Genomic DNA, 144,179 nt, shown 5'->3' with positions numbered 1-144,179 from the left:
CTCACCGTTGAGCGTTGTGGCCTGTATTTCTTCTTCTTCGTCTCCCACTTGGGGGATAGGGAGAAGGTGATTACGATGCCAAACCTTTACCCGGCCGTCTGTGTCTTTGATGCGATAGACCGGGAGGCCGGGCATCTGTGACTCTACCTCATATACGCCATCTCTCCATCGGTCTGCCAGTTTATGTTTTCCGGGGACTCCCAAATTACGAAGTAACACAGCGTCCCCAGGACGTAACTCTCGATACTTGACTTTGTTGTCGTATCGTCTCTTATTGCCAGCATTCAGTTTAGCTGTAGACTTCTCAGCCTGTTGGTAAGCTCGCTGCAAACTGTCCTTTAGCCTTTGCACATACTTGAAATGGGTCGCATTGTGTATCCCATCCGTTGAGACTCGAAGACGCACATCCACGGGGAGTCTTGCCTCCCGCCCAAACATGAGGAAGTACGGGGAGAACCCCGTGGACTCATGGCGAGTACAGTTATACGCGTGTACCAAAGTTTCTACATGACGACTCCATTCTGTTTTCTGCATTCCCTTCAGGGTTCCCAGCATGTCCAACAGGGTCCTGTTGAATCGTTCAGGTAAAGCATCTCCTTCAGGGTGGTACGGCGTCGTCCGGGATTTGGCGATGTTCAGCATTTTAAGTAATTCTCGGATCAGAGTACTCTCAAAATCTCGCCCTTGGTCGGAGTGAAGTCGGTTTGGAAGACCGTAGTGAACGAAGAACTTTTCCCATAGAACTTTCGCGACCGTCATAGCCTTTTGGTCTTTTGTGGGGAAGGCCTGTGCATAGCGGGTGTAATGGTCCGTGATGACCAGCACATTACCGATTCCTCGACTATCAGGTTCGATACACAGGAAGTCCATACACACCAGGTCCATTGGACCAGAACTCTTTAGATGGGCCATGGGAGCTGCTCGGGTAGGCAACGTCTTGCGTTGAACGCACCGGGAACAACGGCGGCAGTGTTGTTCCACCGCTTCCCGCATCTTGGGCCAGAAAAACCGGTCTCGGACTAGCCCAAAAGTCTTCTCCACCCCGAGATGCCCGTGGTCATCGTGTAGAGACTTCAACACCATATATCTCAAGTTTTGGGGTAGAACTAGTTGTCGCCTATCAGGGTGGTTATGATATTGGACTACCCTATAGAGCAAACAATTATCTATCTCGAACTTGTCCACCTCACGCATGAGTAACGCGACCAGATCTCGGGGAGCACTCTTCAATAGAGCAGGGTTCTTCCGCTGAACGGCTTGTCGGATTATGCTGATCACTGGATCTCTTAATTGATAGTCTACTAAGTCTTTCCATCTTATGACTTTGTCCTGGGTTATGTTCATCCCTGCGGGGTCGCAGTAGGCAGCAGGGATCGCTTGCGACTGGCACCCTAACGAATCGGCTACTCTTAGTTCAGAGAATGCGACCTGATCATTGATGACGGCCGCTATACTACACATTGCTCGCATCCCAGGTCCAGGGATCTCTTCCCATTCATCATCATCAGGAGTGGCACTCAATCCTGGTCGTCCTGATAGAGCATCGGCCCCAATGTTCAGAGGCCCTGGCTTGTACTTCAGGGAGAATCGGTAGTTACATAGTGTTGCCAGCCAGCGATGTCCGGCTGCATCCAACTTGGCGGAAGTATTGATATACGTGAGGGGATTGTTATCGGTCCTTACCTCAAACGTAACACCATAGAGGTAATCGTGAAGTTTCTCCGTGATCGCCCATTTGAGAGCCAGGAACTCTAGCTTGTGCACCGGATATTTCTGCTCACTGGGTGTCAGACTGCGGCTGATGTAGGCTACAGGCCGTAGACCCTCGGGGTGTTTCTGATGAAGGACAGCGCCCAGTCCATTGAGACTGGCATCCACATGCAGGACATATGGTTGTTCTGGGTCAGCATATGCAAGCACTGGTGCTTCAGTCAGGCTTTTCTTCAAATCCAGGAAGGCCCGTTCACACTCAGGCGTCCACTTATCACCAAACGGTTGACGGGCCGACGTGGCCTTTCTCCCAGTATCTTCGGGGTATATCTTCAGCAAATTGTTCAGGGGTTTAGCTCGACTAGAGTACCCTTCCACGAACCGACGGTAATACCCACAGAACCCGAGGAAGGATCGCAGTACCGCGACATTATCGGGACGCGGCCAGTTCACCACCGCTTCTACTTTGGCTGGATCAGTAGCAATCCCCTGGGCAGACACGATGTGTCCCACGTAGGTCACTGAGGTGTGGCAAAACCTACACTTGTCGAGTGATAGCTTCAATCCTTCTTGGCCAAGACGATCTATCACCTTCAGTAGCCTCTCCTCGTGTTCTTCTAAGGTCTTCCCAAAGACAATGATATCGTCCAGGTAAACCAGGCACTCCCGAGGATTCATGTCCCCTATTGTTTTTTCCATCAACCGCTGGAAAGTAGCAGGGGCTCCACATATACCTTGGGGCATACGCGTGAACTGGTAGAAGCCCAGGGGACAGACGAAGGCAGTCTTTTCCTGATCCTCTTCACTCATGGGTACCTGGTAGTACCCAGATCGCAAATCAAGCACACTAAACCATTGGCTCCCGTTCAGAGCGTTCAGGATCTCTTCAATACGAGGGAGATTGTATTGGTCAGGTACCGTACGATTATTTAGGGTTCGATAATCGACGCACAATCTTACAGATCCATTCTTCTTCCTCACTACCACTATGGGTGATGCATAAGGACTCCGCGACTCCGTCAGTATTCCAGCGGTCTTCATCTCCTCCAGGACATCCCTTACATCGTCCACATCCCTGGGAGCGATACGACGAGAGCGTTCACGGAACGGAGTGGCGTCATTCAGCCTAATAGTGTGTTGGGCGCTGCGACTGCGGCCCACATCCATCTCGCTGGTAGAAAATACTGTTTTTCTTTCCTTCAGCTTGGCTGTCAGTCGATCCTTCCACTCGGTCGGCAGGGTCGAATCCCCGAAGTTGAATTCCAGGTCGACTAACCGCTCACCTACTGCAGCGGCGTTCACCTGGGGCGCGGTTTCCACCGGGCTGACGGGATATATACTGCCCAGACTTTCTCCTACATCGATGTCCATTGGAAATGGGGAGATGTTTTGGATATACACATGGGTTCGGAGAGGAACTCGGGTCGTCCACTCTTTTACTTCAGGTATTACCCGATACCCTCTCTGGATCTCTTCCTCAGGATCACTCTCCAGAGAGAACAGATGATCGGTCTCCTCCCGATCCGGATAACAGCACCAGACGGCCATGCGTTTCACTCCCCCTGGTGAAATGGTCGTCAGTCCGCGTTGACGATTGTAGAGGTCCCCGTGACGCTCTAGGGCATATACTCGGTTGCACTCCTCTCTCAGTTCAGGATCTAGGCGGGTATCGGCCATTGGCAATTCATTAGTCTCCTTCAAGTAGGCTCTGATGACAGCTCGTACTATATCCGTATTTGTCCCCAGGATGACCGGATACTGACACTGTCCTTGAGGTTTTGGGCACACCATTGCCTCCACACTCATGGGATGTTTCTTGCCGGTATTCAATTGAAGTATCTCCAGTTGAACGCTCACAATCCCATCGATGGGGTAATCTTCGTTGCTCAACCCCCTCACTTTCATATGTTCCGCCGACCGCAGGGGACAATGCTTCAGGTGCTGGTCGTAGAAGTGCCGGTATATTATGGTCACTTGAGACCCGGTGTCCAATAGAGCAGCAGCATAGACTCCCTCTACTACCACACGTACGATGGCCGAAGGGCCCACCTGACAGTAGCCATCTCCCCCTGGAGTTCCTTCGCCTGGGCTCAGGTCAGGAGGGGCTTCGGGAGGCGTGGGGGTAGCCTCGGTGGTTTTGGCTTCTGAGGTCTGCCTCTGACAGATCATAGTCCTGGCCGAGCTTCCTTTACGGAGCGTTTCCTTTTCTTGGGTGTCTCCATTAGGGCACTCTCTAGAGAAATGGCCTTTCTGTCCACAGGTATAGCAGACGACGTCTTTGAGGTCCAGTCGTCTTGGGTAGGTGGGGGAGGATCTCCCCGAAGCCCGCCCTTTCGTTGAGGGCGACTTGGGTGGCGCATCTTCCTCTTTGACAGGTGTCTTGGGCCGATGAGCGGACGCTCCCGGGGTGGCACTGGCCGGAGGATCTTTGGCTTTGGTGCCTGCATGCAGCTTGGTATAGGCCTCATGCCTTTTACGATTCCCAGAATGTCCATGAAGGTAGGGGGGGGTCCCTCCTTTAGGGAGCACCTGATCATAATCACAATGTGATGCGTGGGGATGGCCCCTCGGAGGAACTGCTTGCGCCGATGTTCGTCCATCTCTGAAGATAGGATGAGGCCGCAAGTTCGCAATTTCCACAGGACCAGCTGGATGCGTTGTAGGAAGTCGGACAGGTCTTCCTTCTCCTTCTGTCTGAGAGCGTAATACTTGAACCACAGCTCGCTCTCCTCTTCCTCCTTGCCATAGATCTGGACTAACAAGTCTACCATCTGGTGAGCAGAGAGATCAGGGTCTTGGTCACGCTGTGCACTGACCATGGTGGCCGCTGGGGGTCGTAGACTTTCCAGGATTCTCTGCCGTCTGACCGTTTCAGAGCAGGGCCATTCGTCGATCACCTTGAGGGTGTGCTCCTTCCAAGAATCGATACTCTCTTCGCCTGTGGGGACAGGGACCGTCCCTGAGAACGCCTTCAATTTCCTATAATTTTGGGCTTGAGCGGACGTAGTTATCGCTTCCACTAGCTGCGGGAATGTCACTCCTAACAGGGAGCCGTCATTGCTGGAGCCACTGGCTATCGCTGCTCGCTGCCTGTTAGGGGTTGGGGTAGAACTGTTCACGGACCGGTTAGTAACCGGTGATGTGGCCGGACTGCCGGCCCAACTGGTGGCCCCTTGCCTAGCATCTGAAGAGAATGTCACTCTGGGTAGGGATATATCTGATCGGATGGGTGTACTGGCGGCCATATCTCTGTCGTCCCAACCCTCATGTCTGGGGAGGGAAGTGACGTGACTGGAAACAGTTCCCGGGTAAATTAGAGGGCATCCGTGCGGCAAAGTCTCTGGTAGATACACTACTCGTGGGCCTCTATCAGGAAGTATAGCTTGTTCAGTGGCTAGCAATAGGGTATTCTCTTGCCGGTCAATGTCATAGTGCTTGCTGATGAGGCGGGCGTCCGCCAGACCAGGTAATGTCCTTACTGCGCTGCAGACAGTAAACATGGAGACATCAGCAGGCACTCCGTCTACGGCGACCACGTGTCGCAGAAGCTCTCCTAGCTTTTCGGCCCAGTCGGCCACTTGTTTGGGCGTGAGCGCAGACATGCTGACTGACAGGGTAACGGTACTACAAAGTGGGGCACCCCAGGACTATCTCAGCAGCGCCTCCAAATGTAACGGGTATTCCCTATGAATACCGCCGCTACTACCTGTGTGCAACCTGTGTGGCTCTCAGGAGCCTAAGCCTCCGCTTGGGGAACCTGGGGTACATACATATCATACATCTCTAGGTGCAACGCCTCCACCTGGGAGGGATCCCAACGGAGTGGGAGGAGGCCCTCACAGGAAACAACCACACAACACGAACGAATATAAAACAGGACTGGCTTTACTGCATGGAAACACATATATCACTCAATAACATCATAACATCATCATGCGCCACGGCGGGCGCTAACCACACTGGGTGTCACGGCGGACACTAACCACACTAGGCGTCACGGCGGACGCTACCACCTCTAGGCGTCACGGCGGACGCTATCACCTCTAGGCGTCACGGCGGACGCTATCACCTCTAGGCGTCACGGCGGACGCTACCACCCACAATGTGACCCCACCCTGTGTCCAGTAACCCCCACCCAAATGTCTCGTACTCCCAGAGTCAAATACCACTGTGCATATGTGTGTGTGACTGCGCAGCCACTATGTTTGGTGATAGGCCTGGTTGGTGCACATGAGTTGCAGGTTACCTGCCCGGGCTCCAGCCACGGGTACCGCGATATCAATCCGCACGATCCGACGTTGTCCTCCACACCGCGTGGGTTGAAAGTCCAGCGCGAACAATGTCTCTCCTATTCTTAGGGTCTTTGGTGGTGTTCTGAGCCCAGAACCCACCTCGCAGGGCCGCACGGCTTCAGCACTGTGTCCCTGACTACTTGACCAAATAATGGGGCAGTGTCCCTATCTAGGGCCTGTCCCTAAGCTCCACAAGCTATTAGGTGGCTCAGGACCTAACTGGGACCTTGGGGGCTGCTGGCCTATGCAGAGGGTCACTGACCCCTGCATCCACCTCTTACCCCTAGCTGGTCCGGATCCTGACTGCCTGTGTCACTGCAAAACCCCACGAAAAGTATCTCTTCTTCCCGGGCAAATCCCTCAGCCCTATTGGCTCCCTGGCGTCAGGTGTCTCTGCCCCTATGCACCCTGGGGGCTGGCCGTCTATTCTCGCGCATGCGCGAGCTATCTGGGGCCTCCCGCGCTAGCTGGCCTCCTGCGCATGCGCGAGCTAACTATCATGGGGTCGCACTGCTCCGCTAGCCGCCGGGACCCTAACGACGCGATCGCGGCCTCGGCAACCGGCCCGATCGCGTCCCCGGCAACCGCCCGATCCCACCATGGCAACCGGCCGCACAGCAACACCGCGCGCTCGCAACGGGGAAGGAGGGGGCCGAGTGCGCGAGGGGGACAAAGGAAGGGGCGAGAGTGCGCGAGGGGGACCTGGCTACAGTGGTTATTATAATTCTTTGTATTGTGGGGGGAGGGGCATACAGGGAAATTAATGGGAGGATTAAGGGAGCTGGATTGAGTGATGGGGGGTAGTGAGTGATATCCGAGGGGGGGGGGGGCGGGGGGAAGAGTGAGAGGAAAAAGGAGATAGTGAGGAAGAGTGAGAGAGGGGGTGTAAGAGGGGGGAGAGAAATACACGAGGAGAGATGGGTGAATAGTGAGAGTGAGGGGGGGCTCACAGGGCCGCCAGCACGCTGGGGTGGGGAGGAGTTGGGGGCGATGGAAACTCCTGAATCTACGGATTATGTTCACTCATAATGGGACCCTGACTTTTTTTTTGCCGGGGGCCCGCACATGTCTAGCTACGCCACTGCAAGGAGGTATATATTGACATATTAAGGGTCACAAAGGACTAGCACTGTGGCTTTAACCCACTTCATAGGCACGTCAGCCCATACAACGCATGAAAACAAATGCAGTCAAGCCCAGAATCAACAATAAAAATAAGCAGTTGGGGTGTGTGGTCCAGTGCAGTGCAGGTATTGCTCTGCAATGTATTTAGATCCATTCAAAACTATTAACCACAGAAGGAAAGTATGCTGTTAATATCTCCTCTCTGTATTTCAAAATATTCTACGTTTCTAAATGTAAGCCCTTGTGTGATACAAGCAACACACTCACACTGCCCCTGGCAGATACCTCTCTAGTGTGCTATGGAGATGTGACTGGTGATGGCCATAATAGCTGTCAATGACACAGGCTGTGGAAGATGTGGGACTTTGAGGGGGAGGTATCTTTAAGAGGGGTGACCATGACGTGGAGTCAGAGCTGTCTAAGGCTAAGGCCCCACTCCCTCCGTCAGCGCTCCCGCACTGCAGACAGGCGGGGCGCTGACATACACAGACCGCGATATGCGGTCTGTAGGGAGCGGGAGCCGGAGCAGGAGGTGGGCGGGATGGGTATTGCAATGGGTACATAAGCAATATGAAACGAAAAAAAAAAATATAGTGCAACTCTGTATACACAAAACCTCTCAAAACAAATGGACGGAGAGGATAAATGAAATAAAAGAAATAAAAAGACACCTATGTAAAAAAATTGACCTCTTAACAATAAACAGAGGGATAACTTAATGACATGGGTAGAAAAAGAGGAAAAAAAACAGCGGGTGTACAAACACACAGGTGAGAAACACACACTCAGGTGAACAATAAATAAATAAAAAAAATAAAAAAATCTTCTCAATGAGGGCAACTAGGTGTATAAAATCTGCACAATAGGTTGACGTTGCAGCAAAATGACCACTGAGACCGTGATGGTAGGATCAACAAAATGTATTCAGGGAGATATAAATACAAATGGTGTAGGCAGGGGGAACTCACAAGACAGCCCCATGCATAGGCATACGGAGCACAAGGTGCGCGCAGAGTTGCCCGGGAGAGGAGAGGAGTGACTCCTGACGAAGCCATCTGCGAAACGCGGAATCAGACACGCGTTGAGTCTCTGGTACTTGCGGCTGCTTCTCTAGTTGTATCCGGGTCCTGTTGAGCCGTCACGTGGAACCCGTAAGTCCTGTGACGCAATCACTGGAGGAGACGTCAGCGCAACGGACCCTCCGTGAGAGCTTTCCACACCACGGCACTCGCTCCTCTCCACTCCCGGGCAACTCTGCCCTCATTGAGAAGATTTTTTTACTTATTTTTATATTTATTTATTTATTGTTCACCTGAGTGTGTGTTTCTCACCTGTGTGTTTGTACACCCGCTGTTTTTTTCTTCTCTTTTTCTACCCATGTCATTAAGTTATCCCTCTGTTTATTGTTAAGAGGTCATTTTTTTACATAGGTTTTGTGTCTTTTTATTTCTTTTATTTCCTTTATCCTCTCAGTCCATTTGTTTTGAGAGGTTTTGTGTATACAGAGTTGCACTATATATTTTTTTTCATTTCATATTTCTTATGTACCCATCGGTGACCTGCGCTCCCTGATTTCCACAAATCACCACATAATAACATCGGTGTGGCAGTGCGCCCTAGAACATTTCCTCTGTTACACAGCTGTTTTTTCCTCTTGCAGTATCATTTGGGAAGCGCGGAGTCTTTTTCGCATGGTTATAATTTTATTGCTCAAAGTGGGTAAGCTCTCATTAGTTATATAGGCAGGTTTAGTTGACATTTACTTTTGACTGTGAGTTGCTGGTTTGTAGCCTGGTCTCTGTGATCTCTAATGAGGCACTGTCACGGTTTGGTGTCCCTTTTACCGGCATAGTTAGATTCCAAAGGAAGTGAAAATAACGTCTTAATCATCAACAATGGCTTATCCAGAGTTTATATATCCTGACTGAAATAGAATCTTTTCTAATGATGAGTTTTTGCACATAAAGAACACTGTTTTAACTATATACAGGCATACCCCGCATTAACGTACGCAATGGGACCGGAGCATGTATGTAAAGCGAAAATGTACTTAAAGTGAAGCACTACCTTTTTCCCACTTATCGATGCATGTACTGTACTGCAATCGTCATACACGTGCATAACTGATGTAAATAACACATGTGTAACAGGCTCTATAGTCTCCCCGCTTGCGCACAGCTTCGGTACAGGTAGGGAGCCAGTATTGCTGTTCAGGACGTGCTGACAGGCGCATGCGTGAACTGCCGTTTGCCTATTGAGAGATATGTACTTACTCGCGAGTGTACTTAAAGTGAGTGTCCTTAAACCGGGGTATGCCTGTACCGTAGGCGGACATTCAGTATCGGATTTAAAAAAATGCCAATTGTAGGCACTTACCTGGTGCCGCACTCCTCCGTCAGCGCCATTCCGTTGCCATGGCAATGCGACGCCCCATAACGTCACATTGCCAGATGCGCATGCGCGATCTGTGCTTGCCAGCCGCTCTTGCGCATGCGTGATCGGTGCATGCATAGCCGACAAGTGCCCATGCACACGAGTGGCGGCACCTGGCAAGCACCGATCGCGCATGCCGCCCGCCAAATTCTGCCACCCTCGGCCCAGGCCTCTCGAGCCTAATGGGAAATCCGTCACTCAGAACTGCCAACTAGTCACCTCTCCTTTGGGTTTTTCCCGTTATCTCCAGTACATGGATTATTACCTTTGTGTCTACGACTATGTAACTCGACTAATTTTAGAATATTATTAATCCACACATCGGATGTCAACGAATTTTTTTTTAATACATCAACACATCACACCTTTCTAGGGAATAATGTAAAGCTATATGTTCAAACCTTTAATTATTTCAGAACTTCAAATAATCAACACTAGTTAATTCAGAATTATTTTCTTAAAATGTAATTTGGTAGATCTAGGAGCCAGGCACACAATTATGTTACGGTGCGTTGAGAATTGGGGGGGTGGGGGGGAAACTTCCACAGCTAAATGTTAGTGTTTCATTTGAATATCCATGACCAGAATAACAATATCTGTAGCTTCACTTCTTGCTTTCAGAGGGATAGCAATATGTTGGGGTTTAGCACTGTCGGTGAGCTACTGTATATCGATGCAAAGTAATATAGTGTTGACAGACTGCACCATTTTCTGCTTGTAACAGCAGCAAATGTTATAAAATTGTCAACCTGGTTTCTTGTATGTGGCAGAGATTCATAGCCAGGGATACTGAGGTTTTATGACATTTGTATGATTATAAAATAATGTAACTACTCCCTAACTCTTTGAATCGACACTCCTCAAATCACAAACTGATAGAGATGGGGGCAAGATTAGAGCAAGATACTCTGATACATTTATGCTGAGACAAGATAAAAATGCCTATCCTGCACCACATGCTCCAAATAGTCTTGATGCATCTCTCCCTGTGTGATGTTTTAGAGACTCAAACATGCCCAGAGAACCCATTTAACATCTGCAAATGAAAGGGATTTATCAACGTCTTTACAGATTACATGTACTTTCTTTCTTTTTTCCAAACTAAAATCGCATGCAGAATTGTTCTCAAGTGGTGGTTCCTGATAACGAAAGACCCGAGATGTGGTCACTGTAACACTTGACAATTCGCTTCCCTTCTCTCTGGATTTTTATTTTACAAGTATATATAAATATATAAAAAGGCGTTACTCCTTCAAATTATTATAAACATTGCAGTAGTTCACGATAAGAAAACAGTCAAGAACCCCTGTTTTTGTTGAGGTTTTTTTTGTTTGTTTTTTATAAAGAAGTATTGTTGCAAAATATTACCCTTGGGAAGAAGCTGCCAACATGGTGAATTTTCACATAAGCAGAAAATGTGTCAAAATCGGCCACCAAGTTCAACATGGTGTAAACCCTAAAAAGTCTGGTAATATTGTTAACGCAGAAGGAAGTTGAAAAGGATGTATACCAAAGAAGGTACACTGAAGGATCCCCTTGCAGGCGCACCGCAGACCTTTATAGTATAGACGGTCAGGGGTGGATGTAGTAAATAGAATAAACTTTATTTAATAACAATGTAGATCGTACCGTGTATGTTAACATATCATCACGTATACTTACCTTTACCACGGAACATGTGACTTGAAGGACAGTAGGTACCCTGTGTAGTTACGATACTACATTTACCAGAGCCCAGGAGCTCAGCGAGACGCTTGGCGGAGCTGTATAGACATCACTGTCTATCTTTTATTTAAGTATATGGAACTGCACTATATACTGTTTTAACTACACATCTACATTGTTATTAAATAAAGTTTATTCTATTTACTACATCCACCCCTGACCGTCTATACTATAAAGGTCTGCGGTGCGCCTGCAAGGGGATCCTTCAGTGTACCTTCTTTGGTATACATCCTTTTCTATTCTGTACATCCCTAGGCAGCACGCATTCACCAACAAGGGGTTAGAGCGAGGTCTCTTTCTATTATATTTCGCAGAAGGAAGTTGCTGTATCAACCAAAAATGTGTTTGAAGAAGCGCAGATGCTTTACAGCATGGCTATAAGTAATGTTATACTCGTTTATACTAGTTATAAATAACAAAATATTTATAATATATTTCTGTCAATCGGGTATTCAACGTTAACGCAACACGTCAAAATCCATTTCAAACAACAAATGATGTGTCACATGTATGAAGACTCTATACATCCGGTGCACATTTTATGAAGGTTTGCACTGCTTTTTAGCTCTAAAATTGATCTTAGTATGAACGTAGACCCCATTATGTATTCTATGTTTTGTTGAGATCGTCGTTATGCTGCTTAGAGTAAAATTTAAAAAAAGTTAAGTGGTTGAGGCGTGCATGGATAAATGCTTTCTTGATACACGACACATGAAGACACACACCAACACACCTCGGGTAATACACTTGATTACTCAAGTGGGAAGAAATGACTTAAATAAACTGAAAAACTTTGTTCATTTAAAGCTGCAGCTGACTTAAATAAACTGAAAAACTTTGTTCATTTAAAGCCCTATCCTACGTGTTTCTTTTGTTTTTTTTAAACAAATCTGAATGACCGTTTTAATGTATTATAATGTAACAAGCATTTTTGTTTCTATAGCAACCATTTACAAAGTCACACCCCCTTCCTCTTCTGAAACAGGCTGTGGCACACCCCTTTTTGAGCCCTGCCCTATTTCTGGCAGTGCACCAATTGTATCTAGTGTCTGTCTGGTCACATTTTCTTCCCCACAGAACTTTTGCATCTTTGGTCCCCTTCTGCTGCACTGAAAGCCATTTAGTGAACCACCGATCCGAAATTTCAACTTAGCTAATTACTTATCATTGTGTGGATCGGATTGATGCACATATTAAAGGGGAAAAAATAAAGAAGAAAAAGAAAATGGCAGCTTGGACTGCTGCTTTAAACCTCCGTTACCAATGGTATATATTTTTTTGTAATTGTGTTCTTTTCCTGACAACCTTTTGTTCACCTACATACAGTACAGCAAATGTCTGCAATTTGTATTCTCTATGCATTGTGAAGGAGCACTCATGAGGAGTACATGTCAGGTCAGATTTATTCCACTAACGCAGCGTAGAATTCGATTAAGTGCAATTGGCACTTTGTGCCTCTGGGATACGTCCCAAGTCATTGAGAAGCCTAGCAGTTTTAGTTCGGAAATGGCTTTCTATTCTAAGTTAGCGATTCGTGCTTTTTTTTTTTTTTTTCTCATTTCAATTATTTTGTTGTAATTCCAAAAACAATCCATATGCAATTTGAAAATTAGAGATCAGAAGGAGAAAAAAGGTTTTGTTTATGACAATGTAATGCATAGCACACCCCAGAGAGAATTAACCAAGCTATGCAAAAATCCCATTTTCACATTGAAAATAGGCAGCAAAACAGTATTCCAACTATTCATAATGAAGCTTCCCTTCGTTTTAGAGAAGATCCCTGGCTCAGTGAGGTTAGAGATGTTTAGGAGTTTGCTGCAATAGGTTATTAGGTTTGGGAAATAATTAGATGGGTTTTTTTAAGGACTTTCTTTCAGGAAGCTGATGGTAATTTGCCCCTTTCAGGGGTATGTGCATGACTTCTAATTTATAAGTGCACACACATTCCTAGCTAGCTCAAACTAATCAATTTCTGACTGGTAACAGTTAAATGGAGGTAGGTAGCACCTCCCCCCAGAGCTCACCCCTCCCCACCTTTTTAACTTGAGAGGTTCTGGCATTTTGCTGAATGGACAAGACTCATTGTAGTTGCTTCCCCTCATACAGAGGGGAAAGGAAGGGTTTACAGATTTAGTGATATACCTTGGTTATACCTTGACGTATGGTATGCAGGCTTAAGACTCTTTGGCCAAAGGGTTTAACTAATTAACCAAGTAATTACTATTATTATTGAAGTATTTAAACTTTATACTTATTACCATATATGTTTTGTCAATTTGATGTAGCATTGGGCACCTCTGTCTTTTGTTGTATACTTTATAAGTGTTTGAAGTGTGAAGATACTTTTTTCCCCTCCAAAATACAGACTAGGAAACCTAAACTTCCTTCATTTCTTTTTTTGTCACATACGATTTATGACCTTGTATATTTTACATGAGGGTTCTTTTCGATGTTTTCCATACTGCTGTAATATTGTTAATGTCATAAACATTAAACAGTGAAGCTCCCAGGGCTGTATTTAAGAAAGATGTACTGTCTGCAAGTTTTATACCACAGACACTAAAATAAATACTTTAAAAAGTGGAGTTGTTAGTGTATACATAAAAATAAAATGTAGTTTGTAAAATAATACCTGTGGTCCTATAGCAGGGGTGTGCAAACAGGGGGCACAAGATTTTCTAGGGGGAGGGGCCAAAGTTACAGAGGACCCGCGCTCTTCCCCAAGGCATTTAAATTAAGTGCCAGGGGAGGCATGAGGCCTGTGTAACTTCTCTTGGAGTGTGGTCTTCAAAGCAAACGTAATCTTCCCGTTGAGGGTGATTAGATATATTTAAGGGAAGTCAAATATGTTGGTAAATTGCTGCATAATACGTCAGGCATAAGCTTTTAGAGGTCCATGTTAAAATGGACATGAAGCAACAGGTGACACTGTGTGCTCATTTGCATATCATTACCCAGAATCCCTGACTGCAGTCGAGACATTCTATACTAACAAATAATGGTGCAAGTCAGGGTTGCAGACCTGTCTGAGACGTGATTGTGCTCATAAGTAAGGTGACCAGATGTGCCGGTTCATCCGGGATTGCCCCGGTTTTTGGCATTTTGTCCTGGTGTTCTGACGACTCCCATTTTTTTCGTGATAATTGCGCATGCGCGTTTGATGAGCTGATCCTGCACATGCACGAATGCCCTACGCCGACTGTGAATGCACTGCAGATTGTGAGTGCGAGGCTGGCAAGTACTGGCCGTTCTTGAGTTGTCCTGGGTTTTTGACTGGGAAAAAGGTCACCATACTCATAAGTGGTATTTTTATATGCTGTAAATTGTTTATAAAATGCATCATGCTGGCTACAGGGGGCTGAACATTTAAGGGGAATGCAACATTGGAGTGGCCCTTTATAAATAGCTGTCTTTACGCCTCTCTGCCACATTCATTTTGGAATGTAACATTATATGTAAAGTAAGAGAGGCGTGCAACTATATAGCTTTACAATGCATCGTCGTCCCTGCCCCCAGTACTGAAACGGTTAAGATCTTGTAAACACTTTTTCACAGATGTGAAATTAAGAGCCATAGTTGTGTTGTGGCATCTTTTGTGCACACACCGAAATATCACATTCACAGTGATGCATAGCTAAAGAAAACTACAGCTTCTGAACCAACACGCAACGTGACGTCAGATGCACAGTGTCAGCTGAATATGCCTAATACTGCATAAAATGATTAATCTGTATACTAAGGGCAACGGAGCTCATCTCTCCAGCACTTTCACACTGAATGGGTTTCTCCATATTAGAATCGCTATTGTCACATCTGCATGAGACACAGACCTTAGCACTTGTGCCTTATTTTAGGCTATTCAAAAATAACCAGGGTATAAATAGGATTTTACTTTTATATGTTTTTTTTTATGGGAGTATGTTACTAATTTCTTTCGAAACAATAGGACTCATCCATTTATCGTTTTAAAATAAATGTCATTTTCACAACAAAGTGTTAGAAAGGATTGCAGTAATGACATTCTGTCATTTATCAATAATATATCTATTGGGGTACAACTACGATTAAATACTGTAATCCATATTGAACTATAAATACTGTAATCCATTATGTTTCATGAAAATGCTAAAACAATAACACACAAAAAAATATCGCTACAGTATGCGGTGGGGGGGTAGGAGGGGGCTCAAGTGAGAAATATCTTAAAAATAAAAAGGTAACTCCTTCCCCACCTTCTGGCAGCAAATGGGTTAATCGTGCCGTCTGCCATTTATATCTGCCAACTCTACTGCACTTTAACTCCTCAGCACCAATTAAGCAGCACTCACTGCTACATAAAACCTGAACACAGGCACACTTATACTGTATATACAGTATGATATATGCACCCATGTTCAAAGATACACATTTATATAGTGTTACACTGCTTTGCTTGTTTGCTTATTCGGGCGCTCTTTAGCAGAGCTCCTGCACAGCAATTTATGAGATGGCCATTGCGGCTCATAACTTAACTCTGATAACTTGAGTGTTTAATGGAAGGTTGGGAAAATAGCCAAAATGCAGGCGTATTCAAAACATCATTACTCTTATCGCGACGTATTGAATGTGAAATATTCATCTTAATGTATCTGTGCTGGGAAAAGATTATTGAAACAATATACTATGATATTTACATTTTTTACAAAAAGACAGTAAAAAAAGTATTTTACTATGAAACCTACCAAGTACAATGCAGAGATATGCGAATGTCTTAAACAGCTTTTTTGAGAAATTTTCACAAAAGGTCAGTGCTATAAATGTTTACCAATTTTGCCAAAATGTTGCCACTTTTTTTGCCAGAATTTTGAAATAATGGCAGTAAATAAAAAGGTCGTGTGACCTTCACCTCGATATTTTTATGGTCACTGATTTGTTTTTGTTTTTTTAACAAACCTTTAACATTTCAGCGTAAATCTTGCATATCTCTAGTCCAATGTTTTTATAGTCCTCTCTTAGGAACCAGGAGTAGAGCTTTAATATTGGTGATAATTAAAACACGTGACCCAATCAGGTCAACTTTTATAGAAAGGCCCAACAAGTGAGTCAAATGCTAAAGTAATGCAATTTGCGCCACTCTGGCATTGTCAATGTGTGTAGCAAATACATATCAAATCAAAGGGCACGTGGCTATTCAAAAACATGTAGAAGATCCTCCAACATTTTGTACATATAAATAGGCACCACCTTAGTTTCTGTATGAAAATAAATGTTCCAAATGTGTGATAATACAGATCCTTTGAATATCATCCCAATCAATAAGTCTGAAGAGAATTCTTGCAGTTCGTTGCTTTATTCTTGTAGAGGCGACAGCACTAAGCTTCAGGCAGCAGAGGAAAGATGCAGGTTATACACGGGGAACAATGCTTAGTGGCTAGGTGTTTCTGTTCTGAGGAAACTATTCCCAAGCGAACTTCATATAGTTATTAACTACCTAAAGATTAACGTTTGCATGGCTTTGTTAGTATGAAGGACTAACACAATTAAACAATAACACATTCTCCTGGAAATGACATCAGAATCAGGGGCTTCAAAATTAAATGTGTTTCTCATATCCCACAATCTTTCTTGCATTATGAAACCAACATTACAAATAAGAGTCTGGATAAACAAAATGGATTATAGCAGACAAGGTGGATTTTAAATGACAAATCAAATAGAGCCCATAAGGGATTCCGAATCACAGAAATCCATCTTCACTGCACTGGATTGAGGTACTTCCAAGCAGTTTCACTGCAAGTCCCCTAGCCAAGGGGTGCTCACCTCCAGTCCTCAAGTCCCCCCAACTGGTCCGGTTTTAAGGATATCACAGCTTGAGCACAGGTGGCTCAATTAGAGGCTCAGTCAAAGACTGCACCACCTGTGCTGAAGCAGGGATATCCTGAGAACCTGATCTATTGGGGGGTGAGGGGGCTTGAGGACATGTTGAGCACCACTACCCACTAACACACACTTTTCAGTGTAATAGATGCAGGTGCTCTTCCAAGACACAAAAACATGTAGGGTACCTGCTATATACTTTAGGTACAGTTGGAGGAAGGTATGCAACCAGAAATGATGTACTGTAGCACTTACACGGTCTACAAATGTCCAGACAAGAACTGCACAGAAAGATGAACAAAATGTATTAAAAGGCCGCAGGAGACAAGCTGGCAAACATGCAATAGAGAGCCTAAAACATTTTATGCTGCACACTTACAAAGTAACTAAGTTTACATATTAAAAAATTGTAAGCGACAGGATCTTAAATGTGAAAACACATAGAAATGTAAAATTAACACTTAAAAACGTTAAATGTATTATCAGATTCTCAAAGACGTACAATGTTTAATTTGAAGCTCAAAAGGAATGGGTCAGGGAGCAAAAGAATAAAAGAGAAACTTGCTGATGTTAGTCTAGTTTAGTGTTTTTCAACAGGGACTCCCCCGGGCATCCCTAAAGGGTTCTCTTTAATGTTCAGGTCATTTGAATATTGTACAAAATACAGAAGAATTTACAATGCATCTGATCACAGACGCGCTATTAGAGAGGGTCATGGTTCCTTGCAATGCATCTAATCACAGACACGCTATTAGAGAGGGTCGGGGTTCCTTACTATGCATCTGATCTCAGACGCGCTATTAGAGAGGGTCGGGGTTCCTTGCAATGCATGTGATCTCAGACGCGCTATTAGAGAGGGTCGGGGTTCCTTACTATGCATCTGATCTCAGACGCGCTATTAGAGAGGGTCGGGGTTCCTTGCAATGCATGTGATCACAGACACGCTATTAGAGAGGGTCGGGGTTCCTTACTATACATCTGATCACAGACGCGCTATTAGAGAGGGTCGGGGTTCCTTACAATGCATCTGATCACAGATGCGCTATTAGAGGGGGTCGGGGTTCCTTACAATGCATCTGATCTCAGACGCGCTATTAGAGGGGGGTCGGGGGTTCCTTACAATGCATCTGATCTCAGACACGCTATTAGAGAGGGTCAGGGGTTCCTTACAATGCTCCTCATCTCAGACGTGCTATTAGAGAGGGTCGGGGTTCCTTACAATGCATCTGATCTCAGACGCGCTATAAGAGGGGGGTCGGGGGTTCCTTACAATGCATCTGATCTCAGACGCACTATTAGAGAGGGTTGGGGTTCCTTACAATGCATCTGATCTCAGACACGCTATTAGAGAGGGTCAGGGGTTCCTTACAATGCTCCTCATCTCAGACGTGCTATTAGAGAGGGTCGGAGGTTCCTTACAATGCATCTGATCTCAGACGCGCTGTTAGAGAGGGGTGGGGTTCCTCAGAATTTCACCATATAATTATAGGGTCCCTTAACCAAAAAACAGTTCTGAAACCACTGGTCTAGTTTGTAAAGTAAAGAGCCAATCCACTTCCCTTTTACACAAATCTGTTAAACAAAACCCATCCATCCCCCTAATAGTAACCCAATACCTTGGAAGGAAAAAAAACGACAAATTACCATTATGGGCTGCAACAAAGTATTTTGATACAGAAAATGAAATACTTTTATTTTCAATATGGTAAATATATTGCCCAAACCGATATCTTTTAGCTTATTATATTATATCCTAGCGACGTGCACCCACTACAGTGTGATATCAGCACAGAGTGTGGGAGAGGTCAAGGCTCTAGCTCCAGTGCGTCCCGAGCTGTGGAGGAACTTTGATTAATTGATACATTTTTGTAACACTATATTGATACTTGGAATAGGCTTCTAAACACACAGCTACATTGCGTGGCAACATTGAATTAAGGTGCTTTAGAGCAGCGGTGCGCAAACTGTGGGGCGCGACCCCCAGGGGGGGCGCGAGACTGCCGACGGGGGGCGCGGGGTTTACAGAGGCCCCGCGCGCTTCCCGAAGGCACTTAAATTAAGTGCCGGGGGAGCTGCAGGGCCTCTGTAAACCTAACTTACCGTGGCTCCGGCGGCTTCCTCCCTGCGTCGCCATGGCAACGCGGCGTCAAAATGACGCTGCGAGGTCATGTGACGTCCCGTTGCTGTGGCAACGTGACGTCATTACGCCGGAGCGCGGGTAAGTTGGTGTTGGAGGGGGCGCGGGAGTGAGGGGACAGCCGGCAGGGGGGCGCAGGGAAAAAAGTTTGCGCCCCCCTGCTTTAGAGTGAGAGCCTCCGAGATTCGAGTACCAATGTATCCTGCTCATATAGCAAATTCGCAACAGTAACTTCCATATAATAAACTAAAAGATACTGATTTAAGGGCAGTTATATTCATAACCAAAGACCTCCAACACGTGGGACTTTGTGTCAAACTCCCTCATATTACTTAGCATTGACACTCTGTGTGTGGCCATAAAGGGCCACGACTTCAATACACCAATCTCTAATTGCAATTATAATCAGCTATAGCCGATAAAATGCTGATTTAAGTGCCACCACGCCATTCCACGTTGAAAATCAAAAATTATTGGTCTTATTGCCACGGGCAACAACAGACAGGTTCTTCTATATATATTCAACATATATGTATTTCTCTCCTCCGTCTCACTCACTCTCTTCCTCACTCATCTCCTCGCACCTCTCGCTCCCCCCCTCCATAAATTACCTCACATGTATTTCCTCCGTCTCACTCCCTCTCTTCCTCACTCACCTCGCACCTCTCACTCCCCCCCTCCATAAATTACCTCACATGTATTTCTTTCCCCTCTGTCTCACTCTTACTCCCTATTTTCCTCACTCTCTCCCCCTCCATCAATTAACCCACTCATACTCATTCCCTCCAAGCACACACATTCCCTACCCACAAATACACATTAAAAAAATATCCCCCAACTACATACAACCCCCCCAAATATACCCGCCACCCCCATAACACATAAACACTCCCTCCCCTCCCCAAATACATATAAAAAACACCCCAAAATAAATATAAAAAAAACCCACACCCCCCAAATACTTATAAACTCCCCCACCTCCCAAATACAATAATAAAATAAAAAACACCTCCAAATACATATAACCCCGCCACCACCCCCAAATCAATATACACACCCAAATAAATATAACCCCACTTCCCCAGATACATATATAAAATAAACCACCCCCAAATACATATAAAAAACACCCCCACAAATACATAATAGAACCCCTGTCATGAGAGAGAGGATTTGGCCTGGGATTAAAGGGGTTACACCCCATTTGGCCACCCCCTACTCTCACTTGGGAAGCAAGGGGTTAACTGGACTGAGGTCCAGTAATGTTTTTTACCTTGCTTCAGTATCCAAATTTTTATTCCCCTGTATAACTGTATTGTGTTATCCTGGTGTTTGCACTCACACATACACTAGGGTTGATGCGGGAGGGAAGGGGTTAATGTTAATTTAGTGATTATAGCCCTTTGTTCCCTTTTCCCGCCTTTTCAGGCTCCATTTTGCAGTCGTCCATAGGTCGCCATTGAGCCTCCGTGCGTTCTAATGGCAGAAGTAGCGGTCTTGGACCTGTTTTCCAGCGACGACCAGCAGGTGGCGTCCGAGAGGAGGAGCGGCGGTTTCCCATTGTAAGTCAATTGGCTCATTGACTTCAATGGAGATTCCTTAACGCCGGCCTCGAGGAACAGGTTGGCAGCCATCCAAATCACAGACCGCAAAAGCGGATACAATGTCTTTGAAAAGAGTTTAATCACTTCAGTCAAGTTCAAAGACAATTGGCGTGGGAATCTTAGGTTCTAGGGCCCCTGGGAATAAAGTTCTTTTTGCTCCTAGGAACCCCCACACACGATTCACACCGGGTCCAGGAATGAGAGACCCCCGTAAGGGGTCCAGCGGAGAAGGAGGGTCGCGCCATTGACTTCAATGGCGGAGCAGAGGTCCCATTGAATCTAATGGCGGCGTGCGCCATGCATTGTCTATGGCGGCGCCGGCCATTGATTCCAATGGGGAAAAGCCGCGTGGCGTAAAAACGACTAAGTGTAAAATGATGAAAAATGTAAGTCCATATCTCCGGTTCTGGAATGACCAGGGGGATGGGATTTGGGTGGCATGTAGCCAAGGTTCCGGCTTTAATGCATGACCCTTCCCAGCCCCCTCCGACCAACCAGACGGAGTGTGGACGAATGTAAAGATTTGTGTTTTTTTCCATAGGCTTCAATGGCGGCGTTTCCCCATTGAAAGCCTATGGCGGGAAATCCCATTGACGGCAACGGCGGAGCCCGCCATTCAACGCTATGGTGGCAGACCCCGTTGATTTCAATGGGGAAAGAGTGAAAAGCAGAGATTCATTTTTAAAGGGACGAATCCTGTATTTTAAAAAATGTATTAAAGTGCTTTTCTGTATCTCCGGTTCTGGAGATCACAGAGAGTTGAAATTTGGCCAATATGTAGGGTCACTGTAGGCTTTATTAACTGGCAGATTTTGACCCACTGGACCCACCAGAACGGAACTTATTAATAAGTGAAAATATTAAAGTGTATATGGGATTTTGCTATGCTAATAGGGCAGGAAGGGCATCTTGAAAGACTTAGCATAGCCCTGTGGTAAAAGTGATCAAACGTTAACTGCCCTGATTGTTTATACTAGAGGCAGGAACAAAGGAGCTGAGTGTTTTTAAGTATGGTACTTCACACTTACAGGGGAAGCCAAAATCTACTTCAAAGATATTTTTCTAGCCAACTCGGCGCCTAGGGTTAAGAGTAAAGGGTTGAAATGGTATATAAGTCAGTCACCTCTTACTCAATTGTCTTCATGTTCTTCATGCATTGTCGTGATGTCCACATCTGATCCTGAATTATGGAAGAAATGGCCCATCCTGTATCCTGATGGCTTTCTTGTCCAAACCTTTAAGAAAGTGCTATATTTTGTCTGTTATTTGTATAATCTGTTGTGTTCACCTTCTTCAAGGAATAAATTATATTTTATCATATCTAAGCCTCGTTCAGTTCAACTCAGATATTTGGTGTTTATTATATCTTGTCATAAGTTACCGTGACAACCCCCCCCCCATGCCCCAAATACATTTTTTTAAACACCCTGAATACATGTAAGAAAAACCCAAACCCTCCAAATACATAACCCCCAAAATAGATAGAGGACAAAACAACCCAAATACATACAACCCCCCCAAATATATATACCCCTTCCCCCCAAATACATAGTAAAAAAACACCGCCCCCAAATACATAACCCCCCTTAAATACATATAACCCCTCCAAATACATATAACCCCCCCTCCACCCTCCCTATGTACATTTAACACCCCCCACCCCAAAATACATTAAAAAAACACCACCACTCCCAAATACATATAACTTTTTTGTTGGATTATGTATTTGCGCCCACCTCCCCAAATACATATACCCCTTTCCCCTCCCCCCCCCCGCCCCCCATACATTTAAAAAAAAAAACACCCCCCAAATACATTTATCTACCTTGGGGATGGTCTCTGGCCAGGCCCGACTCTCCCCCAGCCAGCACACGCCAGCATCAGAGGCTCAACGTGGGACAGAGTGAGACCGAGGTCAGCAGCTGGGGGTAGAGCCGGGCCGGGCGCCAATGAGAGGACCAGCAACCCGGCCAGAGGTCAGGCCAAACTGCTCTGTCCGGCCGCCAGGCCCCCTGCACTTGTCCCGGCTCTCCCTCCCCCCCCCCTGTCTGCGGCACTGTCGCTTGGGCTACCTACCTTTATGACACAAAAACTGGTAGTGTGTTTCACCTGATCATTTACACTGGACTTATATAATTTCAATGGCCCTAAAACCAGACCTGTTTATCAATTAAGTAAAAACATACCAGGAGCTGTACACTCCTTTCATATTGATGTAGGACCTCTTTATTCCCAATTACCCACATGCCCACAGAAAATGTGTATATGCATAAAGCTTGGGTTAAAACCAGCCCTGTTTATTTCGCAGTAAGCTCTAACTAAACAAGTCAGAGCCCATTAACCCCATTTGCATTACAAGGGGCTCTGTTCCTTGAGTGACCAACGCCCCTGCACAATCTGTCTATATGTGCAAAACCAACAGTCCTAAAAATCAGTCCTGTCTATAGATTGCATTCAATCATATAAACACTCGCCCCCCTCACACCAAGAAGGGGTATTCATTTCCAAAAGTGACGAGTGTCCATAAAACCAGTATCGTAGAGATTATCCCTATAGCATACATATACCCACACCCTGTGACTATACTTAGGTGTTTATAAAAATCCACACTAGCTGATATCACCTCAGACCTAGTGGGGTACTTACCGTGTGTGATTCATTCAATTTTATTAATTTCTGTGTTGTCTATACGTCACTGCTTGTCTGATATTTCTTATATTCTAATCTTATACTATATAATTGAAAGCACTGTATGCCTGCATGCATGCTGGCTGGCTGTTGCCTGGATGTTCGGTGTCCCTTGGGGAAATCTCATTGGTCCCTTGGGCCGCCCCCGCACACCTCATTGGCCTGAGGCGGAGTGACGGCCCAAAGGACACACAGTGTCTCACACACACACACACACACACACACACACACACACACACACACACACACACCTCACCCCCCCCCAAGCTCATCCCCTCCCCCAAGCTCACCCCCCCCCCAAGCTCACACCCCCCCCCCAAGCTCACACCCCGGCGCCGCGCGTGACAGGCCGCGCGAGATGGGAGAGGGGATGCCCCTCCGGTCCCGGCTCCCCCCTGTCACCGCGTGACAGGCCGCGGGACAGGAGATGGGAGGGGGGATGCCCCTCCGGTCCCCGCTCCCCCCTGTCCCAAGATGTCATCTCCCGCTCTCTTCCCCACCGGTCCCGGAGGCTCCGCCTCTCCCTGTTTCCCGCGCATTCACCCCCCCCCCCCCCATCCACGTGCGAGCTGCCGGACGGGTGAGGGAGCTGCCAGACGGGTGAGGGAGCTGCCGGACGGGTGAGGGAGCTGCCGGACGGGTGAGTGAGCGGCCTTCACCTCCCCTCACCCCCCTTCAACTCCCCTCACTCACTTCCCCTCAGTGAGTTTACACATGTGCACCCCCTTAACCCCTCTCCCTGCTCACACCAGGGCCCTGTAACCCTTCCACTGCCGGGGAGCTCCGCAGTGCGATCTATATACATCGGCAGGACACATTCTATATATACACAGCAAATTGCATCTGTATGCAGAGAAATAGATCTGAATATAGAGTATGCCTCTGTGTATACAGTATGATGTGCCTGTATACAAAGTAGCATATTTTATGTGTTGTATACAGGACTTTTTATAGTGCAGAGCTCTGTGTATAGTGCATGTGCACAGTGCTGTGTATAGTGCATGTGCAGAGCGCTGTGTATAGTGCATGTGCAGAGCGCTGTGTATAGTGCATGTGCAGAGCGCTGTGTATAGTGCATGTGCAGAGCGCTGTGTATAGTGCATGTGCAGAGCGCTGTGTATAGTGCATGTGTAGTGCGCTGTGTACATCTAAATGTGTATCTTACACGTAGGCAAACTAAAACATCCCGGGCAACGCCGGGTCTCTTAGCTAGTTCCTAATAAAGGTTACATTTTAACAAAGACCACATTTCCCACATTCTTTGATCTGAGTGCTGTCTGAAAGGAGCTCTCTTCTTGCCTTTGCAAGTATTTGTTTACTCTGTATGCTTTGCTCCTCCAGCACCATACCAACTCACTCACTAGATTGTATTGTATTGTATGTCTTTATTTATATAGCGCCATTAATGTACATAGAGCTTCACAGTAGTAATACATGTGGTAATCAAATAAATAACAGATAATATAAATAACAGATCATGGGAATAAGTGCTTTAGACATAAAAGTAACATTAAGGAAGAGGAGTCCCTGCCCCGAGGAGCTTACAGTCTAATTGGTAGGTAGGGGGAACGTACAGAGACAGTAGGAGGGAGTTCTGGTAAGTGCGTCTGCAGGGGGCCAAGCTTTATGTGCCATGTGTTCAGAATATCCACAGTGCTATTCATATGCTTCTTTAAGCAAGTGTGTCTTAAGGTGTGTCTTAAATTGTGTCTTAAATTGTGGCAAGAGCTTCCATCGTTTCCCCCCCTCACATCATACGTTAGTAGAAAAGTGAACGATGCTGTAAGACTTCAAAAAGTATGTCCCTTACATTCCTTAAAGAAGGGGTGCACCATCTTTTCCCTCTGCCAGCACTCCCCAACTCCTCGCCCACACCCCCCCCCCTCCCTACCTTGGCTCCGGCGTTCTGACGTCACGATGCCATGGTAACGCGGCATCACGTGACCCCGTGTTGCCATTTGACGCCTCGTTCCAGAAGCCGTCTGAGCCACAGTGAGTGAAGTTTACAGAGGCCTTCTCCGCTCCCCCAGCATTTAATTTAAATGCCTTCGGGAAGCGCGTGGAGCCTCTGTAAACCCCGCGCCCCCCGTCGCAGAGAATCTCACCCCCCCAGTTTGCTCACCCCTGTAAAACACCAATGCCACTTTCCTTCTTCTTTTTTCTTTTTAAGAATTATAGGCTTGAAGCTGGGGGTCTCCGGAGCTGAACAGCGTTCATCTCCACTCCGGGGACCCCCTGCTCCCTGAAATACTTGCCTCCGTAGGTGGTATATAATGTGAGAAAGAGAAAAAACCCCTATTAGGTGCACTCATTACCAGTGGGAAGGATACTGGGCAGTGATAGAGTTAAAAACAAACTTTTACTGCCTAGATATAAAATAAATGGGGAGAAGGTAAATATAACAAGATATTAATAAATAAAAATCAAAGCAGAGGTCAGTGTGTGGAGATCCAACTAGTAGCCGCCCAGGGGTAACATAATTTGGCAGGTAGTAGGATAACTGGATATGCATGTACCTGCGGAGTCAGCAAGGGGTGAATATCCTGTATGGCTGTAATGATCACAGGCTGTGACAGGGTCACAATATGGTGATAGTCAGCAAGTGTCCATGGTGTATACCAGCAATAAATCCAATTGCTATACAGGGTGTCAGAGGGTAAAAGCAATAGGTACTCCTTGTAAGGGGGGGAAAAAAACCTACACTAGGAGTAAGTTCTGGGTAGATGCGTTATCAGCATGTACGTGTAGCAGTTGGCTCGCAGCTGGGCTGTCACTCCAAACTATTTCAGCATGATAAATATCATATACCTCCCATAATCCTCACAGACCTGAGCTACAAGGTTTAAAAATTGAACGCAGTTAGGCAATAAGGAGAATGCAACAATCGTGCATCGGTGTGGAACGGGATGCCGTAGCATCAGAGTAACCATCAACTGAGATTGCTGCAGAACATTGATGTCACAAGAAGGCGACCCGACGTACGTTTTGCAATGTGTGCGGTGTCACCACCTTTGCTTCTCCCTTTCCCTCACTATCCATCAAGCTATTCTTTTCCCATCTTTAAAACCTGCCTGAAAACGTACCTTCATAATCCAGCAGTTCTATAGCTCTGTAATGTGACTACACAACTCACTGCATACCTGTACGGTCATGCCTTCTTCACCATGCCTTACAAATGTTGCACTTCCGTGTACTACTTCTTCCTATGTCTTCTCAAACTATTATGATTGTCAGCTCTTTTGCTCAAAATGGACTCGTATATTTGGTGTGTGTATTCTTTTTGTATTATTTTTCCCTGTACTATTTCTTGTGTAGGATCTCTGTAAACACTGCATACCTGGTCAGCACTATAGAAATATGCTATAAAGTAAACAATGTATTATGTATTCATTTTGTATTCTACGTAGAGGTTCGCAGTATATTGTATGTATGTCTTTATTGATATAGTGCCATTAATGTACATAGCGCTTCACAGCAGTAATACACATGACAATCATAAATAACAAATAATACAAATAACAGATCATGGGTGATTCAGACTTAAAAATTAACATTTAGGAAGAGGAGTCCCTGCTCCGAAGAGCTTACAATCTAATTGGTAGGTAGGGAGGACATACAGAGACAGTAGGAGGGTATTCTGGTAAGTGCGTCTGCAGTGGGCCAAGCTTTATGCATCAGGTGTATAGTATTAGCCGTGGAGCTACTCATATGCTTCATTAAGCAGGTGTGTCTTAAGGTGGGTCTTAAAGGTGGATAGAGAGGGTGCTGAGGTATTGAGGGGAAGGGAATTCTAGGGGTGTGGGGCAGTCAGTGAGAAAGTTTTAAGACGGGAAAGGGCTTTAGATACAGAGGGAGTAGAGAGAAGACATCCTTGAGCGGAACGCAAGAGTCGGGATGGTGCATAGCAAGAAATTAGGGCTGAGATGTAAGGAGGGGCAGAAGAGTGTAAAGTTTTAAAAGTGAGTTGAATTGAGTGTGAGATGCGGGATTTGATAGGATGCCAGGAGAGGGATTTCAGCAGGGGAGACAGATTTAGGAAAAAGTAGAGTGATTCTGGCAGCAGCGTTTAGGATAGATTGTAGGGGAGACGGGTGAGAGGCAAGAAGGCCGGACAGTAGAAGGTTACAGTAATCGAAACAGGAGAGAATGAGGGCCTGTGTCAGAATTTTAGCAGTCAAGCAACAGAGGAAAGGACGTAACTTTGTAATATTGCGGAGGAAAAAGCGAAAGGTTTTTGATACGTTTTGAATGTGAGAGGAGAATGTGAGTGAGTTGAGTGTGACCCCTAGGCAAGCTTGCCCTACTGGGTGTATGACAGAACTTCAAACAGTAATGTGGAAGGAGGTAGTGAGGCCACGTTTGGGATGAAATATGAGGAGCTCTGTTTTAGCCATGTTGAGTTTAAGGCGGCGGAGGGCCATCCAGGATGATATAGCAGAGAGACATTCAGAAACTTTGGTTTGTACAGCAGGTGTAAGGTCAGGGGTTGAAAAGTGAATTTGTGTGTCATCAGCATAGAGGTGATATTTGAACCCAAGAGATGTGATTAGGTCACCTAGAGAGAGTGTACAGAGCAACGAAGAGAGGTCCCAGGACAGAGCCCTGTGGTACCCCCACACATATTCTAACTGATAGGAGCCATGTAAAGCCCACTGTACAGAGAATGCAGCGGCGATACAGGATTATTTTATCAGGAACACACACGTTCTGAAATCAATGACTAGAACTCCTTATCTTCCGGATTCATTAGAGATAAGACACCGGGTTCCCCACAGAGGTTGGCCTTCACTAGTGCGTTGAAAATCTCCTCTCAGTTTTCAGTCATACTCCATCCTTGTCATAGACATGTTTTTATTCCCTTGTGCATGGCAGGCAAAAAACAGTTCCTAGGAGGTATGAGAAGTCAAATTGATCTTTCATGCTGGCTGGTTTCATGTAGGCGTCTGCCAAGTTTTTGTTACTCAGCACTTCGCAAAATAGAAGAGTTTGGGCTGGGCGCGTTCTGCCAAACTTCTTCATTCCTCCCCATAACCCAGCCCTAAAACAGCAGTGTGCATTTGTGCTGCGTTCCATGGCCGAGTTATTTCCCTTTATTGCAAATCTAATTTAAAGTCACTTGCTAAGCAACAGTAGCACTTCTGACGTGGTGGGAACGCCATGTTCATCGGCACAGTATTCACGAAAACAAAAAACAAATCCCTGTCATTCATCAATATCTTCAGAAGAATTGTAAGTGTCATTTTTCGCCCAATGTGTAAAAAGGGATGCGAAGGTCAAAATGATCAACTGAAGCACAAATATAGCCAAATTACAGGTTTCTGAGGAAAAATACGAGCTATACATCACATGCTAATAAATCTAAATAATTCAATGAACCAAACTGGGCTATTTAGAGCTAATTCTGTCTGTCCAGTCCTATATAATACATTGTGGCTACTGTCTTTAGAGCACATTCACATGTCTTAGACAGGTCTGCAACCCTGCCTTTCAACCATTATCACCTCGCATACAGTGCTCCCACTGCAGCAAGGGATTCTGGGAAATGACATGCAAATGAGCACACAATGTGTGATATTCTTTATTGGCTATATGCTAACGGTGGAGGTTTTCTGTCGCCTTTTTCACCCACCATAACTTTAAAATGTATGGTAAGTCTTTAGAGCAGTAAGAAAAGCACCGATGGCCATTGGGTCATAATTGCCAGGGAATGTCTACCCTAGATCCCTTCTGGGACCAAAGTAGTAGTATTTTTAATGGGTTAAATGACTGACATTGTTTTGAAAAGTATTTTTTTTTTCTTAACCATCTTTACTTAATCTCTTTTGTGATCAGACAGTTTGTGAAATCCTGTATCTACAGACATATAGTGAACCCAACCCTATCTTGCTTTGTCATCTTGTGCAGTAATTATGATGATTGATTAGCTCAATGTGTCGGAACAATACCTATGTGATAAAAATGAATTCCCCAGGTCTTGGTGAAAAATAAAAGGGTCATCTAAAGGTAATTGAATATTTCGAGGGAAACCAATTACATGGTCTAATTGCTCACATTTGTTTTTACCGTTACCTGCGGCGTGGTACTTCCCATTTAAGCGTTCAATACGAATAGATTTCCAAACAGTAATAACTCTGAAAAGAATGAGATCGGAAGACAAGCCGCCTCTCTAATCTCGTCCCTGTTAAGATGAGGAGGTCTCCCTAGCATTACCCGTGACAATGATTACAACTCCTATTCCTCATTTGTAACTGGAGCCTGGTGATCCCCTAGAGTAGGGGGGGGGGGGCAACTCCAGTGTTCAAGGGCGACTAACGGGTCAGGGCCGCAGAAAGCTTTCCCGGGGCCCAGGACCAGAGTTATAATTGGGACCCCCTCCCATGTCAGCGGTCTTAAGAGCCCCCCCCCCCATTTCACACCTCTTGAGCCCCCTCTATTTCCCCCCCTCTTCCCATGTATTTCTCTCCCCTCCGTCTCACTCCCTCTCTACCTCATTCACCCCCTGCCCCTCCATCAATTACCCCACTCTCACTCAATCCCCCCCATCCCGTCACAGACAATACACCCCCCCCCCCCATATACGTATAAATGAACCCTCCACCTCCCAAATTCATATTTAAAAAATATATATATATATAAAAAACACCCAATACATATAAAAGACCCCACCCACCCCTTCGAAATACATATAAAAGAAGACCCCACACCCCCAAATATATATGAAAGAAGCGCCCCCTCAAATACATACAAAAAAGCCCCTCCACCCCCCAAATACATATAAAAGAAGCCCCCCACCCCACAAATACATATAAAAGAAGCCCCCCTCAAATACATACAAAAAAGCCCCTCCACCCCACAAATACATATAAAAGAAGCCCCTCACCCCCAAATACATATAAAAGAAGCGCCCCCTCAAATACATACAAAAAAGCCCCTCCACCCCGCAAATACATATAAAAGAAGCCCCCCACCCCACAAATACATATAAAAGAAGCGCCCCCTCAAATACATACAAAAAAAGCCCCTCCACCCCACAAATACATATAAAAGAAGCCCCTCACCCCCAAATACATATAAAAGAAGCGCCCCCTCAAATACATACAAAAAAGCCCCTCCACCCCACAAATACATATAAAAGAAGCCCCTCACCCCCAAATACATATAAAAGAAGCCCCACACCCCACAAATACATATAAAAGAAGCCCCACACCCCACAAATACATTTAAAAGAAGCCCCTCACCCCCAAATACATATAAAAGAAGCGCCCCTCAAATACATACAAAAAAGCCCCTCCACCCCACAAATACATATAAAAGAAGCCCCTCACCCCACAAATACATATAAAAGAAGCCCCTCACCCCACAAATACATATAAAAGAAGCCCCTCACCCCCAAATACATATAAAAGAAGCCCCACACCCCACAAATACATATAAAAGAAGCCCACCCCCCAATTGCATATATATATTTTTTAAACACCATCAAATGTATTTACCTTGGGGATAGTCAGGCCGGGCCCAGTGGCTTCAGGGGGCCCTGCAAGTTTGGTCCCAACCTCTGGCCGGGTCCGGCTGCCGGTCCTCTCACCGCTGGGCCCCGGCTCTCCCCAGCTGTGGGCCCCCCTCACTCTGTCCCACGCCAAGCTGCTGGCACGCGCTGGGCCTCCCTCTCATGCCGGTGTGTACCAGAAGCTGAGTTCAGCTTGCTTCCGGCGCGCAGCAGCATCACAAACTCGACATTGGACAGTCTGTGAGGGAGGCCCGCAGCCAGGGCTGACACCTTTTACCGCAGGCCAACTCGGAGATTTAAAAAAAAAAAAAAATGTCGTGCTTACCTTCAGCGGCATCTCCCGGTATCTTTTCCCTGCAACTCGTCAATATGGCCGCGCGGCATAAAATGGCACAGTGTTGCCATGACGAGTTGCTGCGTGATGTAAAGACGTTACGTGGCGTCAAGTTGCCATAACAACGGGACGCTTTATGGCACTTAGGCATCATGTGATGTCATGTAATGTCTCGTTGTCATGGCAACAGGCGTCGCATGATGCTGTTACATCACGGAGCGTTCCCATTGGCATGGCAACGTGGCGCCAATTGATGCAGTGCGACCATATTGACAAGAGTTGCAGGGCGAAGATCCGGGAGACGCAGCTGCCCGCCGCCGCCTGGAGATACATGGCCAAAACCCATAGGCTCCAAAAACCTGGAGTGGTGGCAGTCCTGACCACAGCTGGAGGACAGCCGGGCCCAGCCACAAGACGGCCCCAACTTGCAGGCTGGCCGACCGGGCCCCCCGCAGCCACCTGCCCAGGACACGTGTCCTGGCCTTGGGTCGGGTTTTCAGGATATCCCAGGTGGTGCAGTCATTCACTGAGCCACTGATTGAGCCACCTGCACTAAAGCAGGGGCTGATTGAGCCACCTCTACAGAAGAAGGCATATCCTGAAAACCTGACCTGTTGGTCGCGCTTGAGGACTGGAGTTGCCCAGCCCTGCTTTATAGTGTACTACTATTATTACAGTTTGGGATCAATATGCTCATAATGCAAGTAGTCTATCCTTGTGATTATAAGCCTCATTATTTACATTTCATTGGGCCGCTATAACCTCCTGTTTGGCCGGAGTGCATCGTTGTTGGGTGTACATATGTGGGAAATGAATAGCTGATGTGATGTGGCATTTCTTAACAATGCTCAGCCATACTTTTCCAATGTGAAACAAACAGATATTGCGCTCGTAAGTGGTAAATAAGGATTAAGTGATATTGTGATCTAAATAAATATAACCTTAGGTTAGGGAGGTTTTATGCTGCTGTTCTTGGGGGATGGATCAGCAATCCAACTAGTACAGAAAGAAGAAAAAAACAGCGCAAAAAAACCTCATGGTGTAGTATTTAAGATAAATTTATAGAATAAAAGGTGATTATTGCACGTACATCAATAAAAGCATATATCAGCAAAACATGTTATGGTAGACATAACCGGAGGACGATCCAGACAAGACCGGAGGACGATCCAGATATACACCAGTCCGCACCCAGCTGTTCCCGCGAGTGGTAACATGTCCATAACATGTTTTGCTGATATATGCTTTTATTGATGTACGTGCAATAATCACCTTTTATTCTATAAATTTATCTTAAATACTACACCATGAGGTTTTTTTGCGCTGTTTTTTTCTTCTTTCTATACTTTTCCAATGTTATGATCAAGTGAATGATATAGTTAATTTCCGGTAACTCCGTACTCCCTTTTAAGAAGGGGCTCTTAAAAGAAAATAAACATTAATAAAATGTGGTATCCGTTTAAACCATGTCATTGATAATGTTTCCTGTAATAGTTAGCAGATCCCTCTTTCATCAGCGTGATGTGTGTACACAGACCGGCCTCGCTCACCCACGGTTCACTTACGACGTACGGCGTAGCCAACGCTTTGTAATACTACCAATGGGCAGTTTTCCGACTCCAAAACACCTTATTCAATGCTCATATCCAATATGACACCATGGGTTTCGCTTTACGACGATTCACTATCCAATACTATTTTCAAGATGACTGCCTGTATATGCATACATATATATAGTTCCATAGAGCAGGGGTCCTCAGTGAAGCAAAAAGTGGCACTGTGTGCCCATTTGCATGTCATTTCCCAGAATCCCTTGCTGCAGTGGAAGTGCTGTGTGCTGGGTGATAATGGTGAAAGGCGTGGTTGTAGACCTGCCTAAGACATGAAAATGAGCATACAGGAATATTTCCACTTGCTATATGCTTTGCTGTGGAGGGTTTTTGTCACTTTTTTTACCCACCATAACTTATCTAAGTATGGTAAACCCCATCCCATTGCTTCATTGCATAGCCAGTTAACCAACCCCTCACTGATGAGGCCCATTAAGGTTGAAACGGCTGTCTGTCGGTGGGTTTTCTGGCTATACATCCTAACCCTGGCTGTGCTTAAAGCTGTGACCATGCAGCAAGCTTAAGCCTATAGGGAACCATGTTAAAAATGGTTTTGAAGCAAAAGGTGACACTGTGTGCTCATTTGCATATAATTTCCCAGAATCCCTTGCTGCAGTGGAAGTGCTGTGTGCTGGGTGATAATGGTGAAAGGCGGGGTTGCAGACCTGCCTAAGACATGCAAATGAGCATACAGGAATATATAACACACACACACACACACACACACACACACACACACTTTATTAATTGAGTTGTAATTGTTACAAGGGATGGAAAAAGAAACTCCTATTGTATGACATGTTTTATCCATTTCAGTTTTTCCTGTGTGCAATCAAACATCTGGTACCCTGGGATTACAAAACACTATGAGTGTGCTGCTCGTGGTATATATTCATATATTCACATGGGCTGAGCTGCTACACAACACAAGTCTTATTTGCATCCATGAATAACTAATTTTCCCGTATGCTATTTTTGCAATAGGGTTGTTCTGGATCCCTGGGGGGGCTCCTACTTTGATGACAACGGGATACTGCAGAAACATTGGAAATGGTGGGACTGGAGCCCTCATGTCCATGCGCCTCCTTTTCAGTCCATTACCTTGAAGCTCAATGCTAACATTGAAGTTAAATTTTTAACCCAGGACCAAATCCATGTGACATTCTCCAGGAAGGAGGAGAATGTTACATTCAACGTGGGATCTAATCTAATGGTAAGACCGTTTACTATCTACTGTGGTGTGTCAGTATGGTTTAGTAAATGATTCAATTACCCTATCTTTTCAGGCACGCTATTTTGCAAGCACAATGAGCCCCTGTCCTGTGGAGCTCACAATATCATTTTGTTGCTTGATCCCCGTTAAGATAAAGTGACTTTTCCGAGGTCGAATCAAAGCTGGAATCGCAGTGACATTATACCTGAGCTACTCATGCAGCCTAATTCGGTTTAACCCTTCAGGTCATAATTACCAACCCAAGTAGATCACTGTTTTTCAGAAACTGCCTAACTTCAACATGGGCAGCGCCTACCCATTTATCTTTAATACAGCCATTTTCCCATCAGTTACTGTATAGAGAATAAAGAATGTGAAGGCCCAAAATGACTCAAATGCTACTATGGTGCAGTCTTCCTGATATTTAAAATAGATGGTGTCTTCATTTCAAGTGCCATTAAGAAGTAGCTACCAACTTCTCATAAGAGATATTGGAATAAAAGATAAGTGCCCTGTAAGGCAGAACAGCTGATTACCAGTGACAAGATAACCACACTTGGGTCAGCTGGTTCCTACAGGGATATGGTTCTCTCAGACAATATGCAAGGTACACAGATTTTCACAGTGAACAAATCCTCGGACAACTACAAAAAGGAGCTTAATTCAAACCTACAGTATATGAAGGGAGGAGGCAAGGCAACTCCTAAAGGTCATCCATCTGGAAGGTACCTGGGAATGACACAGATGCACTTCTAAAATCATTATTGTCATATTCCTGGACATGGTTAAAAGATGTCCAGTATGCTTACATCTTCTAACACAATGAAATCCTTCCATGTCCTTGCCTTCTTACACAATATTTCTAAGGCATTTACTTTTTCTATTGATACCACGTAGAAAGTGTGTATACTATGTTAAGCATCTTTTGTTTTCTGTTTTTCATAGCACCAAATGGTATAGATTATATTGCAGGGTGTGGACAGGGGTGACCGGTGATACACTGGCGACACACTTTATTCGAGCTTGGCTAGTCCCACGAATTCGGGTATACCCGGGTGTATTGAGGTTTGTGACTGTTTTCTGCCCGAGTGCATTGAGTTATTTTCCAAGCAGGGATTGAAGCATTTTATTCCCGCTGGCTGCAATACTGCACAGTATATATATATATACTGCATTACAATTCATGAATTTATGCCATCTGGTAGACACGCGAAGCATTGCAGCCTATTAAATCCTAATCATTATCATTTAACGGATCAGCCGCCCATCAGCCAGGCATGAACCCAGGCTGGGAAGGCAAATGCAACGGGGCTTGTCAGAGGTGAGGAGTGGCGCATTCCAGGTATCTGCCAGGTACATACCGGGTATTTGCTCGAATAAAGTGTGTCGGTGCAGTATCTCCAAAAATACTGGACACAATAGTGAAAGGTGCGACGTGCTCAAGACATATACACACACCCCTCTCACCTCTCGCTCAGCTCCAAGCTGTTTCCTCCTCTCCTTGGCCCCACCCCCAGGCTCCTGACACCTCAACCTGATTGACTGCTGCTGGGTAATGCAGCTAATCAGGTTGTAGGAAGCTTCCAAGCCCCCTAGCAGCAGCCCTGTTTGGGAAAAACTTGCGGCCCCCCCAAGCCAGTCAGGTCCTTATGTCCAGGGAAGTAACACCGGACACATACATGTCCAGTATGGCCTCAAATGTTTTACTGGACAGTGTGTTCAAATACAGGGCAATGTCAATGCTGGACACCTGGCAACCCTAGGTGTGGACAGTACTCCCCCATGTAATGTCCTTAGTAATGGTGCTCGTAGAGTCAGGGCCGCCAACAGAAATCATGGGGCCAAGGAGAAATGAAAGGAGCAGGGCCCCCTGAACCCATAGCGCACCTACCATGAAAAAAGCGCACAACTTTTACTATTTTCTTATTGTAAAACGGAAAAAAACATTACAATGCAATTTGTTTATTTTTATATTTTCAACAAAAGACAGGTGACTGTCTACCTGGGTGGTTGGGTGGCTGACAGCCTGGGGTTGCCTGCCTGGGTGGGTGAGTGAGTGAGTGACTGACTGCCTGGGTGGGTTGGTGACTGGATGGGTGACTGGGTGGGTGGGTGACTGAGTGACTGGGTTGGTGGGTGACTGAGTGACTGGGTGGGTTACTGAGTGACTGCCAGGGTGGGTGAGTTGGGTGGGTGACTGGGTGAGTGAGTGGGTCAAGTGACTGGGTGGGTGAGTGCCTGGATGGGTGACTGACCTTGACCGGTTGGGTGCTGCTTCCTGCTTCCTTGCCCGCCTGACGCTTTTTCCTCTGCCCCCGATATCATCGCGGCTGCTGCCCGGGGCGGGAGGTGGGCACGGGGGGGGGGAGGCATGGGAGGTGGGCGGCTGGGGGGGGGGATGAGACTGGCAGGCTATTTCCACGGCTGCTGCCCGGGGCAGGAGGCGGGCGCAGGGGAAGCTGGGTTGGTGCGGGCTCGCAACGGCGCTTCCCCTCCGTCCCACATTGGGAGCGAGGAGGGAGCGGGCCCACAGGTAGCAGGCTGGACACCCTGCTTGCCCTGCGCATGCGCGCCGGAACCTCGGCTCAGCACATGTACACAGGGAATCTCCGCCATTTCTTTTTTAATATAACGGGCCCGGCTGGGCCCCCTGACTCACGGGGCCCGGGACGCCAACCCCGGCAGACCCCCCATGTTGGCGGCCCTGCGTAGAGTGGTCACTCACCAGTTCAGCAATCCAGGCAGGTACTAGTTTGAAAAAAGAGTCCCCAGCACTTCTGAATTGTATTTAAATCATCTGTTTACTTTTTTTTTAAAACATAAAATAAAAAAAATTATATATATAAAAAAAAAAAAATGTGCATCTACCAGTGTGAATAGGTGATAGGGCCTCTGGTCCCACGGCCTTTCTTGAGGTCCTGTATCACTTAATGATATTTGTACCATTTATGTATTTGATCCTTTGTAACATCCTCTATTTTTTTTTTTATTATTATGATTGAAATAAACTAAGCAGATGTTTTAAATACAATTCGGAAGTGCTGGGACCTCTTTTGCACAATGCTATCACATGATATAGAAGCATATCTTTATAACCCCAGTTATGGAGAGTATAGATTTAGCAGAAGAAACTATCTATTAAAAACAAGATTACAATGTTGGTTATTATGCTTTATAGACATTTAGGAATTAAAATAGGAATGCCTCATAAATAGCCAGGAAACATAACAAAGGGAAGAAGACAAGTGATAAGACAAGCTTATCCCTGGCAATCAAGATAAGGAAGCCTCCATAGTATTAGCAGTGGCAAGGATGCAAGCCATTATTCCTCCTTGTAGTCTGAAAATCTTCTAAATGGTAATATTACTGTTTGTTAATAATATATTCACAATGCATGTACCGTCCTTTTGTTCTTTTTAATCTATTTCTATTGTATTTTTCTGTCATTATGGGGGGGGGGGGGGTTAAATCATATTTTATCTAGCTCCAATGGTCACTTGACTGACAATAAAGCTGTTATACCAGGGGTCCTCAGACTGTGGTTTACAGACTTTATGGGGGTTATTGAGGACTTTGTTGGTAACAAAACCATCTCCTTTATTGCATTGAGATATTTGTAGATCCAGATCTAGTATTTAATACATATATGTATAAACAGGTATTGATTATTGCTAGCTATGTCATTGTAGCAAACCTCCCAAATAACTTTTCTTCATCACAAACCCCTTCAGAGATGATCGTTAACGGAAATGCCTGCTCTACATGAAATTTATTAAGCTTTCCAGTTTGCCTTCAAATAATTTTACATTACAAAAGTTAGTGGCACTCGTTGATTGCAATGTTTTGTTTACTCTTGTAGTTAAAAGATCCTGAGAAATCCACCCTACTGAAGCCGAAGATTGGAGAGAGAGAATTCTACCTTTGTTCCAAAAAGTTTCAGATATACAACCTCCTGAAGAATATCAGCAAATTAGTAAGAATGCCAAATGGTCATCAAAGCAGAACGGAAAAGATTGAAGATTGTGTTATTCAGCTACAAGAGTCACTAAATAATATCAGGAGACATACCAGCAAAGAAATAGATCCAGGTATATTTCAAGCATACTCTGCTGAGGTGTTACCATGTGAAGCAAGTCTATCAATTAAGATCGTTCCCAAGAAAAAGCATCGATTCACACATGATCATCAGCAAGATGAACCACATACCAACAGGAATAGATCAGCTAACACAGAAACAGATCAGAAGGACACTGATAAGGTCAAAAAGAAAAAGACCAAAAAGAAGAGGACAAGCAACCAAGTTACGTAGAAAAACAAATACCAAGGAACTGACCACCAAAAGGCACAGCATGAAAGCATCAAAAGGCCCAGCATGCCACCATACAAGATATATTCAATAACGTCCAATAGCCATTATCAATGGTCACTAACCAGCAATAATCACGATCGTGTGTTAGTAAATATATGCTTTAAACCAGTAGCACAAACTAAGAAGAATCAGTCCAAAAAAAACCTACAGCTCAGATGATCATGTTACAACAATACTAACAAAACAACAATGATTTAGTTATCCAATATAAGGCTGGAAATGGTGCTAAACTACAAGGCATCTTCCGGCCCTTTATCAAGTAAAATCACTGAGACATTACCTTGTAAATGTATGTGAACTACATATTAACTATTTACACAGAATCCATTTCCACTCGTATTGAAGTTCACTGGGCCCTGGGAATTCAACCATAATGGCAAAATACGATTGGCATAAAATGTGTTAAGATGAAAGATATCGCTTTGTATTATTTAAGCTGATCAGAAAGTCACAGCTAAAAACAGTAGTGGTTTGTTTGTATGCCTGGGGGTAAGAAATAAGTGAAGTCGTACTTATGAATCGTAATAAACCAATCACCAAAGTAATAACTTAAGTTTACTTGCTTATTCGTTCACTGCAGTTTCAGCGTAGGCATCGGTGTGACTTCTTATGAACAAATATAGAGCAGGAAAATGCGTGTTTTTTTTTCTTACAAGGAAAAGAGTTAATTTAACCAATTACAAAATAAGTAAATATAGAATAAACCTTTAAAAAAAAAAAAAAAAAGAAGTTTGTATGCCCTTTTCCAGCAGGATTTGACTCCTCTAACATGCACAAAGCACCACTGCTTTCCTAATCCTTTCGCAGCGAGAGCTATAGGAAGTGCAATGCAAATATATACTGTACACATATACATATATAACATTTAAAAACCCAACATGAGGGTTGGATTTCTAATGACCATTTTGATTCAGTATGTACTGTAAACCAAAGTTCATAAAAAGTACAGGCATACCCCGCATTAACGTACGCAATGGGACCGGAGAATGTACTGTACTGCAAATCTCATATACGTGCATAAGTAACGCATTTGTAACAGGCTCTATAGTCTCCCCGCTTGCGCACAGCTTCGGTACAGGTAGGGAGCCGGTATTGCTGTTCAGGACTTGCTGACAGGCGCATGCGTGAGCTGCCGTTTGCCTATTGGGCGATATGTCCTTACTCGCGAGTGTACTTAAAGTGAGTGTCCTTAAACTGGGGTATGCCTGTATAACAATATTATTTTTTTATTTTTTTTATAGAAGTTAAAACTATATTGGCGAACAGATATCAGGGCCGGAGCAACGATTAGGCAGCATATTGGAGCGTGGCGGAGGCAGCCGGAGAGCAGAGCAGGCAGCTTACCGCCCACGCTCCACACTGCAGCAGGACATGGGAGAGGGGGTGTTGGTAAAAACACTCATTACCACAAATGGATTAAAATTGAAGCAATATATTGATGCAAAGTGACTGTCAAAATGATGCAATTTGCACCTGTGTTTGGTGCAGTGCTTCAGTTTGTGCCACTTGATGCATAACACCCTCCTCTCCCACCATTTCATTTGTCTTCTATCTTTAAGCAGTCTCTTCTGAAACCTGAAGGTGTTCCAAGACAGGTGCCATAGAATGTTTATCTACTGTGCCTCTTTTTCTGGTACTTGGTTAGTAAGTACATATTGGAGATGTATTCCTATTGATAGTTAATGGCCCATGCGGTGTCTGAAAAGCCTTAAAACTGGCACTATTGACAAATGGGATTCTTACCTTTTCAGCTTATGAGGTATAGTCCCTACGTTCAACCCAACTCCATGATGGTTGAAGCTGCCAATAATGTCTCTTATATCAGAATTCCACATTAAAGCGCTTCAATTTCTAAAATATTGACCAGGACTACAAACTTCAAAAGAGGCGGTACCAAACTTTTGTACGACGACAGATATACAGGATAATGTCTCTCTTCTGTCCTGACTCCAGGCCTTTGTCTACATTTGTCCTGCGTACCCTAACACGAAATCATAGCAATCCATAGAATTCACAAACTGATATTTCTCCCACTGGCATATGGATGAAGGGCCATATTTAGTAAGTGATGCTAAGCCGAAAGGCACCTTATGGCCCAGAGGAGGTCATTAATCAAAGTCTTCTGGCTGCAGAACCAGGACTGAGCTGGTGTAAAAACACTGCAGCAGATTTAACAGATCAAGAAACTGCCATTGGTTTCAATGAAAAGAATATAATGGGCAGTATTTGCACAGTATCCATTTTTATCTGTATCACTGCTCATGTGTGTAAATAATTAACTTTTTTTTCTCTCTCTCCGGGATTATGAAACGGTTTTGATTTTTCTGCACTTATCCTGTTTTAGAAGTTGAAGGTCAAGAGAAGATCCACAGCGAAACCACACGTTTCAGACAGTTGCACTCCTGGGAAGCTCCTTCCAACGGTACGAGTGCTATTTTTTTTTCCAAGTGCTTGTCTGGGCCCATTACTGTAGTACTTAATATAAATGTAAGGCTGCTTTTAGACATCTCTGGACACCAAGGAGCGAACTGCAACGCTATGTCTGCAGATAAAGTACTGTAGTTAAATCTCACACAGGGGGAAATAATATATGTAACAATCTAATTGGATGTAAAAGTGATTCCTGCATCATTTCTTATCCTTGATTGCTACTAGTGGAAATATTTAATTTGCAATAAATTCTGTTCCAAGTCTCTTTTCAGAATTGCATCAGGGCTTTCACATACTGTAGACTTTATGGCATGAAATAAACTAAGGGGGGGGGGGGGGGGGGTTTTGCTAAACTGCAATAAAAGTTACCTAAAACAGGACCAGGCGTTAAGTGAGTTACCGTTGTATTCACCATCATAATATTATGCAAAAATAAAGCTGCAATTGAGTCCATTAGCCTCACGTTATTGCTGAGCTAACTTCAAACAATGTGCTGTCAGTAAAGTTTTGGAGTTACTCCTATTAAGACCCTGACATAGGACTTTTGCTAGAGGCGAAGGAAATTACACTTTTTTTTAGTTGTAAATCATACTTCAGCCTGATGTTACACCCATCCACAAACAATCCTATTTCAGCTATGTTTAGCGATGCCTTTAATAACGTAACATTATTTACCCACATTGTCCTTAATGGAGTTTAGGGAATGGGATAATATCATCGCGCCTCATTTGCATCTCATGTTCATGAGCTTTGTGTGCATACGTTACTAGTAATAACGTGATGTTAACGTGGTATTATGTAGTCTACTGGAGTTTAGTGACGCTGGGTCTAAGTTGTATCCCTTTTGCTTTAGTTTGTGACAATAGTTTATGGCAAGGAGATTCAGAGAGCTAGATATTTGTAAAGTGGTAACTGGAGAGTTAGGTATTTCTTGGTGGCACATTATGATTGATGGGATATATCAAAAGTGTCCCTGTCTCCTTGCATATATAAATAAACCTTCCTGGTCTGAGGTAGTATTAACGTGTGTCCCCGAGACAGCAGCACAAGGACAGAAAGACAAATACATTAAATGTGTTTATCACTAGTGTAGCCCTGTGTAATTTTGGGGTTACATGCCTCTCTCCTCCTGTGCAATAATCCCTGTTAAAAGGGCAGGTTTGCCAGGAGTAATCATGAGGTTTGCCCCTCATCCCCTGTGATGTGTATTGAAGGAAGTGACATCATGCTCTGTGTCCAATTACAGTGACACGGGTGGTGCCTACTGGAGCTATATAGTATACAACACTGCCTGGATTGTGATTGTGATGTGAGTGTGTGTGTGTGTGAGATCCCACTTGAATGAGACTGTCTGACCCAACACATTGCCCGGGCTCTGGCAAGGATTGTGGCCCTTCCCTAGGGGAGAGGTGGGCAGACTATTCCCCTTACTCTATTAGAGAGTAAGGGAAGAGCAAGGACAGCTTCTAGAGCCCTGACTAGGATTGGTGTCCAGGGACTTCCTTGAGGTGGGCAACATTTATGATGTGCGGTTAGAGACCGGCCGCAATGATGGGCAGTCTGCCACTAAAGATGACAATAAAGAATGTCCAACATGAAAGAACCTTCTTGCCTGAGAGTGGAGTCATTCAGGGGGAAGCTGCACCCAGAGGTTCTCTTCCAGAGACTCCTCCCTGCTGTCGTGGGGACCTGGAAGAGATGGAGGCGCTGTACCAGAAGTGAGTAGTTCTCAGCATTACCTCACGAGCCAGTCCTGATGTATTTCCCATATCACCGCGGAAGACTCAGGAGTCCTGTAAGCCAGCAGGTGCACCACACTACATGTAACATGGGGCAGTTTTCCTCACGTAAGGGGCCAATATGAGATAGGGGGGAGGGGGGTGAAACACTGTTACACTAGTATACGGACACAACAGTATATTCTTGCACTGTGTTGTGCAGCAAATTAAATGCTCTGGCCGTTCGTGTTTCTGCACTTCATCAGGAGTCCAAAATAAGTCAAATACTCCAGTGTCCTGCATCGCTCCCACTTCCGCCCCAGATGAGATGCCACAGAGGGTCAAAGTGGCTGCCCTGCCAGCATCTCTCAACGTATGAAGCTGCAAGTATACCAATTTCAATATCGGAAATCTACACACTAAGGATAGGACGAGTACCACTAATTAAACTATCAATTCAGATTGCTAATTAAATTTAAAAAAAAAACAATTCTAAATCTTACCTGAATCGCGGTGTCCCCAAGAGCTAGACTTTGCCCTCAACAGCTTCATTTCCCCCAGTTTGCCTACCGGAGTCCCGGTCCATCTAGGGCTCAAGGCTCCTAAACTGGGGGGCTTTTAGGAATAAAAAACACTATATATATATATATATATATATATATATACACACAGAAAACTACAATAAGCGCAATCACAATTAGACTAATAATGATATTTACCACATATATAGGAGGGTATACTACCTCACAATCTAACTTTCCCTGATTAAGTCTGCAGCCAAAAGGTCTACCGCTCCACGGGCTGGTAAAAAAGGGATATCCAAACAAGAGTGACCTAGGCGCAAGTAAAAACAAGAAAAACAAACATAGGGTAATACGTTCAAACAATTGGTCTACTGGGGGGTACGATATGCACTTACAGCAGGTAGAATAAAATCAGGCCTTGTATCCACTCTGGGATCAGGAACAATGAATGAAGATCTGGAACAGCCAGCAGCAACTCATCTACAGGAATCGTATCCTCGTGTGAAGTATCACATATAGAAAGAGAAGTGGGACACATACATAGTGTAACACAGTTTATTTTAAAAATTTAATAAAAAAGACAATAGGTAAAATACTCACACTTTGTGAGTTTGGGTAAAAGCGTTTGAGAATTTAGAGCTTCTCACACTCATCAAGGGTGGGTATACACAGACTCTATTGATTCCTTATAAAATGTCCTTGTAACCACATGCGGTGTTGTGGCCAACTTCCAAGGGTATGGAGTCACTTTATGGGGCACTCCTAATAATATCCAGAGCCTCTGAGGATGGGGTACTTGCTCCGTTGTTGCGAGACCCGTAGTAAAGGGCCGTGTGTTTCTTTAGCTGCACCTAATGTGCAAGTAGTACTCACGCTACTTCTGGGGTACAGTGTGATGTTTTTCCCCCTTAGTTAGTGTCCGCCTCGATAGTCTGTGGACCTCCCCGCTTCTCTGACTGCTCCGGATCTCCGTGGCCGTCCGCCTGCACGCAGCGGCGTGGTGACGTCACGTCGTCTCGCGAGATTCTGGATCCAAATCTCCCGCTCGCTGTGTTGATCTCCGTCCCACACCTACTCGTTGGAAACATGTACCATGCCGGTACACCGATACAGATCACTGCCAGGGCGTGGTTTGGAACTACTGAGAGTGAGCACAGGACAATTGGGAGAATAGCCAGCAATCTTCTGTTGTCTGGCAGTGATCTGTATCGGTGTACCGGCATGGTACATGTTTCCAACGAGTAGGTGTGGGACGGAGATCAACACAGCGAGCGGGAGATTTGGATCCAGAATCTCGCGAGACGACGTGACGTCACCACGCCGCTGCGTGCAGGCGGACGGCCACAGAGATCCGGAGCAGTCAGAGAAGCGGGGAGGTCCACAGACTATCGAGGCGGACACTAACTAAGGGGGAAAAACATCACACTGTACCCCAGAAGTAGCGTGAGTACTACTTGCACATTAGGTGCAGCTAAAGAAACACACGGCCCTTTACTACGGGTCTCGCAACAACGGAGCAAGTACCCCATCCTCAGAGGCTCTGGATATTATTAGGAGTGCCCCATAAAGTGACTCCATACCCTTGGAAGTTGGCCACAACACCGCATGTGGTTACAAGGACATTTTATAAGGAATCAATAGAGTCTGTGTATACCCACCCTTGATGAGTGTGAGAAGCTCTAAATTCTCAAACGCTTTTACCTAAACTCACAAAGTGTGAGTATTTTACCTATTGTCTTTTTTATTAAATTTTTAAAATAAACTGTGTTACACTATGTGTGTGTCCCACTTCTCTTCCTATATGTGATACTTCACACGAGGATACGATTCCTGTAGATGAGTTGCTGCTGGCTGTTCCAGATCTTCATTCATTGTTCCTGATCCCAGAGTGGATACAAGGCCTGATTTTATTCTACCTGCTGTAAGTGCATATCGTACCCCCCAGTAGACCAATTGTTTGAACGTATTACCCTATGTTTGTTTTTCTTGTTTTTACTTGCGCCTAGGTCACTCTTGTTTGGATATATATATATATATATATATATATATATATATATATATATATATTAGTGCCCGGACGATCGGATTTGGGCCGCTGGCAACCCGTCATGGCCGCCCCTGCAGCGCATGCGGTTCTTTTCCAATTACCCTGCATGCGCCCCCCCAAAAAAATCCCCCTAACTGATTGGCCAGTCACGAGTTGGCGCGCTGCCAAGACTTTTATTGGCATGCAGGCTCTATAAGTGAAGACTGCCATTCCTAATGCTGTTTTACAGAGAACGTGAGTACCCTCCCATGCCTTCCCCCTTGTCTCCCGCATTACAATCCACAAAGCCCGCCCCTTGTGTCAGACAGATGCTGGGTCTGTGTGTGAGATGCAGTGTGTGTGTGACATGCTGTATGTTTATGTATGCAAGATGCTGCGTGTGTGCATGTGTATGAATGCATGTGTGCGATGCCATGTGCCAGAAGGGGGCGGGAGAGCGGAGTTGAGCGCCGCCTGTCCCATGGGAGCACCACCAGGAGGGAAGAGGAGAAAATCTGCAGAGCGTCCTCCAACAAAATGAAGGTCTCGAGGGCTCTTAAGTTGAACGGGCATGGGTGGGAGAGGAGTCGGGGGAGTGCACCTACCCCCTTGTCTGACGACGCCCCCGCCCATGTCTCCCTTGGCCTCCTCCTGGTCTCCGGTCAGTAACCTACCCACCCTGATTCACCCTGTCACCCCCCTCTCTGTCTCTCTCTCTGTGTGTCTCTCACACACGCTCTCGATCTCTCTCAAACACTCACACACACAAACTCGCTCTCACACACTCGCAAACACACGCACTCTCTCTCTCTCTGTGTCACACACACACACACACACACACACACACACTGGATCTCTTATTTACCCTATATATCTTTACTGCCCTATACTACACCGAAATAACCTATACTGCTTTCTTCCACATCTGACTCAAGCTTCACACGGGAGACATCGGAACCCCCCCTAACCCAGAAGACAGGCAGGAACACCTCCCCTCCAATATACAACATTGCAGGAAATGAGGGTAGCTGGACATTGTGGGACTGTGGATCAGGTAAGATCCCATTTAGATATTGTTAAGCATGGGCATCATTTTAATTATTTCTATTGTATCTTTTGTAAAATGCCTTTCCCCATCATCACCAAGTACAATCTGCAAACATAACTGGACATGTAAGAAAAGGTAACAAATATGGTGAAGACTATTGAATATAACAAAAGCTTAAAGAAGACAAAGCAGCGACTTATGGTTGGGAAGAAGCAAATCATTACACTAAAATGACTACAACAGACGCTGGGGCTTTGCCCAGCCTAATCAACAAGCGGAATTTCACAGTGGATACAACACAGTGGACCACATGCGAGCCATATAAGAATGTATTTCTCGAAGTATTGTATATGATCTACCACGCAGTTTAGGGTTCATAGATTACAAAAAAGCATTTGATTCTATCTACACCTCAGCGGTCCTTAATGCACTAAGAAAATAAAATGTCAAAGACGTGTACATTGATAATGTTATATATATATATATATATATATATATATATATATATATATATAAACATTAACGAGAATGCCACATCAACCATTAGATTACATGAAAATATAAGAAAGATAAGGATCAAAAGGGGAGTTCCCATGTTAAAAGAGCTTTTCACTGCAACACTTGAAGAATTATTGAATACATTGGATCAAAGGAATCGATATCAACGGTGAATATTTGAGAACTTGAAGAATGTGGACCTCCATATGAATTTAAGCAAGACCAAAGTGATGTACAACAAATATGTTAAGTCTGCAAAGATTGAAATAAATGGACTAGAACTAGAAGTCGAAGAATGTCTACCTTGGCCGTCAAACAACAATAGATGGGAACGTTTTGAATGAAATCAATAGAATGAATAAGGATGGAGCGCATTTGGAACAAGACAATATTACAAGGGAATCTTCCACTGTGCCTCAAGAAGAAAGGTTTTTGACCAACCAGTGTATTCTGCCCGTGCTCAGGTATGGATGTGAAACTTGGAGCCTAAATGCAAAGATAATGCAGAAGCTCCTGACAACACAAAGTATGGAGATATGTGTGCTGGGTATTACCTGGAGACAGGAAAAATAATGAAACGGGTTTTCATCCAGCGGACTGCATTATGCAGCGCCGGATAGCGCATCCATTGGTAAGTGAGCACTCACTGTACATACATACATCCATCATAAGCTTTGCAATATATCTTCGTGTTGGGCAATAGCCACAAAGACTACTAGGGTATTATCAATCATAACATGGGGTGTTAAATTATGGCAACTGAGCATAATTTGACCACTATATAAAATCTCCAGTAAGCGTGCACCTCGCCATAAAACCCCTCACAAAAGTAATTGAAAAAGTGCAATGAAGAGCAAACAAAATAAATACAGGAATGTGAGGTGACTTTTGAAGGATTATCCAAAATGAGATAATTCTCCTTGCAAAGAGGCATTTAAGTGGGGCTGATTATTTACATGCATATGCAGAATTTATGCAAGGAACTTTGGCAAATGTTGCCCTGGGGTCTGTGTGTGCCTTCCACCCGGGTCAATATAGCAGTATGAGTATCTCACCTATTTAGAGTTTAGAAAAAGGTTGAAAGTGTTCATGTTAAATGGCTATGTTTCCCAATCTCAGGTAGAACGAGTTTTCTGTATTGGGAGGCATATGAAAAGGAGCCAGGTTTGGCGGTCTGCATAATTACTGTAGGTACTGGATCGGTTTTGAGATTGAAAGAGGAAAAAGAAGGCTGTCCTCGGATCAACACCTTGTGTGTACATTTTGGGTGGGTCATCTTGCAGTTTGAATTCTTCACAGTAATCTTGTTGGAGGTTAGTAATGTTGCACCCATAAGGCTGGTCTACCTCATCTGCATAATCATTAAAGGATTTTGATCCCCCGAGCGCCCATCCTCCTTTTAGCTAAATATGCGTTGTGTACACTACAGTAACCAAACACCTTTAGGAAAAGTAACATTACATAAAACTTGCTCAGACAAGGTAGGAGGCAAAAGCTTTATTAAAAAAAAGACTAAAACAATGTTTCATATCAGATGACAAAGCAATTTAAATATATGTTTGATAACTATGTACATTTGTACCTAAAATCTTTCATCTGTACATGTAGGAACAAGTGGGTACATTTTGCACCATACATTCATCATTTATTTTTATTCATGGTCATCCAATATGTTCTATATAGTATAAGGACAGAATGAAACAAAGTTCCCCAGTTTAATATACATATATACAATCATCCTGTACATGGTGTTAAAACATTATATATGTACAGCAATCAATCTCATTAAGTTACGAAAACCGATTATAAAAGGAGTTTAATATACATATGTTACAAGGCACTGGGCAGAATGTTACAACGGATTCTCTTAACAAGGGAATAATTCCTGCCATGAGAGCTTCATCATTACTTTTCAAACACACATCTCTGGCAGAAAGTAGTACATACTGTACTGCAACTTCATTAAACAAATTACAAATCATGGGAATTTCTTCACCATTTGTCATTTTTAGTCTACAACCAAAACTAATTGATTTGAAATATATCATGTAAAATGATCTCAGACTTTGCAACATTTTTATTTATTCTGATAACAGGTTAATAATACATTTGCTCCTCTTCTGGAAAATCTTGCCACGTTTTGCTAATAAACAGTTTTTTTACCAATGTAGAAAGAGGTGACCGCACACAGCACAAAGTCTGCAGAAGACTCGAAGGCAAAATCTTGGTCTCTTTGTTTTGGTGGGGCCAGCAATATACTACAATGTGTTACTGGCACATTGAACACTAAAGTAAAAGGTGAATTACATTTTCCTATAGGTATGGAGAGGTTCAAGTGTGATGAGAAATCTCACAGGTGACAGACTTGTGAAACTGCTGCTCAAGCGAACCTATTATTTAATTTTTTTTTAATAGTAAACATTATCTTACGTGGAAGTACATTGTATATGCATCTGAAAACAGAATGGCAAGTGTTTTATTATTTACATAAATGGGATCCTTTGCTTATTAAACAAACTTTTCAAGCTTCAGTTTAAAATACCCCCCTTCACTGCAACACAGCAACGCTTTTGCAAACTACGAGTGAAGAAAGTGGATATCAAGATGCGAAATCTGCAATGGTATTACCACATGTGCGAATGCTTAGAATAAAAATAAAATATAAATAAAAATGCTTGTGCAGGTCATCACAAAATGCCATGTTGTTGGGGTCAAAAATCGATAACATTTGTAACTACGATACAGTGAAGCAAAATCATTTGCCTTTTGATTCCACACATTTAGCAAACTGGTGTATAATCTGCATATTAACCCCAATGGACCAACAGCTCCTCAGGTAAGGAATGGGTTAATCTGCAAAGATTTTTCTAATTCAAGATAATTTGCCGCATACATTTTGCTTTAGTATAACACATTCACCTCATGGAATAATTTGTCCAGATGCTTAAAAAAAAAAAAAAGGGGGGGGGGGGGGGGGAGGAGAGATATTTATAAAGAGCCTTTAATTAAAAGGTCCTTCAATAAGTAGAGTGGATGCATCTCTGGGGATCCCAAGTAAAATGTATATCAGTTTTCTGCTCATTATAATGTGTTACACTCAAATACACTGCACTCTCTCCCAGGTAGCCCTGTGCTATGTTATAATACAGTAGTGCTACAGTGGCACTATTTTAAATACTTCGATCAACAGCTCAACTAAACCATGAATCGTGACTCCTTAGGACAATAAATACATCAATGGGTTATTTATACAAACAATGCAGATTTTATACTGGAGGTGATTGCAGGACTAGAGAAATCTTTGAGCCAAGTGTCTTTAATGGGACCAATGTGGATAACGGATCAGAAATATCTACGTGTCGGAACACAGCAAATGGAGCGACAATGTCTGTACGAATACTCCCTACAGTTATTTGCTTCATTTACTGAGAAACGTGAACATATAAAACGTAATAAAATATACACAAAGTGCAACTTCACATTTGTGGTGTCATTTTTATTTTACGACTCCTTTCTTAATTCCTTCCCTGACAGAGGCAAGCTCTGCATTGCTCTTCTGTGAATGGACGGTCGCTACAACAGCAAAGGGATTTATTCCTTCATTGGCCCTTATTCAATATGCAGTCACAACGCGTCGTCGCCCCCCTCCCACCTTCCCCATGCTGGAGAAGAGATTAGCTCCCTTCATACGAGATGCGTTTATGTAAACGGAGCTAATCTCTTCTCCAGCAAAGACATCTACACAGTTTGAGCGATGTCAAGGTTGGAAGAGGCAACAACATATTGTAGTGCGTCAGATACTTCCAGCTCTGAAGCAGCTAAAACGTTACCCAGCATGGTCTTCGATTCACTTTCAAAAGAACTTGCAGTCTGATCTAAAAGCTTTCCACAGAGACAGTGCTACCTCTTTGGCATCACTTTTTTTTTTTCTGAGAAGGACAAACGTTTCTATCTTTAAAGACATGCATTTCTAACAGGCTGGGCGACTGCGAATCCGGGCATCAGTCTCATCATTCTGGTTTGCTTTCCCCAGTACCACAAAGAAAAGGTATCTTCCGTTACTTAGATAGGGACAACAACAGGTTCACCTGAAAAGAAAGAGAGACTCGATTATAACATGCACAGATACAGCAAACAGGTTGTGAAAGTAGATGTTATGTTGAATACACAGTCTAACTAGCTCATCTTCCCTGCTGCGCAGTCCAACATGGCAGCATTTTAGAAGTAAATGTGCTATTTTACCAATTAAACCATCTTCCAGAATGTGTATTCAGATATTTTACTTAAAATGATAAAAATAAATGCGTGTGCATATTTTATTATATTGATATTCACATGCCGGGTAGGATAATGCCCATTCTGTATGGGCTAGTGCATTAAATGCATGAGTTCACATGTTTCTCATGATTGCTCTGCTATAAATTCAATGCTGTCACTTTCCAAAGAACATGCTATTTATTGTACCTGTTCCATTGAAGGGCAAGCAATGATTTGCAAATCTTCACTACTGAATTCCTCCTTCAGCAGCATATGGATCTTTTGGAACACTTGCTGAATGTTATTCTTTAATAAATTAAAAGAAAAGAAGATGCCTGGTTAAAAACAGTACGACGTACGCAGGAGATCACATGGAAATGGTCACTACTGCCTCCAGCGTATACAGAATATGCCTAGTGCCGTGTCTTAAATTACAGATAGGTAGTGCGAACACAACAAAACTACCAGATCTGTGGTCTTGCAAAACGGCAACACCGCACATTACACACACTGATTTGAAAACTAAAAGAAGTCACATTATTTGGGCAAACAGCTGATGTTCCTGTGATAAACTGACCATCGGGAAAGAAATGATTACTGGTATATTTTGTCATTGCTGCCCGCTCATTACAATACAAATTTAAGGTGTAGTCTCAGCAATTGTTGCTATGTTATGTAATATAAAGCAGGCTACAATTATATCAATCACTGTATTGTCGTACACATAATACTCTTATTAAACCATCGGAAGCAATTTGAAATGTTCTCTGCAGTACAGAACCGCACACACGATAGCTATGAGTCTCTAGGTAAACTTGGCAAAAGCAGCATGGATTGCATAATCTGGCATGTGTATTGCTGTTGAATTAAGCTTTTAAAGAAAAAAATTAAAGCGCTATGCCACATAATTTATATGATGTTAACCAAATATGAAAGTAGTTACATGACTGTGTAGGTTTCCAATTTATAATGAAAATATTTATTCTAGTTATATCGCGCCGACAGTGTACGTAGAGCTGTATATAGATTGTAAAGTTTATAATCTCATTTTGGTGCCTGGAGGCGACTGGTCTAAAGTGACTTGCCCAAGGAGAGTGGACAGCGGGATTTGTACCAGGTTCACCCACTCCGAAGGCAGCGACATTGTCGTTGAGCTACTCCGTCAACTCCATTCTATGTAGGCACATATATGGGCCTGGAACGTTAACACTTAAAAGCCTGCCCCTGTTGGCAGTGTGACAGCAAAGTGGTTACAAAGTTAGACCAGAAAACCATAGAATGGAAAAGCCACAGACCCACAAAAACCACACCTCATTTATCATATTGTTGAATGACCATCACAATATGACAAATGGCTTCACATTAAGAGGGGGAAATGTTTATTTTATATAAAACAAAAAACAGTAAAAAATTTACAATTTATCAAGCCAACTGAAAAAAACAACAATTTAAGCACAACAAAAACGGCATTTATGTCTGTAACTGGTTCGTTCTATGCACTTCTGCAACTTTTACCAGCCTCCAATACTCACCCTTACTGGCTTAAAGAGGATGAACTCCGTATCTTTGTTGGCGAGATACAGCGACATGCTGCGTAGCGTCAACGGCAGTTTGTTTTTTATTATCTTGTAGGTGGAAGACAGCAGGTCATTAATCTTCACTGAAGAACAAAGAAAAAGAGCACGGTGAAAAAAAACGTCAGAATTAACAGCTTGCGAGGAAATTCTAATTGGGAAAGTAGCATGAATTCAGCTATACACAGGATGTTAATACATTGTGCTGGCTCCTCCTGTTCAGAACATGTCCTCTCCCTTCCACGAGGCCATCATCAGATTATCACAGGAGACTCCTAATACGTGTACATATACATCAACGTTTCGGTTCCGTTGCAGGACCTTTGTCAAGATACAGCAGTGGTAAAATGATATAAAGACAAACTCCTACTGTGCAGCTACAAAAACACACGGAAATGCAAGGTGCTGGAAACGGAGGATACTGGGCAGCTGGCTCCACAGACCACCTCTGCTTGGTGTCCAAGTAACAGTGCAACACAGAGACACATCATTCAGAAATGTGTCTGTAACTGAATATAGTGTGGCAGCACGCACCAATAAATAGTAACAAAAATAAAATAAAGTGTTGGTGTGTCAAAAATATATATTTTTTTAAAATGAGTACATTTCAAATATAAACTGCAACCATAGCCGTATAATGGTTACGCTGCAAGTTTATTGGGAAATACATTATGAATGGCCAATATACAGTAGGTTACACATTACTGGGAGCATACTTCTATAGTAAACAGGAAATTCCCTATTTAGGAGATACGGTATATAGAATGAAGGGATAAATGAGGAGGGGCAGTGACTCCACAGGCACGAGGACGTATGCCGAGAGTGACAGTGAAACGCTAATCAGCGGGTCTCATGGGACCGAAACCCATGCGCATGTATATAGAGACTCTACGGCACGGGGTTTCAGCCTTTTTTGGACTAAGGCAGGGGTGCGCAACATTTTTTTGGGGGGCACAGCTGTTAGAGGCCCCACGCTTCCACGAAAGCATTTAAAATAAATGCCGGGGATCGTGTGAAGCCTTTAACTTTTACTTCCCTTCCCGCGACGCGTCTCCTTGGCAACCTGGCGTCACATGACCCCATGCAGTTAGGGGGGGTGTCAGCCGGAGAGGAGACAAGGGGGCGCATGTAAGAAACTTTGCGCACGCCTGGACTAAGGACCCCTCTCCTCCCTTTGCTCACCCGATGAGCGAGAGACACACACACACACACACACACAAACACACAAACCTGTTGGGCGGACTTCTGGCGTCGACCGGAGGGAGGGAATTGCAGTGAGTTTCGGCCCCCCGTTGCTACAGCTGGGGAGCCGCAAGGCCTGAGACAGTTGTCCTTTGCTATCCCGCCGTGTTAGTCACGGAACCCAGGTTAAAAAAAAAAAAAAAAACACACCACTGCTCTACACGGTAAATCTCCCAAAAATGGTTGTCCACAAATGGTATACATAGTTAGCAATAAACAGTACATCCAATATATATTCTGTTGAGCATACATATGATTTTGAAACTTTGTGGCATAATTGGAGAAACAAACATGTATCCAACCCAATAAAGTCAATGTATATCCCAACGGTCACAACATAAGTCAGTGATAAATAGCCACATTTTAGGGCCCACGTCTCAATGTAGTAAACCATACAATCCTCTGTCAACAATATAGTATGTCTGTGATGAGGGCTTTTGTAATTGCAAATGTCATAGTTAGGCTGTATGTCCTATTATGACTAAAAATGGATCCAATGTTGTAAATCCAAAAATTGTGGGAGTTCTAGCTCTTATATATCATGCGTTACACCAGCAATATGATACTTACTGTTGTATATACAAGTCATATGAATCAGTTAGCCACAAAATCATGACTCATTCACTTTTTACAGCAAATAAAAATACTTGTTGGTACATTCGCATATTCTCAGATACGTCTGCAACGTCGGCTAGTACATTCTAACACAAGTGCAGGAAGAGCCGGAGAAGAGTTAAGTGAAGACACAGTATCAGATAGTGATCACAATCCCCATTCTGTTATTTAGGTGTGCTAAACTCAGGCAATGTATGAGATGCACCAAATGAAGCTCTTTAGACAACTGTGTTGTTGGTATCCAAAGTGTGGATGTAGCAAATCCATCTATATGTACAGTTATTGAAGTCTCCTGCGAGTGCCTAATGAAGAAGTTGTAGATTATCAAAAAGTTCAGTGCTCCCAGGCCAGTGACAATTGTTACACAAGTGCTGACTTTTCTGTGATAGAGATATACATATTATACACACACCTACATTTACTAGCCAGAACTTTTGTTTGAGCAATTATGTTTCTGCTTGCTCTAGCAATTAGTACTTTATTTTGCCTAGCCTCGAAATTAAATACTATAATGGAAAGGGTCATCTTCTTACTGTAATACACTGTACATAAAGCAGATTATTGGTTCTGATGAAAGAAAATTCCTTCACCCTTAATGTTGCACTGTATAATGCTATTGAAAATCTACTCAAATGCTTCAAAAACACTGCTGCCAGATTGGTTCATTTAGATGCTCTCTAAGGAGACGTGGGGGTTAAATATGTCCTATTGCAACACACTCGTGCCAGGTCTGTCAAGTTCATTATGTGCTAGGATTAACAATTAAAAAGTATGGAAACGTCTTGATAGAGGTCCAGAGAGGACTGAAACTTTGACATAATACGTATACTTTAATATAAATACATAATGACTGGTTATAACCCAGATTACAGTACGCAGCTATTGTGACATTCAGAATATCTTTATAACTATGGATATTATATAATATCCACTTTCATTGCCATCTAATGCAGGGGTGCGCGAGATTTTTTTTTTTAGGAGGGCGGCGGTTGCAGAGGTATCGCGCTCTTCCCAAAGGAATTTAAATTAAATGCCGTGGGACCGCACGAGGCCTCTGCAACACATCGCCCTGGCAACGCAGCCTCAAATGACACCGCAGGGTGACGTCACACGACCCGGCAGCGTCATTTGACGCTTCAGACGAGGTAAGGGGGGCGCGAACAGTGAGGGAAAGCAGGCAGGGTGGGCCCAAGGCAAAAAGTTTGTGCACCTCTGATCGAATTCCCAGTATCCAGATTGGAGGGGGTAAGAGTGCACTTGGGATGAGAAGCATCTTAATGTAGAGGTCCAACAACTTGTTTTTGGATACTGAATAGGACATACTGGAGAGTTTTGGACGTTTGCAGGCACAATCAACATTGAGTCATATTGTTAAGTCTTTGTAAGTAAAGCAGAATCCAGTGCTACAGTGAAAATTGCTGTCACAAACCTGGTTGGGCCCATGGCTGCTCTGATAGACTGTACTTTGGACCTCCCTGACTGGCCATAGTCTGCAATGCATTAACCTGAAGGAAACAGGAAGAGTAATGATTCAACTACAAAATCTGGAAGTTGCAAACACACCTTAAAATAACAATCGTATTTTCAGGGGGAAAAGCTGTGAATGTGCTAAGCAAGTCAATCAGTAGCTTAGACATGCAGCACACTGCCAGCACTGGGAACCCAGGGCACTTGCTAAATGTACTTAAATCAATAAATTTGCTAAATAAGAGCAGAACTAGATATCTAGAATATAACTCACAAGCATACACTCCCCATAACAAGCATGCTTAAACTAGGACTTCATTTATTTAGGAGAGTTTATATTAGCAGCATCAGTTACAGATGAGCACTTGGGCAGATAAAGAAAAGAAACCCAAGTATCATCCTTCCTCTTCAAGGGGTACAGCCTTAGAGAGGTGGAGTGGTGCACAATTGCTTGCGAGTTATGTTTTGGGCCAGTGTACTCTGACCAGTTTAATGTAGCACGTTTCCCTCTGATGCCGACTGAAGAAAAGTTTCTTGTACAAGCAGAGTATACGAAAGAACATACAAGGTCTATAATAAAATCACAACACATTTACATTATTATTAATTCTGTGCAACATACTAATTGAAGGAAGAAGCGACTGAAATGTAATATTTACTACATCCAGTCATTGGATTTACTATTGTATCCTGTGGGTTTAGGTTGTATTTTCATCCATGAGGAATCTATTAGAGGGATCTTGAAGTGTGGAGGAAGGGATGAAAAGGTCAAAACCAAATCAGTGGCGATCTAGTAACTAAGCAGTCTTCTGCCATAAGACACTTTACAGTCAATGGGCTGTAACTTACAGTATTCTAGTGTCAAGCAGTGTCTTATGCTAGAAGACTGCTTGGTAAATATGACTATGTATTTTTTGTCTGTTAATTAAAGGCCGGTCTTGTCTAAAACGAAGAGAAACCTGTAGTTTGAGCCTGTCCACTGGTCCAACATTACAATCTTCAGGAGAAGAAATGCTGTTGATTGATCAGACTATGCCTGTTCTTTTGATCTGGTACATTGGATTCTTGTTTAGGTCTTGTGCATACTTTGTCAATGCTATGGCTTTCCCTATATGATCAATAAAACATGTTGGTTCAGACCGTTGAATCAAAACTAGAAGACTGAGCAGTCCACAGTCCTCTTGGCTTCCAGAGCCTGCAAGCACCGCTGATACATAGGGAAAGACAAGGGTGTGACTTACCTTGCTCATGAAATCTTCCAACTGCTCAACAAAAATCTTGCTCTGCTGCTGAATAAACTGCTCACAAGATGCCTTGAGGTGACGGTCAACATCCTTCTTGGAGTCAATATAATGTTCTTTTATCTCAGGGGTTCCCTGCAGTGGAGCACAGAAGACAAGCACAGTCTTTAAAATGTCCAGCAAAGGAATTCAATATGGAATAAGTTAAACTGCGCCCCTAAACTAGAAGTCGAATGTTACCTGTAGGAGGAATTCGAGAATAGCATTGGTGCTGTTTAGCCTGAAAAATCCTGGGACGGTCCTAGGATGCAGGATTTTAAATGCTGCGTCTGTAAAGCAAGGAGTCAGTAAACTGTATAACAAAACAAACTTTCTACTCCACAATATCCTCTCCAACAGATTAATTAATACCAGTTGAATAGCACAATGCAAAAATACATGTAGGCTAATACTATTTTGTAGAAAAAAAATCAAAAACCTTAAAAAAAAAAAAAAAAAAAAAGGTCTCTAGCCTTATTTAAATTGAACATTAAGCAATTCACTCACAAGGGCCTGCAATAAACTGTTTTGCAAAATGTTGCATGAGCCCCTGCACTTCAGGGAAAAAAAGCTACGAGTGATTATTATCAGCAAATTAGAGTCAAACGTTAATCGGTTGCCAACGACCAATTGGATTCTGAAGTTCTCTGATGATCATCTATAAAAACGCTACGGCTATGAACACATTACTGTATATTGGATGTTCCCATATGCAACTACTTGTGATGTTCAATTGAATAGAATCAGAGGCCCCAAACTTTGAAAACCAGTATATGTATGCAACAATAGATAAATACCCACACCAATATTGTATATGAAAAAATGAAAATGATTCATGATTTACAACATTTTAGACAAAGCAGAGCTTGAAATCTGGTTACAAATTTTTTTCCGGCAGTGGTTAAAAATAAAAATAAATAAATAAAAACAGATCACAGAAAAATCAGACTAATTGCTAGGAAGTGTCCATTAAAAGGGTTTTTTAATTACTCACATTACTATCATTTCTGTGAGTGAAGGGAAAATGTCTAGAAATACTGTAGGTCTTCTTTTAACTATGAATATACCAGTTGGTGTATTTAAAGTTTCCATTTGATAATGAAGTGTCAGGAAATATTTTTACACAAGCAATTGTCATCTTAGATCCAGGGTGGGCAACTGTCGCCATTCGCCATTGTGGCGAATTGGCAGTGAAACTGTGGCGAATAGAGCCGCTGGGGTCTCCCTGTACGGCCCCCTCAACATTCCCCTCCCCATCCCCCGCTTCTTACAGCACCGGCAGATACAGGAGAAGCAGCACGGAGAGGAAGCTCTCTCTCTCATCACTCTCCCCCCCCCCTTCTTACTGCACCGGCAGCCACAGGGACAGGAGAAGCAGCAGCACAGAGAGGAAGCTCTCTCCTCTCCCCCTCACGCTGCCCTGACCCTCCCCCCTCGCGCTGCCCTGTCAACCCCCCCCCCCCAAAGCTGCACCAAGCCTGCCCACACCCTGCCCCCCACTGCTGCTGCGGAGTTACCCCCTACCATCGCCACAGTTCCCCTGCCCTACGCCCCGCGTTACGCACCCTCCTATGCGCCCTATGCAAAGGACGGGGGGGGGGGTGCTTGCTGATGAGGGGGACTGCTGAAAGGGACTGAGGGAGATCAGGGGTGCTGGGGGGAGATGATGATGATGGGGGTTAAATGAGATGGTGATGAGGGGGGGTTAAATGAGATGATGGGGTGAGGTGATGATGATGATGATGAGGGTAGTGGCGTGAGAGGATGAAGAGGGGGTTTAGTGGAGGAGGGGGATAAGGGGGGTGAGAGGATGAGTGGGGTTGCGGTCGGAGAATTTATAAACTTGTTCAGAGTGTGTTTTTTTACATTTTCGCATGCACAACATAATACCTGCATTTTTACATTGTGTGGCTATTTTCACTTCTAATTTGCCACACCTGTGGCTACATTGAAAAATAGGTTGCCCACCCCTGTCTTAGATCTTTGCTTCACAGTAGAATGGATGGGTTCACACAAAGTATAAATTGTGCAATCCTGTTTGTTACAATGCCCTCCATCAATGAAAAAGATTAATAACGGGTGGGAGAACTCCATTTAAAAGCACAATGACTCATTCTGTTTTAGTCCTGTCGTTCATAAATGTGATTCTAATGCACTTAATGACAGCACTCAACTACCTAAAAGTGATATACACACCTATTACCACCATGAAAATAGCACTGAACTAAACTAAACTCACTGGCTTAAACCAAGATTCCAATTCAGGAAGAATTCATATTATAGTTGAGATAATGTGGGGCGAGTATATTAATTGCAAGGCCAAGCTGATTTCCGCTTTAAAGTGTGCCATGACTAAGAAAATGCAATGCATTTTAGTCCCCATTTTGCAGCAGAAAGCAGTGTAGAACTGCAACCTTTATACCAACCTCTGTGTTAACATTACTTACCATGTCTATATGCAATTGGCTGACACAGAAATGTGCTCATTTAAGAAATTTGAGCAACTTCTTCTGTCAACCAACTAAAATCACCAGAAAGGACGTATTTACCGATTGTCCCCCAATACTCACATTATTTTATTACTGACAAGGTTTCAATAATGTTCACATGCAATATAAAGTAGTGGTTAGTTCAAGTTAAAAAGACCAGCTGTTTATTTCCAACTTCTGTTAATGTAGAAAATTCAAAACGAGAACATGAGCAAGCGGCACATATTTTTCTATACGATTAGTAAAGCACAACAGGAATTGGTTCATAGAATTTATACTATATACAATTAAGAATAACCTTCACTAAAACCTGTGGCACCATTTCTGCAAGTACGGTTTATACATTTAAGGTAAATGCTAATAACTGATTTGTTTATTGTTGGCGCTTTGTCTACTATATTTTAATGGCATGTACAAAACCATAATACTTTAAAAAGGTGTCTAATAACCGATAATCCTTTAATCCTGGCTTTGTTACATTGTAAGTAACTGGGAAGATGTTGATGAAGGGATTGATGAAAATGTAGGAATCTTGTGGATAGAAATTAGCAGTGGAGGTAAAAGTACAAAGAAAATGTTTGTAGGGATATGCTATAAACCACCAGATATCTGTGAGATTAAGGAAGCCAAAATACTTTTGCAAATGGAGAAGGCATCAAAGCTAGGTCATGTTTGGATAATTAAAATCACTGATTATGCAGACAGACTTGGGCAATGAGATTAGCATTACAATGAAAGGAAATAGGTTTCAGGGGGTGCTAAAATAATTACATGACCCAAATTATTATGGAACCACCAGGAGAGGGGCATTACTGGATTTGGGAATATCGAAATGTAGAACTAATGACAAATATTCAAATCTGGGAACATTTTGAAAACCGTCATCATAACATGTTTTTTTGATAATTTATTTCAAATGAGACTTTGTAAGGGTTCAACACAAAGACTTTACATTTTAGAAAGGCAGCTATTCATAAACGGAGGAATAAAAAAAATCGACAAGGAATAAATTGGGATGCGGTTTTTGCAGGAACAATGTGGAAGATAAATGGACAGTCTGTAAAACATTGTAAGAGGAGAAAACTTGGGTGATAAATATAAAAGAACCATGTATAAACTAATGTGGCTACATAAACAGATAGGGGGGAAATGGAAAGGGAGAGGCAGGCATTTAGATTCTTAAGGTCAGAAGGGATGGAGGCATCTTATCAGAATTAGAAGGAAAGGAACAAAAGTTGCAAAAGGGCAATCAGCTTAGCAAAAATTGAAAATGAAAAAAAGGATTGCAATAGAAAGTAAGAGCAACCCTAAAAAGTTATTTAAGTACCTTAATAACAAAAAGATTAGACAAGAGAATATTGGGCCCTTTCAGTGTGAGATGGGCAGGCAGATTATTGGAAATAAAGAAAAAAGCAGAGGTATCATACAAATTATTTGCCTCAGTATTTACCGGGGAGGAGTCCGTTGCAAAAATAGTGCCACAGGATGAAGCCTGTCTCTATATTATATTAACTAACAAATGGTTAACTGACAAAGAAGTTCAAAGGCGGCTTGATAAAATTCAAGTAAATAAGGCAGCTGGCCCCGATGGCATACATCCAAGAGTTCTTAAGGAGCAACGTTAAGTAATAGTCAAACCATTACATTTAATATTCAATGACTCGATTTCCACAGGTTCAGTACCACAAGATTGGCGTAAAGCAGACGTGGTGCATATATTTAAAAAGGGAGCTAGATCACTAGCTGGGAATTACAGACCTGTAAGCCTATCATCAATAACGGGGAAGCTACTTGAAAGTTTAGTACGGGATAATATTCAGGAATACTTGATGGATAGCAAATTAGGAATAGTCAGCATGGATTTATGAAGGACATGTTGTGCCAAACTAGCCTGTTTCTTTGAGGCAGCAAGTAGGAATTTACACCAGGGTAATGCAGTTCATGTGGTCTACTTAATTTTGCAAAGGCTTCAGATACAATGTCACACGAGAGGTTAGTGAACAAAACAACAGACATTGGTCTCAGTAAAAATATTTGCACCTGGATTGAAACTGGTTGAAGCATAGACAACAGAGAGTTGTCATAAATGGAATCTTTTCAGGATGGGCTAAAGTTGCAAGTTGAGTATTTATCTCAATGTCTTGAATAGCACACAGAGTGAACGCTGCGCCTATGCCCTTAACTCAAGATCGGTACTGAAAACCGTGCTTTTTAAACTTGTTTATTAATGACCTTGGAGATTGCTCTCTATGCCAAAGTCTCTATATTTCCTGATGACACTAAATTGTGTAAAGTAGTTAAATCAGAACAGGATGTAATCTCTCTACAGAAGGACTTGGATAGACTGGAAACTTGGGCAGGTAAATGGCTGATAAGGTTTAATACTGATACGTGTTAGGTTATGCATTTGGGAAGCAAGAATAAACAGGTGACAAAAAAATTAAAAGGGGAAAAATTAGGTCAATCTTGGAGAATTTAGGAGTGCTTATATTTGAATTTGCTCAGCAATAGTGCACAATGTCAGGCATTAGCTGCAATGGCAAATAATATCTTATCTTGTATTAAACGGGGAATGGATAAAAAGGAAGTAAGAATAATTATGCCATTGTATAAAGCATTAGTAAGCATTAGTAAGATCACACCTTGAATATGGAGTCCAGTTTTGGGCACCACTCCATAAAAAAAAAAAAAAAGAGTAATAATAAAAGGGGATGAAATATGATTTATGAGCAGAGGCGAGCGAAATTACATTTGTTTGACAAGCGGCCATCCCTTAAAGTTGGAGGAAAGGAAATTTCACCAGCAACAAAGGAAATGGTCTTCTACAATAACGGCAGTTAAAATGTGTAATTCATTACCCATGGAGAATGCAATGGTAGATACAATAGATATGTTCAAAAAAAGGTTGGCTATAGTTTTAGAAAAAATTTCCCTGGGGTTTTTTGTTTGCCTTCCTCTGGATCAATATACTGTAAAATACAAATATAGGATAAGTATCTGTCGGCTAAATGAAACATAGGTTGAACATGGACATATCTTTTTTCAACCTCATCTACCATGTAACCCAGAATCCCTGCTTTTCAACAAATACCAGTAAAATAACAGAGAAATTTTCGGTTCATCGGAAAGATCCTGCGAGTCACAACTTGATCTTATGTAGAAAATTGGGTAATTAGGAAGAAAACATTCTGCCAGTATACAGCAGTGGCAAATGCCCACTGCAGGTATTTTTTAGACTATATTAATTATTAGTTACAGTGCATCAGAGGTTTAGGTCTTCGGACTTATACCCTACGATGTCTGGTCTTCTGCATGTCTAACATATCTTCAAACATTTGGAAAACCAGGCTAAGGACCTGATACGTGACCATTAATGGACAGCCGAGAAGAAATTCCACAATATTGACCTTTAAGGAAGCTAAATTCTGCTGACCGACAGCATTTTAAATGGATTCAAGTGAAAAGGTTTTATTGATATTAATGTAGGTGCCGCTATCAAATGTGGCATTGAATGATGCATCTGAACAAAAGAACATGCACGGAAATTAAAGCATAAATGTCGGGGTTCAATAAAAAAAATATATCACAGATACTGCAGAGTTCACTTTGGTCAGAGAAGTAGGACATTAGAAGGAATTAGTACACAAGCATTGTTGCATGAGCATATATGGTAAGCAGTCATCATGCAGTTTATTGCAGGTGAACATAAAATAAACCCATGATGATGTGTGCTGGCTGTTCGGAGCTGTGCAGGTCGGGCCTATCCAGCTCCCACTGCCAGCACTGGGAAATACCTCTAGTTCTCTTGAGGTCCAAGGAAATTTCCTTAATGGTGAATTCAGTATGGAAAGGAGCGATTTGCTCACGCAGGATCAGGAGGTGTTTGATTAGAAAAAGCTGTCCATCCACCTGGGTCTAAATTAAAAAAAAAAAAAAGACATACAAATATTTAGGTGAGCAAACAGGTATAAAGACACACATAGACATGTTATAATGCTCAAACGTACAAACAGCATGCCTTCAACACACATGTACTGTAGTGTGCATCAGTTTTTTCTGGTGCGATATAGTGCGCCAGCATTGCGGTTAAACCTACGGATGCTGTGTGACATTTGGCATGATAGTGGGAAATGTGGGGGAACAAAGTCCTGTCCTACATCTGTATGTAATACACATCAAATAACATTCATTTCAGATGCTAAAATGTTACGACATCGGAGGTAAAACTTGCTTGGATGTCTTCAAATTGTAAATACAAAATTTGTATTTGAAATTTGCAGCAGTGTTCCATCTTTTGACTGTTAATGTCAGTGGTTGACAAATCACCAAAAAATCTACTCGCCACCTAGTACCAAACGTGTGCTGCTTGGGCCAATATTTACTCGCCCGGGGGTTAAATCCACTTGCCCGGGGCGAGCAAATGTATAGGTTTGTCGAACACTGGTTAATGTTATAATACTCATGCCTTTGATTCAATTTAAGGACGGACAATTGAATATACTGTAGCAGGTAATGTAGATTTTCAGCAGTAAATAAAGATTTTAATAACAAACAAAATACCGAAAACATTTTCTCCAACGTATTCAGGCAAACACATCCGAAAACAGAAAGGACTTTTTTTTTAGTCATTGCCAAATGAAAGAAGTCTGAAGCTATAATCTGCTGCTGAAATTATTACTGTATGTAGCTAGCTAGCTAGATATATATATATATTATATCCCAGAAATAAAGAAAATGTTATGACAAGAACTGCACGTATAGAAAATGCATGTTTAATTATGATGTCTCCAAGGTGTTCAATTTAAGATTTTGAATTTAAATGCTGAAGGTGAAAAACGGAAAAAATAAAAACGCATAATAAAAATGTAAAAAAAAAGCAGAAAGTGCATGCTTGGATAAGCTGAAAAGGAGAAAGTAATTGTTTATCAAGATGTGCTCTTTTTGCGGCTGCCTTTTAAAAGACAGCAACCAAGTGCAAATGATTAATGACCATGTAGGTGGTTACGTTGGAAGACTGCTAGAGAGCAATGCATGACATTGAGGCACTTAGTGAGGTCTCACGGCTCAGACCTCGCAGCCCAAGAAATCCCTTCTCACTGACAATCTGCAGCTGAGAGATTCAGACGTCTTCCTCGGGCGGAACTAATTCTGTGCGCGTGTATTCATTTAATCAGGGGCCGCGAGAGGACGGAGGTTACTGCGACAGGAGAATTTGTCCCACTGCTTCATCCCGATACTGCTCTGCACAGCCATGCGCTCAAACTAATCTGTCCATTAATGGGGTTAAAGCACAAATCCCTCAATTGCATGTATTTTTCCTTAAAAATATTAATTCAGAACATTTTCCTCATGTCCCCTTAAAAATCCTAGACATTTTTCTACCTATAAATTCAACACTTTTATATACAATGAATACGGATACGATACCTTTGTTTGGATTCAGCGATTTCTATGGTGATACAGCAAGCTTTCTAATGACCATTTTAAAAGAAAAGGAGCAATTCATGCGCTTTTTTCCTTTATTATTTTTTAACATAGATTTGAAGCGGGGGGTCTCCGGGGCTGAACCCCAATTATTTCAGCTCCGGAACCCCCTGCTTCACGAGATGGACATCCTGCTTCCTATTGGCCCGCAGGGCCTGGCAGCTTTAAAAGTCCGCCATTATGTGAACCCCGGTAGCCAAGCTACGGAGGTATCTCTGGAAGCAGGGGGTCCCCGGAGCTGACGTTAATGGGGGTTCAGCTCCGAAGACCCCCTGCTTCAATGCGATGTTAAAAAAAAAAAGTACAAACCCCAAGAATGCGAAGTGGAACGAAGATGCTGAAAGGAGGGTCCCAGAGAGCAAGAAAAGATATATGGTAATAAGCAGTGGTCGACAAATCACCAAAAAATCTACTCGCCACCTAGTACCACACGTGTGCTGCTTGGGCCAATAGGAGCTCGCCACGATGTTAAATCCACTCGCCCGGGGTGTGCAAATGTATAGGTTTGTCGAACACTGGTAATAAGTATAAAGTTATTAAATACTTCAATAATAATATTTTCTTGGTTATTTAGTTAGATCCTTTGCCAAAGCATCATAAGCATGCATACCACGTCAAGGTATAACCAAATTTTGCAGGTCCTAACACTACACTGTGAACCCTTCCTTTTACCTCTGTATGAGGGGAAAGAACCATAGTAGATCCTGGTAGTTGGCACCTCCCCCCAGAACTCACTCCTCACCTTTTTAACTTGGGAGGTCTTTTCATTTTGCTGCAAGAACTGGATCTACTATGGTTGCTTCCCCTCATACAGATGTAACAGGAAGGGTTCACAGTGTAGTATTAGGACCGGCAAAGTTTGGTTATACCTTGGCGTGGTATGCAGGCTTATGATGCTTTGGCCAAAGGATTTAACTAAATAACCAAGAAAATATTATTTTTTAAGTATTTAACTTTATACTTCTTAACCTATATGTTTTGTCAATTGGATGTAGCATTGGGCACCCCCCTGTCTTTTGTTGTATACATTTGCCACACTCAGTAGCACTCTTTTTGACATAAATATATATTCATGATGTGGTGGGTTTAGGAGTTTGAGCTGGCTGGGAATGTGTGTGTCCCAGAGAGCAAGTGCAGAGGCTTCAAGAAGTACACAGAATAATCTAGAAGATGAGGAAGTATGCCTTATATGCAGATGGCATCTGCCCGCAGGGTTGAAACACCATTGGTAGCAACAAAAAAGGATGCATCATTTCGCTAGGCATCATCAAGCGTGTGGCAACTACAATTACGAAAACGTTCAAGTACATCAATGGTATCCACAAGATAAAGAGAAACTCCTGAGGAAGGTCTTCTTGGGGATTGCAACAACATGCAATGTGTGTGTATACAGTACAGTACTTGTTGCTATTACTCCAATTGCTTAAGAGTCTGTCAGCACTTTATTACAATGTAGTTTCACTTGGAGCATATAAAATGCATATACACCACAATGAAGTATCGTTCCAAGCTCGAATGTCTTGGATCTCAAACTGCTATACAGTACTTTACTATCTGACGGCCACAACAGCCAGACACAAGGTTCAGAACCCCGTCACATCAGTTTAGTTTAGTAATAGGCAATATTGCCATGGTTTTCTTCCCACCAAATAAAGAAGTACAAGAAGGAGGCAGTCAACTGATGATCTTATTGTTTCCAGCTTCTTTAAAAAGCAGCAATCCAAGCGCGGTGTTTTTTTTTTTTTTAATAGGGTCGACGCAGGGGGTCTCCGGAGCTGAATCCAATTAAATCCAGCTCCGGGGACACCCCGCTTCAACACCAACAAAACATTTGTTTTTTTTAAATTAGGCATTGCTTGGATTGTCTCTAACGTACACTGTCAATCCGGTTTCAGATTGTATACAAGTACAAAGGGAAATGCAATTCAGATTATTCTTAAATCCAGAAATACACGAGAGCTCGCACGGCAAATAAAAACATTTATAGGGTAGTAGATAAATATTCTAGGTAAGAGGAATAATAAAACTATTCATGTTAGAAAAAGCAGATTCAATAAAGAAAGCTTAGATTTGCAAGAGACACAGACCTAAAAATACAGAAGCAAATATTAATGAACTGCAGAAGTAAAAGCATCACCTAAAAAAAAGCATAAGCATAAAAGCATTGAAAATGTGCTATCCATCCAAATATAGCGAGTCATAAGGAAATGAATATATCTATGTAATATGATACATATCTATATATGCATATTCTTATATTTACCTGACAATAGTCGCTGTCATTACAAATCTCTTTTTTTTTTTATTGTTGTTCCATTTTGGTCCCTACAATGCAAATTTGTGACACGGTTTCCCATTTAAAATTCAACATTTTTGTTGAAACAGCTGCAATGTCTCATGAAAGGGAGCTCATAAAACCATGTAGACTTACAAAGACCAGGAGTCATGGAAGCAATATGTTTGTAGTACTTTGAAATCCTCTGCTGCCCATCCTAAAGTATTACACCCAAAAATATATATATAAAAAAATAAATAATAATAATATATTTTTTTATTGCCGTGTACGTAGCTTTTAAGCACAGCATGGGACTAGCAAAGCAAATCAAACCACTGACATGTTTCAACCTTGATGGGTACCATTAGTGTGAGGTTGGTTTAAACTTGCTTTGCAATATTTCTAGGCTGGGTAGGTTTACCATTACATTTTAAGTTATGGTGGGTGAAAAAGGCAACCAAAAACCTCCACCGTTGGCATATAGCCAATAAAGAATATCACTTGTGAGCACATTCACATGTCTTAGACAAGTCTGCACCCCTGCCTTTCACCATTATCACCTAGCATACAGTGCTCCCATTGCAGCAAGGGATTCTGTGAAATGACATGGAAATGAGCACACAATGTGTCACCTTTTGCCTGGAATATCCATACACATGGAGCTCAATGTAATGGTAAACCTACCCAGCCTAGAAATATTGCAAAGCAAGTAAAAACCAACTTCACACTGATGATACCCATCAAGGTTGAAACATGTCAGTGGTTTGTCTTGCTTTGCTAGTCCCATGCTGTGCTTAAAAGCTATGTACACGGCGATGCATATGCTTAAACGGGCTCCATGTGTGACTTTGTGTGTTCATTTGCATGTCATTTCCCAGAATCCCTTGCTGCAGTAGGAGCACTGTATGCTAGGTGATGATTGAATGACAGAGGTCTAAGACCTGTGAATGTGCTCACAAGTGATATTCTTTAATATATATATATATATATATATATATATATATATATATATATATATATATATATATATATTTTTTTTTTTTTTTTTTTTCTTGTAGCGCTGCTAGTTTTTACATAGCACTTTACAGAGACATTTTGCCGACAATCCCTGCCCGTAGAGCTTACAATCTATGTTTCTGGTGCCTGAGGCACCAGGGAGATAAAGTGACTTGCCCAAGGTCACAAGGAGCCGACACTGGGAATTAAACCAGGTTTCCCTGCTTCAAACTCAGTGCCAGAGCCGACTGCCTGCGAGCCCCCCTTCACTCCTCTATTCACCCCTCTATTCACCCCTCACTCGTGTATTTCTCTCCCCTTCTTACGCCCCTCTCTCACTACCCCCTTTTTCCTCTCACATTCTTCCCCCCCCTCCCCCTCGGATATCACTCAGTAACCCCCCCCCCCCTCCACACAATCCAGCTCCCTCAATCCTCCCCTCCTCACATTCATTTCCCCCTCTGCGCACGCCGCCCCCATACACAAATTAGAATAACCACCTACACACCATTTTTCATAAACCCTGTGGTGCATTTTATAGCATTATTTTGATAATCTAAAAAATAAAACTATATATGTTTTATAAAACAATTAGACTGTAATAATTATTATTTACAAAATAATAAGATACATTCAAAACAGTTGAAAAAATGTGAATAAATGTGTATAGTATTGTCCATGAATAAGTCTCTTGCTTCCTCCTCTCCTCTCCTCCCCTCCCCCCCCCCCCCCCCCAGGTCCCATCCTCCCACACATTTTCAGATGTCTATTTAGGACTGCAGAGCAAATTAATCTTAACACTCGGCTATTAGTGGAATCAATACAATCCGTCCCATCAAAAGATAGTCGCTTGGCCACACGATGCAGCCTGACCAATCACAACCATTTATCTGACCTTGTTTTTTGAGATTGCATCTGAAGCTCCCAACAATGACTGAACACACGCGGACAAAGTCTCCTGAGACAAACCTTGAAACACTGCTCTCTAGAGGGGAAAGAGAGAACACTTTGTAGACTGTTGTGTTACATGAAGATATCACTGTCCTGTGAATTCACAGGATATGGTACAAGTGAAAGCAGAAAACAGGATCATTTGTATGTTTAAAGGAGCAATCCAAGCAATATTCTACATGTGTTTTTTTAATAAAATCAGTCCTGTAGTAATAGATAATACTTGCTACTTTTTTTTTTTTTAATTCAACTCTTAATGTCATTTTTAAATTAAAGTTTTAATGTACTGATCCATTGATTTCTATAGCCGGTTTTAACCCACCTCCCAGGCAGTGTAAGATTTTTGTAACACTTTGCTGGGAATATTGGCAACAAATTATCACACAGGAGTGTGAGCTGCTAACTATAACAATAGCTAATGTTACCTTAGTAATATAAGAATATATTGTAGCTGCTGAGTTACAGTGACTGAAGGATTGATTAAAACTGAAAGGCAGCCATTTACAGAACCCTGGGAAGCAGGATTGCGGATCGATAGACAGTTTAGGTAATTAGATTTCAATAAAGGCAATCAAAAGGTAGCATATATTAAAACCAAAAAATATATATATTTTTTTTTAAGCTTCTTGGATTGCCTCTTTAATGGCAGTTAGGAATAACTTGGGAATGCAAAGAAAGCATATTCAATTTCCTGCACCATTACTAAACAGTGTGCACCCGTATTAAATACAGGCTGCTCCGATTGCACTGGGCCTCTCTGGTTGTGAAGGGGTTAAAAGTGGCTGCCGTGGCGTGCCAAATGAAGTGTACGTGGCAAAATGCAACAAATGTGATTTTGTGATGTGAACACTTGTTGTAAAATAAATAAATGGTAAAATTAGAAACCCCGAACAAACAAACTTTCAGATTTACAATCATGTTTGGCAAATGCTACTTAAGGAGTAAATTGTAAGCAGTAGCCGCTTACTCCTTGTTAGTGCTGCTGCCAACAGACCAAACAAACAGATAAAACAAACTACTTGAGTCACCAAGTTTGACATGGATACCGAGTTAAAGATAACGTAACTCCAAAGGAACAAAAGAAAAAGAACCATATAGTGTAATACTCTTAAAAAACATGCAAATATGCACATTGCATGCACAATAAATCCAAAGGTAATGCGCAGAGGAAAATCCCACAGATGGTGTAGTGTCATCAGGAATCCGTCCTGCTCCGGTCTTCTAAGGCTGCGTCCAAAGTGGTTGCAACGGAACGAGTGACGTCGCTCACGCCAAAAGCAAAGCAGCGGAGGCCAGTGCGCATGTGCATAGTGTGCGCACGGCGAGACAAAATTGATGGTCTCTTCCGTGCGACGGTCAGGTCACGCGAGTGGTTTGCCCAACGAGGGCGAAACCAGCTCTGTGATGTCACGGCTGCGCCCTCCGACATGCCTCCCCGTCACCTCTGCCTGCAGGACAGAAATCTCTCCTGCTACAGGCGAGCGTGACGCCGCGCGTGCACTCACTATAGACGAGGCCCAAGTGTCCCGCACCCGGCAGCCGGTCTCTCAGAGTACTTTTGCGTCACGTTGAAGCTAGTCTCATCTCGCGAGCGTTGCAGAATCAGAATTGGGTGGAGGACTGTTTGTGAGCGTGGGTTCCAAAATCCAATTGTGAATCTGTTTTTGCCGAACTCTTGTGAGATGAGACTAGCTTCCACGTGACGTGGAAGTACTCAAGAGACCGGCTGCCAGGCAAGAGAGGCGCGGGATGCATAGAAGATTGGAGCAAGACGGATTCCTGATGACACTACACCAACGGTGAGATTTTCCTCAATGTGCATTACCTTCGGATTTGTAGTGAGTGCGATGTGCATATTTGTACATTTTTAAAAGTTTAATAAATAGGTTACACTATGGTACTTTTTCCCTTGCTGTCCCACCATATTTCTACCCCTGAGCTGATACCTATGGAAGAGATGTAAGCCCAGCAGTTACTATATCCAGTTCTCTCCACTATATCATACACAGTGGACCAAGAATCTTCAGAAGCGATATCTGAATTCTCTCTTTGCCTGATTCAGAAGTCTTTCCTGTAACGGTGGACCATCATAGCAGCACATTTCCTGCTAACATTACATAATGGTTCTTCTTCCTCCTTTCTCCCTTGCGCTATAGGTTTGTTCCTTTGGAGTTTTGCCTGTTTTCTCTCTGGGTGAGAGATCCAAAACAAGCTGCAGGGAAAGTATAGTTAAGTGTAGTGTTATTTCTGCGCAGTTCTTTTTCTTCCAATAAAGATCACTTAAATACCAAGAGAACAAAAAAAACGTGAATATAGATAATCAAATCGATACTACAAGCCTTTGTTAAGAAGATGCAATGTGTGTGTGTGTTGGCAATAAAGCTGTATGAAGGCAGCTCATGAGAAAGACATCAAAGCAGTTATAGAGAAGGGCACAGGTGAAACATTGTGCAGACGCAGGGGTCGGTATACTTACATCAATGCATCTGTAAAGCTTGGACAGACACACCAGAGTCCGTCTGACTGTAGGATACCACATCCCGTGAAGATCAGCGGGTGAAATTGTATTCTGTGGTCTTAGATTTAAAGATTCGGAGGAACCTACCGAGGAAAAATAAATAAAATAAATAAAAAAAGGATTATTCAAGAGAATGCTCACATTTACTCAGAATACAGACCAACACAATGGCTGTGACATTGCTATGAACGCGCTGTTATGGATCTCTGTTGGGATTTTAGGTTTTTATATGGACTCAACCTTTAGTGTTGGGTAGGCTATGGAAGACAGACGGGTTAAGTGTCCGACTCTTGTTGCTGTCCCCTCTTAAAGGAAAGATGTAAACAACTGTTTTTTAATCCATTATTCTGTAATACTGTAGTTTGGATAAATGACAGCATTTCCACATTCATAAAACATGACAACGCATTAGTGCGCTGGATAAAGATGATGTTTTCTGAAATGCACACACATTAAAACATACCCCTCAAAGATGGGCGATGCCACACAAGTATGAAAGGAAAAAACCTGGGCACTGCGGATTTCTGCATAGAAAATTTATTAGCCAGTATTTGACGTTTCGGCCTCGAGGGCCTATCCCAAAATGAAAAAAAGATGCCATTTGCTTTTGAGACAGGTCCTTGAGGCTGAAACGTCAACTACTGGCTAATACATTTTCTATGCAGAGATCCGCAGTGCCCAGGTTTTTCCTTTCAGACATGACATTGGGAGTACCTAGCAGAGATTCCTGAACCAGGAGCACCGGTATTTATATCAATTTTTTCCCTTGGGGAGCGCGGCATTACCCTTCTAACTAAGCCACACAAGCACAGTCGTGGGGAGAAATACAGGAATGCAAAGTCGCGAGAAATCTTACGGAACCTTGTGCATTCTCATGTTTGTTATTGTTATTTTATTTCGGGGGGAAAAAAAACCAAGGAATTGTGTTTCCTTGTGGAAAGCTTAAAAAAATAAATAAAACGCAAACACCTTTTGACAGATCTTGTACGTAGAATTTAAAAGAATCCAAGATTTGCAGCGGCTTTCAAATGATCGCCTAACACTAATGTACAGAGCGAGGGACAGCAGAGATTGGTTTGTGTTGGGTTTGTTGTTCTCGAGAGGGAATCAAACATGAGCTGCAGACATCAGTGATCTCAGGGCAACAAATTGCAAATGCCATTACTATGGAAACGCATCGCACAGGACTTCTGGTAGATTTATTTCCATGAAATAATGGTTGATGGCCTTTGAAAAGCATCTGACATCCTCATGAGGACCAGACTCGCCTTTATGAAGCCGACAAACCCATCAATACTACACTAAAGGGTCTCCCCGCCTGCAGCTCAGCCTTTGTGCAATGTTTCACCACTTGGGTGCCAGAGGGGCCATCAAACAACATTAAGAGCGAGAAGAAACGGTAAGGTTTCATGCGGTTTTAATTCAATAGCCTCTCCCCTCCCACGATATCCTTCCTACTGTAAAGACATTTCCAATTATTCTAATCAAAACTTGGAGACAGAATGTGGACATAATTAATGAATACTTTCCATAAAGGAGCTCACAATCGAATCTCCCACGTCAAAGGACAGTACCCAAGCCAGGATTGTATTCATTGCTCCCTGGCTTATTTTTCTTCTAACTCTGATTGTAATATAAAACTGTGTGAGAGGCAGGACACACTTTCCAAGCTGTACACATACAGTATAGAGCGCATTCCCCTTAGGTTTAGCTATGTTTGTGCCTCTGCAGTGTGAGCAGACGGGTACATTTAGAGTGCAATAATAATCCTGTATAAGACGCGGCTCAACATGGAAAATATCCGACAGAGTGCGGTGTAATGGGGCAGGAAAACAAAATAGAGAAACTTGAGGGGGGTGAGGGGGGGGGGGGAGACAACATACCACTTTTAATGAGGTTATTGGAGTCTGGATCTTCTAGATGGACGTCAGAAAAAGAAGCTTCTGCCGCGTTCAACTTCTGTTCATCTTTTAAACTCTGTGCAATTTGCTGATCAGGACGACATAGGGAAGTATATTAACATTCTGCACGAGCTCCCAAACATCCTAAAAAACTCAACATTTTTAAAGGGAAAAGATTTTAAAAAGGTAGCCAAAGTAAATCTATAAACCACCCACTATGACATGGCTTGTTCTAGACTACTTTGATATATATACACACACACACACGTATATGTACGTGTCTGTTATAAGGTCTTGCTGGAAAGTAAACCCCTACCTCCATCATCTCCAGCTTGTCAGGATATGCCAGATCCCCTGGAGCAGGCTTGTAGCCCAAGATGTCTGTTTGAATGTATATGTGTGTCCTGTAGACCAGTCTCTCCTGTACATCTTCCAACATCTGCTTCACCACAGCATCAAAAGCGCCAAGATGTTCCACTAATGTCCAGCCAAAGAAAAGTAGAACCATTAATCTTGCCAGAAAGTAAAATTACACAGCGTTTTACTAGGTAGGTAGATAGTAATGTGAATGCTAACCTACACAGTTAATTAAAATATTTTATTACGTTCCAAGGGATAAATACGCCTCAATGATCCTCTATGGATCTAATCAGAATTTAAAAGAAAAAAAAAGTATAGAGAGTAACAAACTACATCAGAATATTTTTTAAAATTATTATTATTATTATTCGCAATGATATTTTTAATGTTTTAATATAGTGCAAATCCTCTCATTCCTATAGCAGGTTTTAAACACTTCCCCAACAGTGCAAGATCTTTGTAACACTTTTCTGTTCGTGATAATTTGTTGCCAATATTCCCAGCAGTTTGAGCTGCAAACTGTAACAATAGATGTTACCTTAGTGATAAGGATACATTGTAGCTGCTGAGTTACACTGGCTGAAGGATTGATTTGAAACTGAAAGGCAGCCATTAGTGAACCCTGGGAAGCAGGATTTTGCTGATCGATCGTCAGTTTAGGTCATTAGTTTTCAATAAAGGTAATCAGAGGCTGCATATATTACAAAATAAAATAAAAAAAATGATTTAATTTTATTTAAGCTGCTTGGATTGCCTCCAAATTGAAAACATGTATTTACAGGGAGCATTAATCAAATCAAATGGTTCTTTTAATTTTTAAATGATCCCCTTTACAGTTCCCGACAGTGGTGATGTGTTGAGACTGCAACTGTGCGAGTGGGAACAGCTTCTGCGGGTGTAACACCAACTCTGAGATGTACACCGTCAAATTAGTCTCGGTATAGAAGTGTATTACTTCTCTTGCATAAATCTAGGAGCGGCCCTAGCACTTGGCATATCCACAGACAAGACATCGTACAGGCATACCCCGCATTAACATACGCAATGGGACCGGAGCATGTATGTAATGTGAAAATGTACTTAAAGTGAAGCACTCCCTTTTCCCCACTTATTGATGCATGTACTGTACTGCAATCGTCATACACGTGCATAACTGATGTAAATAACGCATGTGTAACAGGCTCTATAGTGTCCCCGCTTGCGCACAGCTTCGGTGCAGGTAGGGAGCCGGTATTGCTGTTCAGAACATGCTGACAGGCGCATGCGTGAGCTGCCGTTTGCCTATCGAGCGAGATGTACTTACTCGCGAGTGTACTTAAAGTGAGTGTCCTTAAACCGGGGTATGCCTGTATATTGGATCATCACTGAACCATTTTGGTCATGGGGGGGAGGGGGGAAGCTTGTTAAAAAATAGACACTTACAGAAAGATAAAACCTAGGTTTTGCAATAGCTGCTGCTGTTTTACCGGCAGCTTTAGCGCATAATTCATTCTCAATGATATAGTTCAAAGTTCTAGGAGATGTAATGGCCCTGGAGAAATGCAGATTAGTTTTAGGATGGGATATCTTTTAGAGGACAAACATAGTTCTTCAACGATTCAATTATAGTGCCCATCACTTTCAAACCCTCACTGTTTTCTTCTTACAGAATTTAATTAAAGAAGAAACCTGTGAGGTTTAAAAAAAAAAAAAAAAAAAAAAAAACTGTGCACTGTAATCGCGTCTATGAAGGACCCCGATGTTGGTCCCCTAAAAGGTATCACTACCTACAAAGAATATACTGTACATCTTTTATTGAGAAAAATTGTGTACCTTTCAGCTCTGAATGCATTTCATTTACAAGCAACCAAGACCAGAAAAAGGCTGGAATGGAAATGGAATAAAAAAAATGAATCTGTTAGTCCGGAGTGACTTTGGGTACTTCACCGGTGGCATATAAACACATTTCATATGTAGCCATGTACAAAAATGGTATACAGCTCCTTCTCATGCTGGCAGTAAACCTGGTAAGTATGCAGGGTTGCCAGCAACAACCATGGAGGTTTGCCCTCACACCCTGGTGAGGTGTCATATGTAACAAGGGAAGCGACAACATGCTCTGTGTCCACTGTTAGTGACACAAGAGGTGTGTCTTTTCTGAGTCTATATAAGACACTGCACTGCCATTCTACAGAAGGAGGTACCACAGAGGAGGTCCCCATCAGATACATCCCCCTGCGGCCGCAGAGATCCTGATGGGGTGGAGGCGCTGCATCGTATGTGAGTAAGACTCAGAGACACTACCTCAGACGCCTGCCATGCTGATATCCCCATACCAACCAAGCGGGAGACTCAGGAGTCCTGTAAGCCAGCAGGTATACCACACATACACATCCATGTAATTGGGGGATTTTCTACATATGGGTCAGGAGTGGTAGGGCCCAGAGAAAACACCGTTCCACATATATACCCAGGAAGTACATACAGATGTAGCAGGACTTCACGTCTCCACCACCGGGACAAAATGTGTGACTGCGGCTGCCCCGGCACCGAAGCATTATCACTGTGGATTGATCTGATCCAGACGCATGGAGCGACGGCTTGAGGGACAGCAAGTTCTGCTACATCTGTATGCCAGTGTATATATAAATATATCATACATTACCATTACATACAAAAACAAACTACACATAACTTTAACCAAAATGGTGGTGTCAAAATTGTACATACATAAAACGCTCTCATAAGGCTGCGGCCCCGCTGTCTGCGAGGCAGGCGGCGCATGCAGCCGAATTCCCCGGTCTGCAGTGAGCTACAGGGAAAAAGACGGGCGGCGGGGGAGCGGCCGTGACGTCACCTGGCAGGTTCCCCCTCATTGGCTGAACCGCCAGGGGGCGTGGCCTAGCGCTCCGTCACCACTCCTGATCTCAATTTTCTTGAGAGCAGGAGTTTGTCAGCGCAGTGCGGCGGCCCCCCCTCGCAGCAGGCCCGGCCCCATTGTGGGGCGGATCTTGTCCCTGCAGTAGCCAGCCGGGGACCTGGCCTAACTTTGCTTCTATTCATTCTTGTGTTTCTTTTGTTTACATACTTTATATAACACATGTATGAAAACACAAATTACCATTGTTCTGCACGTGGTCTTCCAGCATCTCATTTTTAAGGATGCCACAAAGCTCAGATAAGGTTTCTAAGTGGACAACGTGGATTATTAACGGCCTGAGGACATCATATAAAGACAGACACAGTTTCTCCAGCAGTTCACTAGAACGGAAACAAAGGTAAAAGTAATTAGCCATGGTGTGGAGTACCCCAAGGGGTGTATTATAGATGAACCCTCAAACAAAATCCCTTGCAGATCTATATGCACAAAACCATCTTTACATTAACATTTCTCAGATAAGCAGCAGAAATGCAAAGGTTGTCCCAAAATATATCAAAGCAGCTTTAATAATAATAATACAAAAAAATAAATAAACTTGTTTGTTGTCAAATACGATTGAGAAGCAACATGTTTTTTTACTTGTGAATTCATAGTATTATCATAGTAGATGTCCTGTTGAATCTATTGAGGAGTCAAGGATACCCTTCAACAATAATTAGAAGGTACGTGTTTAGGTGTATGAATATTTCCTGCATTTATCCGGAGAGGCACTACGCTAAGATGCAATGAATAGGAGCACCTATGTCACTACCCATATACAATTCCCTTGAATGATCGCAGTGTGAGCAAAACAGAGCGTACAACTTTTTATCTTTATCCCTGTGCTTCAAATGATTTCTTAGGGGTAATTCTATATAAGCCAAACGTGCCATTTAGGCCGATAGCCACAATCTCCCATTAAAGTCAACGGGAGAATTTGTCTGGTAAGGGTCACAGTGGCGTACATACAATTACCCTCTTTGCATCTTATACAGCTAGGAACGTAGATCTAGCAGACCATTTCTGATTCATTCCTGAAACTTGTTGTTCTGCATTGCACAGCTGAAATCTCATTGGAAAGCAGGTATATTACTGTAGAGTACATAATGAGTAAGAAGTAGGGCAAAATCTAATTTTTTAACAAAATACAGTAAAAAAAATACATAACATTTAATGTATCCTCATTTAATAGAGAAGATATGTGCTGCGCTATTCGTAAAGTTTAAAAGTGACTAAAATGGGCACTAAAAACACTTCAACGTAATTGTTATAGTGTGATCATGTGGCTGCCAATCAGTTAAATTGACCACACTGGTCAGATGTGAAACAACAATACTGTGTGGCGCCTAATGTGAATAGTAAAGTGCTCATTTAATGTTTTGAATCCTCAATCTCAAAGTGATGAGTAACCTTCAACTCGTCACTGCCACGCAATGGCTTTTAGAAGACATATTTCCCAGAAAATCACGTCTCCTGCTCGTGTCTGGTGACATCTTTAGAGTTTGTGATAAAATCTTGAGCCTAGCCTGTACCACTAAAAGCTGGCTTTCCAGAATGTAAGTACCACCTCCCTATATGTGCCATATACCTCCATGTACACAATCTACATATACACATTTATAATCCCAACAAGGAAATGGCTGTTGCTGCTCGGGTCTTGTGATGAATTCTACTAAAACAGCAACTTGGCATTACTGGAGATAGGAAAGCAGTATATAACAGATCTGAATAGAACAGGGAATAGTTGAAATAAGAGCAGTAGAATACCCTGAAAGACGGTATTTTTGTAGTGTTTGGCAAACAAAAAATGGCGTTTTATACAATTCAGGTTATATCGTATTTCCTGCGGTGTATACTCTACCTAACCAATTTTTGGACAGTCTAGCAGTGCCTAGATACAGCATGCAGCATACTGTATAATTTACCTAGAAACACCCCATATGTAGGGCTGCTTTGATAAAAGGGCTACATTCATAAAATTACAATATACATGGCCGTGCGATATGTCCAGCGATTGGAATGGCAGTTTTCACAGGGTCATGTGCATCACTGTTCAATAACTCAGCCTTTGTAGTCACAAACTATAACCCCACTGTAAAAATATTAAACAGAAGCACCAACTAATGGACATGACCACGAGCCACATTTCCCATTAGAGTATTTAGATAGAGTGCATCTAGGGCAAAGTATTTGCAAATCATTCAAGGGCAGCACATCTGTGTTAACAGGTGTTACAGAGATCCATCAATAAACTGAAGGAGTGAAAAAGGAGACCTCACACCTGACAAAGACTTGCGAGGTCTCAAAAGCTGAAATATAAAACGCCTATATTGCTAGACTATAAAGTATCTCTACTTGCAATGAGAAAGGTTGAACTGTTATCCGGGATCAATATGGCACAGAGCAGAAAATCCCCCGAGCCCTGATGTGGTCTGCAATGCACGTCAAACAAAACGGTGTGAAGGATAAAATATGTAAAATTTACCACATACTCCAATTTTAGTGTTGGTTTGGTGAAAAACTCATTGTAAAGCTGATACTCATCCTGGCATACATGGACCATGAAGGCACAGCCACTCCGTACCTGTATTAAATAAAGCAAATGTATTCACGTTAATAAAAAAAAAAATACAACACACACACACACGACAGGATGCCGGAGTCAAGGTGAGCAGGCAGAAAAGTTTGCGCACCCCTGTTATACATAAATACATACAAAACAGAAAGTGACATTCCTGTAGGATTACTTGGATAGTTTCACACCTTGAGCCTGCACCTTGATGCTATTAGCACTGCATGTAATACATGGCTGGTTGTTACATACAATAACACATTACTAGGGTATGGCTCACTTTCAAATTACTTGAAAACAACAAAATGAAAGATGAAAGATGGGAATTTCTAGCAAGCAATGTCGCACCAATGCACAATGATCCCTGTTGTTCTGGCTGGTTAGGTCTGTGATTGTAGTAGTGATGCTCGGACTAAGCAGGTTCTCCCTCTGTTCCAGGTAACAATGATGTATTTCCCCGAGCAGCTGCTGGTACCTTAAAAACATACAAACAAAATTGTGAGTGTGTCGTATGCTCCCTCCCTGGATCACAAGTTGCTGCATTCAGATGCTGTGTTGCTGGCTCTCTGGCAGTGTAGGAGTTAAAAATACTTATCGTGACTTTAAAAAGACTGATCTAGAACTGTAATTCTGAAATTGCTATTGCATTATTCCCTTAGTTAGATATGAGACCATCTATAGAGACCAACATTAATTTACTCCACGATTCTTTCTGTAGTTAGGCTTTAGGAACGAAATGTGCAAATATTTCAGCTATATTAAAATGATGATTAGTTGTTCAAATGGTACAGACCCTGTTACTTTTATTTGATTGCAATCTCAATATGTTTTGCAAAGTGGAACTGCACCTTCAAAACTAGTATAGCAGGTTTCTTTAAAAAAAAAAAAAAAAAAAAAATTTTTTTTAAAGTTGTTCATTTGAATAGAGTGACGACCCACTCTGCTGCCCAGAATAGCAAAGGATTGTTTGTTCTAATCCTGTTGGACAGGACACCAGTGCCCCTAAACTACCTCACTTACACTTGTCAACTCAATATAGTTCTTCTGCAAATCCTTTTAGGAAGTGGGTGTGAATCATGTAAATATACTTTGCATGTCCTATTAGCGTATCTCCCAGGTACGCTCCTTTTTTGGCACAGCTGTCTCTCCCTGTGTTATTTGGAGGGAGATTTAAAGGACAACACACAAAATCGGTCTCCCCTTCGAATTTGTAAGGATTCTGAATACTTTTGATGGATTTTCTTTGATGGAAAAAAACACAATAATAATAATAATCTGCCTTTTTGAGACCGATCCGCGGCTGAAAGGAATTCACCAATCCGTGGCGGATTTGGATATTGGTAAAGATTTAGAAGACCAAACAATGCTAAAACTACCAATACATTTATTATTAAGCGAGCAAATGGGTTGTTTACAATGTTTTAGGGGCTTTAGAATTGTGCATGAAAAATATATCATACCGTAACTCATTTTTTTTCTTTTTGGCAGTGAGTGGGGGGCATCCTTAGATTGCCTAAGACCGGCACACACACTAGGGACAGGCATGGGTATAGTGCAAGGGTGCACTCCCCCCCTGCCTTCTCTCCTTCCGTGCTCGCACCCCCCTTACCTCTTGTACCGGCGTCAAATGACACCGCGGGAGTCACGTGACTTCACATGCCCTCGCCGCGTCTAGGCAGCTTTCTGAATCAAGGTAAGTTCTGGTTGCAGACGCCGCACGCGATCCCCCGGCATTTAATTTAAATGACTTGGGGGAACACGATAGTGGGATAGTGAATGCTAAAACAAGGATCGTGGACTCCCATACTTACTCGGGCATCTTCGCAGATCTCTGCTCAATTTGCTCAATTAGTGTCTAAATAAAAACAGAAAGAGAAATGTGCTTAGCAATATTGGCTTCTCCGAGTGCATATTAGTACAGTGTTAATCCTCTTCACTAGCAGCTGTAACAGAGGTTTCTCACTAACAGACAAGTCCAGTGTGAAGAATGATAACTTTATAATATATATTCGTGACCTATTACCGTTCATTATCCTGCACTCAGGGATATAGATACAAAAACGGAAATAGCCGTGTTAGTCCAGTTGCGATAGTGCAGAATAAATGAGTACTTCAGTATTATGCGATACCTTTTTATCTGGATTAACAATTTATGTCATAGGACAAGCTTTCAAGAGTTCTCTCTTCCTCAGGTTAACGATACGGATTAACAAAGGAATCTATGGCTAAAGCAAGGGTTAGGAGAGCAGGAAAAAAAATGATGTACTGTAGATAAGGTAGGGTGAGAAAGTGGTGTTTGAAGACATAGGAAGGGTAATAAAATGGTGACAAGGGACAGCATGGAGGGGGGAAGGGGATGCTGTGGGTGGGGGTGGGGGAGGGAAGGGTTGGATAAGAACATTGGCAGAGAGGCAGGCAGGATAATTACAAACAATTGTGATAGTGTGTGAGAACCCCCATATCTGCATTAAGTCCTTTTGTTTTGGTGTCAAAGAGTGTGATCATTCTGAGTTCAAATGTTTTCCGTTCTTGGGTGCGTTTAAACATTCCATTGAGGATTTTGATTTTTAAATCATTTATGGAATGATCTGGTATTGAGAAGTGATGTCCCACAGGTGAGCAGTATCTTTCTTCTTCGTGGTGGAGTATAGAGTGTCTGTGCATATTCATTCTGCCTTGTAGTTTTTTAGCTGGTTTCCCTAATGTAGCATCCTTGGTCACATTTGTTGCATTGAATCATATAAACCACATTCCTGGATGTGCAGCTGTATGATCCTTTAACATTGAGTGTTCCAAGGTTGTGACTGGCTGTGGGATCTTGGCATACAGTATATGTTTGCAGAGTTTGCAGCGTGTTTTGTTGCACGGTTTTGTGCCATTATCAGTGTCTTTAAGTTCGTTATGAAGTTTTCTGCTGACTCATTTCTGTTTGAGGTTTGGTGGTTGCCGTAACGCCAGAATGGGAGGTTTGGGGAAGATTTCTTTTAATGTCACATCCTCTGCCAGCATGGGCTGCAGATCTTTGATTATTTTTCGTATACCCTCTAGGGTAGGGTTGTATGTGGCCACTAGTGGTATGCGTGTGGTAGGTTCGTTCTGTCTGTATTGTAGCAGGTGTTCTGTGGGGCTTTTAGTGCAGATGTAATAGTTTTGGCAATGGTCTTTGGTTTGTATCCCTTCTATCTGACTGATTTGGTCAGGGTTGTGAGATGTTTGTTTTTGTCTTCAGTGTCAGAGCATATGCAGTGGTATCTTATAGCCTGGCTGTGTATGATACCTTGTTTTGTATGAGTTGGTTTCTTGTATACAGATGTGTATAGTTTGCCATTTGTCAGTGTTACTGTTGTATCTAGAAAGTTTACTAGGTTTGCCGAATAATTATAACAGGTATGGATACACTCACTGAACAAATAAATTAGTGGAGAATAGCCTCAAACCTTTAGTCAAAAGCACCAACAGCTTCATACAAGCTACCACAGATTTTCTCACATACATACACCCCTTCAGTGCAGGATAATGAACGGTAATAGCAGCAGGTCACGATTCTATTTTTTTACACCCTACTCCGTGGCGACTTACAGTATCCCCTAATCCTGGCCCAACGCACATACCAATCCTTTTCCCGTTCCACACCCTACCCAAGAGTCTCCTTCTCACCACGCACTGCCAATCACTCCAACCCCTCCCCATTGCACCTTCCCTTCCCCTGTGCCTTATGGAACACACAATCTGTCCCCAACAAACTTGCAGCAATACAGGATTTATTCATTTCCAATTCTCTCAAGCTCCTAGCCATTACAGAAACCTGGCTCACGCCCTCAGACACAGCCTCTCCTGCTGCACTATCCTATGGTGGTCTCTCCCTCAGCCACACCCCCAAACAAGGAAATAGACATGGCTGATTAGATGACATACTACATTCTCCACACTGCACAATTCAGGTCCTACCCCTCTTTGTTGCAGAGATCTATCTCAATTTCGTGATAACTTTGCCGCCTGGCTTTACTTTCTCTCTTTTGAGCCACCCACTGCCATTTGGGAGACTAACATACCTATTGACAATCCCAAAGCCACTTCAGCTGCCCATCTTATCACTTTAAATCGCCTACTATGGTCTCTCCCAGTGGACCACCTCTCCTATTCACTGCAAAATCGACACTCCCTTGCCCTGGTTTTCTGACACTTCTGCCCTGTCTAACACACCCTTCCCTCTCTCTGATCATCGCCTCCTAACTTGCAGCCGCACTCTACCCTCTACACCACCTATTTCCTCATGCATATAGAGAGAAGTACATGCTCTAGACTCCCTCCAATATTCAAAATGTTTACAACCTCTGTGGTCTCCATCACTACCCTTTCCTGCCCAGACTCAACAACCTCTATACGTCAGCACACTCATCAGCCTTGGAAAAGACAGCTCCTACCACCACCACATAAACCAAACAAATTTAAGCCACAATTGTGGCACACACATTTTACCCGCTCCCTCCAAAAAGGTGCTCATGCACTGCGGAACATTACTGGAGGAAAGCCTGTAGATTACCTCCACTATAAATTCATACTCTCGTCCTACAACACAGCCCCCTCCCTTGCCAAGCAAATCGACATTTCTTCACCTCATACAAAAAGTCTGTCCTCTAATCCTCAATGCCCATTTATCACCTTTAATTTCCTTCTCTGCCCAACTCCCCCTGAACCCGCTAACCTCACAAGACTTTGCCACCTACTTCCCAGACCAGTCAAGCTTAAGTCAAAACAGACATGACATCTCTTCATGTCAAGCTCCACATGCACAACCTACCTCCCCTTGCACACCTAAATTCATCCTCCGCTCATTTTCCCCTGTGACCAAGAATGGAGGTCCCAACGTTCCTCTCCTCTCATCATACACCCTTGATCCCATTCACTCTGCTCCCTCTGGCACATTCCCATCTTTTTAAGCATGCACTCATGCCCATTCTAAAGAAACCCTCTCTTGACCCAGCCTCCCTAACCAACTACCGCCCTCTCGCTTCTCCCCTTTGCCTCCAAGCTACTTGAGCGACTCACTTTCTCCCACCAAACTCCTTGCAACCTGCTGTCTGTCCTCTACACCAACTAGTAAAAGTGGCCAATGACCGACTCACAGCTACGTTTAAGAGTCACTTCTCCTTAGTAAATTCTCCTGGATCGTACTGGTGCCTTTAACACTGTTGATCAACCCCTTTTCCTGAACACTCTCCACTCCATTGGCTTGTGTGATGCAGCCTTCTCCTGGTTCACACCCTACCAATCCAACTGCTCCTTCAGTGTTTCCTTCTCTGGTGTCTACTCTGCCCTCATGCTTTCTGTTGGGGTCCAACAAGGCTGTCCTTGGCGAACCAATACAATCTTTTGTCTTTCTGTATTATCTCTATGCCAATGACACCCAAATGGACCTCTCCTCCCCTGACCGCCCCCGTCCAGTCATCGTCTCACCGCAATGTTCTTCTGCACATCCCACCATTACCCAAAGCTCAACATGTCTAAAACAGAACAAATACGCTTTCCCCCTACCACCCCAAACTCTCCCTCACTGTTAATAATACCCCATTTTCATCAACACCTCAAGCCCACTGTCTAGGGGTCATCCTTGATTATGACCTCTTTTCATTCCGTCAGGATAAGCCCTTTTCTCACTCACTATGCAACTAAAATCCTAATTCACTCACTAATCTTGTCCCGCCTCGTCTACTACGACATTCTCCAATCTAGCCAAATCCCTGCTGCCAGACTACTACCTCACTCACTGCTCCACTATGCAGATCACTACACTGGCTTCCCATATCCTGCAGAATCACATTTGACACCCTAGCCCTGACTTACAAAGCTCTCAACGATGCTGCCCCCTCTTACATCTCAGCCCTCATCCCCAAACGACCCCTACCTACATCTGCCTTTCCTCCTGTTTTATTTCGTCCTCCCACTTCCGACTACAAAACTTCTCCCATGCTGCCCCCTCTCTGGAATTCCCTACCACGCACCATCAGACACTCCCCCCCAGCTTTCAGACATTTAATAACTCGGTGAAAACTCACCTTTTCATTGAAGCTTATCTAGTATACACCTAACATCCAACTGTTCCCAGTCTAACCACGCAGCTGTGTTGCTGGACCAATCTCCACTCTATGTAACACCCCCCCATCATCAAACCTTAATGAGATTAGTCGTCAGGCTGGACCATAATTCCACCGGAGGTATACGCCGTCCCACAATGAGCAGCGACCTTACCTTTTTGTTTCTACACTGTCCCTCATTCCCTCTAGATTGTAAGCTCTCACGAGCAGGGCCCTCATCACCTCAATATCTGTTTGTCCTTATTTGTATGAAACTCAGTTTATGTAATTATCAAATCTCTGTACCTCCATTGTACCACGCTGCAGAATATGTTGGCGCTTTATAAATAAAACGATAATACACCAACTTAGCAGCATGTATCCTTGGGGGATACACCCCAAAATATCTTCTAAGAAAAATAAATTATTGGAATTACTACTGAAAACATGATCATAATAAATACACAGCTTGCAGCATCTTCCTGCCAAACATGGCAAGAGATGAAGCCAGCAGATCTGAACGATAGCAAGTCTCGTCATGACACAGTCAGGGCTCATAACAAGTGTCATGTCTGTATATCCACAAGTTACAAAAGTCCATCACACCAGCAGCTAGGAAAATGTTCTACACTGAACTAAAACTATTAGAAAAGGAGCCGCTGTCCTCAACATACATCAAGATTTCCACAAGGCTACAATGGAAACTAACTGTTCAGTGCAATAAGGAGGGCCTCGTTGTGTAAGGCAACGCATTTCATAGCTCGAGTACTTCTGAGATTAAAAGGATTGTAATAGATAAAATAGCAACGCGGTTATAATACTTACCCTGACCTTGGGAGCAGCGGCTCGAAATTTAACATAAAATAATGTGAAGGCATTGTCAGAATTCGGTGAATTGGAAGAGTCCTGCTAAAATAAAACAAATATACATGCAGATTAATGGTGTGTATTCATTGATAATGTATAATGTGATGCTACTTGGTGCAAAACTACTGCTACTTTAAAAAAAAAAAAAAAAATATTAAAGACACCCGATTGACAATATCAATGACATATTGTGATTGAAAGAAAAGAAAATGACTGACAACATAGATGATCTGTTACAAGATCTGGGCTAAATTGCTACACTTTGCAAATTTCTGCAATCATTTATTGAGAAATTTTCACAGTGGGGAAGTTTGTGAATCTTAAGGGAAAAAAGAATAAGTCTAAATAAACACGTTTCAATTTCTTTTCATTTATATTAGAAGTGAACTTCTGCAGTATTTTAAATAGCTCTGCAAACACTGCTGACAATTATTTTTTAAATAAACAATGGGAAATTCTGCAGCAGTTCCAGCCTTGTACTGTAACCCGCTTTACCCTTTTCACTGTCCTGCTCTGCCCTCATTTCGAGAGTCACTCTTGCTGACCCCTGCCCTATGTTGGCAATCACCCTGAACCATCTCTACCTACTACCTTGTTCGTGCTCCTTCACATGCCCATCCCTATTCCTCGTCCTATCCAAAGTCTCCTTTACCAAGATACGATTCCAGAGACTGCAGCAATAGGCTCTGCTATTTCCTCCAGCTGTACGAAGCGCAAGCAAAAATCAGCCCTTCACCCGATCCAGCCCCCTGCTCAGATCAAGACACAAGTGTCTGTACTACCCATTTCCTTCTCCATGTGTGTATTACAGAAGTGTGTTTTTCAAAAAGCCAAACAGGTTTCCATTATACGTGACCACGTCATTCAGCAACCTACCCGTTTAATTAGCTGATTAGTGAGGTTCTGCATTGTGTTCACGGTGTAAGTCTTCATAAGGTGCATAGCTTTAGTAAGACATTGCTTGAACTTTGCCATATAGACAGGATAATCTTTAAAATTAGGCTAAAAGAAATAAAAACAAATATTAATATACAGGTAACACTGACATTTAAAAGACTTGCACAAGGTCACAAGGAGAGGATGGTATTGGGAATTTAACTAGTTCTATACAAAAGGAAAGTAAAAAATAGGCTAGACTGCCATTCAGTATTTTGAAAAAGGCACGTTTGTCTGGTAAGGAAAATACATTTCTCACACACCACACCCACCACTGTACAGTATTCAGTTTGCACACAAGATAAGAAGTACACTGCATATCAACTTAGCATCAGACAATGTCCCCGTTGGATATTATCTCCAAAACCTTGGTAGAGAACATACAGTCACGTGATTTTTCTGAGGATACCAACGATCAAATAAATGTGTGATAATAAAACACACAAAATATCATGCACATCCACACACATCTTTTGTTAACATAATAAAAGTGAACCAACGCTGGAAGAGACACTGTCCAATTTATGTGGGGGGGGGAAGTATCTTCACCATCTTCTGAAGAAAGTCGCTCAGCTCTGGAGATGAGATTTTCTGACCCACTATAAAAATCTTAGAAACCCCTTTTAAAACCAAAATATAAAAATAAAATCTTAATTGAGAGGAGAAAAATAAAAAAAAAAGCAACTCACGTGTGATGAAATATAAGATATGCAGTCATCCAGCTTTGCTAGCATGGGTATGAATCCTTCACTATTCACAGATAACGTAGGGGAATTTAATTTCTAAAGAGAAACACAAAAAAAACAAAAAAAAAAAACACATTGTTATACAATAAATTAGAAATGAATGATCTGAATAGACAATGATACACACTACCCCCTGCAAACCCCCGCCCTCCCCCCCCCAACAAAATCAATGAAAATGTATTTGTGTGTGCACTCAAAAATATAAAACTATTCAGCTTTAAATATAGAAGGGGGGAAAAAAAAGTGTTAGAAAAAGCATTAATTGACAGCTCGATTATTATTTCAGAATCACTATCTGGAGTATTTTGTTGATGCCTAAAACAGTTGCCAGAATTAAAAACTACCAATGGGAATATATGCTGTGGTTTGTAATAATTACAGCCCATTGTGATCTGCTGCTGCTCAATCAGGCTTTCCCTGGGCACCAACATGGACCAATTATCACATGGTCTGTGCTTTCTAAGGGATTTACTCCTTCAGTGCCTGCAACCCTTTAAGGATTAAGAGAAACCACAGGGTGGGAATGTCCCCAAACCACAAAGGCTAGCTAGAAGCATTTTTTTACGTCATTTAACCCTGTGGGTGCCCTATAGGCATAGCTACTACATCATGGTATCTGGCACTTCAGGGGCCGCATGCCATAGCAGCCACGTCTTTATCTTCCCACTCGTTCTAGGGGAGAGCGTGTTCTGCGCTTCACAGAACGCGACCAGTGAGGAAGTGGAACAGGACCCCAACCCTTCGGGGCTGTGGTCCCATCCAGCACTCACAGGGTTAAGAGCCCTCTCCTTGCCTTTTCCAATGTCATTTTTTGTCAAACTCTGCTGCTCCGTTTGAAGTTTTAAGTGTACGGGAGGTTAAACCACTGTAGTCTAAAGGTCATCATGGATACATGTTCAAGATTAAAATGATTTTTAATTTAAAAAAAAAAAAAAAAAAAAGCAGGAAATATTTCGGTGGCAAGATACCAACATTATATATAAATGTAACTTATTATAGGCTTCTGCAGGGAATTGCTGCTTTAACATGTCAGATATTCACATCTACTGTGTCAATCTAATGATTGTTCTCTAATACTTGGTATGCCCTCATAATAAAGCTGCCCCTCTCTGTGTGGGGCCCCCACATCAGCTTGTGATCAACAATAGAGAAGGAGAAAAACTGGAAGAGCACTACTGTAGGTATCAAAAAAGTAGAAAGGAGGGTGCGTATGCCATAAAAAGATTATTTATTGGTCATGGAAAAACAGGGATACGCACCCTCCTTTCTACTTTTTTGATACCTACAGTAGTGCTCTTCCAGTTTTTCTCCTTATCTATTAGCCTACCCCTCGGACGGAAGCACATGGACTGTGCAGCACTGAGTGAGTCAATCGCTTGCTACATGTTTTCCTGTTCAGGACTTTATTTAGACAATTGGTACGCTATAGGGTGTTATTATGCTCAATCTTCCTGGTGTTATTGTTAACAGCGTCACTTATTAGTGAGCTTACCATCCGGGACTGCAACCCAGTACCTGTCTATCAAGTTTATGTTTAGGGGTCCCCCCTACAAGTATCTGGTTATTCATTCATCTTACTGTTGGGGTCTTTAGCACTACGCAGTCACATGGTCTGTGATCAACAATAGACAATAGATTAGTCACCGCTATGCACATTATCCAACTCGCAAAGACAGCAAAGCATACTTACGGTATTTATATTTTCCAAGTCATTAAAATAGGAAAGTTTGTGCTGGATATTTTCTGCCAGGTCAACAAGCTCCGACTGCGGGGGGGGGGAAGGGGAGAAAAGTGACATTAGCTCCAAGTTGGGAAGAAAGAGATGAGCGTGAAGGCAACAACAATCTTTCACAAAAAAACGTGTTTGCCACCTGACAATGTATTAAAGCTCGTGTGATGTTTCACTAGTTTTTACCAAAAGCCAACAGTACGTAATCGAATGTCTGTCTTAATGGTACCAGGGTGAGAGGCGGCTGCAGGAAGCAACTTCTAAGAAATGTGCAAACTTGCGTGTGAAGCTTGCAATTTAAAATAAATAAATAAATCTCTGCTTTGTCACAAAAAGTTCAAACGTTTTTCGAATTATTGTTTTTTAAAACAAAAATGCTTTTATTAAAAAGGGCTGTGTGACTGCCGATCTGTGCAGTAAGCGAAATTTAAGCAGATTTTAAGAGGGCAGCATTTTTTCTAGTGCATGAGCCTGCTATGCTTTGGGGGGGAGGGGGGGGAATATTTGCGAGATTTGCCAGTTTTATGAACTAGCACTGCAAATACTATACAATTCTAAGCCACTTATTATTGATCACTGGTCCCAATATACCCGGTGGTAGGTAGCATTATGGCCAGTCTACAATCTCACAACATAAGCTTCCTGCAGCATTCCAGATAGAAAAATCAGCAACAGCATCCGCCTATATACAGCGTCACTCCTATCAGGAAGACTAAAGGACATTAATATGTACAGGATAGAAGGGAGAGGGGGGGGAGATCTGATTAAAACTTTCAAATACAGAAAGGGTTTTTAAAGTACATGAGGGAAGTATATTTCAGTAAAAGAGAAAAAGTTAGAACAAGGTTATGGCAGGGGTTTCCAAACTGTTTTTTTTTTTTAAGGAACCCTATGTGAAATTCTGAGGAACCCCCAACCCCCTCCAACAGAGTCTAGAGATCAGATATACTGTAAATTATTATGAATTTCGCACCATTTTAAAGTGACCTGATAATTACAGGGAACCTTTTAGGGATGCCCGGGGAACCCAAGTTGAAAAACACTGGGTTATGCGCTGAAGCTGGCATGTTTGAAATAGACATAAGGCTACATCCTAAATATGAAGCAAATGATCAAATAGGGTCTGAGGTTTTACATCAGATAGGAAAATGGGCAGAATAGGTGGGCGTTATCTGCCGTCACATTCTGTGTCTCTAGCCTCAATACCCAAGCAAAAAGGTGGCCACGATGGGGAGTGAAGAATGTAAAAGAAGGGGGAAGAAAGTATAGCAGAAAGAGAGAAATCTTCAAAGAATGAGAAGAGCACTAATAGGGAGAAGGGGTGACGGAGAGTAATGAGTGTTGTAGAAAGGGGTGTTAGTGGGACGAGTACTGTGCTTGCTCAAAGAGTTGTCTGCCACACACAGCAATGGACGTCACACTGTCACCTGACAAAGGGGTCTCCCTGAAACATTGCGCTTTGTTCCGTCAATAAAAATCTTCAAAATGTCCGTGACTCCAGTAATCCCTTGCTGTGTGCGGCAGACAGACCTGCTTTGACCAATTCTGTGGATGAATCTGATTCTCAACTCTCCTGTGGGCCTCAGCGCCACCATTTTGTAATGCAGTCCGGTGCACGAGAATGCACATAAGATGGTAATGGAGTGTCCGTGTGAGGAAGCGCGGCGAACCGAGAAAGTGCAATGCAAGATGAGATAGGAGAAGCATCAAGCGGAGAATAAAAGGAGGTACGTATAGAAGCTCCAGTATTGAAGCCCACTGGTGTGAGTGGACCGGAGAAATGTACCTGTTCCTTGAGCAGTTGCTCACAAGCTTCATGCAATGTCCCCGTTTTCGTTGACACGAAAAGAAATTGCTTTTGAAGAGACTCCAAGTGCTGCAGTGCAATATTCACGTCATTCAGTATGCAGTTACACTGCTCCTGAAACCCAGACAGGTACTCCCTCATCTCCCTTGAAAAAGCACACGGAAGGAAACAAAAATTAAGGAAAATGTATATTCTCAATGCAAACATGTCAAGAACGGGGTTTTATTTCTTCTCATCTCTTTCCACGGATATAATTTTGGCATGGTATAAATATTAAGCGTCCTGGACCAATCCCGTTTTTCTTTAATTGGACCGTTGTATTCCTTCGTCTTTTCCCCTCAACCTATTTTCATTTCTTGACCACTCCCCCCCCCCCTTAAAAAAAAAAAAAAAAAACACCTAGAAAGGAAAGAAAAAAAAATTTAAAATAAAAATTCAAAACTAAGAAACAAGAGCTAAAATAAATAAAATCAGGTTTTATTGCTGGCAGAGATTTACTGCCTACAAAATGAAACACCACATAAACAGATGAATTCCGGAAACACCATGCAAATGGAAAAGGATTTGTGGTCTACATAATTAAAATGATAATTTACATGGTGTCACTGGAATTCAGCTATTCCTACACACTGATGCCAACACGACTAACCCAGTTGTCCCTGGGCATCATTTCCATTTTCTCTCCCTGAAACGAAGAAAGTTTTACTTCTCATCTGTGATGTGGGAAATTTGAATGGGTCTGCAGTTTGTACCCCAACCAGTCTACTAATCACCAATACCCACCCGCTGACCTCGCAGGCTCGGAACCCGAGAAATAGACAAGGCTTCCTTTTTGGTACAGCAGTAGCCATCTTTTCCAAACGTCAGTGTCAAGGCTATAGGCTGCATGTGACATGGGAATGGAAGAGCTTTGTTTTCTTGACTCTTGGCCTGCACCTCTGGCGTCGCCTTCGCCACTGGTCACGGCTCCGAATGCATTAGTGAGCGCGCTGCCAGCAGGACACTGAAGGTGGCAGTCAGCAGCCAGAACAAATTCTTAGATTTCCCGCTGGAAATGTATAAAATGTGCCATGGCTGCTGGCGGCACCGCTGAGTGTCCTGCTGGTGCGCGCTCACTCAGGGCGGCCGTTTGAGTTGTGCCCTGCAGATGGAGAAATCGGAGGACATTTAAATGTGGCGGAGGAAGGCAGCGAGGTGACCTGCAGTGAGTAGTTCTAGCGGTGGAGCGCCGGTGACAATTTGGTTGTGGTCAAATGCCCTAGACTGCTTGGGTCTGTTTCCTCCCTGCTGAGGCAGGAAAAGCACGAGGAGAGGACAGCGCTTTCCTGTGAAAAGTCCTGTGCAACGCACAGCAACGTGGGGGAAAAAGGGTTATGATTTTATTTGTTGATTTGTTCTATTTATTTTTTTTATGCAAATCAGATGTATTCCCTTAATGTAATTTGGTTCAAGTCCAAACACTGACTGCGTCGTTAAAAATGACAGCGCATTCACAGTAGTAAGGCTTAAAATAACTTGTTGTTACAAATAGCGAAGCAGAAAATTTATTCTGCAATTGATTCTGTTTTGACCAATGTCCACCTATCCAGGCTTCCATTGAACATTCATATCTGGGGGGGGAACATTCATATCTGGGGACACACACACACACACACACACACACACACGGAAAGGAAATTCCTGCCCATGAGAGCTTACAATTTAAGTGGTATGATGAGAAACTTACAGAGACAGCAGGTGAGGGAATAAGTGCAGTAGATGGCAGTACATGGCCACAATGGTTGGTAGGATTAGCTGTGGGTGTGGGACAGTAGCCATTAGTCTGGGCTATTGAAATGCTTCATTTAATAGGTGAGTTTTAAGGTTTGCCTTAAAGGCGGGAGAGAAGGAGCTTGGCGTATTCAGTGTGTGAGCGAGTTCCACATGTAAGGGGCAGTGAGGGGAAATGGTTTAAGGCGAGAGAGCAGTATTGGTGAAACAGGTGGAGAAAAGACAGTTATGGGTAGAGCACAGGGACATAACGAGAGATCAATGCTGATGGGTAAGAAGGAGCAGATATGTGGAGAGCCCTGAAGGTAAGAAGTACTTTGTGGGTGATCAAAATTTGATGGGAAGCAGGAGAGGGATTTAAGGAGGAGATGAGCAGGGACTGTTTTGGGAGAAAGTGAAATGATCCTAGCAGTAAAACTTTGGATAGATTGCAAAGGAGAAAGTTGTGAGGCAGGGAGGCCTGTTAGCAGTATGTTACAATAATCCAGATGGGAGAGGATAAGGGCCTGTATTAGAGTTTTAGTAATGGATTCACAGAGGAAAGGGCGGACAGGATAGATGGTAGTACCAATTACTGTGATGCAAAAGGGGTATATTAGGTCAGATTTTCTTTTTCTTGGGGGTGGGGGGGAGAGAATATGAGGTGTTCAGTTTTAGACATTAAGTTTAAGACCGTGGAGCGCCATCCATAAGGCTATATGCCAGGACGCAATCCAAGGTTGGACCTAGATTGCAGGAATGAGGATAGGGGTGGATCGATATATCTGCTTATCATCTGCATAGATATGATACCCAGGCGTAACAGTTCTGATAAGGTGTGCAAGAACAAGATCGAAAGGGTACTGTATGTGCTAGAGGGAGAAGAGAAGATAGATATTTAGGTAGAAGCAGGGAGGAGGGGGACTTGGCAGAAGGAATCTTCTTGTGTGTAGCATCCACCTTGTCTTTAAAAGTAGTTGACAAAGAAGGCTTGAGGAGAAGTGAAGGAAGGATGGGAAGTGGGAGCCAAATACAGAGAAAACAAAATATCATATTACAATGGATTAGCACAGAACTCATTGCAGAACTGGAGGACAACCTTTAAAAAAACAAAAACCTGGACCATTTACCTGTACTCTGCTCCTTCATCCTGATCCATTTGGGTTTGTAGTTGAGCGAACCAGGAGAAGAACTAAAAAAACAGAAGAGTCAGCAAATTAGGAACTTTACAAATATTCTCTAACCAGCCAGCGTGTTTCCTATGGATTATTGGGGAGCACCCAGAATCATTTGGTTCTCCCATTGTGGTCCCTGAAGTATTTCAAAATTCCATTTAGCCAGCTCTCTCCTACAGGGTCTGTGCAGTTTCTAGCACAAATGGAGGCTTATGTAGAGATACAGATTCAATATTTTTGAAAGATGTCATACCTATAAATACAAATATTGATAACCAAAAGCATCGTGGTCTTCTACACCAGCGGTGCGTAAACTGCGGGGTGCGAGAATTTCTAGGGTGGGTGCGGCAGTTACAGAGGCCCCAGGCTCTTCCCCACAGCATTTAAATTAAATGCCAGGGGAGGCGTGAGGCCTCTGTAACTCCCTTACCTGCTCTCTGCCGGCTCTCTGCCATGGCAACGCACGTCAAAAGATGTGACGTCATTTGACGCCGAGTCCTTGGAGAGAGAGAGGGCACGAACGCTGCGGCTCCCGGGCAGAGGGGCGCAGCTAAAGAAGTTTGGACACCCCTGTTCTACACAACCATAACTGTTAAAGGATGGCTTGTTTACTAGCAGAGATTGCTTGTACCGTTGGAACAGTGTTCAATTTATCAGGGCCATAGGAACTAACAAAAACAATGCTTATATAAAAGAGGCACTCAGGAGCACATTTTAAACATTAAAAAGGTATTTAATATTTAATATTTAATGTTTTGGTATTTAAATACCATTACAACAACTTAATAATCCTATTTTTGTTACAGCCCAGCATACGTTTCTCAACCATATGAGTACCAGAGGGGCCAGGTACCAGTTGCTCTCCAATGTGTTCGTGGCCTCTCTGGCTTTCAAACGGTTAATAATTAATTCAACGCCCTGAAAGAAAGCTCAGACACGGCATCTTTGACAGCATTGTAACGTTATCGGATGAACAATTATACAAAGAGGACGTCAGTAAATTCATTCCATTGTTCCACGATCTGTTCAATATTAGTCAGCGCTGACAAAAACAATATTAATGGACACCATTCAAGACACGAATCTTGGTGGTATCAGAAAGAGTGGAAGAGCTTGTCTACGGCGTTAGAAACTAGCATTCAAATCTAACAAATAACCATGTGTTACGGGGCATATCTACTGCGCAGTCTTCTGCCATGGGCCACCTTCCCAGGCTGCCCCATAGAAGTGAATCAGCTGTAAGGGGTCTTTTGGTGCTAGAAGGGGTATTAATGCTGAAGACTACTTGGTACATATAGACCTAAATGCAGAGACACAATCTCCTTTGCTGCAGAGTAAAACAAGATTACCAAGAGGCCAACATAATTGATTGGGTTTTCACACAATTAATCCGGTCTGTCTTAACGTCAACGTAAAGATGTTACATTATGTCTTAACACTGGCATTTACTAGCACTACTGCTCTATAGTTAAGGCTTTCATCATCTTGTGATTAAGCTTCTTTACGTATTATTCCCTAAAGGGAAGCCTGATGTACAGTAGGTGTTACTAACCTACAATTTAAGTACACAGAAGTGCTTACTTTTGAATCAAAAAGGGGGGGGGGGGGAAGACATCACCCTTTAGAGATTGGGTCAGGGAGGCCCTCTCTGAAATCCCAGAATCCTCTGCTGTCCATTGGGGTTTCAAAGTGCTGGGCAGTCTGGAGAGATTTATCCGCACCAAAAGATGAAAAGGGGAGGTACCCTATTTCTCTCTTGGGTGGGTGATCTGCCCGCCCGCCCCCCCCCCCCCAAAAAAAAATACCACAATGTTGGGGGGTTAGTAGTTTTCACCTTAGGACATTTATTATGCCCGCTGCTGGGGATAGAGCATACAGAAAGGTCCCACAAACTTTGAAGATAGATGCAGAGCACTTTGATAAAAGCCTACTTCCTCCTAGTTGTATAAAACATATGCATTTAAAAAGTATCACATTTTATTATATTTGTATGCTATACTTAATCCAGTGACACTGTGTGCTCATTTGCATATCATTTCCCAGAATCCCTGGCTGCAGTGGAAGCATTGCACAGTAGGTGATAATGGTGAAAAGCAGGGTTGCAGACATGCGTATTTACCTACAAGTGATATTTTGATTTACTATACTTAATCCAAGAAGGCATGTTTTTAATTTTCACCATTATGTATGTTTGTCATTGTTTCCAGTCCTTCTATACTGCTCAAGCAGCTCCTTACAGAGAATATGCTTAGGATATTCTAATAACTACGGCGGGAGGGGAACATATCATGACATATGCATTGCATGTGACACTGAAGAAAGAATTTGTGCAATCTGATATTCCCTTTACTTTCATTATTATTTTTTATGTATATTTTACACAGAATAAATTATACCTTTTCACAGATCGCAAGTTACACAGGTGGAACTCCATCTGTTCTGTAAAATTCATTATTTTAGCAGTTCTAAATGAATAATATACATATTCTTTCAATATAGTGAATATATTTGACAAATATTCCTTTTGTGTGTGTCTATGAAGGCTGTGTCAAGACCATCTCATAACGAAAAAAACAGGGTATCTCGCTGTTCTCCTTATTTTTTCTGACGGTATAGCAACACGGTGACCCCTTACGACAGCTAACAAACACGCATATAAAATGCATCCTGTCCAGCAATGATGAGGTTTGGTGGAGTAAGGTGCTCAAAGTGTACTATATATATATATAGGAAGGAGGGGAGCACACTCTGGATATCAATGCATTGATTCGTGTATATACTGGGCATAAAGCAATGGGGCACTAGATACCCTGAAGGCTGGGGTAGGTTGTCCAAAAACAGCCTCCCCTACCTCATTGGGTTGGCCCTGAGTACTCACAGTATTCACTCAGCAACCAGAGTCTCCCCTCCACCGCGTGCTGCTGAAGAGAGATGAAGTCCAGCAAATAGAAGAGAATGCAGCGCACCACGATCCAAAGAGAAGAACAGGTCTGGCCAAAAAACAATCTTTATTGAAGAGTCATAAAAACAAGGGATGTTTTTATGACTCTTCAATAAAGATTGTTTTTTGGCCAGACCTGTTCTTCTCTTTGGATCGTGGTGCGCTGCATTCTTTTCTATTTGCTGTCCAGCAATGACAACTGCTTCAGTAGTGTACATACATACTCTCCTCCACACACGGTTATCCAGGATAGCTGCGGTCACGGTGCATTCCCCTTAGGGAAATCAGAGTACTATTAAAGACATTACCTGTTTGCAGACACACAACTGGAATGTTGAAGTCATTAAAATTGTATGTCAAGGGAATGGCAGGGAATCGGTCGCTTACTTGCTGTGCTGTTTCAATCCGATCATCCTCCATACCCAACGTAGTGAAACCTTGGAGGAGGATGCCCTCTGTAGACTGTGGAACAGCGGCAAACAGAGGGACTGTTAACGAACGTGATGTCAAACCGCATAAGTCTTCAATTGGAAGCTGGGGGGGGGGGGGGGAATAAGTTAATGAGCTACTTTATCAAATAATCACATGATGTTTTGGTTCATATTATGTGCTACTAAGTAAGCTGCACTATAAATAATGTGTTTATACACAAGTGTGTGTCTGTACATACACAAACAGATTAGCGTCAAAGTGTGTGAAGATAGATTATAGTACTGATAAAGTTTATTTATAGATTGATCGCTATGATAGACCAATGAAGAAATTAATAGACAGTGTATAATATATACAAAACATGTGAGAAAATATATTATATGCATGGACAATAAGAGGGGATGACAATAAAACCCTGTATAAATTTTAAATATCCAAGGAAATTGTGATGTAAAAATCTAAAGGATTACAGGAGTAGTAGTATAAATTGGTTTTCTCCTACTCCATAAGGGTACAGGCATCTGAGGAGTATATAGTCAGCAAATCTATTACCCATCATTTCCTAATGAAGTCACCAGATAGCGTGACAAGGCGCGTTGGACAACGTCACAGACATCAATATACTGACAGGTTTATTTCACTCGGTGCAATCCGGATTGGATACTTTTTCCTGCACGTTATTGCAGTTGGGACCACGCTACTTATCATGCAGACTGCAGACTACATTCATCGTGCAGATTTGAAACGCAGGGTACAGACTGGATAGATAACATCGACGTAAGGCTATCATTCTGCCACATATTCCGTTACTCATTATTATAAATCTGCTGTTCACAGAGGGCCACCTCACTCAGCACAGCTCCACGTTGAATTGTCCTCCTTGCATACGCTTCCAGCTGTGAATCTTCACAATAACATTGCTAGTTTGTACTTTCTTCTACCCCCCTGAAAGCGGGACATCTACGGCTTCGGCCCCAGTGCCTGCTCTGCACGCGAGGCCGACGTCGCGTGCAGCCGAATTCCCCGGTCTGCAGTGAGTTGCAGGGGGAAAGACAGGGGGGAGCGGTCATGACATCAACCGGCAGGTTCGCCCTCATTGGCTGAACCGCTGGGAGACGTGGCCTAGCGCTCCATCTAATCACAATTTTAATGTGACTCTGAAAAACGCACCGCACGGTGGCCCTTCTCGCAGGGGGCCGGCCCCATTGCGGGCGGCTCACGTCCCCGCAGCACACGCCACAGCGGGCGCTGCAGTAGCGACCAAGCCTTAGTCAGGTTAACACCTCTGTGAGGTTCTGACCCCAGTCTTCACTCTATATTGGCTGGTGACTATATCATCTTTATTGGTGTTTTCGTTTTCTCATATGAATGTTAATATTTGAGGGTTATTACTAGCATTTTATACCTTTATGAATACATTGTTACATGTGAATGCGCCTTAAGTGCGCTCTCTATACACAAAACACACACACACACACTACAGTTTAAAAATATTTATGCATGAGCTACCCATATACTTGCGCATAATGCAAGAGATATAGATGTCCATCATGAAATATACAGCTGTGGCTGGACAGCGAATAGAACGACTCCCTCCTCTTCTGTTTGTGTTATAGGTGATGCCGCAGTCACGCAATCGCGATGTGCCGGAGAGGCTGTGGCACTCTGATGCTGCGCCCCCTCCAGCATGTAAAGGGTTAAAGCAACAGTCCGCGCTGATCGCCATTTTATTTCTTTTTACTTACTGGAATATCTCTTCTTGCCCTTTCCAAATGATGCTCTCCACAGAGCCCAGTGCAGCCTTAAGCCGCGCGTATAGTGCCCGCGACGGGCGACGGCAACCCAAAACAAATGCATTGCCGTCGCCGTGTGCGCTTATAGTAAGCGCGATAGCGACAATGCGACGCAAATTTTGGTAGCTGGCAATTTGATTTTTCAAGGGCTGTCGCCTCATGTGACAGCCCCTGAACCAATCAAATGCCAGTATGCCCGCGATGCCACCGCAAAGCAAAATATAACTTTCGCTAGTGGCAGCGTCACCCGTCGCGGGCACTAAACGCGCGGCCTAAGGCTACGCTTATAGTGCCAGCGACATCATGGCAATGCATTTGTTTTGACGCGACGTTGCGTCGCTGTCTCTATAAGCGCAGCCTAAAGGTCACCAGGGTAACCACATTAGCTATTGAAATATATATTATTTATCTTTAAAAAGCAGCACATGCTCAGGGGGCAGGAAACGAACATTGTAGGAGTTAACCTCACATAGACTCCAGGTGGCATTGCTGCTTTAACCCCAAACATGCTAGGGAAAAACAATAACACTAAAAACAGCAAAACAACAACATATGAAACACAAATCCCTGTACTAACCCTTTAAATGGCAGGGCAATGGCCTTCAAAAGAATTGCGGATCCCAATCTCGCAACACAAAGTGGATAATACGAATTACTGCAGTAATAATACAATGACTGTCACTCATACCCTGCAGGAGCAGCCCCCCACACTCCACAAGGACCCAGTGACCTGGCTGTCAGGCGCCCTCCTGCTCCTCACCTCTGCGGGCACTGGCAGCTCCTCGGCGGCCGCCTTCATCTCCAGCACGGAGTCTGCCTGCCGCTCTGTCAGCGGGGCCAGCGGCTCAGACCTGTGCTCCCATAGTGCCAGCCTCTCCCGGGCCTCCAGCTCCTCCGAACCCATCATCATTAACACCAGAGACTGCAGCCGCAGCAGGCAGATCCGCTTCCGGGATCCTGAAAACTGGCAACCACGGCCCAGGAGGTGGCGCCTCCGAGACCCGGAACAGCTTGCTGAGACCACAGAGCAGCTGACAGCTCAGGGAAACTGCACACGCGGCGGTCTCATTTGCATGAGGGAGATTGTCGACCAATGGGAAGAGCGCAGCGCAGGATGTCTTGAGACGTCAGTACGCCAGTTATACGAAAATAACTAATTTGCATAGCGAGCGATACCAACCAATGGGGAGTCCAGTACAGCGGTGACGTCACGAAGACGGACTGTCCCGCAAAAGTAACCAATAGAATGAGCGGAGGTGTGACAGTGATGATGTCAGAGCGCTCTGTTGGCACATGGAGGTGGAGCAGGTGGGCAGGTGACTGCAGTGACTTGCTGCAGTGAGCAGGAAACTGATCCATTTTAGAATTGCAATCCCTGATGCTTTTCTAAAATGTTATTTGCCAAAAACCTATTGTGTTAAAGTGAAGTCTCAGTACATATTTATCACACTGTGTATAGCTGGGCTTTTCAACCAGTTCTCAAAGGGACCAGATCAGGAAACATTTAGGAGTAGATGGGCCATAATCTTAAAGCAGCAATATCATATTCCATTAATTTTCTTATTTTTATATGTGAAGCATGTGACAATGTATAATTCTACATTCTTACCTAAACAGGCAATCGTTTGGTGCTCCTGTTATAAATCTGCCAAAATGCTGATTGTGTGCCTATCAAAAAGGCCACCGTCTGACTGCACTGCAGTCTGTGTCTAAGGTCCTGCTGGAGGCTGCTACACGCGCGCCTGGCGCCGCAGTCTGCAGACAGAGTTCTCAGGTGCGGGGTGTGGCCAAAATGGGGCAGGTGGGCGTGGCCATGACAAGGGCCATGTGCGTGTTATTTAACCTGTAATAGTGTTTTGCTGACCCTATTGCGCAGTGGGGTCAGTCCTGCTGTTTCCCCTGTGTGAAACTGCACCGCGCTTTAGATCTGAATGAGAATTGCAAAACCAGGTCACAGAAATCCTGCAACTGGTGATCGGGATCAGCCTTCCTCCACCCCCCCCTGCCGGCAATCTCCCCTCTTCATTAGCGCACCATGTGACTCGTCGCCGCACGGGAACACCATCCTGTTGTAGCCCCTGCTAGCTGACGCGTCACAGTACGCAGGAGGGACCAGGAACCGCTATGGAGGTAAGGAGCTGGTGTGAGGGGTGCACGCGCCGCTTACTGCATCGGGGACCTGGCCTGTGACATGCTGCAGCTGATATGTAACATTAGATTACTAAGTGTAACCCATTATTGCTACAGCTTTCAGAGTAATAGACAGTCTACTGTTTAGAACATAGCGATGGATCTGGTTGTGATACTTTGTTGCCAAAGTGCAGAACTGAAAAAGGTGTCAGAGCCAGTCTCAAAACAGAAAGCAGATATGACTTTCTAAATTTTTGCTGTAGCAACCAAAGAATGATCAGTATATTAAAGAATCATTAAAATGGCATTAGGAGTAAAAAAAAAAATCAAACACTATTCCAATACTACAGAAAAAAAAAAATCTGTACTGTGTTAGCCGAGCTTAGTAATCAAAAACGAATAGACGATACTTTTCTGTGGCTAACAAAATGCTTTTATTTGTGCGAGCTTTCGAGATACACCGATATCCCTTCTGACGGAAGTGTTGCAATGGATATAGCAACAAAGGGTTTTACTTAAAAACAGTGCATCCTGGCATGTATCTGTGACGGAAGCCTACCCTCCCCCCTGTGCAGTATGCAATTTTTGACTTAAGCCTACCTTAAATCTAAAGTTAAATGGTCCCTGAATGTTAGTGATGTACAAACCGAAAGAGAGACTGTTGCACGAATACACATTTATGCAACTGCTCGGGATACTTAGCGGTGGCCTAAACCGAGACCGCAGCTTCATGAGTCACTACCCTGAAACAAGGGAACTCTCTTCCCATGAGTGCTAAGGGCCATGTCTATACATACTACGCTATATGAATGCACACACAGCTGTCCCTTACACATATGTACAATGTAATTCTATCCCTATATACCAACAGGGAGCATATGGTATCTGCACACATTAATAGTAATGCAACACCCTATTACATTTCTACACCTACCCAAACCATTGGTATACACTCCCACACACCTTTTGTAAAGCGCACCACACACACACACTGTTTTTAAGTAAAACCCTTTCCTGCTTTATCCATTGTAACGCTGCCGGAAGAAGAGATCAGTGTATCTCAAAAGCTCGCACAAATAAAAGCATTTAGTTAGCCACAGAACAGTATCGTCTATTCGTTTGTGATTTTATATATATTATTTATTTTAAACAATGAAAAATACTATGGTTTGTTGCTTTACCCTAATGTAATTTAAGATACATTTAAATACAGTTATAATCTTTTAACATTTCACCAGCGTCTATAACATCTATACTAAAGTGGCTTAAAAAGTAGTGATACGGTTTCTGACCAACAAATTCTGCTTACCAAGCAAAATGGGAGGCCTGTAATGTAACATCTCATCTACATATATGTTATGCTTTAATAGTTTTAGAATTCAAGCTAAAAATGTCAACTTTCTCTGTGAGAAAAAGGTAAATTATGTAATTGTTTGCAGGTGGCAGTGTTGCCTTCTCTGATTGCAACCATGAATTTGATGAAAAAACACAGCAAAATAAGTAATGATTCATTATGGCCTCTATTCAACATGTTGGGAAGCTGCTTCTTTATTGTCAGTGACAGGTCTGTGCAACACAAACTGAAATTCATGGATCTTTTTGATATATGCATTTGTTTTAACCTCCAACCATCCCCAGCATTTGGGCAAAATGCTTTAAAAAAAAATTGTGCCCAATTTCAAAAGAATCTAGAAATCTCGTAGAAAACCATAAATTTGCAAACACATCTTATCCCATTCTGTCCTCAATCAGAGAACCAATAAAGGCAAGGTGGGACCCCTGGCTGTGCAAGCACTTGCATCATACACAGTGGAAGAGCCAGAGGAAATCAAACACCTCCCAACGTCTTGACCTAGAGAGGGGGAAAAAAATACTTATAGGAAGGCCGCCCCTAGGCCGTGAGCAGGTAAGCACAGGTTTCAGGGGGCGGCAAGAGGGAAAGTAGCAACACTGCTGCTTTCCTTTTTTTTTTAAAAAGAAAGAATACATGTAGTATTGAAGCAGGGGATCTCTGGAGCTGAACCGCATTCATTTCAGCTCTGGGGTCTCCCTGCGTTCTGAGACACCACCTAGTATCTCCTGCTCAGGTTTAGATGTCCCATGACATCACAGCTTCCTATTGGCCCATGTGCTGGGACATCTAAACCGGAGCAGGCGATACCGGCACTCCTTAAGGAGGTATCTCAGGAAGCAGGGGGTCCCCGGAGCTGAAATGAATGTGGTTCAGCTCCAGAGACCCCTTGCTTCTTACATAGGGGAGAACATTTTTTCTGGGGAGGGATTTTTTTTTCTTTTGCAGGGGGGAGGGAGGGGCGGTCCTTAATAGTGTTTGCCTAAGGACAGCACATACCCTAGGGTGCATGCTTATAGGTGTCAGATTTGGGTAGAAATGCAATCACCCAGATGAGAACATGTCACTGGAATTGGTTCACTTTGGTCCCAGGAGGGATTCTCCTCGCAAACCTTTCCACATCACACATTTCAGCAATAATAATCATGTGGAGGACCACCATGCTCTGTTCATCAATATATTTATATTGTCCTTGATAGAAGTCCAATATTTTTGGAATGATCTAAACACTTAATCCTGAATCTTTAGTGGCGATTGAAAACACCCAGACTGAAGGAGAGAAATTCCGGAGTCTTCATGGACCCCTGGTGAGACCACAGTTTGAGTTCCACTGGCTTAAGAGTTGAATTGCATTAGAGTGATAAGAACGTTCCAGCTGGCTGCACATGCAGTCACACAGTTATCCCATGATGGTCACCTGCGTAGTGTCAGCTAAACCAACAGAGTATTTCACAATAGCAGCCAAATATCCAATGTTTTATTGTGTTAACCCTGACTTTAATAGCCCCTCTGCCATCAAATGTGTTTATTTACTGTTAAGACCACAATTTATTTATTCGTTTTTTTTATTTTATGAGTCGAGACGGTTCTTTAAACCAGGGATGCGCAACTTTCTGCGCTGCGCCTCCCCTGCCTGCTCCCCCCTACCTCTAATGCAGCGAGGTCACGTGACCCGCGTCATTTTGTCGCATCTCCATGGCAACTGAAGCCAGGTAAGTGAGTTACAGAGGCCTCGCTCTCAGTGCGGGGCCGGGGCCTCTCTCCTACACTCCCCCCCCCCCCCCAACAAAAGATAAGCCCCTCTGCTTTAAACATTTTCACAGTTTAGCAGTGTGCTCTACTGCTCTATGTTCAAATGACTTGGGGGGGGGGGGGTGGGATGGGGGGGAGAGAGACTAGTTGGCCTTAGGTGGATGCAGAGCCACCTGGAACTTGCTAGTTCATAACATACTCACTAAGAAAATAGTTTCAAAGTCACAGCTCTAAGTGATGGCATACACACACACATACAGTACATACATCTCCCCCCAAGGAAAGTGCACACAATGAGGTGACTGGAAAATGTTGAGGACCTTCATGCAGATGGACTTGAGCTACCTTTGTACTGGCAAAAGTAAATCATTATAAGCAAGCTCGGGGGGGGGGGGGGGGGGGGTTTACAGCCCTCCAAATGCCAGCTCCAGGGGACCCTCTGGTTCATAGGGGGGGTGGGGGGGAGTTTGAAAAAAAAAATTATGTGGGATTGCTGCATTAATTTAGACCCTTTGTTTTAGAATACTGCTCACATCTTTGCCTTCCAGTCTGCAGCTTAATTAGAATTTATATTGTATTTACATTTTTGATTCGAGCTGATGAGGCAACGTTAATGAAAAACATTGCGGGGCAATGTAATCGGCTGTTAAGAAAATGTTTGTTCTTTTTTGTTTGTTAGAAGTTGTGTAGGCCAGTCCAACTAAGCTATTTTAAACTCGTCTCCCCTAGACAATTAAGAACGCTCATCTTAAAGTTCCATCTGAAAATCCACTTAATGATGCGTTTCAATAGCTTTGTGGCATTACTACTCTTACCCCTTAAGTAGGGACAGAGCCTGCAGGGGTTCAGCACTCATAAGAATTTATGTAGTGAAGCTAAAAAGCATCAAGTGGTGCTATTGAATGACTAGGGCACCAATGCGATTGCCAGTAAAGGTGTTAAAATGTGGTTTAAAAAAATAAATAAATAAAAAAAAACCTTAAGTTTTAGGTTTTGTACACTAAAGAAATGTATTATATATTGCAATATATCTTAATACTACATCTGTTCAATGAGGGAAAAGAAACACATTAAAGTTAATGTTAAAATAAACCACAAAGGATTTTTGTCCCCCACCTGTATTACACGTTTTAAGTGTTTAAATAAATTTTATTTTAAAACAGTGTTACTCCCATTTACCACTGAACATCAGACGGGGAAGGGGGGGTGGGGGTATCCAATACTTCGGGGAAAGAGAGGGTGCAGCGATCATTGAGAGGTGGAGAGTAAAGGGTTGGTACCAGGATCATTTCTACATTGGCAGATCTGCCCTCTAGGAGGCTGCTGCATCTTACAACTTTTAGGTTGAACTTGGACGTATATCTTTTTTCAACCTTATCTACTATGTAACTCTCCCTAAACTAGCAACTACTTCCATGGTGCACCAATAGCAGTAACTTGATACTCATTTTTCATTGCAATATTACAATAAAATCAATGCATTGCCCAACTCTATCCTGTATTGTGATATTGTTTCTAGTATTCTAATGTACGTCACTTAAAGTGCTGCCAAGTACATACTGTACAAGAACAGGTCAGTGTGTAAATAAAATAGTAGTGCTTAGTGCCACTAACCACCACAGCTTAATGCTCATAACAAATGCAATATGGCCACATGAACCACCATGAATATACTGAATGTGTCAGTGGAACAGATGGTCTCTCTTTCAGCAAACTACAGCGAATCCCTTTTTTTAATATCTTTTTAAAGAAGGGAAAAAAAACCTTTATTACAAAAATTTAAAAAAAATCAAGCCAGGAAGTGTTCTGTAAATGTTCATTTTAATGGCAATCTGTTTACGTATGAACACAATTTACCAACACAGAAGAAGGAAAGAGGGGGGGGGGGGGTAACCCACACAAAGGGGGGTTAAATTAAAGGAATAACATCTTTGCCACTAAATAAATGTTAGTTTGTTTTTTTTCCCCCTAGGACGTTAACAGCTGTGGAATATTCCTTAAAGAACGAATGAATGTAGCCAGGATTCCTAGGGATTTAGGCACCAATATGGATAGTTACTGGAAGGGGATTGTAATTACCCGAACATTGAATGGGCTGCATGTCAAAACAGTAAGAATTTTCTATATGCCAATTGGCATCATCCCACTTCTCCTGACATAGGAAAAGGTTGTGGTAGCCCCTGTTATAACATTCAACAGCTTTTGCCATGATTACCCCCTCATCAGAAAATGCTACTAAAAACTTTCAGATTGCAGAGCCAAAGCAGATTTTGCTTACTAGGAATGAGTAGTATTCATGTTATCCAAGTGTATATTCACATAGGTTTTCAAATGTATTGATTATTCCCAAAATTGGTCTAAGCCTCCTTAAGCACAGGTTTGAGAGTATAGACTGTGCAAACAGCATTTCAACAGTAGTTTCCCCTGCAAATCTCTACCTAGTAAAAGTAAAATCCTGCCTGTCATTTTATAACACGAGTAGTTTGTGCTAACCTGGAACACAAATTGGATTATGGTCACCAGATAATGCTTTCGGAGAGCACCGATGCTTGCCTCTTGCAACCAGCATTGGAAATAGTCACAGATTGAAAAGATCTAGTTCATGTGTGCATGCGTTCAGTGCTTTATGTGCAGCCCCATAAGGGGTTAAACAGGGGCTCTGACTGCAGACCACGCAGAGAGACCTTAGTGACATGGAAGAGAAGCCAGAGCGTCCCCTAGCCAGCTCCTCTCCTGAGCTCCTATGGACCAGCAACCTCCGGTGGGCTCCCAAGCAGCACAGGGTACAGCGAGTATACAGACAGTCCTCGGTTATCCAACGGAATCCGTTCTGGAAGTAGCGTTGGATAGTGAAACCGTTGTAAAGTGAGTCCCATGTTAATCAGTGGCGGTGAGCGTTGGATAACGCATTCCGGCGTCGAAAAAACGGCCCTTAGGGTTGCATTGTAAAGCGTTGGATATGCCATTCATTGTAAGGTGAAAAGTTGGATAACGAGGACGACCTGTACACCCTGCCTGCTGAGAGCTCCATGTGGTGCAGGTTGTGGAGATTGGAGATCAAAGTAGGGGAGAATCACCCCACTTTCCCCCTTGTCCCTGCCCCCCATATCTATGCGTCACCCCTTCTTCCCCCTCCCCACTTGTACTCTGTGTAAGGTTATACCCTGTGTCAGTGTATAGTGCCATCAGGTTATGTCCTGTGTAGTACAGTCAAGTTATACTCTGCACTGTACTCGGACGGCACTACATACTGACCGTGCATAACCGGACGCAATATACACAGGCACAGTTATTCAGGTGTTCATTTGAATTTTTTTTCTTATTGTGGCCTTAGGACAATGAGACAGGTAAATTCTGGCTCCAACCCCCAGTTGAGAAACATAAAAATATGCATCTGAATGCAAACAAATTCCACAGTGCTTTTATTTAAACATCTGCTCCAGTGTATATTATCCCCCGCAATACCAAAAGTGCCTGCAACAGAGAAATGGGTTGCATCACAATTCCGCAAAAAGGCATTTTTCAGATTCCCTGACCCTCAGGAGAATGATGTCAATGGTTTTGTGGAATGATTCTTTCAAAACAGTTCCATTTCGGGGAGAACTTGAGGCCATGCATTTAGATGAAATGTATGAATCGTTATGGCTGTTTTGGGGGAAAGGGGGAGGAATATTCTATGACATTGCAATACCAACATGATAATTGACTTTACCGGTGCTATATCTTCACCAGTATATCATTGCAGACGTACATTCAATGGTTTTGCTGGCCAACACCAATACGTGTTAATAAATTTGATTGACTCCATTGTTTTTTTTATCCTTTTTGGGGCCTGCCACATTGCTGGGCACTCTGGTAGTAAAATGGTTAATAATAAACACTGACAGGTGTAAATGGTTTTTCACATATTTACTTATAGCTCATCACCAGAAACTTAGAAGTTGTAACAATACCACTTACAAATTTGCTTATAATTTTACCACTGTAACAGAAAAGATGAGCAATCCTAAACACTTAACACGTTCGTGAATAACATTTCTCTGTTACCGTTATAGTCACTGCTTTAAGCAAGGCAAAAAGCAGACATGTTGCACAGCTGTAACTGGGAAAGCAAATTCACCAAAAGCAAAGTGGCATGTGCATACCCATAAATATATACACACCTTTAAGATTACCAGAAATGTAACTTTTCAATAAATAAGGGTGCCTGTCCGCAATGTGTGTGTGGAATGTATTGCAATAGTCTGAAAACGCGATTACAAATAAAACCCATGAACAACGTCAATATATGAGCGACGTTTTAGTGAAGTTGGTATTTTTTTCTCATTAAATAAAAACCAGGTGTATACATGAAGAAGAGACCTGTGGGGTTTTGAAACGTGTACACACAAACACAAACCTACACCTATGAAAACGCCCATCTTGTTGGTCCATTAAACAGCAGCACAACCTGTGACAAATCTATATGCGCTTACTACATACTGCACTACTAAAAATATAGCCAAGAAAGGTTTGCTTTTTCAAGTATACATAATTCTGAATGTCTAATGCTAAATGACCAAGTTTTACTGATCAAGAATGAAAACCTCTTGCAAGTAACGGCTTTCTGAATACTTACAGTAGCAAGGTTTGCATTCTTGATAGTGCCAATGTACAGGACCAGTTCTTAACCGACTGCTTTACAAAAATATATATAATCGCAGGTTGTGATATTTAAGGGGCCAAAATAAATATGCTTTTATGACTATGTAATGTAATCAAGCCAACACAAGTATCTTCCTCAGATATCATGTAGAGTTCTGTAACCCTTTGCAATACTCTAATTTCTTATAGGGTTGAAATATTACCATTGTAATGTGGTGTAGTGGTCTGAGAGGTTGGCTTGTGAAGGTTTTTATTTTACATATATTAGAAAAATCAACATGGCTCTAAAAACTAAACAAGGGTGTTACAACTTGAAATAAATTTCAATTCACAAGTAAATAAAATAAAAATTCGATACCTGCTGCTAATGAGCACATTTCAAAAATTGTTGTTTTTGGAGCGAGTTTACAGAGGGCTCCACAGCATGAAGGCGGTTTCATTACTACACAACATGCAGGTCTTTAACGTTCAGCTCAGGTCTTCCGACCTGTTTGTGAAGTTCCTCAAAGGACTCCTGCAGAAGGATGCAAACAGTTCTGCAGACAAATTGATAATTCAGGCCTCCAGGTAAGTCAGTACATTGCAGACATTCACACGTTCTTCTGGCAACGGCCTCAACCGAGTGTGTCAGATAAAGCTGGTAAAGTTCAAAAAAAGTGTTTCTGTAAAGATAGAAGGCTTGGCCTTGCTGAACGGAATCCAACACCATCACAGATTCAATTTCTTTAGCTGTTCATATGTAATAAAGAACTGTGACATTGCGTTAAGGAAATACATGTTTTTGTTTAAAAAAAAAAAAAAAAAAAGAAAGAAAATTGGGGTGTTAGGTGCAGAGGTAAAATGTTGTACTATGCAACTAGATAGAACAGGCAGTTCGTTAAAAACAGTTATTTATGTTTGTTTTTACCAAACATTACATGGCAAAAATTATGATCTTTCCAGCATAATCCATCTCCCTTAAAAAAAAAAAAAAAAAAAAAAGAAGAAGAGGGAGGAATTGGAGAATATTTTTCATGGCCACAAAATTCAGCTCTTATTGGCATAGTAATTTGGAAAAAGAAAATGTAAGGAGCACATGTATTTGCTGAGAATATGTACCCGGTAAAAAACAGGCCAGACCTGTTTAGAGCAGCGGTGCGCAAACTGTGGGGCGCGACCCCCAGGGGGGGCGCGAGACTGCCGACGGGGGGCGCGGGGTTTACAGAGGCCCCGCGCGCTTCCCGAAGGCACTTAAATTAAGTGCCGGGGGAGCTGCAGGGCCTCTGTAAACCATACTTACCCGTGGCTCCGGCGGCTTCCTCCCGGCGTCGCCATGGCAACGCGGCGTCAAAATGACGCTGCGAGTTCATGTGACGTCACGTTGCTATGGCAACATGACGTCATTACGCCGGAGCGAGGGTAAGTTGGGGTTGGGGGGGGCGCGGGAGTGAGGGGACAGCCGGCAGGGGGGCGCAGGGAAAAAAGTTTGCGCCCCCCTGGTTTAGAGGATTCCTGCCAGGTTAGTGGACAAAATGTTTATAGATCAACACAAACCCATTAAACAAAAATACTGATGTGGTCCAAAAGATATTTCTTATAAATGTCTTGTCACTGGCAAGAGAACCAACAATATAAGGGGGGCAAAAAATTAAGTGGTGTAAAGATAATTACCAGATTTTAGGGAGAGATAATTAACTTTCAGTCATGTTATGTTACAAAAAAAAAAAAAGTTTAGTTTCAACTTCAGAAAGGATACAATGATATTCCAAGGTCCCAGTCTTAACCAGTTTGGCCAAAAGCCTTTGTACAAAGCAAAAAACCCTTCGTTCCTCCATGTCTGCAAAGGAAGCAAATCGTTAGTTTAAAAAGAACAAGCTCTTCAACCAACCTGTGGCCTGTACAAGTGGCAAGTAAATTAGGCAGCAACGGACTACAAGATCCTCCGACAGCTTCCTTCCGCATCCAGGACCCGGCAAGGTATGCGCAACTCAGGACTGCAGTTAGACATCTCACTTTCTTAATGCTCAGGGACTTATTCAATAAGCACCGACGTAGGGAAAACTCCCATTGAAGTCATTGTCCGTTCGTTTATTGAACGAGACCCTCAAGGTCAAAATAAATTAACGCTAAATAGTGTTATATATGTACAACATGAACTGTTTTGGACAGCAGTTGTCAATGTACAAACCAAGAATGACATAAGATTTTTGAAGTGAAACTTCTTTAGTGGCACCTAAAGAATTTTGATGGGACACATTTTGTTACTGGTAACGAAAAAGCGTAACAGAAGTGACGTCCCGTCCTGGTAATGTTTGTGCATGCGCAGAAGCGCACCCCCCCCCCCCCCCCCCGCGTATGCGCAGAAGCAGTCGCCGGGTGCCGTACATGCGCAGAGATAGACACACACAACTGTTATTAGAGGAGTTCCCAGCGAGTATAAATATAGAAGTGCAAATAGTATTATATACATATACAAATACATATACACACCGAGCACGCGCGTTCCAAGCCAAACTTCTTTGGGTTTTGTCACTGAAATGGTGTTTTGATTTACATTGAATGAAAGACTTGAGTAACGGCATTTAGATACTTAACTAAAGTAAGATACATATATTTTGTATGGTAATCATAAGTCAATTATATAACGTATTCAAAGTGATAGCATGAAAATTGCAACACAAAAATAAATAAAATAAATTATACTCTCAAATCTCTTTCATTGAATTAAAAACATCACCATCACAAATACAATTTCTGTGACAAAACACAAAGAAGTTTCACTTGCAATGCGCGTGCTCAGCACACACAACTTTTTTTATTTGCTTGCAATCCTGTAGTTAAAACAGATTTAAAGGCACCGTTTCTTGTACGAATGTTATTTGGTTAAGAAAAATAAATTTGAACACAGAGAGAGCTCAAGCTTCATAATTTATTTATTTTTCTTCTTCTTTTAAAGAACAGGTCTCTGGAAGCGTAGGCAGTTTGTGAACATTATTTGTTTCACACAAGATAATATGTACGCGCAACACTCAAGGATAGATGGCAATATTGGGCAAATGTAAGGATAGGAAAAAAAATAATAATAATAACTACATTTTATTCACGGATGCATTTATTTTCTCCTGGTCAGCGCATGACAGGAGGGAATAGGCTCCGCCCAGCTCAAGGTCACAGACAGACTTCTGATCTGGTCGCGGCCTTGTAAACCCCTCTCTATGCCCACCACAGGTCAGTTGTACGTCAAGCCAAGCTAAACTATATACATATGCACCCAAAGAACATTAAAAAGGATAACAATGAAGAAGACAAAGAAAATATACCACAAAAATCTGTGCAAAAATAAAAACAGGGAACTAGTGGGAACTAGGAATGCGCTGCCATGGAGGGACCAGGAGAAAACACATTTTCGTTGAGTAAAACATCAGTTCTCTCTCCTGTCCCTCTGTGTCAGCGCATGGCATTAAGTAATGTCCCAAAGCAGTTTCCTCAAAGAAAACATTGGGTTGGGCAAATAATCGCGACACTGCTGCCTGCACGACTTTCCTTCCATGCATTTAGCTGGTAGTGTTCCAAGAATGTATGTAGGGAAAACCAAGTTGCCGCTTTGCAGATTTGCTCTGCGGATGCCTGCTGTGTCATAGACCAGGAAGTTGCGATCCCTCTGATAGACTGAACCTTCAAAGAGCTTAGCAGTGTGTTCCCTGATGCTTCATAAGCCTGTATAATTGAGGTGTCTTATCCATCAGGCTTGGCTGTGTTGGATGCTGGTATTCCCTTTTGTTGTCCAGAAAAGAGAAATAAACTTCTATATTTCAAGAACAGAATCCTTTAGCAGAATGTTGCATTTTCAAGAGGGATAATTGTATTAGTCCGAGTTTGGATACCCCAGTGTCCACTTTAGGAGGATCTTCCCAGTCTTCTGATCTGAACGGGTACCTCTTGTTGAATTTACTGGGAGTTCCGCTTTTACAGTCAGGATCTCTATTCGCTTTCAATTAAATCCTTTAAAACTTCATGGACCTGAAAGGTTCTGTCTTTCTTATTGGATACATAAAGGATTCTGTCCAGGGTATTAAGAGGTCTTTTCATCTATTAACCCCACGGTTCAAGCCATTTCTTTAATCAGTTTGTCGATATTGTCAAGTTTAAAACTGAAGTGACCTTCTCGAACCTCTTCTTCGTCTGATGAGTGCAAATGTGTCTGATGTTCTTTCATGTTCCGAATCCGAGCCAGAAAAATCTGAATCCGCTGCATAGGATGTGACGTTTGCTTAAAGACTGCAGGGATTTTCCTTTGTTTTTTTTTTTAATGTTTCTACCATTGAGGTCTTAAACCAATTAAAAAAACGCCAAGTTTCGAGCAAGTTTGCTTGATGCATGTCTGACATAATTTGCCTGGGTAACCCACAAGCAGACTTTTGCTTAACCCAAGCAATTTAGATGCTTAGTTTTAGCAGCACAATTTTTTGGTGTAATTATAGCGTCTTCAGGGAGAGACTCTGATTTACTGCCAGAAGGGGAAGAGGGACTGAAGTTAGACATAGCAAAGAAAATAGAAAGGAGGGACAATAGATATTCCAGCAGCTAATCCCCACTAGAGATAACCTCCCTGTACACCTCCACCACAGAGCAGGTGTGCAGCTCTTATTTGCATGTGTGCAGGAACCTCCTGTACTAGTCGGCACTCCGTTGTCTGGGGCGTGCTAATGACATCACCTCTATATATTTGAAATCTCCCAGTTTCGCGAGGATGTGTCAACCACGTGTCGCCGGCCAACAGATCTGTAAGGTGGCTGCAGGAGGAAGCGTACAGGTGTCCGAGTCTGCTTTTTCAGCAGTGGGAATGAACGTGCCTGTGTGGAAGGAGGTGAGATGGGGAGGAGAGCCTGCTCCTAGTACTCGGCTGAAATATTTGCATCCACGTCAGACCGAACGGGCAGTAGAATGGGTGCTGGGTAGGAGGGGGTCCGTGGTTGAACTCCCCTCCAGAGGACACCGAGAGCAGGTGTTCTGTATTTGTCAAAGTTGCACTCCTACACCATAGGACACAGACAACTGACCTGAAGCAGGCATAGGAAGGGTTTACAAGACCGTAAACAGGTCTGTGTCCAATCTTAAGATGGGTGGAGCCATTTCCTTTATGTCATGCGCTGACATGAAGGCACAGGAGAGAAAAACGCATTAACCAGGTCACAATGTTTACAAACATTTGCAGGAAAACGTAGTCCTTGTCCAGGGTGGCGCTGAGTGGTCGCGCTCATGCTGGCTGCGATGAAACACATTGCTGCAATGTGTGTGGCCAGCATGAGTTAGCGCCTGCGCTATGCTTAGCCGCTTGCAAATTTGAATTTTCTGGTTGCTAGCGCATCATGTGAACGGTTCGCCCAATAAGGGGGAACCAGCTCCGTGACGTCATGGCCGCGTCCCACAACAAGTCCCCCGTGTGCGCACCTAGCCGGCCACAAATCGCCCGGCCGAGCAGAGCGCGTGACGTAACCACGCATGAGCGCCAGCGCACTCTGCTCCCTGCCTGGCCGCAGCTTATTTAAAAAAATAATATACACCTGTCTGATTGTGGCACCCACAGATCAAAACAGTGACTATTAGTTCAATTTCATCCTGCATAGGAGTGAGATTTTCAAGCTTTGATTTCGCTCATGTCTACTTGCTAATAATGTATCAGAAAAAAGGTATTTTTTGCTGAAGGATTTTTCTTTCCCACATGATCACCTTGTAGACAGCAGGTTTAGCAATAGTGCCCAAAGCCATGCAGTAACTGCAAAGGCAAGCACGATCTTATCTTGCATTAAACGGGCAATGGAAGGAAGGGACGTAAACATCGTTAGGCCTTTTTATAAAGCATTAGTAAGACCACAACTTGAATATGGAGTACAATTTTGGGCACCACTCCTTAGAAAATACATTCTGGAACTAGAGTGCGCAGAGAAGAGCCACCAAATTAATAAAGGGGATTCGTCAATCTAACTTCTGAGGAGAGGCTAGCTAAATTAGATTTATTTACAGTAGAAAAGAGATGTCTAAGAGGGGATATGATAACTATATACAAATATATTTCGGGGACAATACAAGGAGCTTTCAAAAGAACTATTCATCCCAAGGACAGTACAAAGGACTCAGGGTCATCCCTTAAGGTTGGAGGAAACGAGATTTCAGCAGCAACAAAGGAAAAGGTTATTTACAGTAAGGGCAGTTAAAATGTGGAATTCATCACCCATGGAGACTAGTGGCAGATACAATAGATTTGTTCAAAAAAAAGGTTGGACGGTTTTTTGTTTTTTTTTAGAAAGGGAAGGTATACAGGGATATACCAAATAAGTAAACATGGGAAGGCTGTTGATCCAGGGAGTAATTCGATTGCCAATTCTTGGAGTCAGGAAGGAATTTATTTTTTCCCCTTATGAGAGATCATTGGATGATATAACACTGGGTTTTTTTTGTTTGCCTTCCTCTGGATCAATAAGTATAGATACAGTATAAAGTATTTGTCTAAATTTAGCAGAGGTTGAACTTGATGGACACATGTCTTTCTTTCAACCTCATCATCTACTATTACAAGATCAGAAAACTGCTGCTCTGTTCAATGCTGTATTACTTACCTGTAACAAGCAGTCCAGAGTACCTTTGTAGCTTGAAGTCGCGACATTACATATCGTTCTCTGGTTCATCATCCGTGTTCTCACAACATCAACAGGGTTAGATGCAAGAGCTCCCGCCAAGCCACAAGTAAAACTGGAACTGAATGAAAGCCGTGTTACAATATTTACTCATGTGTTTCACAGTACACAGATACAAACACCACGCCTGTACTTTGTAGGGCAAAAGCCATCAAAGGTGAACAAGGCTCCCGGTTTCAAACAGGACTCATTCACATGAAATAAAGTTTATACATTCAAGCTATGGGCTAGTCAAAAACAAGCTAATCAACGGGCTGTTATGCTTTCAATGTTCTTATCAGCTCCTGGACTGTAAAGACACATTTGTGGTACAGTCTGTATGCACCTGCTATAACTTTTATAAACTTTGAGGATACCAGAGGTGAAATTAAAGGCCTTCAGACGCAATAGGAGTTGAACCAAGTTCAGCAGGTTTCACATAAATGTTATGTAGCCTGGTCCCCCTCTTACCTCCGGGCGGTGGCTAGTGTCAGGAAGTGGCGAGCGGGTCGCCGCCATCTTGTTAAGGGCCGCGCATGCGCAGTACATCCCACACATGCGCAATGGATCGCAATAGCGCGGAGGCCATCTTGCTCCACCTCGCTCATGCGCATTGAGATAGTTGCGGCGGCCATTACACCCAAAAGCTCCACAGGGGAACTACAAGTCCCAGCATCTTCAGGGGTTGCATACCATGTGTTGCCAGGCAGCCAATAGGGGTAGGAGAATCTCAGCAGTGAGGAAGATACATTTGTCGTGCTTGTGGGACCACGTCAGTCGGAGCTGGGACATCAGAGGGTAAGGGTGTAGGTGCAGGGTGTCATTAAGCCCCTGCCCTACGCCAGAGACCCCGACTCACAATAGCTTGTGGTTGCTTCAGGGAAGGCCCCTTAGTTAGGGACGCCTCCCCATTTGCTGTCTAGTGTCAGGGACACAGTAAAGATGCCGCACGGTGATTGCGGCCTGTGGTCTGGGACCAGACTACCTCCCTGAGAGACTGCAAGGTGATATTATCCACGCCGGAATTCACACCACGCGGAGGCGGACGCCATCACGGATCACGTCGTCGGATCCTCTTCGTTAATCTGCATCATCCAGGTGCTGGAGCTCCCGGGCAAGTACCCAATTAAGTGCACCAACACTTCACGGGATAGCGCAATCTCCTACACTTTGGGTGGGCTTTGACATTGGGAAAAAAGGGACATCAGGGTATTGGTGCCTGGCACCCAATGTACTTTGGGGACACTCACTGGTGGTATCAGGTTGGGGCCTATATTACTACGGGGTACCGGATACCAATATTATTGTGTTCAGTAAAGGTTGTTAGCATATACTGGTGTGTGTGTATTATTGGCATTGTTCCTGTAAGGGGATTATCCCACCAAGTTGGGATCCCTTGCAGGTGGAGGCGCCGTCACCAGATCATGTACAACCCAGGCTCCCAGCAGCAGAGGTTCAGGCCTTCTGTGAGCCACAGGTAATGCACCACACACCATAGCCGCCGCATCTCCCATAGGGTGGGGAATGTGCGCTACAGCTATGTTAAGTAATCTCTTCGAAGTACACAAGATATGAACATGACTGGCGAGTGAAGTGTAAGAAAAATCCATAATTTCCTTAAATCACAAGACAAATTAGGATAAAACCCATGTGGCACCTACAGGAAGTGTGTGTAGATGTTGTCTCCCATACGTCCAGACAAGATAAGATGCTTCTTGGTGATATCATATACAGGCAATTCTACTCCAACCACAATAGCTGCTCTCTGTGCAGTGAGGGACACCCCCTAGGAGAAGAATACACAGGAATGTAAAGCTGTACTTAGACTGTTCGGTAAAAGGAAACCTCTTCCCTGCAGAGATATACGTTTATATTTATGTCTGGTGCTCTCATCCTTGTACGGTATATCCAATTGCCTGCATATTATGGGGTGTGTACACACACAATATAACATCTCATGTTAGCAGTGCAGCATGGCTGAGACATCGGGGGCGTTCCTGTGAATTATCAGGAACCTTGTATTTGCCTGTCAACCAAGCCTCAGAAATGCAATGGAAAGTGGAGGGGGAAAAAAAACAAAAAGTACAAATCCCCACAATAAGCAGCGTGGACCCCCTGGATCCTACAGAAAATCAGGTTTATGAAAAGCTCACGTAAGTTATTAACAATATAAACATAATCAAAAGAAGTAGCTACTTCTGGTAGCTGTAGTAACGCAAAAGCTCTTAGCCATAGAAAACGCTCACCATTATTTATAATGTTTTCATACAGTACTGTATATACTATGGAGTTTTTTTATTAATGTGCAATAGCACCGCACACAAACTCCTATTCAACTCCTTTTGTAGAATTCATATGTTGCAAGTATATGCACCAAGATTGTTGTACACGTAAATAAAAAGTATTTTTTTTTTAAAGATCAAAAGCCATCCCTAAATGCAAGAAAAAATAAATAAAAAAAACCTTTTTATTTACGTGTAAAGATCAAAAGCCATCCCTAAATGCAAGAAAATAAAAAAATAAAAATAACTTTGCATTAGCCAACAAAAACAGTCATTATGTTAACTTGCCTTCCACAGCCCTCTGGTCCCTTCTTGCTGGTAAATACTGATGAAGTTACCGATCATTCCTCCCTGGATCAAGCTGCCATGGGCTTGCATTCTGATCTTTAGTGTGTTTGCAGAAAAGATCAAGTGTTAATATTCAATGTAACGGTTTTAAATCATGCATTTTAAAAACATCTGGCACAGAAAAAAAAAAAAGTTCATTTATTTCTATAAACATTGGCAAATTATGCACCAAGCGACAAATAACATTTCTGCCCCCGAAGTAAATTTGTTGGGTCTTTATATTCCATTTAGAGTTGGCCATAGAAGTATATCCTGTAACCCCCCCACCCCCAAAAAGTTCTAAACCTCCTGGTTAACTCTGGCCCACAATGGTCTATAGAAAAGCACATGCAGTAGATCAAAAATAACTGTAGATTGCAAAAAAGGCTTGTAAAACAATGAAATTACCAAAACTACATTCTTACAACTGTCGCTATATCTCCACAGCCGGTTCACAAACACGTTCTGGTGGAACCTCCCACACGTTGGTAGAAACGTTTTATAGAACAGAGGCGGGCTATGCATCAAGCATCAGAAAAGCACACGCACAGAAAGCAATTTGTCCCATCGAAATCATTCTACTAGCAGCAAGGAAAGCTACAAGTATTATGACTAAAAGGATATCCCCAGAGCCACCACTAGTAGAACTACTGAGATCTCTAATTCTTACATTAATTACTATAGATAAAACAGCCTCAGAATCCCTACCTGATGCTCAGGTAGATAATTATATTACCAAATGGGATTTGTTCCTAGACACCACACCAGGTCAAGCACAAGAGGAGATAAGGAACACATTTGACTAACCCAGATGGAACTTGACGACCAGATACATTTAAGATATTAAATACGGGCCCCAAGACTCTGAACACACAGATCTATAGACTGAAACCCTAAAGTTGAAGTTACAAGTTCAAAGTTAATAATAACAATGTAAAAAAAAAAACAAGTCAGCCTTAGTAGCAGATCCTATACAAATAACAAGGGGCAAATAACTGAATAGTTCACAGAATGAGAAAGAAATCAGCTAATAACTAATAAAATAAATAAAAAGGGAACAAAAATATGAAACTATAGAATTAGTAGTAGGGGGGAATGCAGAAAAAGATACAGCAAAACAGATTCATGCAACCAATACAAGGTTAGATATTTGATGTGTAAAAATGTATTGATAACAACTATGTATCATAATGGTGTAAAAGTGACCATTCCTTTCTGTACTATACACAGTATTTTATTTGAATTGCCCAAATAGAGAGATTTGGAGGGAAGGGGGGTGGTAAGCACACAAAATAAATGGGTGAAACACCTGGTGTTGGTCTGACAAATGCAAGACATGCGTTACTTCGGTTTCTTATATTCTACATACATTTCTAGACAGGCGTTTACGCCACGTCTTTGAATTAGAAACACTTCCCCATGTCTGCGTTAGGGAGTGTCATTAGAAGACTAGTATAACATTTTAAAGCATCTCGTCAATGTGTGCTGCACTGCAGCTGTCAGCCCATGCACGGGCCCTGCATGTATTGGTGTTCAAATGCTGTCGGCGTTCAATTAATAGCCACACATCGTATTTGGATCACCAACATTTATATTTCTACAAAGCAGACTGTTTAAAATGTGCGGTCCCACTTAGCAGCATACACTGGAATTAAAATAAAGAGAACCGACTTTGCGATTTAAAACCAAAAAAAGACCAATTGTGCAAAACAAAGCAGCACGTGTCACGGAATACTCCATACACACGGCTAACATGAGTTGGGACTTAACATCCAACTAATATCAATGCACCAATGAGAGAGGAACAATGGTGGACATTAACTCCCACCAAAAAACAATTGTGTTGCATTTGAATATTTTAGAACAGATCATTTTACCAAGTAGAAATGCACCTATACTAAGGACCACAGAAATTCAGCATAGGAAGGATGTGCTCTGTATAATTACCAGCAAAAACTAGAAGGTATTTACTATTTCCAACTTGTAAATATGGCTTTTAATCATGCATAATTAATCCCTAGTGATATAGAATGTGAAAATGTGAAATATGGAAGGGGGAAAAAATTTAAAAAAAAATATTAGAATATGCATCACTGGATACAATGTACACTATGAAATCCACAATAACCGTCCCTCACATGTTAGTACACTTTTGAAGTGATATAGATATGCTGTAATTTGGTACCGTCCGTGTATACACTATTACATTATAAACACCCAGCATGCATTATTTTTTTGGAATTATTTTTTGTAAAAATAATATATAAAAATATATATAAATCTTGGGTATTTAAAACTTTGCTGAATAAAGATCAATAAAACAGTGTCTTCTCAAATTGTATGCATTTCACTTCCCAAAAAAATAGTAACAATAGAAAAATGCAGAGAATCTAAGCCCACAACATCTAAATGGGAGTATCTCTACCTTTGTTACACAGTTCATTGATTAGTTTAGTCACAAATGAGATATACTTAAAAAGGTTCAGCAAGTTCATGAATATGTCAAGATGGTATTTTTGGAGTACGAGGTCCCAGCATTCCCTGGGCTGCGGGCCACTTCCATGTGCACGGCTATTTTGAGCATCCAGGCAACTGCCAGCTGGAGTAACACATGTTCTGTATATACAGACTGTCTTGTGCATAATGTTCTTACATGGGCCTGCCTGACCCTGATGCCCTATGATGAACAGCTAAAAATACAAGCCCACATGATTTGGGTTGCAAAGAACATCTTACATCACACTTCTGCACATTGAAGAATATACTGAACACTTCCACTCCACGTTTCAGCCACAGCAAATGCCACCGTCCTTTACATTTTGAAACACAGAAGTGTAGGTTTATCGCATGGTGGCGATGCCTTTTATTAGTCTCCAAGAGTTCAATAATTACTCCCAATGGAGAACAAGGCTGCCGTGTATGGTAATACACTCACTGGACCCGTTAGCAACAAAACTTGTATGTTATACATGTCTGCGTCCTCTGAAAGGTCCCCCATATGCAACAATAAATAAATAAAATAGATAGATTTTTTATCTTATAAAAAAGGCAAGAATACTTTCTGCTCCTTCGGTTTGTGCTTCACTGATGCGTTCTGAGTAACACTTGTATCAAATAGGAGTCATCTTTACTCCTAAAAAGACCACGCTATTGGTCATCAGTAAATGTTAGTTGTGGGAAAGAAAGCCAGCACTACAAACATGCTTCTTTTCAATCCCAATCCTTAGTTACAGGCATCATAGTCATGTCACAAACTTGTTTCCAAAGAGTAACCCGCTCCCCCCCCCCCCCCCCACTTCATGGATTCCTATAGGTTGATCGAATGGTTTTATTTCTGTTTAATGTCCATCATTTCTATTATCTTGTAAGGAATGAGTGAGAAGCACAGGTTTAATATAGCTTGTACAACCTACAGACTTCCTAAATAAAAAGTAGGATTTTACCTTCAAAACATCCGTGGGGTTGGCGATGCAGGAAGAAACCACCCCAGAGATAATGCCACAAGACACATTGAGCACTAAAGTTTCATCTAGATTATATAAAAAGAGAAATAAAAAAAACGTTATAGCTTAGAAAAAAAAAGGAAAAAAAAAGTGTAGGATATTAAAAGCAGAAAATATTAGTGTGTCACTGCTTCCTGCCTTCAAACAAATACTGATGGTAAAGAAAATGAAAGCAATTCCTCATGCAACATCTTTATTGAAGCAGCAATCTCCACTGGAAACCATGGAAAGGACAGAACTGCGGTTATTGGCACCACAGCTGGGCATGCATAGGGCCAGCACTGGGCACACACCGGCCATCTAACTCAAGCTCAGCAGTGCGACAATGACCCAGTCCTGGCCTGTTAGAGACATAATGGAGCAAGATGTAGAAAGACCAGCCTGGATCACACTGCTGATCTGAAGTTAGCTGACAAACATGTAGATACAGGGCCCGGCTGGGAATATCAGGGGACTTTGTACAGCATGTGGTGCGGGGCCTCTTACCTTCTCCTTTGCCATCTCTTCCTGCAGGGTCCCTCATCATAGCGCCACAACGTCAAGTTGCTATGATGATGGACCCTGCAAGAAGAGATGGCAAAGGAGAAGGCAAGAGTTACACAGGCCCCACGCGCTCCCCCCGGCAATCAGTTCAAGTGTTGTGTAGAAGAGAGTGGGGCCTCTAACTGTGGGTCTCAGGGCACAGGCACTCATCAAGCTGGCACAGTGTGATAAGATGCAGGATACAGGCCTGGACACTAGTACTTTCTCATCCAAACTGAAATGGATGGTATGTGTAAGCAGTGTTCAAGACAAGAGGACATAGGATGTTGCAGCCTAAAATTTGGGGACCACCAATTCTCAGAATTTCATGAAATCCCTTTTGCCGCAAATTTGAATTTTGTAATTATCCCTAAAATATAAATATTAAACATATCACTGTGTATGAACAAAATGTTATGGTAATGCAGTCTCAGGGGGAGTTGTTCAGATACCCATAAACATTCATATAATGTGCGATTATTTTCATGCACTCAAACTACATAATACAAGTGGTGCTCGCTCACTTGCTGCGGAATGGCAATGACCCTGAATATTTTGGTAAGTAAAGTTCTGTGACCAAATACTAGCACAACTTCTTAGATCAGCATGTGATGTAATCATAAAGTCAGATCATTTTAATAGAATAGCCAAAGGGGTGTAACTGGGCGCTCTCAAGTGAATGGGGTCTCAAAGTGATTTATACTATATGTGATAGAAATTTTACCCAAATCAATCAGTGCAAATTAATGTGCAAACAAGTGAGATAGGATAGAGATAGGATAGAGATAATCCCCACAGTGAAAAAAATGTTTAACAAGTGTAAGTGTATAACGCAGCAGCTCAGATAACCCGTTACAGACCGTCCTCTGGTCCCAAAAACAGCTGGGATGTCCAAACAATGGGGAGCGCTTGCAAATACGGTAGCAGGTATATGTGAAAGATAAAAAGAAATAATAGCGTAGCCAGTTTATATATTTCATATGAAGGGGGGGGAAATGTGCTAATCCCACTCACAGATGGTAATGAAAATGTAGGCAGATCAGAGATACTCCTCCCTCTGACATGAGCTCTTTGGTTAATACACCTCTGTAGACTCTGTTCTGTGTATCGTGTTACTCCACTGACATCTGGAACACAATACACAGAACAGATTCTACAGAGGTGTATTAACCAAAGAGCTCATGTCAGAGGGAGGAGTATCTCTGATCTGCCTACATTTTCATTACCATCTGTGAGTGGGATTAGCACATTTTTTTTTCACTTTATATATTTCATATGAACTGGCTACACTATTTGTTTTTATCTTTCACATACCTGCCACCGTATTTGCTAGCGCTCCCCATTTTTTTGGACATCCACTTTAATATAAAGCTGGAACCCACCTTCTGGATTGTCAACAAACAGTCTCTTCAAGCTCTGGTAAGTGCCGATTTTAATGGTGCCGTATGATGCCTGCCGAAGCATTGCAGGTGCAATCCTACAGAGAGAATGAAATGCTTAACCACCCAAGAGTGGACCATATCAGCAAATTATACAGTGCAGCCTCCAAATGGTTAATATAGACTGATATTACAAGAGATATTAGGATCTGTCAGGCCCTGCTGTGCAGAGATCCCTCGTTACCTCCCCGCACGCCTCTCTGGGTGCAAATGGATTACCCCCAAGGTTTGGCTTCTTTTGAAATGAACAAAAATCAGTCCCGGCTCTGTTTCCTGCCCCACCTCCAGCCTATGAACATTACCCTGGCAAATATTTAGGATGAGACATTGGTACTTCTGAAAAGTTTGTATTTTTAGGAGGAATGTGTAAGTGGTTACCAACGTATCTTTATTAGGGACCAGTAAATGCTACACTGACACTATATCCAAGATGCCAAGGACTTTTACAGACAAAAAGTTTGAAAACAGATCAATATACAGACAGTCTCCCCACCCAGCACAAAACACTTTAAGCAACAATCTAAGCTGCCAATGGAGTGACCATGCACACCAAATCAAAATATCATAAACATGGCTCCAAAAAAAAAAAAGCCTATTCGTCACCTCGCTTACTGTAAGAGTGGAAAATTGCTACCGACTTGTAGAACTGAAAGAATTTAATGGATGCACTGTGATAATTCTGCCGCGGAAACTCTTAGGAAGCAGGTCAGTCACCGCTCTGTTTCCTGAAGTCGCGCCCCAGAATAGATCGTATAGCGCTATGCAAGGCATTGTGGGGAGCGACTTTAGGCAGCAGAGCGCTCACTGGCGGTGCTACTTCATAAAGAGGTTCTGCGCAGACGCCACTTAATTTTCTTTCCTTTGGATACATTTGTTGCTGTTTTTTTATCCCCAGTATATTTTAGCTGTGAAACTGATAATAAATCCTCTTCCTCTGTGTTTGAGCCCCTTCCCCACCCATGGCAGGAAAGACACAAAGGTTTAGTTGACCCTTCCTTCTTGCACCTTTAATGATCACCAGCTCCCACTGTAAACTAGCATGCAGCTGTATAAAATCAATGCAGAGTATGACTTCAAGTTTCCAACCAGCTATGGTATCTGTGTTTTATAAAAAGCCTAACATTACTGGGCTTTCATAAATGATAATTTCCCTGTGTACCCCCAATGCCCTCTGACTGTGTAAGCACCACGTGCACACTCCCCAGCTGGTTAGAAGACATTGGATCAGGGCTACGTGATGTTCCGCAGGCGTCGTTACTTTACATATTTTTTAGAAGTAGAAGCTTCAAGAGGCCACAAGACCATAGAGATACTCCATGACCATATTTGGCTGAACTTAATACATTTGACACACTGTCCTTTAGGGAAGTTTAGAAACCAAATTAATGTTTGCGTTTATTCACAATATGCTGTAATTACCCAGAATACAGTGCTACAAGGCCCTCCTCTTTGCATATTCTCACAAGTGCATGGAGCATTCCCCTATAGCGGATCTCCTTGAACTGCGCGTCATTCGCTTGGCCCTGGATCTGCAGACGAGTTTTGGTCAAGTCAATGGGGAAAGTACCTAAGTAAGAAAAAACAGGAGACCATATTAACATGAACAATAAAATGTTAGAGACACTAATTAACCCTTTCAATGTCAATGGTACCTGCAAAATGTTACCGGCAGAGATTTTGGAAAAGTTAAAAACCACAGAATCCTCACAATATCAACTTAAGAAAATATTTCTTTACCACAGTGCCTCAAGCAGCAAAAATGAGATTGCAAGCTCTTTAGGGCAGAAAGGCTGGGTGCCTGAAAAACTATAGATTGGAGTATAAAGAAACAATATTTTATAGTCATCATTGGTAAGGTAGCAATGTCAATATAGATGAGCTGCACAGTAATGGGCTTTATAGGACGCATCAAGGTTAACATGTTCTGAGCTCAATGTCTTCTCTGTAACTGGTGAAAAGCAGGAACCCCCTGGGAAATGACCGCCTTCCACTTCAGCCAATCCCATAGCAGCAATACAGCAATTTACACACCATTTAATACCCATGATGTAAACGTGAAGCAAGCAAAGCCAACATCCAAAAAGTAACAGAAGGGGAATTCAAAAAAAAAAAAAAAGTGTGTGTGTGTGTGTGTGTGTGTGTGTGTACACAGTCATCTCATTAAGCAGTTAATGTTGGCTCAAAGTAAATCAAACGTTTAATACGGGGGGAAAAAAACCACCTCAGGGCCCCTGCAATGATGTCAAATAATAGGCGATATTCAGAAATCTGACTGAAACTGGGCAAAATAAATAAATAAAGCCACATGATCAATTGGATTTTTCCTTTTTGAAAAATCCTGTGCTGCTTTTTGGCCAAGCATGTCAACAATGACATTTACAAAGCAACATTTGTGTTCCCTGCAAAAGTCAAGATTTGACAATTACGTAACGATTTTACAATGATGTGAATGTCCATCCCAAAGTATTTGGCACCACTCGATAAGAGATTGCATGAATATGAGGTTGTGTTATTAGACCAACACAATGATTTCTGGTAAGCAATGGAAAGCTATGAAAAGCAGGGCAAAACAGCACAGGAAACTATGACAAAACAGACCCCTGGGAGACAACACTAGCTACACTTTGTTCAGATCTCGTGTGACAAACATGCAAAAGGTATCCAGCAGGATACCAAGTGCTCTAAAATGTCCATCAAGTTCATGTTGTGCATTTGGATTGCTGAAGCTTGAACTGGCTGAATGTGCCTTCCCATTATGTGGAATACAGCTGTTCCATGGCCAGATTAAGTCTGTGACATCCTACATATAAAAGGGAAGGGGGAAACGTACACCTCAAATCTAATACAACTGTTCCCGAAATGCAGCAAATAAAACATTTCATACTTACCAAACTCTGCAGTAATCGAGGCTAATCCTCCATAAATAAATGGCTTCCAATTAAGAGCCGACATGTTCACCTTAGCAGGTATTTCTTTTATCTGCAAGAGAAAAAAAAAAAAAAAATCACTCAAAAAGTGAACAGCCTCACTTTTACCAACTACACAATAAAAAAGGTTTTTTTGGTAGAATCCGTGATACCCAATTGAGAATTTTTTTTTTTTTTTTTTTTTTTTAATTAAGACCACCACACTTTTTTTTATTGTAGCACTCTCAAAACAGCTGCTCAGTTTCTGTTACTGGCTAGTATTTTTACACGAGGAATAGGAGTATTGATAAATTCAGTACAATGGGTCTTCTGGCAATGGAGAGAGTTCAGTGTACATCTTTGGCACAGCTAAAGGGTGAGCCGTTTGCTGATGTTAAAGCTTCTCCATTTCAAATCTGAAACGCACAAGTCCTTTATCCCCTGTACCCAATTTTCCAACCATCTGTCCGTGAAATGTCTGTGAATGGACTGTAAAAGGCTGCGCTTATATTGCTGGCGACAGCGCCAAAACAAACGCATTGCCACCATCGTGTGCGCTTATAGTAAGTGCAGCGCCTTGGTCGCGATCGCTGGAAGTCCTCTAAATTTTATTTTTCCAACGACCGCAGCCTGTCGTCACCGTCGCTATAAGCGTAGCCTTACCCTGTTCTTTTAATGTAACCTAGTATTGTTATCACTCTGTGCCCAGGACATACAGTATTTGAATACGAGAGGTAACAATGTATTACTTCCTGATTAAATATTTTTTTAGAAATAGCATAAGCATGTAATATTGTAAAGTAATAAGACCATATATTAAAACAGCACTGACCAGCTCACAAGCTAAACAGGAAGCAGATACATACTTTGTGCCAAACTCCCCTTAGCGTTGACCTCTTGCAGTTTGCATAATGTTTCTCATTCAGGCCAAAAAGTTCTAGTTTTCCCTCGTCTGTCCAGAGAACATTGTTCCAGAAGACTTGTGGATCATCATCATCTATGTGCTCTTTGGCAAACTTGAGATGGGCAGTAAAGTTCTTTATAGAGATTGGTGGTTTCCTCCTGGCTATTCTTCCATGAACACAATTCTTGTTCAGTCTATTTGATAGTTGAGTCATGAACACTCACATTAGCCAGGGCGAGAGTGGCCTACAGGTCCGTGGCTGTTACTCTGGGGTTCTTTGTTCCCGATGATTTGCCAGTTTGTTCGTGAAGAGATTTTAGTAGGATGACTGCTTCTGACTGGTTTGAACTTTTTCCATTTGTAGACTGTCTGACAGTGGATTGTTAGAGCCCCAAATCCTTAGAAATTGTTTGTAACCCTTTGATTGATGAGCATCAATAACTGCTTTTCTGACATCCTCAGGGATTTCTTTTGATTGTGGCATGATGTGTTTCCATACACACCTGTATGGTGAAGACCAAACTCAAAGTTTCTGATCTATATAGAGGGTGGGGCCTCCCCAACTCACCCCTGAAGATCTACCTAATTATTTAAACACCTAATTCTAATTAACGCCTAATTTAGGTTATAAACCACAGGTTTCATTTACCTTTCCTCTTAATTACTCATGGTTTGTCTAACGCATACATAATTTTGTTTCAAAAGACATAGAATTGGTTAATATAATATAAACCCTATTTGATCATTAAGACTTGTTTTGATTCAAGAAGGTTATCATGGAAAAACTATTGAATTTTCATAATTATCATTGGGGTTAACAAACTTTCTCGCCACTGTAGATAGACATACACATTACAGGGATGGGGAGGGGGGAAGTGCTGGTGTAAATGGGGTGCAAACTAACATAATGCACGTGGGACAAGTGCTTGCCAATGACATTACCATTAATTGGCTTGACGGCTGCAATTTTAATTTTACATCAAAAGGGAAAACATTAGTTGCTCTGTTATGTAATGATTGCAATGGTCAGACTGTGCAAAAATGTATAAGTATTTTAACAGTTGGCGATATCTTTCCCCCTCACCCCCCCATTTGGACTGACAATATATTTTAACGACAAGCTTGAGAGACAGACTGGAAAACGCCACAATTTAGGTTCCAAGATAAGCGATAGGTCAAGGTTATGATGTCTTGTTAATACAAAACACGGCCATCTAGTCAATACTAATAGCCATGCCTCAGCTTGCCACCTCAGTGAGGTAATGGTTACAATATGCACTTTTACTTCCCTCCGCTTGCTTACTTTCTTTTGCTCTTTTTTGACCCAATAGGTTTTGGACACACAGTATTACGCTCACTTTCTCATTTGATCAGTCACATTTCAGAATCGTTTCATTTGAAGAGCTATATTGGTGTGAAGTCATTTTTTTTCAGGCCTCTCTAGAACAGGTTTATAATTTAGCCTTGCCAACTGCAACTTTAAAAAGTCATCTATATTATTCATCCGTGAAAGGCAACTAAAACTGAAACCGTATACTGCAACGCTTGTTTTTTGCTTTTAGCCTCAAATTGGAAAACCTGTTAGAAAAACAGCAATCCTCCACCCAGGAGTTGAACTCATCTTGCCACTTGGGCATTTACTGCTCTTTTCTTAGTGTTAAAAATAATGGGGAGAGCTCAATTTTCACCTCCTGTACACGTATTTCAACTGCTCAAATAACTTGAAATGCATCAGATTAATAATAATAATAAAAATAAAAAAAAATTACATTTTTTTAAATACCCACCCTGAAAGGATATGGGGAGATCCTTTAAAATCGCGAAATATGCAAACAAAATAGGGGGTGGGGGGAGAAACCCAATTATAAATGTTAGTGTTTTTCACTACAACACCAATAAAGTATTTGTATTTAAATTAGGGTGAAGGTATACAGAGCAGGACTACAACAGCATCTGAGTACTGGAATGTGTCAATGACAACGCAGTTACTGCCAGACGTGGCCACAGCCATTTTCGATATAAAGCGTGGCTCAAAAAGCCAGGTAAAAGCAGTCAAACGCACCCTACATATCAGACCACAATGCTTACGAACATGGTCACGACGAGACTTTAAAAAAAAAAAAATGGTTGCAAAATACTTCTACTGCTCCAATTCTTTTAGGAAGTTTAACACTTGGAGAACCCCAAGACAGCCACCATGTTGTGAGCAGCCCGCTCATTTTCTAAGAGATTGCGTTCATCTGGAGTGCTGAACACGACCTAGACGGCAGACTCCTCTTCGTTCGTGTAATCGCACTGGCACCCAAAAGGGTTAATCACCCAATTTTTAATCTGTCACTGTCTTTAGTACAATTTGATTTTAGGTGGGACTGCACTTAGCATAAAGCGCTGGGCAGCATTCCTTAGTAACTGCAGCAGGTAGTTAGTTTCCCAAACCATGCAGGTGGTGAAACCCGATTCCAAACAGCAGAGAATTGGCGCTTGTAGTCCCACTTGCCAATAACAATGTACATATATATGCGAATGTATATAGGCAGAAACCTTAACCCTTCTGCTGCCAGAAAACCGCACACGCGTACGAGCTGTCATTTTAAACCCCCCAAGCGCTTCAAAGTTTGTATATTTTGTAGTGTCAATAAAACGCTGTTTTGTGTTCGTAGAAATGAACAGTGTGGTTCCAAATACTGTGGAGGAGGAGCTTCAATGCTATGCAGTCATCTCTACCATTGTATTATAGATAAATATATTGGATTATGTGTTTTACATATCTTTTTAAAATTAAGTTAGGTAGCATTACCTCAGAATATCACAAAAACTTAAACATGTATTGCCATGTCTGTTTATTTACCACCCCCTCTGCAATCTTCCTTCTCTACATCTGCCTTAGATTGTTATATTGATTTTTGCACCTGTGTGTAACTCCTGCAATCTCTGTAAATCAGTATTGCCGACCTGGGGAAGAGAAATCTCTCGAAAGCTTGTCCTACATCATCAATTGCTAGTCCAAATATAAAAAAGGTATCACCTAATATTGAAGTACTAATTTACGTTGCACTACCACTAAATATGCAATTTCTACTGCTCAGGAGTATATTTATAATTCAATTAAAAATGTCACTTATGAGCACCTCCTTTGGCAGTACGTATCTGTGGAAGTAAGGGGTCCCCAGAGCTGAAATTAAACGGGGTTCAGCACTGGAGACCGCCTGCTTCAAACTTCTGGTAGATAAAAGAAGAAATGGCTTGAAAACACCTTTAAGGAAGTGCAAAGTCAGTCTAATGCAACAGAGTGATGCAGAATATTTACATGGGAGTCTGGAGTGGTTAACATATTTAGCAGTTTTCCAAGTACCAGCAAACATCTTTCCCATGAATATTTCTCGAAAAAAATAAGGATTTTTACAAATCAAATATATAAACAGGATGAACATATAACAACCACCATATACTGTACAGCAAAGAGTAGATCCATGCATTGTATAGCGCAGGGGTGCTGGGGGAGAACACAAGGCCTCTCTAAGTCCCTCTCCGGCGGCTTCTGGCAACACGGTGTCATGGCAACGCGGCGTCACAGGATGCCACGCGGTCATATAACGTCGCATTGCCAAGATGTCAGAAAACGCCAGAGAAAATTAAGGGGGAGGGGGGTGCAGACAAAAAAAAACACGTTTGCGCACCCCTGGTATAGGGGAAACTACAACCACCATATACTGTACAGCAAAATGTGGATCCATGCACCTTATAATTAAATGCCTGGGGGAAGAGCGCGGAGCCTCTGCAACCGCCCGCACCCCCCCCCCCCCCCCCATACAAATCTCCCGCCCCCCCCAGTTTGCGCATCCCTGTTATAGGGGACACTACAGGCTGTTCAAAGTTTGTCAAACATACAGTCTTTGAGCGGTAGATAAAAGGATCATGTGCTTGGATGCTCAAAGGAGTATATTACGCAGAGCAAACAATTACGCCCAAACAGATGCCTTCTAAGGGAAGGAACAACTGCACTTGAGTAGGATGTTCTCTGTTCTACCTAAACATGGGCTGTATACTGCAGAAGAATAAATTATTAGGGACATATCTACTGAATGGAAGCAAAAATAATGGTAAAAAGTGGATTGTGTGGAGTTTGGGAAAAGATGAACAGGCTTGGAAAAAACATTGAGAAATCAAAATAAAAATAAAAGTGTATACAATGTCATATTGAACACAGCTGATTAGTTGGTCACAATATTTTATTTACCTGGCACTAAAACATTTAATGGTGCAAACCCACGATTCCGGATCCACAAATGGGTGGTAAGCTTTAGCATGCCCGAGCTCCTATTCATCTGCATGGGAGTAGAGCGTGGCACCCTTTTGTGGAGCCTGACCCCAGTCGGTTGAATCTTAGATAGATCTCCCCATCTCTACTTATATAGCGCTTCACAGCATTAATACACGTTACATAATATAACACATAATGGGAATAAGCGCTTCAGACGTAAACTTAGGAAAAAGCAGTCCCTTCCCTGAAGAGCTTATAATTTAATGGGGAAAGGTTTGCCAATCGAGTGCTTTCTTTATGCTTATCTCACCCTGTCCTCATCAGAGAGGCAACAACACAGTTTAGGGGAGGTGACTGACTGTACAAGCTATTGCTGGTCACACACCGTGACATCACACAGGGGAGGATCCCGAAGAAATAAAACCCTCCAAAGTCTAACTTAAAACTACTTACAGGTGTCAGATATGGGTAAAAATGCACCAATTACCAACATGAGACCCCTCAAACAGGTCACTAGAAATTAGTTCACTATGGTCTGAGGAGGGTTTGCCCATTTAGAAAAGCCCCATACGTAGATGTGGGGAAAAATTAGCATACTCAAGTCTTTTTCTGCATTAAGTGCAAGTATTCCCTGATGTGAATTATCTGTGAGCGAGTTACTGTACAATATGGGAGGTCAAACTCATTCCAAGATCAATGAAGCAACAGCTCTCTGCATCAGCTGATAAAAGCACACAGGCATTACTTTCCGTCTATGTGAGAGGAATGCAGCTCCTTCAACAAGGTCACCGAGATACAACACCAGCATTCTGGGATCCTGGCCATACAGCCAAACCAGTTTTTAAAACGGTTAAGGGGGATGACATCAAAGACTACCCCCAGCAGGAAAAGTTTGTTACAGATGTGACCTTATACACTGCTAAAAACAGAGACCTTGTTTTGAGGAATTTGACTGTCCAACTCTTATTTAAAAAGAACAATTACTGTCCTTTGTGAAACCAGTGCCTGCCCAAACTGGATCATGACCTCTAAGACCTTTACAATTTACCCTTGGGGAGATAGATATATATATTTCTTGAATAGCTTAAAACTGTATGGTTGCCGAATCCAATAAACAAAATGAACATGTTTTTTCTAGTTTGTGTGTATATGTATACATAACTGGTAACATTTGTTGCCGGCTGTTTCCAGCAAATAGTTTAATCCAGGGGTCCACAAACTTCTTAAAATCGCGCCCCTGCCTACTCTCCCCCCACTCGCGGACATCTCCAACTGTGACGTTGCAGCGTTGTCATGACGACGCTCGTCAGGAGAAGACGCCGCGCTGGCTACAGGCAATTACAGAGGCCCCACACTTTCCCCCAATCAATTTAAATGTTGTGTGGGAAGAGCAGGAGGCCTCCAAGCTCAGTGCCTCCCCTACAAAATGTGGAACCCCCCCAGTATACCTTGACATCCCCCTGACGTATCTACCATGTCAGGAGTTCTAGCACTCCAGGGCTTCCTGCCGATTTCCTTGGGGAGATCGCGTTCATCACGAACACCATCTGGTCAGAAGCAGAACAGGACTCCACTCGTGTTCGACTCAGTCTAAGGGACTTTGAGTGGCCCTTTTGAGTTTGCAGGCCGCAAATTTAAGTATATTACAACAGGTTTTCTGTGTTTTGGACTCTCAACCCTCTGTTTAATTGTACATTTTGCACTGTTGCCCCTTGTAACCATTTGGTAGTATTAGGAACTAGATTGTATTACATTGGGTTCTGGCAGCGGACAACCTTGTATTTAAGGCAAACATTAAATCAGCAGGATCTTGGTGCCTCAAGCGTCTTGCAAAAATATATATTTTAAATGACATAAGTACAGGCTTCAGCCAGCATAAGGCCTCGGGCATGTTCAGCGCACCGTGCTGAGGCGCGCTTGTACTTACCTGTGAGCCCCTACAGCTGCAATGAGAGCGGCTTTAGTAGGGGCTCCCCTACGCAAGCGCGCGGAAGCGTAGGTCTCAGCAGAATTTTACATTTCAGCACTCGCCGGAGCGCAGGGCCGGTCACGTGAGCGGTTCGCCCAATGAGGGCGAACCAGCTCCGTGACGTCACTGGCCCGCCCGTCGACACGCCCCTGGACGGCGCGCTGTCTAAGGCGAGGGAAAGCACCCGCTTTCCCTGAGCCTCAGCGCGCCAGCAGGAACCCTGGCCGAGGCCTATGGCTGAGTCCATACAGACTTCAGCCGTGCGGAGGCACGCGGAGGCTGAGAGAAAGCGGGCGCTTTCCCTGGCCTTAGACCGCGCGCCGTCCGGGGGCGTGTCGGGGGGGCCTGTGACATCACGGAGCTGGTTCGCCCTCATTGGGCGAACCGCTCACGTGACCGGCCCTGCGCTCCGGCAAGCTCAGAAACGTAACATTTGTTAAGACACACGCTTCCGCAGGCGTGTGGAAGCGTGCGCGAGCCCCTGCTAAAGCCGCTCTCATTGCGGCTGCAGGGGCTCACTGCGAGCAGCAGCGCGCCTCGGCGCTGACCATGCCCGAGGCCTTAGTGTCATACAAGTTTATTTAAAAAAAAAAAAAAATTTAAGTCAAATTTGTGTCACAAAATCCCTTTTTTACCAGGCAAGGTGATCAAAACAGCCTCTTAAAACACAACTAACATGCTGGGCTTACTAAATAGACCAGTTGTCACATGCCTAAGGATGCAAGGCAAGTACTGAAATTAAAAACCGAGGTAGATGAACATTGCTTCAAGAAATTTAACAATTAGCAGCATTTATTTATAAAGCACATGTTCCACAGCAAATGAATATAATACAATCCCAGCATTAACATGGTGCAGTAGGTAGGAAGGACATGCTTCAAAGAGTTTATTATGCAAAACTAGTAACAAGTATGTGTGAAGTGGACGAAAAAATGAATCTACACCTGAAAATTATGTATTTATCTTTGCAGCGGCATCATCTACAAATATATATGAAACACGATAAATGCCTGCAACAGACCATTAATAAGAAGTGCTAAAACCAGTAACGTAAAGTGTGCAATATCAACACTACTGGCGGTGCTAAGGGATATAGAATATGTGAAAACAGAAACAAAGAAAAAAAGATCCCAAAATAGCACTCTAGCGTACAAGAGTATCAAAATGTATTAAACACATAAGACATATAGAAAAGATCCACACAGTGTCCCCAAAGCTGTCTAATCTAAAACACTGATAACTAAGCTAAGCACTGGAGTCAGCAAAATAAGGTCAAAACTAAATAAAGGTAAGTAAGAGACTGAGCTGAAAAAAACCATGTGAAAGCCGAGTATGAAACAAACAGAAATAACCCAACAAAGTAAATGCAGAACCTGTAGTGTAGAGGCTAGGTGGTTAGCCTCTGAACACTAGGACCAGCCGGTCATATGATGGTGAGGGTAAAAATACATAAACAAATTGGCTTGTAAACATAGCAAAGGCATACACAATAATAATCATTCATGGGTGAAAATACACACACAGAGTGGCAGCAGGGCTATGGACAGAGATCAAAAAACAGCCAAAATTGTACTTAGCACTAGTCCAGGATCAGAACAAACAGGAAGCTGACAGTCTGCATGTGAAGGGAGTCTGTTCAGTGTGGTAAGATCGCCGCAATGCGCATGCTCCGTGAGCAACTGAAGCGCCAAATGAAAAAATGCAGCTAGGAAGAGAAGAACAGCCAGGGGCACCGCCGGATCAGGACAGACAAAAGGAGCCCCGACGCGCACGTTTCGCCACCTGCTTCTCCATGTTTTTAAAGCATTACCCTGAAAAGTGTATAAAGCTGAAAAGGCTCTGACACAGTAGAGTCCTGATTATCCTACCTTCGGTTATCCGACTTCCGTTTTCTCAGACATCAACTTCCTACTTACCAGGCTTACCGAAGCAGCAGCAAAAAAGGAGGACTTTAGATCCTGGGAGCAGAACAGGAAGACAGCTGGCGTCGGGAGAAGAGGACCAGGTGAGAGGAAGAAAAAAAAGTTGAGGCAGTGGCAGGAGAAGACATGTAAATCGGAGCAGAGCAGCACAGGAGAATAGCAGGGGAGGAACACACTGTAAAAACGGAAGTTGACCGGAGTCCAACTTCCGATGTCTGCCGGTTTTACAGCGCGGTGCTCCCCTGCCGGTCTCCTGTGCTGCTCTGCTCCGATTACATGTCTTCTCCCGCCGCCGCCTCCTCAACTTCTTCCCCCCACTGACATGGTCCTCTTCTCCCGACGCCAGCAGTCTTCTTCCTGTTCCGCTCCCGTGGTCTTCAGTTCTCTTCTGCCGCCGGTAAACGAGAAAGGGGGAGGGGGGGCGCAAATGTCAGCTAATAGTTTACATATTATCCGTCATCATCGGGTATCCGACATGGTATTGGTCCCGTTTATGACGGATAACTGAGACTATTGTACAGCAAGCTGAAGCCTAAGGAAGTCACCATGAACTAATACTGGAAACTACATCAGACAGGGAAGTTCTCAAACTGACACTCAGAATCCTTTCCATCTTGCAGATTAGGCTGTACGTACAGAAGCAAACTTTATTATTACGCCCATTAACACAATCCACTGCATTATTACCTCAAGTTTTAAAATGAGTGTCACTAAACCCAATGTTCTCCTCAATATGTTCGATATTCAGTGCTACTTTCTTGCGTTAATTCTGCAATTCTGGTAATAAAGTCTGCTACATTTGTATGCAACACATCTTTCAGACATATCACAGACGTTGGACACTTTGTTGTGAGTAAGGCTACGGTCCCAGTGCGTTCTGTAGCACGCGCGCCCGGCAGGAGGCGGCACGTGCACAGCGCTTCCCCGCAGATCGCGGTCCTGGGAGGGAGAGATTACGACGGGAGGGGGGTTTGCAGTGGCATGGCCATGACCTCACGTGGCTGGTTCGCCCTCATTGGCTGAACTGCCGGCAGGGGCGTGGCCACACCTCTGTCGCAATATCCACGTACAATTTTTTTTGTATGTGTGAAAACTTGCAGTACAGCGCAGCTGCTAAATGCGCACCGACGCATGTACTGGGCCCGGATAGATTGGGGGGAGGTGTTGTGCGCACAGCGCACGCCTGTAGAACGCACTGGGACCACAGCCTTATAGTGCCAGTGACGTCAGGCTGCGGTCGCTGGAAAAATCAAATAGAGATGACTTCCAGCAATCGCGACCAAGCCGTCGCACCGCGCTTACTATAATAAGCGCACGCGACGGCTCCAATGCATTCGTTTGGACGCAACGTCGCTGTCACTATAAGCGCAGCCTAACAACCCTAATAAGAGACTACATGAATTTTTTTTTTTTTTAAACTACTTCATGGCATGGGTCTGGTACAACTTAGACAAATACTCAATACGTTAATAGGAGTGCTGTGTCCACATTGTGTGTATATCAGTATAGCTTTATATAGCACCAGTAATGTGCGCAGCGCCTCACAGCAGTGACACATGTGACATAATATAAATAACAAATACAAATAATGTGAATAAGCTCTTCAGACAAAAGTAACATTAGGAAAGGGACGCTCTGTCCCAAAGAGCTACAATCTAATTGGCAAGTAGGAAGAACGTGCAGACAGTAGGAAAGTGTTTTGGTAAGTGCGCCTACAAAAGGGACCAAGTTCGATGTATGAAGTGTATAGTATCAGCCAGAGCTACTCATATGCTTAGTTAGGCATCGGCCAGGGTGCCGCTGAGCGGGCAGGCGCACTCATGCTGGCCGCAATGGAACACATTGATGCAATGTGTGGCCAGCGTGACTAAGCGCGTGTACGGCGCTTGGCGAGACAACCACATTTGATGTAACTGCTCACTGATGCGTCACGTGAGCAGTTCGCCCAATGAGGGCGAACCAACTCCGTGACGTAAAGGCCGCTCCCCCTGACACACCCTCACGCACGCAACTGGCTATGAAACACCCAGCGCCTGACGTTACGGCGCCCGAGCAATCTCCCACCCTGGCCGCAGCCTTAAGGAGGTGGGTTTTAGGATAGGTATTAAAGGTGGAGAGAGGGGGTGCTAGTAAGATATTGAGGTGGGGAGGGGGGCATTCCAGGTGTTGGGCAGTGCCTACATCACTTATCCTAACAATATTCAAAAAAGGGAAATAACACCCAACAATTATGAATAAGGACGCAACACTGTGTGAGCACAAGAAGCAATAAATGTGATGTTTGGAGCAGCTCTCCCTGTGACTCCCGCAGGGACTGCTCACTGTAATTTGAGCTGCGTCCACTGCCGTAGCGCGTTTATATCTTCCCCGCGCCCACCACGTGACAGAGAGTCGGGCACCAAGGGGCCGCGCGCTCAGCGCCTTCGGACCGCACAATGTTTTAGCAGTGACGTCCTTTGTCTTCTCCCGCGAGCCGGCACAGCTGAACGCGCGCAACACCTTGCACCTACCTCCGGGTGAGTGATGCAATCCGTAGCCTCCTGGCACGCGCACCTAGTCTCTCCACCGAGCACGCGGGACACACAGCCACAGTGTTCTGGAAGAATGAAGAGCTTCTCAAGTGAGCTGGTTGACTCCGAAGACGCGTCCCCGCCCCCCATCTATTAGTAATCCCGCCCACAGTCTGGCACTGAGCGCATCTCTCGCTCTCATTCCCCGCCCACAAGCCGGCAGCTCTGAGATCTGATTGGTGGAGAGGCGCAAGCGGCGGTACTGAAGTAGCACGTGAAGGGAGAATGTGGGGGGGCGGGGCATGAGTGCTTGGCCCAGAGTGAACTAGTGTCAGCTAATGTCACTCAGCAATTGATTGGAATCCTCTATTTAATCACGTGGCTGCTGAAGTAGTTTGCTGCAAAAAACGGCCGCTGTGCAGTATTTATTCAACACAGGAAAGCCAACAAATGTGCACTTACTTGGATCTATGTAATTAAAGTAACCAGGCTGCCAAACTGGGGCAAAAAAAGTAGCATCTGCTTTATTAAAGAAGAATAACTGAATTGCTTTTTATTTTCAATATTTTATCTGATAAACAGACCTGTCAACTGTCACAGATATTCCGTCTCTCAAGATTTAAGCCGGCCTTAAATCTGAGGGAGTTGATAGGCCCTTAAATTTAAAGCAGGAGGACACTGTCTCCTCCAGTACTCTGCTGCTTTAAATTCTGGGGCCCGATTTCTCAGTGTTTGGCAGGTGTCATTCATCAAGATTTTGCAGCCCAGAATTCCTAACATGACAGCGAGTGGCAAACAGCAGGCACGTGGCCAGAGGCTTGGGCACGGGTGCGCAAACTTTCTGTGCTGCGCCCCCTGCCTGCTCTCCACCAGTGTTGCGCCCCCCCATCCCCTCATTTAAACCGGCGTCAAGTGATGTCACAAAGCCAGCTCAATTCAGATAAGTGAGTTAGACACCTGCACGGGGCTTCTGTAACCTCTGTACCCCCCCAAAAAATCTTGCGTCCCCCAGTTTGTGCACTGGGCTATGGTGACCAGAATTACAAAACTAAAAACCGGGACACATTAAAAAAATTATTTATAAAACAAATGACATCACCAATTGCACCTGTCCCCTTTCTGTCTCTCCGTCCCTTCCCCTACACTCACACACACACACACACACAACATTCTCTCTCCCCCCATGCCGCCATTCTCTCTCATCCCATTCTGTCTCTCTCTCACCCATTCTGTGTCTCTCTCATCACAGTGTGTGTGTGTGTGTGTGTGTGTGTGTGTGTGTGTGTGTGTGTGTGTGTGTGTGTGTGTGTGTGTGTGTGTGTGTGTGTGTGTGTGTGTGTGTGTGTGTGTGTGTGTGTGTGTGTGTATCTCTATTTTCACATTCTGTGTGTCTCTCACCCCATTCTGTCTCTCTCTCACCCATTCTGTGTCCCTCTCATCACATTGTGTGTGTGTGTGTGTGTGTGTGTATCTCTATTTTCACATTCTGTGTGTCTCTCACCCCATTCTGTCTCTCTCTCACCCCATGCTGTGTGTCTCTGTCTTCCCATTATGTGTTTCTACAGGCAGCCCCCACCTGTAACCGTGGAGCAGGTGGGGGGATCCATTTTGGGCCCTGGCAGCAGATACCAGAGGTTCTCCCTGGCTTGAGTCTTACCGGTGCTGGTGCTCCTCTGAAGCTAACCCCGCCCCCACACTCCTCTGCAGCCACAACCAGTCCAGGCCTCTGCTCTCTTCCCTGCCGGCCCCGGTCCCACACTCCTCTGAAGCTAACCCTGCCCCCACCCTCTGCAGCCAGCCCCACACTCCTCTGCAGCCAAAACCAGTCCTGGCCTCTGCTCTCTTCCCTGCCGGCCCCGGCCCCACACTCCTCTGCAGCCACAACCAGTCCCGGCCTCTACTCTCTTCCCTGCCGGCCCCGGTCCCACACTCCTCTGAAGCTAACACCACCCTCTGCAGCTGCAGACCCGGCCTCCGCTCACCTCCTGCTCTCCTCCCCACTGGCATTCTCTGCTCTTCATCTTTGAAAACCGTGTTGGAAGGCAAAAAACGGGCGAATTTTAAAGAATGTTGGGGCACCGGAACAGACCTACAGAAACCGGGACTGTCCCGGCTAAAGCGGGATGTCTGGTCACCTTACCAGAGGCATGCCGGCTTGATGTTAGTGCCATCGGTGTACATGCCCGATACCGCCCCCACCCCACTCCCCCTCCCCATCATGGCCTACCCACTCGACCCGTTTTGGCCATGCCCCCCGAGCCTAAAAAAAGCTGCCTAAAGACCGCAGATCGCCATGCACGCGCCACCAGGACGCATGGCGGGCATGCAGGCGCGTGCGGCGGGACCTTAGCCTAAGTCTGCATTTTCTGTTATAAATAAGACAGAAAGCTGTCTACTATCCTAGAACTATGTTACATATCCTCCCTCCCAGCTTACACCTTCTGGGGTGAGCAACCATGTATATACAGTATACCAAAGTGTCCCATCTAAAGCACAAGCTAATTACCACACATTAAGCGTTCACTGGAAACTAATGTGAATCTTTTCCTAAGAGGTCCTTTTGACTATGTGCAGCAATTATTGACACCATGTTTCGTCAGAACATACTATACTTGACGAACATATTTTGTTGCCTTTCAAATAAGGAACCATTTTTAAAACCCCTTTCCTTTGTAACAACAACTTCCTATTTCCCAGGATATGATAAACATTATCTGTATATATATTCACGAAACCGGACAGTTTCTATCACCCCCCTGGGGTTTTCCTACTCTAGAATATGAACAATATTATATGAAAAGGGCCATTAACTTTTTACATTCCCTAGTAATCTTGTTAAGGGCCGTCAACCCTGTATACTAACTTGTAGTCTTATCTAGATTTTGAGAAAATCCAACCTTGCAATATTCATGCACTGCTCATTCTAGAGACATAATATACAATATAACCGTACAACCGAATTATGTTGCAAGATTAAGTGTCCGTGACATAGTCCGCACGTGTAACCTAATCGGTTAGTTCACACACATTTTTTTTCTTGCCTTCCAGTCCATTACATCCTCAGACTTCATTTTAACGCTTGCTATATCTTGCACGCAGTCAATATTAATAACTTCATCAGGATTTTTCCATCCACATTGTATTTGCCGGAACTGGCACCCACTTGGCTAAAACATCTTCTGTGGTGGCCTGGGTGTCTTCAGTAGTTTGATAATCATCTGAACACAGCAAATGACACCTCCGATCCAGCAGTACGCAGTATCTTGAATCCAGCATCTGCGGTATCTTCCTCTCATGTAAAGAAAGTTCAGACCTCCTCACACTGACTCCGTGACGTGATGACGTAAGCAAACGTCCCGATGCGTTTCATCACGTGAGTAACTTCCTCGGGGGCTAATTGGCTTTCTCACACAGTCACTTTAAATAGTCTTACGATCTCAGCAGGCACCAATTGCCTGCTCATATGTGGTCCCTATCTTGGAAGGTGAAGTACCAGAAGATACGCCAGGACAGACCAAAGACCCGCTTTCCATGCGCCCAGCTGCACCAGCTCAGGACCCCGGCTCCAATCTGGTGATGTCATCCATTTAGAGATTATCTCTCAGATACCTGTTTTCTTTTTACCTCTTGTGAGTGCAGGTCCAATAGACCAATAGACCCTGTTTTCTCTCCTTTTACTATTAAATATACTAGTTTTTCACAGTTATGCTATGGAGCTTGCGCTTCTTTTTGTTTTTTTCTTTGTAGGTTATTTGTGGTTTGCTAAACCACTATGAAGCTTCAGCGGTCTCCATAACTATCACTTTCCTTGGAATGGATTTCCATAGCGGGCGCTGCAGCAGCCAGCAGGGACCAAGCCTTAAGCTGCTGTTGAATGAATACATTTCCCATCCTTGCTATATCACCGCACAGCCGCACAAATTCAACACAATGACAAGGTAATCAACTCTGAGTAAGCCAAGATAAGAGACATTGATGTAAATCCCTGGGAGCCGGGCAGGGAGGGTTACAGTATGTATGTACAGTATATCTGTATGTAGCGCCCACAATGTACTCAGTGCTTTACAAAAGAGACAATACAGTATACAAAATTATAATACAGTAGATGCAAACAAAATCAGAATATAGGAAAGGACATTTATAGAGTGCAAGTTCTGTGGATCAGTGTTTTGTATTTATACATTGTCAGCATCATGGGGGGTGGGGAGTCATGCGTTGCAATGCTAAGTGTGTGTGGTGGCGTGCTGCATTTTGCATGGCGCCTATCTTTACCGATATTAAAGAACGGCACTAACTGTCCAGCGCATTGCATTTGTGACCCAGTGCTATGCTATCTCACAGATTGCAGTCCTTCCAGGTTCCAACCTGGGTAAAAAAAATTGCATCACTTTTTGGCTCACGTAACAAGAGGGTATGTGTCCAAATGGTGCAATATGCATCGAAACACAGAGCACCTATTAAAATCTGTCAATTTGCACCAGTGACATATATATATATATATATATATATATATATATATATATATATATATATATATATATATATATATATATATATATATATATATATATACGCACGCACACACACACGTATAAATCTTTAATCTTGCTTTTTCCTGACGGATTTATATAATGCACCTTTGAGTGCCCTGGGACGTAGATCCTATGTCATGGGTTCTGGCGCGTTCCCCATGATGTAGGAGCTATGTCACCCCCCCCCCCCCCCCCCCCCCAAAAAAATGCTAATTTTCATAGGAGCACAGGATGCGATCTGCACTGATGGTGGACGGATGGGGGGGGGGGGGGGGTGACGCCTTCCGTTCTGTCATCAGTGACAAAGCGGTCACGGGGTGGCGAGTGCCAGAGGGGCCGCGGGACTTAAAGGATTAAAATAACCTGCAATGGTTTCGCAGCAGCGCTCCAGTTTTCAACACTTGAAACATACCGCCACAGTTCTTCAACACTATATTAATTAATTTATTAATGAATTTATTTATAAAATGTTTTACCAAGAAGTAATACATTGAGAGCTACCTCTCATTTTCAAGTATGTCCTGGGCACAGTGTTATGATGGGAGATACATGGCTATAAATACATAGTTACATTAAGTGACTATTAAAGCAGCAGA

At 43.1% G+C, this 144,179-nt stretch overlaps 3 protein-coding genes and 1 long non-coding RNA gene across 10 annotated transcripts in view; 2 read left to right on the top strand and 2 right to left on the bottom strand.

Moving 5' to 3' along the window:
• The window catches only part of ERICH6B (glutamate rich 6B), a 194,077-nt gene extending 154,941 nt beyond the window's left edge, over positions 1-39,136 (top strand). For all 3 annotated transcript variants that reach the window (XM_075591123.1, XM_075591121.1, XM_075591120.1), the window contains 2 exons: positions 34,006-34,234; positions 38,094-39,136. In XM_075591123.1, coding sequence (XP_075447238.1) covers positions 34,006-34,234; positions 38,094-38,543 — 679 coding nt within the window. In that variant the 3' untranslated portion in view covers positions 38,544-39,136. The remainder of the gene's footprint in view (positions 1-34,005; positions 34,235-38,093) is intronic.
• An 11,584-nt stretch (positions 39,137-50,720) lies between these two features.
• Positions 50,721-100,982, bottom strand: COG3 (component of oligomeric golgi complex 3). Of its 4 annotated transcripts, none has more exons than XM_075591117.1 (24): positions 100,737-100,982; positions 98,139-98,285; positions 94,766-94,827; positions 91,866-92,031; positions 90,041-90,115; positions 88,294-88,386; positions 87,545-87,670; positions 86,627-86,707; positions 81,539-81,582; positions 80,076-80,202; positions 79,648-79,739; positions 77,357-77,496; positions 76,069-76,119; positions 74,213-74,373; positions 73,879-73,984; positions 71,954-72,078; positions 69,422-69,511; positions 63,566-63,686; positions 57,484-57,572; positions 57,244-57,378; positions 55,965-56,040; positions 52,637-52,764; positions 51,312-51,410; positions 50,721-50,935 (listed from the first exon to the last, which is right to left on the bottom strand). In XM_075591117.1, the coding sequence occupies exons 1-24, from the start codon at positions 100,884-100,886 to the stop codon at positions 50,906-50,908; spliced, it is 2,514 nt and encodes an 837-aa protein (XP_075447232.1). In that variant the 5' UTR covers positions 100,887-100,982; the 3' UTR covers positions 50,721-50,905. The 4 variants fall into 4 exon arrangements, with proteins under 4 accessions (XP_075447232.1, XP_075447231.1, XP_075447233.1 ...); XM_075591116.1 differs by having other exon boundaries at positions 86,627-86,710; positions 100,737-100,977; XM_075591118.1 differs by lacking the exon at positions 76,069-76,119 and having other exon boundaries at positions 86,627-86,710; positions 100,737-100,971.
• Positions 100,983-108,325: 7,343 nt separating this feature from the next.
• SLC25A30 (solute carrier family 25 member 30) lies at positions 108,326-139,209 on the bottom strand. Of its 2 annotated transcripts, none has more exons than XM_075591114.1 (10): positions 139,052-139,209; positions 127,468-127,558; positions 125,999-126,146; positions 124,523-124,617; positions 122,559-122,644; positions 119,077-119,172; positions 118,168-118,292; positions 116,450-116,588; positions 111,589-111,669; positions 108,326-110,603 (listed from the first exon to the last, which is right to left on the bottom strand). In XM_075591114.1, exons 1-10 carry the CDS (start codon positions 139,199-139,201, stop codon positions 110,562-110,564), a joined length of 1,053 nt encoding a protein of 350 aa, XP_075447229.1. In that variant the 5' UTR covers positions 139,202-139,209; the 3' UTR covers positions 108,326-110,561. The 2 variants fall into 2 exon arrangements, with proteins under 2 accessions (XP_075447229.1, XP_075447230.1); XM_075591115.1 differs by lacking the exon at positions 139,052-139,209 and adding an exon at positions 138,864-138,883.
• A 720-nt stretch (positions 139,210-139,929) lies between these two features.
• LOC142491093 (uncharacterized) lies at positions 139,930-142,757 on the top strand. The gene is made up of 2 exons (XR_012800278.1): positions 139,930-139,995; positions 140,617-142,757. It is a non-coding gene; the product is annotated as an uncharacterized LOC142491093 (long non-coding RNA).
• Positions 142,758-144,179: the final 1,422 nt, after the last annotated feature.

Source organism: Ascaphus truei, chromosome 3, assembly GCF_040206685.1.
Source record: "Ascaphus truei isolate aAscTru1 chromosome 3, aAscTru1.hap1, whole genome shotgun sequence".
Classification (NCBI taxonomy): Eukaryota; Metazoa; Chordata; class Amphibia; order Anura; family Ascaphidae; genus Ascaphus; species Ascaphus truei.
The sequence above is the reverse complement of the archived record's forward strand: the minus strand, read 5'-3'. Positions and strand labels throughout refer to the sequence as shown.

Bases quoted from the DNA above. Each gene is read 5' to 3' on its own strand.
- COG3 (XM_075591116.1), bottom strand. From the start codon at position 100,886: ATGATGATGGGTTCGGAGGAGCTGGAGGCCCGGGAGAGGCTGGCACTA. The intron at 86,711-87,544 runs GTAGGTTGCTGA...GTTTTATTTTAG, and splicing joins CTAATCAGCTAATTAAACGG to CAGGACTCTTCCAATTCACC. The intron at 57,573-63,565 runs GTATTTCCCAGT...CTTGCTTTACAG, and splicing joins GGACCTCAAGAGAACTAGAG to ACGCAGCATTTAAAATCCTG.
- SLC25A30 (XM_075591114.1), bottom strand. From the start codon at position 139,201: ATGGGGGGCGGGGACGCGTCTTCGGAGTCAACCAGCTCACTTGAGAAG. The intron at 122,645-124,522 runs GTGGGTTCCAGC...TATATAATCTAG, and splicing joins GTTTGTTGACAATCCAGAAG to ATGAAACTTTAGTGCTCAAT. The intron at 111,670-116,449 runs GTAAGTAATACA...CTTCCTTTGCAG, and splicing joins CTCTGGACTGCTTGTTACAG to ACATGGAGGAACGAAGGGTT.